We start from the raw sequence: 141251 nt of genomic DNA on the forward strand, positions 1-141251 counted from the left end.
TAAGTCTTGAAATCAAAGGAGAGTTTCCAAGCTAAATACGAGTGGGGAGCAATTGAGTGCTTAATGAAGTGGGCGCTGGTCAGGACATAGCAAAAGGAAAACATAAATCGTGTCTAAGGATGCGTGTAGGCAAGGAGGGAGGGAAGGAGGAGGGGAATGAACCCATCATCCCCAAGGAAAGGGAGCCTGGCAGCACATAGCTCATGAAACACGGGTAGGGGGAGGAGTGCACGACCTGCAGCAAAGAGATACAAGCCTTCATTGCAGCATTGTTTGGCCAGGTCTGCTGGAGAAGAAGAAAACTGAGGCCTCCAGATGTGCAGGCAGCAGCTGGGGATGTGTGTTAACCCAGAAGGGCTCTTTCCCTGTGTCCCCAGAGTCACCTGCTGCCATTGTGGCTTTCCCAGGGGATGTGATGGTGGTGCTCCTTCATCCTCTGCCCACAGTGAAGGCCAAGGGTTGGGTGATGCTTGACGTTGCACTGCCGCTGCTATTTCAGACTGGAGATAAGGGAAAAGCATTCAACTATGAGCAATGTCTGCCATTAGAGGTTTTCAAGACCCAGCTGGCGTAAGCTCTACATAGCCTGGTTTGACCCCCACACTGCCCATGCTGTGAGTTGGATGGTGGTGTTGGGGTCTCCTGCGGTTCCTTCCAACCTGAGTTATCCCAGCATCTTCTGCTCAGTGGATCCCCACAGACTGGGGTCAGAGTGAAGGTGCAAAGCCATGTCAGCAATGGAGCAGCCCAGACCTACAGTCCTCTGTAGGTATGGTAAAGGGAGGACGGTTGGACTAGATGATCTTGTAGGTCCTTTCCAACCTTGTGATTCTATGATTCTACAGATAACCAAGGTCAGGATTTTGGCTGCCACCTGAATTTCCCCCCTCAACCCTTCATGAAACCAACAGTTTGGAGCGATCTCTGATAGGAAGGCATTGTGTCTTGTGTTGGAGATCCACGTGGAGATCCCAGTGCGTCCTACCCATCTGGTCCTGATGTTTAGCACTGCTTCTTCTCTGCAGTCTCTGCCCTGTGCATGACTGGTGCTTTATGCATTTTGAGCTTAGTCATCCAGTGACCAAAAGGCCCTTCGGCACACAACATGGGGCCTCATGCCATGCAAGCCAAGTATTGATCTCCCCTCTAGCAACCAGGGCAGGTCTTCTTGGGAAGGAGAAGCTGAGCTGATCTTTTCTGGGCTGAAAATTAAAGGAGTGGAGGGTGGTCACAAGCAGAAGCTCCTCAGCCTGTTTCAAGTCAAGGGGAAGGCGCTGAGTTTGCAATGGAGATGAATTACGCACAAGGTTCCCCATGGAAAGTGGACGATGGTTTTGCTCCCAATGGGGCTCACATACTAAGCAAGCTCAGGATACTCTGGGCAGTTGGGACCTGAATCCACCACCACCATAGAGCTGGGAGCTCACATGAAAACTATACATCAGAATCTACCTCCTCCTGGTTAGAAAACACCACGAGGAAGCCCTTTCCCTCAGCTAAGTGCCTGCAGGTGTTTCCTGGTGTTTCCAGGCGTGGGGACTGGCCCTTTCAGTGAGTCAGCTGTGGGGTGGCCATGGTAAAGCATAGGGATGTGCTTGGAGCCTCGGCAAGGACCAAGAACCTTTATTTTGGAATAAATAGACCATCTGATAAGAAAAAGCCAGGAATAGATACAATGAAGAGTGGGTATGTGCGAGGGAAATGGAAGGAGATTTATCCACAGATAGGTTGCCACCAGGGAGAGGGATATTCTCCCTCGTCCCTCGAGTTTCCATAGGAGTGAGTCACTCATCTTCCTGCAGCAGGAGGAACCCCTCCCTCTCTTGGGGAGTCCTCTGGGTTGGCTCTTTAGTGACCTTTGAATGAAGCAGCTATTTTGGAACACAGTGCCACGCTTCTTCCCATGTCTGCTGGGCCCAGTAATGTGGCTGGGGATCCTCAGCATCATGGCAGCCCTATGTGTCTCTGTGGGTCTGTGTTCTCTGTCCAACTGTGGCCATGGGGTGATGGGAACCAGTCAGACCAGAGGGAAAAGCTGATGGACACCACTGGGCAGGGCTCAATGTTCATGCTAACAAATCCAGCACAGCCCTGGGGCAGCATCCACTTGTACCCACAGCTCTGGAATGAGGGGTCTGAGGTCATCTGCCATGGGTAGATAGGAGTGGGTCATCTTATAGGGTTGTGGCTTTAGAGCTTACAAGGAGTTGACTGTCCAACTAAGGAGTCTGCCCTGAAATTCAGCTGCCAAAACAACCCTAGATCCAGGTGGGCAGTGTGATAAGGATGGAGGCATAGGAGTGTGGGAAAGCCCATGACTCAGTTTCCCCATGGGTTAAAGGTGAATGTGGCTGAAATGTCACACCTGCTCACCTCCTCAAGAACCTGAACCAAACCCACGCTGGTTAGGGATGTGATTGCATTAACTAATGACATTTCCACAATGTTTCCCCATTGTTTATAATGACCAGGGAACCATTTTCCATAATATTACCTTCTGTTGGCTCTGCTTCAGCTCTGCACGGAGGAAGGGGCAGCTAAGACAGCAAGGCAAGCAAGTCAGTGTCCCACTCTGATGAAGCCCCATGGGATGGACACCACTCCATTGGGGCCAAGTGTACCCAGGGCACTTGAAGCCCTGTTGGCTTTCAGTGCTGCAAACACACTCCATTGACCTGAGGACAGCTTGAAACATCGCTCCTCACTTTCAGAGCCCCTTTCCAGATGGCTGCTCCAACCTGACCAGTTCCACTTGTCCTTGCCGAGCCCATTTTCTCCAGCAGCCTGCCCTCCCCAACCTGGTGCTGTTCCTAAGGCATGATCCATCCCACTGTACAGGTGGTAAAGAGTTACAGGTGTTGTTAAAGGAAGGCTTGAGAGTGGCCTGGTCCTCCAGCCATCCGTGGAGCATGCACAAGGAGGTCTCAGAAGTGCTGTCGTGGTGGGACATTGCGTCTGCAGCCTGATGTGGGGTTAACCCTTTGCCTCCCCTCTCCTTCCTGTTGTCAGATTTCCTTCCCAGATAAAACACTGTGGATCATCAGCAGACAGGAGAGAGTGAAAGTCACTGGGGGTTTACATGAGGGTTGGGATCCGGGTCAGGGTCTGTGTTGGGGTTAAGGTTGGGGCTAGGATCGGGGTTAGGGTCACGGTTATGGTTCTGGTTAGGATTAGGTTTGGGGTTGGGGTTATATGTTAGGGTTAGGGTTAGGGTTAGGGTTAGGGTTAGGGTTAGGGTTAGGGTTAGGGCTGGTGTTGGTCTTGGGGTTAGCATCAGGGTTAGAATTGTGGTCAGATATGGCTTAGTAGCTTGTGGTAGCTAAGGTAATGGGAGGACGGTTGGACTAGATGATCTTGTAGGTCCTTTCCAACCTTGTGATTCTATGATATTATGATTCAGGGTTAGTTTTAGGCTTGGGGTTGGATTTGGGGTTAGGTTCGGGGTCAGGGTTAGATAGTTCTCCCTGCTTTCCAAGCTTTTCACAGAGATCCCACATTGATGTATTGGTTGGGTAGGGGATGCTCACTGTCCCACAGCATGTTAGGGTTGCCCTATCCCTATTTCCCTAGCCTTGACCATCCCTATAGACACACATAGGGGCCTTCTAGCTCAAATCCAACACCTATGGGCATTGTGTCAAGACACTGTGGCATCTGTATGGGTAGATTTAGTTCTCCTCATTGAGGACAACATCCAGGCCATCTTCCTGTGCCACAAGAGTTCAATAACATTTTACAGGTTCCCATGCCCAGGTTGTACTTGGGTGTCCACATAGGGACAGTGATGGGTATATAGACTCATAGAGATGAGTGGGACAGGGGGGGTATCTGCAAGCCAGATACTGCAGCTGTGGTAGGTAGTACTGGTGGTAGATGAACTGATGGACTCGATGATCTTAGAGGTCTTTTCCAATCTGGATGATTCCATAATCCTATTAGATCGCATTACAGCCCCAATGTCTTCACTCAATGCATGCTCTGCTCCATGAGAATAAAAATATCCAAAGCCATCGTGGTTATTTTATTTCACACAGCCCTAATGTGGCTTTTCTATATGAATTTTCATCTCCTGGCATGTTCCAGAGCCTGGCCCTAAGATCAGCACGTTGCTCCCACCTCCTCTTGTTGTTTGCAGAGGAAGCTTCTGTTCTGCTCTCACATACCAAGGCTCAGCACTAAAAACGCCCCCCCAGCACCCACCCTTTTGAAGGAGGGTGCTGGGCCCCTGTGAGCAATAGGGTAATATGCTGAGTTTGACTCATGCCATCCTGTCAGTTCACATTCACAGTCCACATTCAGTTTCACTTCCTTCCTGGTCTTTGTAGAAGGTGGGCACCCCCAAGTCCTCCACTAATATGTGAGTAGGGACCTTCAAGATCTTCATTTACACAGAGACGGGAACATCCAGGCTTTTCAACATACATAGATGGGCATCCCCAGAATCTCCACTGTTCGTGGATGGATTCATCCGAGGTATCCAACATGCACCCCCCAAGGTCTCCTTCTGTACAGGGATAGGCACATCCAAGGTCTTCACCCATACATAGATGGGTACTCCCAAAATCATCACCACACAGAGATGGGCACCCATCCATCTCTTCATGTCTCCTCCTGCCCCCTTGAAGTGGCCCTTTTTGAAGCAGAAACCCATCAATAACATGGAGTTTTATTAGGAGATTCACCTCTGTTTTCTTGCATGTACTGGATTTTAACTTGGGTTTTCACTTGGAAGAACCAACTGTGATGGGATTCCTCCCTGTAGGGAAGCTTTTGGCTTGTAAATCTTCTTATCTAAGAAAGCAAAACCTCGGTGTTTCTCCACTCGTATGACTCTCAGTGTAGTATTTAGTGACGAGGTCTCATCCCATTCATGGGGAAGACTGAAACGGAGGAGAAGGAAGCAGATAGTGACGTCTCCAAGATGTGAGAGAGAAAAGGATGTGAAAGTCGTTGACTTGCACCGTGGAGGTTCTGTGGCTGAAAGTGGTGGAAAAATGTATAAGGAAGAAACTCTCCTGATCCAACCTTCAGTTCAGTGGTTGAGATGATAGCAGTGTGCAAAGCACGAGGAAAATGAAAAGGGAATATTGGGCTTGTGGCCACGGTGTTGGCAGAAAACTTGCCATATTTGGTTTGGAGAAGTTGCTGTTCTCCATGGAAACAGGTCCTTGAAGAATCTGAGGCTCCATCCAGATCCATGGTTGAACCACAGCCTGGGCTTCCAAGTTGGATGATTTGGGGTTGAAAAGGTCTTACATCCCAACGGGACACCCATCCCTCCTCTCTTCAGCTGCCTGTGGCTGTAGGAAAGGAGACAGGGAGGTGAATGAAGAACACAGGTCCATGTGGATGGAGGTGTGTGTGTGGGAAAGCACCAGGGAGAACATCAGTGTCAGTGTGGTGGGAATGGCTGGTGCTGATAACCAGAGCTGTGATGTTGTCCATCCCAGGTTGGTAGCCCTGGGGATCCGGGAGACCCTTCTCCAGGCAGCCCAGCCCTCCCCAGCCCTTCCCTTTCACACAGATAAAAATACCAATGCTCCAAGCAAGCAGGGATGCACCCAGCAGGGAACAGATAATGCTGTGATGGCAGAAATGCGCCCGAGGGAGCTTCAGGTTACACATTAACAGGGGAGAGCAGTGGTGACGCACGAGTGGGCAGGAGAAGTGCTGGCAGGAGATCTCAGCCCATACAAAGGGGGTTCTTTACAGAGAGAGAGTGGTGAGGAGCTGGAACAGCTGCCCAGAGAGGCTGTGGATGCCCCGTCCATCCCTGGAGGTGTTGAAGGCCAGCTTGGATGGGGCCCTGGGCAGCCTGGGCTCGTATTCAATGGCGTGGCTACAAAGAGTGGGTATCTGTGAGCTGGAGGCATCCTTTCAGTCTCTTCCCATGGTCACAACAGGCAACGGGGAGCAATCCACACCTCCACGACCTGCTGATCCGGTGTTCCTCCCATATCTATATAACTCATCTCATACCTTATTATCCTTTCTATTCTTCCCAGCTTCAAGCTTCTTCTAGCGGTCTCCTGTTGTCTCGTTATCCTTTCCTTTAATCCCTTTTCTTGATGTCCCATCCTTCCTCACAGTCATCATTTTCTAATGGTCACATCAACCCCTTTGAGGTCTCAGGGATCCCAATGCAGTGCCATACTCGAAGCCAAAGGAACCATGCTGCCTCGCAGCCAGAAAACCTCCTGTGTGCCAATGGGGTGAGCAAGGCCAGGCTTATCCCTCATCTCCTGCAGGTCCCCACTTTGCTTCTCCCACCCACTCTCAGCGCATAGGATGGGATGTGACACTCGTGCCAAAGGGACCCACCTGATTTCCACCCGTGGAGATGTCACCTCCACTAAAAGCACCAAGAAGTCACAGAATCACCAAGGTTGGAATAGACCTCCGAGATCATCCAGTCCAACTGCAGACCACCCAGTCCAACCAATCATCCAAGTCCCTTCTAGATATAGACTTGGAAACAGTTATCCTCCTGCACCAGGCCAGCATTCCTGCTCTGGAAGGGCAGGTTCCTCCCTGTAGAACCCGTTGTTCACGTCTGATCACCAGCAGCCAGAGGCAGTGTGGGAAGGTGGCCAATTCTTGATGGAAAAGAACCCCCACCAACCTGCCAACCCTCTCCACTTACACATATTTACTCTTTGGATGCGTTCTCATGAAAATCAATCCCAGACCTACCCCCCAGGTATGGTAAACATGACAAACAAGGAATGGGGAGAGGCCAAGATAGCAGGGAACGAAGCCGCCTGGGTGCAGCGACGCTGCCTTTGCTGCAGTGTGGTGGGACAAGCCCAAGCAGGATGCTGCAGGGCCACACGGGCTCCTTTCCAGCCCTCTTCACTGCTCAGCCGGACCCCCATTCCCTCCAGCAGTCTGGGCTCCAGGACGCCTGGTTCCACCCCAGCTTAACCTGGAGGAGGCTGAGTCACAGCATGGGCTCCTGCAGAGCCACTTGCACAAGGTTATGGTTGTGACAAGCTCTGAGGAGTGATTTTCTCCAGCTGAGGAATGCCCAAGCACGTGAAAAGCATTCTCTGTAAATCTTTGTTTTCCTGATCTCTATGATAGCTTTTATTATTGTTATTATTTCTTATGGCAAAGCTTGCTTGAGCCATCTCAGTTGCTATCTTTTACCTGCCCTGACTGACGCTTGTCAGCTAAGGAGGTGAAATACAGCGTGTAAACAAGCTGAGCACCCAGCACAGAGCCTGATCTGATGGTCCTGTGGACAGCTGACACCTCTCTGGTTCAGGGAATTACCAACCACTTCCCAGCCAAAGAGAATTTACCTCTCATACTGATGCTGTGCTGCATAGAACATCCCTACTTTTGTGTTGCATTATGAATGAAGGATCATCCGCGGAAAGGATGCTAAGAAAAAGCTCTTCAGGGACTGCCAAGAGCTCAGCCCCATTCATATCCTCATGGCACCCCCACGTGGGGAGAGCCCAGAGGCTCCAGCACCAGCCCCGTGCTCTGCTTTGCTGGGAAGAACCTCCTGGGAGAAGGAATAATGAAGTCGACACAGAGATCAAACAAGAAATTGAGGTTGGGACAAACACTGGGGGAGCATGAGGGAACCCCAGTCCACGGGGCTGGTGGAGTTGGGTAGTTTCAGATAGGGCACAGTCCCCATCAACATGCCTACATCTCATCGGAGCATTGCAGAGGAAAGGGGGAGCTGGAAGCATCTGGCAGCACATCTGGTCTGCTGCAGCTGGATAGTCCCAGGCTCTGTTTCTGGGTTTACTTGCTCCATGGTGAGGCTGGATCCTTTGATAGACCGAATACTGATGGGGAAGGGAATGGCTGGGACACTCCAGGGTATAAATGTTAATTATCAAGGACAGTTTCATTCTTGTAGTAATCCATTCATTTATTTTTTTCCCCATTTCCTTTCATTTCTTCACTCTTTTTTTCTCTATCCACTTACACGTTTGTATCTATCTACATATCTATCTATTCATTTATCTATCCACCTATCTATATACCTACCCATGTATATATCCATCTATCTGTAGAATCACAGAATCATGAATATTGGAAAAGACCTCTAAGATCATCTAATCCAGTTGTCCACCTACCACCAATGTTGCCAACTAAACCATGTTCCCTTGTACTGCATATAAATGTTTCTTGAGCACTTCCAGGGATGGAGACTCCACCACCTCCCTGGGCAGCTCGTTCCAGTGCCTGACCACTCCTTCACAGAAGAAATTCCTCCTAATATTCAACCTGACCCTCCTGTAGTGCAACATAAGGCCATCACCTCTTACCCTATTGCTGTTACATGGGAGCAGAGGCCAACCCCAGTCTCACTACAACTTCATTTCAGAGTGTTGTAGAGGGCAGTAATGTCTCCCCTGAGCCTCTTCTTCTCCAAATGGAAACGCCCCAATTCCTTCACATGTTCTTCATAATGTGCTCCAGTCCCCTCACAGTTCCGTTATCTTTTTTTTATCTATCTATGGAACCATCCATCCATACATCTGTCCACCTATCCATCCATTCAACTATCCCTCTATGTATCCATCCATCCATCCATCCATCCATCCATCCATCCATCCATCCATCCATCCATCCATCCATCCATCTGACCATGTATTCAACCATCCAACTATCCATCTATGTAACCATCCATCCATCCATCCATCCATCCATCCATCCATCCATCCACCCACCCATCCACCACCCACACATCCATCCGTCCATCCATCCATCCATCCATCCATCCATCCATTCACCCACCCACCCATCCATCCATCCATCCATCTGACCATGTATTCGTCCATTCAACTATCCCTCTCTGTAACCATCCATCCACCCATGCATCCATCCATCCATCTGCCCATGTATTCACCCATCCAACTATCCATCTTTGTAACCATCAATCCATCCATCCACCCTTCCATCCACTCACCCATCCATCTGTAACACCTATTAAGCAGTACTTCCTATATATTCCTATTTAAAACCAAAAGATGACATCCTGGAGGGAGGTGTTTCCCCACTGAGTGGGGGATTCCCATGCAGGACCCCCATTCTCAATGCAGCTCGAGTTGGCGAGTTACTCGTTGTGCCAGGAGAGCTTCTGCCGGTTCAGCAGCCAAAATCTGCTCTGTCAGCAAACTCCTTTATTATTCGCTGGGGGAAGCATCTGTCCGCAGGGCTTTCAGAGCCAGAGCTGCCTCCTGCATGAATCACCCTGCCCATGGTGTGGGCTAAATGGCACGACGCGCTGGTGCACCGAAGCAGACGTGTAGCCTTGCAGCAATGAGGGAACGAAAGCCATTTTCCCGGCTCAATGAGAGCTTGTTGTTCTCAAAGAGGTTTAAACCCCCCTCAGGGAATGAGTCCAGAAGGGAAGAATGAAGAGATAGATAATGCACAAGCCCGACTTATGTCTATATTCTCATTATGATACTGACTCCACATTGAGCTCCTGCTTTCCTAATGCAACCCAGCATTGCTCACATAGAACCCCAGAGCCCCTCCTCGCTCCGGTGTTACCCCAAGGACACAGGCTCCCCATTCCCTCCAGCATCTGTGAGGGAACAGAGCCCAGAGACCCCATGAAGGGTTGTGGGACGGGATGGCTGTTTGCACACCGCCGCATTTACACAAAAGCATTCCAGAAGATTAAAATTAATGGGCTGGAGAATTATTTGCTGAACCGCTCGGGGCATCGCAGCCGTTGGGTTTTCTTTCTTTCCCTCTTTGTAAGGGAACAGGACAGCCTCTGTGGTGCCAGGGTTTTTTTCCACCTTTTCTCTTTGTCAAGGTGATGCAGAACGAGCCCGGGTTTGGGGTGACAATCCTGAGAGCACCCACAATCCCTGGTCTCTTTGGGTTTCCCACAGCTGCAATGCATCCCCACACCCCCATTGTGTTTGGTAGAGGCATAGCCAAGACCAATCCAAGGGCCAAATTCTCATCCTCAACACTTCGGAACATGTTGCCCAAGGAAGCTGTGGATGCCCCATCCCTGCAGGCATTCAAGGCCAGGCTGGATGTGGCTCTGGGCAGCCTGGGCTGCTGGTTGGTGACCCTGCACATAGCAGGGGGTTGGAGCTGGATGAGCACTGTGGGCCTTTGCAACCCAGGCCGTTCTATCATTCTCTGCTTCTATGAAATCCCTTTTCCCTTTGCCTGCTCTCAGTCCAGGGGCTGAGCACTTCTTGCTTTCGTTTCTGAAGTTATCAGCAAAATAGTTATTTGGCCAGGCCTTGATAACAGCAGGCTGTGGGCCAGTGCCAAAAAGCACTGAACTCCTGTTGACTCCTTTCCTGTTGACTGCAGTGAGTTTTGCAGCAAGGATGGAACCCTGAGCTGGGAATTATAGGTGACCCCCACACTCCCCAAAGCTCTTCCCAATGCCCATCACTGTGTGTTGGGAGAGTCATCAGACCATTAAGGTTGATCTCCAAGATCCCCAGCTCCAACCCAACCCACCCCACCATGCCCACCGACCATGTCCCTCAGTGCCACATCCCCATGGTTCTGGAACAGCTCCATGGATGGTGAGCCCACCACCTCCCTGTGCAGCTGTGCCAATGCATTGCCAATATTTAAAGAAGAAAATTGAGTCTCTACTGTGCCGCACACCACAGTTTCCACACGCATAACCCTATATGAGATCAATCCACACCTATATGAGGTCTATCAGTTCCAATATGAGACCTCTATATTTCTATATGAAATCAATCCATCCCTGTATGTGATGTATATATCCCTTTATGAGATCTATATATCCCTTTATGAGATCTATATATCTCTGTGTATGAGTTCAATTAATCCCCATATGGGATCTATTCATCCCTGTGAGATCTATTCATCCCCATAGGAGATCTATATACCCCTATACAAGATCTATCTATCCCCATATGAGACCTTTGTATACCTATATGAGATCTATCCATCCCTATATGAGATTCACATATCCCCATATGAGATCTATCCATCCCTATGAGACCTATCCACCCCCATATGAGACCCACATATCCCTATACAAGATCTATTCATCCCAATATGAGACCATTATCATCCTATATGAGATAAATCCATCACTATATGAGATCCATATATATCCCTGTATGAGACCTATCCATTCCCATATGAAACCTATCCATCCCCATATGAGGTCTATATATCCCTATATGAGATCTATATATCCCTATATGAGATCTATCCATCCCTATATGAGATCTACCCATCCCCATATGAGATCTATCCATCCCCACATGAGATCTTTATATCCCTATATGAGATCTATCCATCCCCATATGAGATCTATCCATCCTCATATGAAACCTATCCATCCCCATATGAGGTCTATATATCCCTATATGGGATCTATATATCCCCATATGAGATCTATCCATCCCAATATGAGACCTATCCATGCCCATATGAAACCTATTCATCCCCATATGAGGTCTATATATCCCCATATGAGATCTATCCATCCCCATATGAGATCTATCCATCCCCATATGAGATCTTTATATCCCTATATGAGATCTATCCATCCTCATATGAAACCTATCCATCCCCATATGAGGTCTATATATCCCTATATGGGATCTATATATCCCCATATGAGAACTATCCATCCCCATATGAGATCTATCCATCCCCATATGAGACCTATTAATCCCTATATGAAACCTATCCATCCCCATATGAGATCTATATATCCCTATATGAGACCTATATATCCCCATATGAGATCTATCCATCCCCATATGAGATCTTTATATCCCTGTATGAGATCTATCCATCCCCATATGAAACCTATCCATCCCCGTATGAGGTCTATGTAACCCCATATGAGACCTATCCATCCCAATATGAGACCTATCCATCCCCATATGAGATCTATCCATCCCCATATGAGACCTGTCCATCCCCATACGAAACCTATCCATCCTGATATAAGGTCTATATATCTCTATATGAGATCTATATATCCCCATATGAGGTCTATGTAACCCCATATGAGACCTATCCATCCCAATATGAGACCTATCCATCCCCATATGAGACCTATCCATCCCCATATGAGATCTTTATATCCCTATATGAGATCCATATATCCCCATACGAAACCTATCCATTCCCATAAAAAGGTCTATATATCCCTATATGAGATCTATCCATCCCCATATGAGGTCTATATATCCCCATATGAGATCTATCCATCCCCATCTGAGGTCTATATATCCCCATATGAGGTCTATATATCCCCATGTGAGATCTATCCATCCCAATATGAGACCTGTCCATCCCCATATGAAACCTATTCATCCCCATATAAGGTCTATATATCCCTATATGAGATCTACCCATCCCCATATGAGATCTATATGTCCCCATATGAGATCTATCCATCCCCATATGAGATCTTTATATCCCTGTATGAGATCTATCCATCCCAATAAGAAACATACCCATCCCGGTATGAGGTCTATCCATCCCCATATGAGATCTATCCATCCCCATATGAGACCTATCCATCCCCATATGAGATCTATCCATCCCCATATGAGGTCTATATATCCCCATATGAGGTCTATCCATCCCCATATGAGATCTATCCATCCCCATATGAGATCTATCCATCCTCATATGAAACCTATCCATCCCCATATGAGGTCTATATATCCCTATATGGGATCTATATATCCCCATATGAGATCTATCCATCCCCATATGAGATCTTTATATCCCTGTATGAAATCTATCCATCCCCATATGAGATCTATCCATCCCCATACGAAACCTATCCATCCCCATATAAGGTCTATATATCCCTATATGAGATCTATCCATCCCCATATGAGATCTATCCATCCCAATATGAAACCTATCCATCCCCATATGAGGTCTATATATCCCCATATGAGATCTATCCTTCCCCATATGAGACCTATTAGTCCCTATATGAGATCTTTCCATCCCCATATGAGGTCCATCCATAACCCTATGAGGTCTATAGGGCAGGGCTTGCTCTCCTGTCCCGCACATTCCCAGACACCTGCAGCACTCAGCAGCTGGAGCACGGAGCTGCGGTGTGTGTCAGCAGAGGACACTGCTGCACTGCATCACTTCAAGAAGCTTGCCAGGGGGAAGCGAGTCCGACTCATTAGCAGCACTAAAGAAACAAACAGCTGCAGGAGGACAGAGAGGATCCGAGTTGCATTTAGCTTGTGGGAAGTGCTAAAGGCTCTTAAAGGCAGGGGAGGGTGAGGGTCACTGGTTGAAGCAGAGCATCAGTGATGAAGGAGGCAGCAACGAAGCACTTGGGGAAATGCAATTAGGAGAATTGCTCTGCAAACCACCCCGGTCATTTTCTTCAAGGAAACGTTCAAATGCAGTTTAATATTTCAAAGGTTTCATTGCAGCAGATCTAATAAGCTAAGGCATATATAAGGGTCAGGCCATGCAACCATCACATTGCAGTGCCTGGTGGGGAGCAGCACTGCTGCTCCCTGTTCACTCTTTGCATGCTCCCTGAACACCCTGTTGTGCACATCCCTTGTACCCAAACCTTTGCATGGGCCTGTACCCCTGCACCCCCAATGCACCTTCTGTGCACTCTCCATGCACCCACCGTGCACCCCATGTGCTCCCCTCATGCACCCTCCCATGCATCCTGTACATGCCCCATGCACACCCCTAAGCACCCCTCCACTCCTTCTATGCCCCCCTACACACCCCCTAACCAACCCCCATGCTCCCCTCCATACACACCGGCACACTTGCTAAGCAACCCCCGTGCATTCCCTATTCATCCCCCCATACACCTCCATGCAACCCCTTAAGCACCCCCCTTTGCAATTCACCATTGCACCCCCTATGTATTCACCTGCCATGCCATCTCCATATATCCCTATAGACCCCCTATACACCCCCATACACCCCTATACACCCCCTATAGACCCCCTATAGACCCTTATACAACCCCTATAGACACCCTATACACGCCCTATACACCCCTATACACTCCCTATACACCCCCATACACCCCGTATACACCTCCATACACCCCCTATACACCTCCTATGGACCCTTATACACCCCCTATACACCCCCCATACACCCCATATACACGCCCTATACACCCCCATACACCCCCTGTGCACCCCCTATACACCCTCTATACATGCCCTATACACCCCCATACACCCCCTGTACACCCCCTATACACTCCCATATACCCCCTATACACCTCCTATGGACCCTTATACAACCCCTATAGACCCCCTGTACACCCCCCATACACCCTATATACACACTCTATACACTCCCATACACCCCCCTATACACTCCATATACACCCCATACACCCCTATACACTCTCATACACCCCTATACACTCCATTACACCCCTATACACCCCCTATACACCCCCATACACCCCATATACACCCCCTATGCACTCCCATACACCCCTATACACCCCCTATAGACCCCTATACACCCCCTATAGACCCTTATATAACCCCTATACACCCCCTATACACCCCCATACACCCCCGTACACCCCTATACATCCCCAATACACACCCATACACCCCACATTTCCTTTCATACGCCTCCTATGAACCCACTCAGCACCCCATGCACCCTCTACGCCCTCCTACACACACCCCATGCACCACCTTTGCACCAGCACACCCCCCTATGTATCCCCTATATACCCCCTATACACCCCCTATTCACTTTCTATACACCCCCTATACACCCCGTATACACCCCTATACACCCCTATACACTCCCATACACTCCTATACACCCCGTATACACCCCGTATACACCCCGTATACACCCCCATACACCCCCATACACCCCCTATACACGCCCTATACACCTCTATACACCCCCATACAACCCCTATACACCCCCTATACACCCCATACACCCCCTATACATCCCATATACACCCCCTATACGCCCCCATAGAACCCCTATACACCCCGTATACACCCCGATACACCCCGATATACTCCTATATACCCCCTATACACCCCATACACCCCCTATAAGCCCCCTATACACTCCCATACACCCCCATACACCCCCTATACACTCCCTATACACCCCCTATACACCCCCCATACACCCCGTATACACCCCTATACACCCCGTATACACCCCTATACACCCCCATACACCCCCATACACCCCGTATCCACACCCTATACACCTCTATACACCCTCATACACCCCTATACACCCCTATACACTCCCTATGCACTCCCTATACACCCCATATACACCCCTATACACTCCCATACACACCCTATACACTCCCTATACAACCCCTATACACCCCGTATACACCCCGATACACCCCCTATACACACTCCCATACGCCCCCTATACACCCCCATACACTCCCATACATCCCTATACACTCCCTATACACCCCCATACACCCCATATACATGCCCTATACACCCCTATACACCCCCTATACACTCCCTATACACCCCCTATACACCCCCTATACATTCCCATACACCCCTATACACCCCCTATAGACCCCCTATAGACCCTTATACAACCCCTATAGACCCCCTATACATGCCCTATACACCCCTATACACTCCCATACACCCCTATACACTCCCTATACACCCCCATACACCCCATATGCACCCCCTATACACCCCAATACACCCCCATACACCCCCTATACACCCCCATACACCCCGTATGCACCCCCTATACACGCCCTATACACCTCTATACACCCCCATACACCCCCATACAACCCCATACACTCCCTATACACCCCCATACACCCCATATACACTCCTATACACTCCCATACACTCCCTATACAACCCCTATACACCCCCATACGCCCCCATACACCCCGTATACACCCCTATAAACCCCTTATACACCCCGATACACTCCTATATACCCCCTATACACCCCATACACCCCCTATACACTCCCATACACCCCCATACACCCCTATACACTCCCTATACACCCCCATACACTCCCATACACCCCTATACACTTCCTATACACCTTCATACACCCCGATACATCCCCTATACACCACTATACACCCTCTATACACTCCCATACACCCCATACACCCCCTATACACCTCTATACACCCCCATACACCCCTACACACCCCCTATACACCCCTATACACATCTATACACCCCCTATACACCCTATATACCTCTATACACCCCCTATATACCCCTATACACCCCTATACACCCCCTATACGCCCCATGCACCACTTTTGCACCAATACACCCCCCTATGCATCCCCTATATACCCCCTATACACCCCCTATACATTCCCATACACCCCCACTCACCCCGTCCCGGCCGCATGGCGGCGCACTCCTCGGAGGCCGCGCACACGCTGCCCCTCTGTCCCTCCATCTCTATGGTGGCCGCTCTAGGCAGGTCGGCCTCTTCCTCTCGCCTGCTCTCTCTGTGGCGTTCCGCGCTCCCGCCTCTTGTCTCCCCTCAGCGCGGCGCTCCCGAGCCGCGCTCCGCCGCCTCCCGCCCCGCCGGGCCCCGCCTCCTTCCCCTCCCCGCTCCTCAGGGCCGCGGCTCGGGACCGTTCGGAGCCGTGAAGGGAAACCGGCCGCCTTCAATTTTCCTTTCGCTTCTTTCTCCCAGCCCCGAAGCGGGAGACAGACGGCGGCCTCCAGCTCCTCGCCGCCTCCTCCTGCAGCGGGGGCCGCGTCCTGCTGCCGGAGGGGGGGGGGAATTGATGTGGAGACCCCGCGTAGCACCATGCAGCCCCCGCCGAGGAAGGTGAGGGCCTGCCCGCCTTGAGGGGGGGGCTGTGGGGCTGGGAGGAACGCGGGGCTGTGTTTGTGAGGGGGGCGGTGGGGCTGAGTGGGAAAGGGAAAGGGGGGGGGTGGTCGTGGTGGGGGTTGAGGCGGTGTTTGGGTGGGGGGTGGTGGGGTTGAGTGGGGTTGGAGGCTCTGTTGGGAGGTTGGGGGGGTATATGGGGTGTGAGGGATGTGGGGGTCGTGAGGCTGATGTTGGGGGTTGAAGGTTGTGGAGCTGATCGGGATTTGGGGTGGGATGGGGGGGGGTCCTGATTGGGATTTGAGGCAGTATTGGGTGGGGAGGAGTGGGAGTGATGGGAATTCGGGGCTGTGTTTGGAGTTGAAGGGCATTCAGGGCAGGTTGGGGTGGGGGGGGGACGTTGGGGTGTGATTTGGGGCTGTGTTTGGGTGTGGGGCGGTCACAGGGTTGGGGGTATTTGTGTTGAGTGGGATTTAGATAGAACAGTTTGGGTTGAACAGGCCCACAGTGCTCATCCAGCTCCAACCCCCTGCTATGTGCAGGGTCACCAACCAGCAGTCCAGGCTGCCCAGAGCCACATCCAGCCTGGCCTTGAATGCCTGCAGGGATGCATTTAGACCCCTTGTACACCCCCCATACACCCTATATACACGCTCTATACACTCCCATACACCCCACTATACACCCCACTATACACCCCCCTATACACCCCCTATACACCCCCTATACACCCCCTATACACCCCCTATGCACTCCCATACACCCCTATACACCCCCTTTAGACCCTTATATACCCCCTATACACCCCCTATACACCCCCATACACCCCCGTACACCCCTATGCATCCCCAATACACACCCATACACCCCACATTTCCTTTCATACGCCTCCTATGAACCCACTCAGCACCCCATGCGCCCTCTATGCCTTCCTACACACCCCCCATGCACCACCTTTGCACTAGCACACCCCCCTATGTATCCCCTATATACCCCCTATACACCCCCTATACACCCCCTATACACCCCCTATACACCCCCTATACACCCCCTATACACCCCCTATACACCCCCTATACACCCCCTATACACCCCCTATACACCCCCTATACACCCCCTATACACCCCCTATACACCCCCATACACCCTGTATGCACCCCCTATACACGCCCTATACACCTCTATACCAACCAGCAGCCCAGGCTGCCCAGAGCCACATCCAGCCTGGCCTTGAATGCCTGCAGGGATGCATTTAGGGCTGGGCACATCTGTGGGCAGTGAAGTTGACTGTGATATGGGGCTGTGTGTGAATTGCAGGTGTGGGGGGGTCCTGAGAGGGTTTGGGGAGCAGTGGGACTAGTTAGGATCCTGGTTGTGTGTTGGGATGGGGCGTATTGAGAGTGGCTGGTATTGAGGGTGACGTTTGGTTGGCTTACAGGCATTGTGGGGATGTGGTTTGTGACTGGAATTGACTGGGGTTTTTTTGTCTGCATTGGAATTGAGGTTCATAGGGGCAGGTGCTGACTGGGTCTTGGAGCACATTGACAAGGGGTGGTGGGAAGAGAGGTGTGCATAGGGGCCTGGGGAAATAGGGCTGCAGTGGGGGGTTGTTTGGGGTTGGGTTGGGAGATGCAGAGAAGGGAAGGGCTGGGGGGGAGGTGGGCTCAGAGGTGAGGTCTGCAGGCATCAAGGTACTGGGAAGGGCTGGATGCAGAGCTCTGCATTGGGTGCTGGAGAGGGTGGGGACCGGTGATGCTGGGCTGGCTGCTGGCACAGGCAGGTTGCTGTATGGCAGATGTGAGATGTAACCAAGTCTTTGAGCCCTGTGCTGCTATGTGGGGATGGGTTTCTTTGCTATTTGGAAGGCTGCACCCTGGGGCTTCGCTATATGGAAAGGGGACCCCCAGCTGGCTGTGGGGCACGGAGCTGCAGGTACCTGGGGGGTGATGGAGGGCAGTCTGAGATCAGTGTGTGCCCTTTGCAATCGCTGTCTGCTGACATGCAGTCGGGCTGCTGCTGCTCACCGTGCCTCTCAAAGGTCTCCTACGTGATGCAGAGATGGATGGGTGCAGAGGTGGGATTGCAGGGCTGTGCTGCCTGCAGGCTGCGAGGGCATGCGGGCTGAAGCCTCCTGTTGTATCCCCTTCTCCTTCCTGCCTCCTCACCTCCCATTTCACCGAAGCAAAGCACATTTTACTGCTGGTTTAGTTTGTGTTTGGCTTCCGATCGATAACAACGTGCGTGTCGTTTATGGTGGCACTTGAGATTATTTCCATTACGTGGGTCATCTCGTGTAGGTTTATTTATTTTGAGCTGCTTGCTTTCATATACAGATGAGAAATGTTGAAGCTCACATTAAAAATAGACCCCTTTTTTTTTCCTGCTTAAAGCCAGGGACGTGCATGGGATGCCCTTCATTTTTTTGTTGTGTCTTGTGGGCACTCATGTGCAAAACTTGTCAGTGTAATGTGATTAAAGGGTGCTTGTTGCTGGGGGATTGTTTCAGTGTTAGGACTGAGAAGGCTTTTGCTAGTTGATGAGGTGGAGGTTTCTTTTTTTTTCTCCCCCCTCCTGGCTGCTGAAGGGATTTGGGTTTGTCTCTCTGCACCCATTGGGTTGGGCATTGTATCCTCACGAGTGCATGATGTCTTCATTGATCTGGTGATCACTTTTCAGCCTGACAGATTCCCTGTGGTCACACGAAGGTCAGAGGGCCCTATAAAAAGAGAGCAAACCCCTCCACCCCCCCCTCCCACAGTGACCCTCCAGGGCTGTGCATCCCTGCTCCCTGTGCCACTGCTGGTTACTGGGGAGGCTCCCAAAGGACTGAAATGGAGCCGAATGATCACAGGGATCAGAGGAAAATCACACCAACACTGAACCCAACCTCCCACAGCCTTTTGGTGCTCAGCTGAGGAACAACTTGATGTTCAAGGCCAGGCTGGATGTGGCTCCGAGCAGCCTGGGCTGCTGGTTGGTGACCCTGCACATAGCAGGGGGTTGGAACTGGATGAGCACTGTGGGCCTTTGCAACCCAGGCCGTTCTGTCATTCTGTTTGAGCTGTCTTAAGGTGAAAGCAATTGTAGGACAGCTGAAGTGCTATAAATGTGGACGTGCTGCCAATTTTTTTACCCTTTTGGCCCATTTCTTTCCAAGCTTTCTTTGCAGGTGGAAGTCCTTTGTTGTTCACAAACCATCCTTCCGCCTTTTGAAATAAAATGGCACTTTCCTTAATGTTTGGGAGCCTCACTGTGTGTGGTGTCAGCCTGCACAGGCACTGAATCCAGCTTTTATTAACGCTGCTCAGGGTAGAGCTGCATTCTTAGTGCCGTATCCCAACTTTCCACTGAAATGTGCCATTTCCAAACAGACGAGGGAAAGGAATTAATGTTTTTCTTGTCGAGATTTGACTTAAGCTTGACCAAAACTATACGTGCTCTTGGTTTGTTCGTAGGTGAAAGTTACACAGGAGCTGAAAAACATCCAGGTGGAGCAGATGACAAAGCTGCAGGCCAAGCATCAGGCAGAATGTGAGCTACTTGAGGATATCAGGTAAGCTTATAGAGAGCATGACCAGAATTCCTTCAGGATCCAGTTTTGTTGGAAGAACGTTTGAGTTACAAAACTTCAGGAACTGACGATGGAATTTCCTCTTTGGATTTCCTGCTTTCAGGCTGTTAAAGTTCTGACACAGCTGGAAATTATAACTGCAGCTAACACAATGCAAATGCTTTTTTTTCTTCTCTTCTATGGGGGAAGTGTTTAAAAAGAAACAACTCCCAAACAACATACCGAAAGCATTGGGCTTTTCAGCAGTATTTCTCTATATAATAGATGGAGGCTTTGATTTACTGCTTGTGAGAGGCTGTTAAAATTGTTACAGATCTCTTAAAACCACCGATGATTTACATCAGTGCTTTGAGCAGCACTTTCAACTGGATTGGTGTGTGTGTGGGGGGGGTTTGTTTGTTGTTTGTTTTCTTTTTCTTAGCAGAAACAAGAAAATATTAGCATTTATAATTTAAAGATCAGTAGGGAAAACCTACGTGCCATCAATTCTGTGTTGCTTTTGCGTAAGAAGAGCATGGAGCTGTTGGAGCAGGTCCAGAGGAGGCCACTAAGATGCTCAGAGGGCTGGAGCTGCTCTGCTGTGAGGAAAGGTTGGGGGAACTGGGCTGGTTTAGTGTTGAGAAGAGAAGGCTGCAGGGAGACCTCATTGTAAGCATCCAGTACTTGAAAGCAGTAAATAAACAGGAGGGGGAATGGCTGTTTGTGAGGGTGGGCAGTGATAGGACAAGGGGGAATGGCTTTAAAGTGAGACAGGGGAGGTTTAGGTTGGATCTGAGGAGGAAGATTTTCATGCAGAGGGTGGTGATGCACTGGAACAGGTTGCGCAAGGAGGCTGTGGATGCCCCATCCCTGCAGGCATTCAAGGCCAGGCTGGATGTGGCTCTGGGCAGCCTGGGCTGCTGGTTGGTGACCCTGCACACAGCAGGGGGTTGGAGCTGGATGAGCACTGTGGGCCTTTGCAACCCAGGCAATTCTATGGTCCTTTAACATAAAAGTTCTCTATTAACAAAAGAGGTGGCAGTGGGTGCCTGGCTTTCTGTAGGGGATTGGTCTCTCTTCTTGGAGCAGACCAGTTAGAGTGGTTCTTCTTCCAACATTCAACAGTGAAGCTACTGCCTTCCTCTTTTTTCCCCCTGTTTCTCAGGTGTTTGTAATTCCTTCAGTCTGCCTTCCTGCTGATGGGTATCGTGAGCATTGCGGGTCCTAGAACAGCAAAACACCTGGAAGCATTGGCTCCGAATGCTTTATTATGATCATAACTGAATTTTTAATGTTAATTTAATTTGTGAATGTTGATGCTTTGGATTAAGAGGTGGGATTATTGAATTCATTAAGGTGGTCAGTAAACAGGCACGGTCTGTTCAGCATCGTTGTTTGCAGAATCACGGTGTGGATTTGCATGTTAAACGTGGAGCCGTGTGATGGGATATGGCAGCTCCGTCACCTCCTTGACTTGTTCAAGTAGCTCAGAATGAGGACGGAGGGACCAACAGAGTTCTGGCTTAGAAATGCTAGCTGAAAAATGCTGGTTTGTGTACGTTGGTGTGTATGTGCCAGCAGTCAAGTCCTATGTCCAGTGTTTATAAACCAAAGCACTTCTCTGGGCTTTTAATGCTCCTAAATGACATTCTTTAATATCGTTTCAGTCTGGTTTTGTATAAAACTTGAAATGGCTGTAATGCAGAAGGGATGTGAGGAAAAGATCACCAAGTTCTCTTAGGAGTTGCACTGAAACGCACCCATTGTCTGCTGTAGTAGAGGCAGATGACTTTTGGCAGCAAACCAGATCATAAACATACTTTTCATTCCAGAAGCTTTGATAGTTTTTTTTTACCAAAACTGAGCGCTGTTTTCAATGTTTATAGTTGGATGGTTTAAAACTGTGTCATTTGGAGAGGATGAAGGCTGGTGCTGTTTATTCCCTATGGGATTCTTGCTGAGGCAAACAGGTGTAACTGGCTTCTCTCCACCCCTCTGCAGATAGCTCGTCTCCTTAGGGCTGTACATACACCAAACCACCGTGCTTAATTACATCTAAAATATGTCTTTTTTTCCCCCCCACTGATAATACGGTGTTTAGCATGCCAAGGATGTAGCTTCAGGTCATAGAGGCCGAGAAGAAAGGCAGTGTTTTGCTTACAGAGAGCATGCTTAGAACTCGACAAAGTGAAGTAGTTTTGCTGAGAGCTTTGCTGGGGTTTGGGACAACTTGTGACACAACGTAAAACTGGGATGTGCACAAAGATTGTAAGATCTGTTGCAGCCTTACAAACTGCTCTGCGTTCTCCCTTCTCTGTGACAGCTTAGTAGCAGCAAAGCTGGAGTATCTTTTTATGACCTGACAAGGCTGTAATGAAAAATGTGTGTTTGAAGTCTATTAGCAAGCAGGTTTAAAAATATCTTTCTGTGTTTATCCGTTTGGCTCATTGTGTTAACATTTCTTCATGCTTGGCGACTGGGGAATTGGTAGAGCAAGTGATTCAGCTGGCGCTGTTCTAGGCATGGCATCTTCTGTAGCTCATTGAAGCCATCGTGTCCTTTTATGTGGTAGATTGAGGTTGTCTATCTCCTCTGTTACAGTAGCAGAGTTTGCCTTCCAGAGGGAAAAGGCTCTGAGATTTGTTGCTGTGATGTAGGCGTCCTTCAGAGCTTCTCCCTGGCTGCAAGTGCTTTGCTCTGTGCACACCTGGTTGTATCTTGGCAGCAAGTTCATCTCATTCCCAATGGCCAACTGGGTTAGGAATGGCTGGAATTGTATCAGAGGTGCTGGTGGTTCTCAAATGTCTTATTCTGCTTTTAAACATTGCGTTGTTTGATTGGTGATAGTCAAGAGGTCATGTGCAGTGGTGTGAAATTGCCCTTAGTTTGCTGAGATGCAGGCATAGCTTTTGTGTGTCTGCAAAGCTGTAAAGAGCTCCACCTGATCCGCACTGGGATTCCAGTCCATATTTCTGTAATCTATGCTGTGGTCCATTCAGCTGAAAGCAGCTTTACGTCGCATGTCGTCTCAGGGCCTCATTTTTCCAAGGAACTTTGTGTGCCTTTACAGGTTTTGCAATTGTAGTCATAAAATACTTTTCTTTCTTTCAAATCGTTTCTTTGCTTTCATGCTTTGCCAGTGGTTATGTTGCAGTTTTAATCCATGCTGAAGTCTGCGTTGCCTCTGCAGGGCCAGCCCTGCTTGCCAGCTCCTCGTGCTGTCGCTCTGTGGATTCCTGTGCTGGTGCAGCCAGGTGGGTGAGGGCACTCAGCCCCTTTCCAGCTCTTCTCCCCAGTGGTGGCTGGAGGTAAGTCTGCACCCTGAGGCTCTAGCAGAAGGCAGGGCTGCAGTCTTAGGAATCACAGAGCTGGAAGGGCTGCCTACTTTGAGTCTTAGCAAACTTTCTGCAGTCTGGATGTGCTGATCCTTTGTTGCTTCATCACTTGGAGTCAATTGACTGTAGGGTTATGTTGAATTAGATGTAAAGACTGCACGGCTTCTGGCTGAGACGGAGCAGCAGTGTGGTCAGTCATAGAATGATAGATTGACCTGGATTGAAAAGGACCTTGAAGTTTCAACCCCTGCTATGTGCAGGGTCGCCAACCAACAGCCCAGGCTGCCCAGAGCCACATCCAGCCTGGCCTTGAATGCCTGCAGGGATGGGGCATCCACGGCCCTTGTGCTCCTAACTTGCCATTTTATGTACTGGAGTTTGCTCAGCTTAATAAAGTGCACGTAACCTTTTGCTGTGGATATACTTTGCACTCTTCAGTGGAACGTGGCTGCATTTCTGTGATTGCACCAGTGCTGTTGGTAGGTTTGTGATAAGGTTTATGGCAATGCTGGCTGGGAGTCAGTTTACTGAAGTAGGAGCCAATAATGGTTCTGGTTTTAAATACAACTAATCTACTATGGCAGCTACAACCCAGCTCACTTAGTGCCCTGTGCTGGGGAGCAGCCTTGTCAAAGCAGGGCTGGTGCTGCTCAATGTTAAGTAGCTAGAGATGAAGAATATCTATTTATGTATGTGTGCAGACATTCCTATATCTTAGGATCCCATAAGGGATTCTGGAAGGTTATGAGAGTGCTTTGCTTTTCCTGTCCTGATGCAGAGTGAGGGTTTCCTTTTCTTTCTGTCCTTCCAGGTCCCAGCTGCAGGGAATGCTGCTCACCTGGATGTTCTTAAGGCCTGTCTTGGGCTTCAGATTGGTTCCCCTCTGGTTAGGGGGAATCTCATCATGGTTTTTCTTTTCTAATTCCTGATCAGCTCTGAAGCAGCTGGGAGGGCCCTCCATAAAACGTCACCTTTTTGTTTCCTTTGCACTGCTCAGAAATCTGTCCTTCATCATCACCTTTCCTTTCTCTTCCAAAGTCCATCACTCCATTCAGCAGCTGATATTCCTGGCTCTATTTAACCAGGAGCGGCGTTTCCTTCTGCAGGTTCTGAATCCTGCAGCCTCTCAAAGGGGGAGGACTCAGGAAAGCTGTCTGGGTTTGTCTCACTTGGAAAGGCTTTCCTTGCATGAGACTGCTTAACCTGCAAGCTTGTTTTTTCCCCTTTAAATCTTGCAGTTTTCCTCAGAGTTGGTGGCATTTCTTACCTCTGGGGCTGCTCTTTCTCACCACCAGCGACTGCCGGAGCACTGCGAGCTTTAATTCCAGGCTCTTAATTACTTGAAGACAGGCAGCATAATTCTCTGCTGCTGCTCTGTAACACGCTGCAGAGATCTCAGAACTTCTCTCACAAGTTGGTAGTGTTACTTCTGAATGCTATTCTGTGTAACGATGCCACAGGGCCTGTGGTCTGGGCACGTTACCTATAATTAGGCAGTCCTTTAATGAGATGCTCGCATTCTTGACGGCATTAAAATCTGGTGATGTTTTGACTGGAACTGTTTGAGGGAAGCTTGGAATGCACTTAAAAAATGTTGCCTACTGGGTGTGGAAGTCCCAAGTTTTCAGTTTGAAAAAAAAATAAGTAGGTTTCAGTATAAACATAGGCTTGAATCATTACACTGTGGCTATCTTGGCACAGCGAAATTGAGAAATGGACCACACTCCTATTTTTGTTTCGTTTTAATCCCGGGCGTATAAAATATAGTAGATCTCCTGTCTCCCCTATTTCTGAGTGGCTTTTGCAGCGCTTGGTTGGCTGATGGAGGTTTATTTTTGGTGATTGTTTTTTTGGAACAAAAGCAGCAGTCTCAAAAAGCAGCAGTTCGTTTCTTATGTCCATCAGAAAGGAAATGAAGACATTTTTTTTCCCCCCTTTCTGGCTTCTAGGTTTGGCTTTCAGGAGAGCTCTAGCTTGCCTTGGTGGTGAGCTCTGTGCCTTGGGGTGTGTGTGAATAGGAAGACCATAAGAAGAGGCTTTCTGGTGCCTGGTACAGTGTGTGCTTCAACTTAGACTAAGTGCTCCCTTCTTAAGAATGAACTCTTCAGCTTGCAGGAGGTTTGATTGTGGTCCTTCCTAAAGCTGGTCATTGTTATCCCCATGGTGTTACTTAGCCCAGCTCCAGCAGAGTAGCAGTTGTAACACTGAGTAACTTTGCACAACTGCCTTACCGTCTCTGTGATGCAGTGTGTAACCAGCACTCAACCACCCCAAGCATGTCTCTTGGACTCTTTAGCATCATAGAGCAAGGAGAAATGGTTTCCAACCATAAAAGAATGGAGGTTTGGATTGGATATAAGGAAGGAGTTGTTTGCAGTAAGGGCACAGATTGCCTAGAGAGGTGGTGGTGTCCCATCCCTGCAGACACCTGAGGTCAGGGATGGGCTGTGAGCACTGATGGAGCTGTGGGTGTTCATTGCAGTGAGTGGGACCAGGCGGCCTTTAAGGTTCCCTTCCAACTCAGACCGTTCTGTGATTCTATGAATATACAGCACAGGCAGGTTTTGAAGGAAAAACAGCTCTGTTGGACCAAATCCTGGGGTTGATCCTGTAAGGAGAGCTTTCTTTTGAGGATCTAAGTACGTTTAATCCAGGCTCTTACTTCTGAAGCCCCGTGCAGAGGGAATTGGAGGTGTCCAGGACGTCCTGCCAGCGTCACGATAAAGCTCCGCTGGGAAGAGGAAAAGCATTCTTATCATTCCAGACACAATCAGTGTAGCCTGGCTTAGTTTCCTATGGTGTTTTGTTGTATTTGTTTCATCTTGTTTGGTGGGAAAAGGTTTATTTTGCAGGTTTTGCAGCCTCTGCCAATAGTGCTTTCAGCATTTTTTGCAGACAGTGCTTTCAGCCTCTCCAGCATAACCTACACAAAGGCTCTGTAAACAGTGCCTGCTGTGGCTCGGGCCATCGGGGTTGTTGATAGAGGACTCTCCATCCTTTTCATCTAGCTCATGTGGCTGTAAACATTTTCTTTCTTCCCCTTCCCTCTGTGCCAGCATTGTCTTTTCTTTTGGAGTTACTTTAGACATCCCCAGGTGGAGGTGGAGATGTGCAGCTGCCAGAGAGGCTGCTGCTGTGTTAATCAGAGAATGATAGAATAGCCTGGGTTGCAAAGGCTCACAGTGCTCATCCAGCTCCAACCCCCTGCTATGTGCAGGGTCACCAACCAGCAGCCCAGGCTGCCCAGAGCCACATCCAGCCTGGCCTTGAATGCCTGCAGGGATGGGGCATCCACAGCCTCCTTGGGCAACCTGTTCCAGTGCGTCACCACCCTCTGGGGGAAAAACTTCCTCCTAAGGTCCAACCTTAACCTCCCCTGTCTCACTTTCAAACCACTCCCCCTTGTCCTATCACTGCCCACCCTCACAAACAGCCGTTCCCCCTCCTGTTTATTCACTCCCTTCAAGTACTGGATGCTCACAATGAGGTCTCTCTGCAGCCTTCTCTTCTCCAAGCTAAACCAGCCCAGTTCCCTCAACCTTTCCTCATAGCAGAGCAGCTCCAGCCCTCTGACCATCTTAGTGGCCTCCTCTGGACCTGCTCCAAGAGCTCCATGTCTTTCTTACGCTGATGGCCCCAAATCTGGCTCATGATCTATCATGCTGCCTGATTTCCGGGCCCAGGTTCTCTTCCCTTGCCTGTGCTGGCAAGCTGTGGAGAAGAGCAGAAGATGGGCTGGCACCATCAGAGCTGGCTCTTCTGGGATCGTTTCGGCCTTACTGTGCTGACTCAGAGCAAGGTCAGTTTTTGTCACCCTGATTTGGACCTATAAGGATCATTGAGTCCAACTCCTGGCTCCATGCAGGACCTCCCATCAATCAGACCATATATCTGGGAGCATTTTCCAGATGCTTCTTGACCTCTTTGGCAAGCTCAGTACTGTGACCGCTGCTCTGAAACCCCCCTGGTGCATTTGGAGCATGGCAGCACTTTGAGTTAAAAGTAGAGCTTTGACCACAGACCCTGTTGCAGGCTGTGTTACAGGCAGAAAGATGCCTCTGTTCTTAGAAGCACGCGGGACTCAAAGAATACGATGGTTGCTGCTCCATCTGAAGTGGTTTTTATGTTTTTACCTAAAGGTATAATTGGGACCTGCGTGTATTTTGTGTCTCATGAATTGTGTCGAATTTCCTTTTAACATTTGAATTCCTGGATTTGCTTCAAATTCACCTTCAGGATCAGAAGGGAGCGGTGCTCTTGTCTCCCATCAGGCCTTCAAAACCTTGGGCCCATTCTGTCCTTGTGAGTGGTTCTGACAGAGGAGGGAAGGAGATGGCACTTCATGGAACTCTTCTTGTAGGGCAGGTGGAGGTGAAAAGAGGATGTGTCAGATTTAAGGCCAGTGTAGAGTGGTTACATGGTACTGGGGACTTGGTGTTCTTGGCTGGCCATTGAGTTCTGCTTCAGCCCTTATGCTGTGCTACTTTCTATAGACAGAAATGAGGGCTTTCAAAATTGGCCCAGACATTTCTTGTGTTTTCATCAGCAATGCAGAATCGAATCATGGGGCCATGAAGGTTGGCAGCGCCTTCCATGATCCCCACCATGCTCTCATGGCCCTCATTGCCACATCCCCATGGCTTTTGAGCATTCATCTCCCCCTGAAGTAATGATGGCTTCCTACCTTGAAGCATTACTATGTGCCAGGCTGCTGACTTTCTATGTTTGATCTAAAGGTCCATCTGTCGGCTTTTCCCCTTAAAAATAGGCAGAGACAGGAGAGAGAACGGTGTGTGAAGGCAGCAGCACTGTCATGCAGCAGCATCAGAGCTGTAGCTTCCAGTTGCTGCTTCTCATGCTGTTGCTGCCTGCCCAGCCTGCTTTTAGCCTACCTCAGCTCTGGGTGCTTGCTTCCAGCTGTGTTGCCTCTGGTGTAAAAGGGCATAGATGGCAGTGGCCTTACGTGTGACTGGAATGTGTTTGCTGTTTATGGAGTTTGCTTTCATGTTGCTTTTGTGTGGTTGTTTCTCATTGGCTCTGTGTGATCTTGGTTGGCTAAATAAGCAGCCAGGTAAATAGAGCTGCCTGCCAACACCTAAGTAGAAACAGGCCCTACTTCTCATTTTCCTCTTTATCTTCTCACTCTTCTACTGTTCCTAATGCTGTCAGTCCACACAGTTGTGTGACGGGGGGCAGGTAAGGTGTTCTGTGCAGGACCTGCTGCAGTATCTCTGTGTTTGCAGACCTGGGGCAGCCAAGCCAGAAGCACTGTTGTTTCTTTCACTGAAATTACTTTCAGTATTCAGTTCCACCTGAGAGTGAAGTTCAAACTGGAGAGGCCCATTTGCTTAAAAACCAATCACAGCAAAGCCCAGACTTCTGATTTTAATTCTGTTATTTTTTCCTTTTTGTGCAAGGTGATAAACTTCAATTAGTTTGCCATAGGAACATAGAACTGCTGAGATTGGAAATAGACCTTCAAGATCACAGAATGACCCGGGTTGGAAGGGACCTCAAGGATCATGTAGTTCCAACCCCCCTGCCTAGCAGGGCCACCAAACATACGCCTTTACTAGATCAGGTTGCCCAGAGCCCCATCCAACCAGGTCTTGAACACCTCCAAGGATGGGGCATCCACAACCTCCCTGGGCAGCCTGTTCCAGGACCTAACCAAGATCATCGAGTCCAACAGCAACTCAACCATCCTACCCTAACAGCCCTCTGCTGAATCATGGCCCTGAGCACCACATCCAAATGGTTTTTAAACACATCAGGGATGGTGACTCAACCACCTCCCTGGGCAGCCCATCGCATTGCTTAACAATCCTTTCTGTAATGAAGTTTCTCCTGATGTCCAACCTAAACCACCCCTGGTGCAACTTGAGGCCATTTCCCCTCATCCTGTCACCTGTCACAGTGAGAAGAGACCAGCCCCGCTCTGCTGCAGTCACCTTTCAGGTACTGGAAGAGAGCAATCATGTCTCCCCTCAGCCTCCTCTTCCCCATACTAAGCAGCCCCATTTCCTTCAGTCTCTCCTCATAGGCCGTATTCTCCAAGCCCTTCTCTGGACCAGCTCCAGCACCTCCATGTCCTTTCTGTACTGAGGTGCCCCAAACTGCACACAGCACTCGAGATGAGGCCTCACCAGTGCGGAGTACAGGGATACATACCGGCAGTACCTGCATACATGGATGCTCTTTAACAACAGAAGTTCCTCCAAAGCATCTCCCTTGATGTGCATAACCAGCAGGAATTCTGCTCTCTGCCACACTGCTGTTCTGTGCTGCTGCTCCATTGACAGAGCTCTTCCCAGAGCTCTCTTGTGGGAATGAACTGGCATAGAGCAGGTGTGTCCCTTTGGAGATGGAGCTGTTCTCTGCTTGTGTGTGGCACTGCTTTAAAGATTCGGGCACGTACTCTGTATGTTGATAAAAAGCAGGATGGTGGTGGTGCAGAAGTTGTATGACCGTGGTGCAGAGCAAGGAAGCAGGGAGGCGGAAGCCCCTCGCTGAGCTCAGTGATCAGGAAGCCAGCATCACTCGTGTATTTGCAGACAGGCTTTTGTGGAGATGACAACAGAGTGGAAATGATTCAAGGCTCATGTTGTAATTTCCTTTCTGGTTATTTGGGCTGTCTCATCTTTCCTTTGCTCTTGAAGGAGTGCTCAGATCTCCATTCAGCGACAATGTTGATTTCTCTTGGGTACTAAAGTGTTTTTGTGTAAGGGATTCCTTTGGGTCTATAAAGCAGGAGTTGTAGTGGATCCCTACATACATCATTTTCTTCCCTGTAGTAGACAAGAGATGAAGGAGAAGTGGTTCCTGCAGTCAAACTAAGACTGATTTTGTATGTGCTTCTTCACTTGCATTTGGAAAGCACAAAACTAGCAGAGAACTCAGAAGGGCAGTGATCTGGGAGGTGCTGAGACCTCCAGCTCACCAGCTCTGCCTGCAGTGACAGATGTGGGAAGTGCCCTAGGGGCAGCTCAGTGTTTTCCCTGTGCTTGCTATGGGAAAGGCATGGAAGATTGCTACGAGCTGGTGCCCCATGTGCAAGCTTCCCGAGTAAAACATGTCATCTATCAAAGTCCAAACACAGGCAGTGTAGCCTGACCTCGCTGTAGGGGCTGTTGCTGGTTGGGCTCTGGAGCCCCATCTGCAGTACTGCATCCAGGCCTGGAGTCCCCGGTACAAGAACGATGCAGAGCTCTTGGAGTGGGTCCAGAGGAGGCCACTAAGATGCTCAGAGGGCTGGAGCAGCTCTGCTATGAGGAAAGGTTGAGAGAACTGGGTTTGTTTAGCTTGGAGAAGAGAAGGCTGTGGGGAGACCTCAATGTGGGCATCCAGTACTTGAAGGGAGTGAATAAACAGGAGGGGGAACAGCTGTTTGTGAGAGTGATCACTGTGGGCAGTGATAGGACAAGGGGGAATGGTTTTAAAGTGAGACAGGGGAGGTTTAGGTTGGATCTTAGGAGGGAGGTTTTCATGCAGAGGGTGGTGACGCACTGAACAGGTTGCCCAAGGAGGCTGTGGATGCCCCATCCCTGCAGGCATTCAAGGCCAGGCTGGATGTGGCTCTGGGCAGCCTGGGCTGCTGGTTGGTGACCCTGCACATAGCAGGGGGTTGGAGCTGGTTGTTCTGTGAGAGGAGGTGAGCTGAGCTTACATGTCAAAGTGCTGGAAGACAAGCAGTGCCCTGCCATTCCTGGTGCCATTGGGAGGAAAACCCCGGGACTTTTCCTTTCTCTCTGCCCAGCAGGTGCTCTGTCTACAGAAACCTAACTACCTTTGCTCCCGTTTCTCTTTATTGGAGCACTGACACCAAGTTCAGAAAGCATCGCTCTGTTTCGGTGGCTCTCCTGTTGCTTCTCCTGTGTCCCGCCAGCCCAATGATGAAGAACATCCCCGAGCTGCAGAGAGCTTTGAGACCTTTCTATTGCTTGCTGAGAGCAGCCGTGCTTCGTGACAAGGACAGATTGATTTCTGTGATGTCCTGTACCAAAATAAAGCAAAAACTAACCCGGAATATGAGCTGTTGTACTGGCAGGACAGTGCAGCATTGCTTTACAAGGAGAAGGGTGGTACGGTGACCACTGGTAGTTGTTTGCAGTGAAATGCAGCATTTGGCTTAGATCAGTGATAGAGAAAAATGGGACCTTGTAAAGTGCATCGTTTACAGATGGAAGTGCCTGTGTTAAAAAGCAAGGCAGAAAGGAACTATTTGTAATAAAGCTGGGTGGCACCGCCGGGATTCCTACGGTATGACAGATGAGTCAGGTAACAGCAGCAATGTTGTCATTGCCTTCCCTAAACATTTTGCAGCTCCAGGATGAAGGAGGCTGCCTGAGCAATGAGAACTGTCTTGGCTTCTTCGCAGAGCTGTGAAGCCAATGGGGATCAAAGAACGTTGGTGTTATCCCTGGTAGCCTCTCTGGGTTACACTGGGCCAGTGTTTTCCTAAATAGATCAAAGAATACCAAATAACTTCAGTACGGTGAGTCTGTTCTGGATAAATCATAAGGAAGATGCCTTTTCCCTTGTCTCACTTGTCTCTCTTCTGTTTGCTTAGTTGCCCATTAAAAGCAAAAGAAATCATCAGCAATCATTTTAAATACGCTCAAGCCACAAATCCAATACTCACATTGATTGTAAGTTATGGGTATAAAGACTTGTCATGGTTTTTCTCGGTATGCCATGCCTTTATTCTGTAGGGGCTGAACACAATGTTAGCTCTCATCAGCATCTTTCTGGTTCTTTGTTCCTCCTTAGATCCACGTGTGAGAGGGAAGTGCTGCTGTTGTAGCTCTGTGGCTGCTGATACGTTCCTGAGACAACGTGCCGACAGCGCTGCCGTGTTTGAGGCTACCACAGTTCTCTATATATAGTGACAGAATTGATTGTTGGGTGTGTTTCTTTTTGCTTCTGTTGCTAATGGCAACTCATCCTAATCCCAGAGTGTACAGTAATGTGATTGATGGCGGGCACGTTGCTGGTTAACATAGTCTGGCATTGTTGCTGGAGGACTATTGTTCAGGCACAGGTTGAAGATATTTCACGGTGTGAGAGTCAGCTGTCGTAGGTGGTGTGGATCAGAGCCTTTGAATGCTCTAAAAGCATGCTGGAAACTGAAACCAGCAATAACTAATTATGAATATTAATAATTACTAGTAACTAATTACTAATAATTACTAAGATGCTCAGAGGGCTGGAGCAGCTCTGCTATGAGGAAAGGTTGAGGGAACTGGGCTGGTTTAGCTTGGAGGAGAGAAGGCTGCAGGGAGACCTCATTGTGGGCATCCAGTACTTGAAGGGAGTGTATAAACAGGAGGGGAACGGCTGTTAGTGAGGGTGGGCAGTGATAGGACAAGGGGGAATGGTGTTAAAGTGAGACAGGGGAGGTTTAGGTTGGATCTGAGGAGGGAGTTTTTCACGCAGAGGGTGGTGACGCACTGGAACAGGTTGCCCAAGGAGGCTGTGGATGCCCCATCCCTGCAGGCATTCAAGGCCAGGCTGGATGTGGCTCTGTGCAGCCTGGGCTGCTGGTTGGTGACCCTGCACACAGCAGGGGGTTGGAGCTGGATGAGCACTGTGGGCCTTTGCAGCCCAGGCCATTCCATCATTCTATCATTCTATAACATTTTTGATCGCTTTTAATCGGAGGAGCTCCTCGTTAATCAGAAGCTCAAGTGCTGGCAAGATCACCAATATTCCCCCTTGATCCCTGGTGTGTGTTTGTGGGTTTGTAGTATTGCACTGAGGTTTGGATATTACTGTTTTACTGTTTGTTATAACTTTCCTTCGGGATGGATGCGTGGCAGCATTATCACCTCTTCTGTTCCAGCAGCATCTCAGCAGGTGGGCACAGAGAGGACTTAAACACTGCAAACTGTGAGGAGAAACGTGGCCAAGGAAAAGCTGGGGACTCCTTTAAAGACATGGCACAGCTTTGATTCGTTGGTGTAGGCAGATCTTGGCTCTGCATTTCACTACGCGATGCTGTGTGTTATAAGCTGTAAATTGGTCCAAATGCTTTCTCCTTTAATACCAATGTTTACATTCAAGTTAAGTTTCCTATAGTGCCGTTTATCTTGCATCTAAGTGGGTATTTCACGAGTAAACATTCCAAAGGGCAAACTGTAGCAAAGCTGCCCAAGATGATTAGTTTTAGTGGCAGGAAAAGAATACTTGTAATTGCAGCAGTGAGATGCTGAACTGGAGGCAGTTGGAGAGCTGCTGTGAATCCTCAGCAGCAGCAGAAGAGGAGCAGAGATGTAGAGCTGTGTTCCTCAGGATGGCAGATTAGTGGCTGCATCAACAAGGAGTTCTTGTGTGCATGGCTGTGGAATTGATGGGGCAGCTATTGTGGTGTTTATGTATGTGGGGGAAGCTCTTAAGTAGAGAAGATGAGGGGTGGCTCACCAACACAAGGACGTGGCAGTGAGAACAGCTCTGTTTCTTGACTCAGCAAGCAGCCATTCTTGATGTTGTATTTGATACTTAGGAGTCGTTTGATGGCCTGGACACATCCCTTGAGAGCAGGCGGACCCGCGGGCAGGAAATGTTGCTGGCTTTTTGCAGTGAGTCCCAGAGCTTTGCTATGGGCAGGAGTTTGGGCTGTGGGTGACCATGTGGGGTCCTTCTTCTGGCCCTGTGCTTTTACAGCTATGGGAACATGGCCCAGCCAGCTGCTAATGTGCTCTTGCTGATGTTTGACCTGGAGGCCTCATGGATGCTCCATCAAGGTGCCTGTGGTGTTAGAACCGCAGAGTGTCCGTGCTTGCCATGGGAGGAAACCTGGTGTTCCTGACTTGCTCCTGGAACCATAAGCTGACTGGGGGATGTGGAGATGGGCTGTTGGAGAAGGGTGGTCCCAGCTCTCACTGTGATGCTGTGCAGAATCTCCTTGGAGGCAGCCATGGGAAAGAACATGCATAGATGATTTTATTTTCAGGGTGGTGGTGTTTTTTTAAGGCTGATAGAGAGTCAAGGAACAAGCTCCCATTATATGGGAAAGGCAGGAACAGCAGCAGGAATCCCACTCAGCCTAAGCAGGGAGCTAAGGGAGAGCGTACAGGGAGGGAAAGCAACAGGAAGCAAAGGAGAAGAATGAAAACTTTGCTTGGCTGCTGAATCAGCTGAATTTACAGCTGCTCAAGGACACGAGGAGTTGGGAAAGGGAGCAACTGGGGTGGTGGTGGCAATGCATTTTCAGAAGCAACATGCCAATGGCAGCACCTCCATGCTGGTGAGGTCTGCACCTGGACTTCTGTGCTTCACGTGTCATTGGGAAGGAAGTGTTCTGATGTATTACTGAGCATTGCTCTCCATTGAGGAGAGTTGTATCTCCGTGCAGAAGTGTGGTGCTCTCACACTGAGCCATCAGTCAGCAAGGCTAGCTGAAGATTAGAGAGGTGAACCAAACAGGATCTAAACAGCAATCCCGTGTTGTCATGGCAATACTAAATACTCAAAACAGTACGGTAGCTTATTTTAGAGCTTATTAAATAGGTGGCACTGAGTCTGACGTGGGAAAGAAAGCAGTAGTTGGGTTGGTATGACTCCAACCTGGAAGTGTGCTTGGAGGGTTCCAGGCTTCCTCTCCTTTATAAAAAATGCTGCTGAATTGCCCATATTTGGGAGGTGTGATTGCACGTATATAAAACAGTTATCTTCTAGGAAGGGGTCTGTCTGGTTTGGGTCACAGAATGATAGAATGGCCTGGGTTGCAAAGGCCCACAGTGCTCATCCAGCTCCAACCCCCTGCTGTGTGCAGGGTCACCAACCAGCAGCCCAGGCTGCCCAGAGCCACATCCAGCCTGGCCTTGAATGCCTGCAGGGATGGGGCATCCACAGCCTCCTTGGGCAACCTGTTCCAGTGCAATCAATACAGTCACAGAGAACAAAACAGTGCAGTGCTGTACCTCTGCTACTTCCCGTGTTGAATCAGGGAGGAAACGTCCCTTTAGCCTGCTCGGTTAAGACAAGATTCTGCTGACTGGTGTGGAATATCAGAAACAAACCTGTCGGTGCATCCCCAGGAGGGCAGAGCTGGCTGGTGGCTGCAGGTGCAGAGCTCGTTTCTTCTGCCATCAGAGCTGGCATTTGTGGTACAGAGCATCTCATGGTTAGAAAGAATGAAAGCAGGGTGTGTGCGTGGTCACTAATGCTGCCTTCTCACTCTTTTGCACGTAGGGGTGTCAAAAGCATTTCCTTTCTTCCTTGACTGCTGGTATATCAGTCTGTGATTTTCATAGGTGCCATGAATAAATTGATTCCTATTCTGGTCCTTTCGCTCCCTGGTCACGCCATGTCTGAGCTCTGATAGAACAGAAGCTCAAAGAGCTTTCCAGCTGTCTGTCAGATGTTTGTGTTGAACCGCAAACTGGCTGGTTTTAGATGCTGTAGGCAGCAAAAAAGGTTCTGTTACTGCATTCCAGGCAAGGCTCCTGTCGTATAGAATGACAGAATGGTTTGGGTTGGGAGGGACCTTGCAGCTCAGCCAGTCCCAAGCCCTGCTGTAGGCAGGGACACCTCCCATAGCCCAGGCTGCTCACAGCCCCATCCAGCCTGGCCTTGAGTGCTCCCAGCCAGGGGACATCCACAGCCTCTCTGGGCTGCCTGTGCCAGCATCTCATTGCCCTCACATTAAGAATTTCTTTCCAATCTCCACTCTACATCTAAGTCAGTTTAAAACCTTTTCCCCTTGTCCTGTCACTACATGCCCTTATAAAAAGTCCCTCCCCAGCTTTCCCTGTCGAGACAGGTTTTCCTTGGAAGAGGGGTAGCTGGAATTTGGTGTACCTGTGTGAGATCCCCCCCTACCCCCCAAAAAGAAGTCTCTGAGTTTGAGGCCATGAGCGTGTTGTGATGAAAATTGTTTGTGATTGTCCTGTCTCTGAGTTGAATCATGGAATAGGGAAATGGTTTGGAGTTGAAGGAGGGCAGATGGAGGTTGGATGTCAGGGGGAAGTTGTTTACAGAGAGTGGGGAGGTGCTGGAACAGCTGCCCAGAGAGGCTGTGGATGCCCCGTCCATCCCTGGAGGTGTTGAAGGCCAGCTTGGATGGGGCCCTGGGCAGCCTGGGCTGGTATTCAATGTGGAGATTGGTGGCCCTGCCTGCAGTGTGGGGTTGGAGCTTCATGATCCTTGATGTCCCTTCCAATCCAGGCCATTCTGTGTCTCTGTGAGCACTAAACAAACATCTATGTAATTCTGGCTTCACATACCAGCTTTTGCTTTTCCTGGGGTCGCCTCCCTCTTTCTCTCTCTCTGTTTTCTAAGTGAGAATCATCTGTTGTACCATTATTAGGAAATCTTTATAACATTTGCTTTCATCTTCCAGAAGTAAAATCAATGCGGTGACAGTTTGGGAAGTCCTGCAGGCTGCAGGGGAGAGGCAGAGCAGTGCTGGCTTTGTCATTCCCTTCTGATAGGGGACACAGCAGCCTGCATTGCAGAACTGAAAGACGGTTTTGAAGTGTGCGTGTGTAATTCCCCTCAGACCCACCTCCTTCCTTTGTCTCTCAGATTAATGGCATTGAATGTGTCAGTCCCTTTGCTGTGCGCTGTGCTGATGTGGGCCCTGCGGAGCTGCTTTCTCCTCCTTGCTTTGGGTAGGGTAGCGGCTGGGGACTGCGGTCAAGGTCGGTCAGAACAGGTGCCTTTCTCATCCCTGCAGTTTTCAGCTCATTTGCACATTTCCAGGGCTTTGCTTTGCTGTGTGAATGTGGAGGGCTTTTTTTTCTATTATTTTTCTCAATAAAACGGCTATCAACAAAAGAAATGCATGAACAGCAACTGCCAGCACCGGGTGAGCAGAGCTCGGCATGTGCAGGTTCGTCAACCAGCAGCCCAGGCTGCCCAGAGCCACATCCAGCCTGGCCTTGAATGCCTGCAGGGATGGGGCATCCACAGCCTCCTTGGGCAACCTGTTCCAGTGCATCACCACCCTCTGCATGAAAAACTTCCTCCTCAGATCCAACCTAAACCTGCCCTGTCTCACTTTAAAGCCATTCCCCCTTGTCCTATCACTGCCCACCCTCACAAACAGCCGTTCCCCTCCTGTTTATTCGCTCCCTTCAAGTACTGGATGCCCACAATGAGGTCTCCCTGCAGCCTTCTCTTCTCCAAGCTAAACCAGCCCAGTTCCCTCAACCTTTCCTCATAGCAGAGCAGCTCCAGCCCTCTGAGCATCTTCATGGTCTGTATCTTTCTGGTTGCCACCAAAGGATTCCTGTAGTACCCCGAGGTTCTTCTTTGTGTTTGGCTGACAGAGGGAAATGCAGCCACAAAGCAGCAGAGAGCAACCGCTCCCAGGATGCAGATGGTGCTTACCGTGCTGTCATGCACCGTAACACATTAAACACCAATTTAAGTGTGGTATAAATTGCATCACGTGCTGCCTTGTTGGAAATACGGAACAAAATCTCCCCCTGTTGTAAGCAGAGCTGCCTGTCCTCATGCTGGAGCTGTGGCCGTGCCACTTTCTGTTGGTTTTGTGGCTAAATTTGATTTGCATGGTATTTAGTAATTCTATACCGAGCTTGTTGAATGCTTTTGTTTTTCTTCTCCCTCTAAACCCTTTGATATAGGAGGCTTTAGGGGATATCTGAGGCGTCCAGCTTGTCGCTCTCATTGTCATGCAATTAGCTGAAGGGGAATTCTTGTACAGAGACAAACCTGGTGGTGGAACACACGGCTCCGAGCCCACGTTTGGTGTAAACCCAGCGTCCTCAGCATTGAGCTCTGATTATATGTTTCCAAATAAGATTAGCTGAGAATTAGAAAATAACAGCCTTTGGTGTACCGTCTTCCCAGGGCTGCGTTTCAGGGTCAGCACGGGGAGTGCCTTTCAGCCATTCATGGTGGCTATGGCTGAAGCTCGGTGCTGGGGAAGGCGAGGAAGTTTGTTTTATGGGGCATTGTGCTTTCGGCTGTGCTCGTGGGGCTGCAGGGATGTTGGATTTGGGAACAGGAAAACCCGTTTTGTGTTAACCTTATTGTGGGATGTTCCTGTGCGTTGTTTTTCATACTGTGCCACTATTGTTATGGCGTGACCGATTCCAATAGGAGATTTGCTCGTGCTGATGGCACAGCTTTAAGCTTGGCACAGCTGGCTGTCATCCCCCCTGCTGGAGATGTGGCCCTTCAGCAATAAGGGGGTAGCTTAGAACCACATCCCCCTGCCCTGGAGGTGTTCAAGGCCAGGTTGGATGGGGCTCTGGGCAGCCTGGTCTGCTATTAAATGTGGACGTTGGCGGCCCTGTGTGTGGTGGGGGGGATCTTGGAGCTTCATTATCCCTGAGGTCCCTTCCAACGCAGGCCATCCTGTGATTGTGTGAACCATTAAGAAGAGGGACCCTTCAGGACCATGTGCAGTGGGTAAACAAGGACGTTGCTGTGGGACGTGTAGCCACGCATGTGGGTCCATCACATTCAGCTGCTGATGGAGAAACACCGCTGGTTGTTTTTTAAAGGAAGGCCTGGATGCACAAAGCCAGGTTCTGTCCTCTGCTCCCATATTCCTCCTTAGGCTGCAACAGCAGCTGATGAGTCTTTAATGAAGTAAATGCTGTTTACACCAGTCATCCTGGGAACTGCATTTATCCAATAAAGCCGGGAGATGGGAGCGCTGCATGTGTGTGCACACACGTGCACCAGTTGCTAAGCTACCGATGCTCAGTTGTCAAACAATTTTGCTTTTCGGTTGCTCCTTTTTCTATAAAGCCCATCTAGCAGAAAACCCTTTGGGGGTCAGTGCTTGAGTTTTATAGCACGTTGCTGTTGGTATTAATATTCTCTTTCCTTCTTTTTCAGAGCGTTCAGTCAGAAGAGAGCTGCAATCGAGAAGGAATATGCACAGGTAGGAAAGTTCACGTTCACGTTGTTCTCTAGAGGTGATTTATTCCTCAGCAGCCTTTCTGTGTAGAATGCTGATGCTGTCTTGTGCTTCTCCATGCATCCTTTCCTTGAGCTGTGTGCTATGGCAGTACCTGCTGGCTTTTGGAAGCAAGCAGCTGCCTCGGTTCGGTCCATTCATTCTTGTTTAGCCTGGTCCGTGGCTTTTGATTTTAATGGATGTTTTGGCTTGAGGAAATTCTTGGGCTCTGAAGAAATTTTTAATGTATTTTTTTTCTTCATACTGTTACAATGTCGGGCAAATCCTTCAGGTTTTCCCAGAAGTTTGTGCAAAACTCGAGCGAAAAAGTAAAACCAGGTCAGTGAGAGGGGAGGAAATATGTGCCGGCCTACCCATCCAAAATAAATGTACATTGACGTTCTTGAGTCAGAGCAGCTTCCCATTCATCTGCAGGAAAAACAACCAGGTCTGACCTCATGCTTGGGATGGGTTGTGGAATGAATCCTCGTTTGTTTCTGAGGAAGGATTGATGGTTCACCCTCATTCTGAAATTAGAAAGCAGCTGAGGAGGGGCGGCTCCCTGCTTAACGGACAGTGAAGGCTTAACTCCAAGTGCTGCTGATTAGAAATGCTTGTGTTTATTTTGAAGTAGATTACAAGTAGAATAAATTGGGATGAGAAAACCTGTATTTGCTGCGTGCTGGGCGGTGTGACTGGAGTTGTGCCCGGTGGTGGTGATGCTGGGGCAGCGATGGAGGTGAGGTGCCACAAGGATGCTCCCAAGCCTTCCTGAATCACATCCCTTCAGTGCCCAGCACTGCACCACCATGTGTGCACAGAGCACAGCCGTGTTCTGTGGGCCAGGCTGCTCTGCCAGGTGTCACAGGGGGTTTCTATATGCTTTGAAAGGACCCTGTGAGCGTCCTGCTGCTCCTGCACATGGTCTGACAGCACTCAGTCTGCATTCCGTTCTGTTTATTGACCCTCATCTAAACGCTCCTGGGAGGACCTGCAGTTACTCCACTCCTTTCATTGCCTGCATCTTTACCTTAGCATACATTGATCCTATTGGCAGCTGTGCTTCATTCGATTAAATATGGCAGTTTTTCAATGACGGAATCAATGTGTGCTTAATGAAACCGCGATTAAAAGCACTCGTTCTCTGCTGGTTCTTGTTATAACACCGTGGAGAGTGTAGCATCAATTCCTAAGGCATTTGTCCATTCCACAGCAGAAACGTGTTCTATATGCAGAGCGTTTTTTCTGTTTGCTAAATGGAAGTCTAGATAAGTTGGAAAAATAATTAGGTTCTCAGATTCGGAAGGCTGGGTCGAAACAACCGAGGCTTTCAGATGCTTGCATTTAAAAACCAAAGAGCGCAGTCCAGGCAGCACTTCCAGCAATACAGCTGCATCACTTGAGATTCATGGAATGGCTGCTGGTATGAATGGGGTCTTGTGGGATCGCTTCCTTGGGTTGCTGATAGGCGTACAGCACAAGAATAACGTTGGATGTTTCTGCCCGGGGCTGTCAAAGGAGTTCTGTTGTTGAGACGGTGATGGAATTTCACGTAGAGCCTTCTGGTGGGAGAGATGGTCCTCGGCAGAAATGGCAAGTCCTGTGTGTGCCCACCTGAACAGGAACAGGGAATTCTTCGCTCCTGCAGAGTGATTTCAGAACCGTGGTAAGGGTCAGCTTGCAGGGCAGAGAATTCTTCCATAATGATCCAAAACAGAATTGCTCGCTGTTGGTGCTGCGTCCCTGTCACATGGTGAGCAGCCTGAACATATCTGCTGAGTGACAGCATCTGGATGGAAATCACAGAACCATACAATGCCCTGGGTTGCAAAGACCTGCAATGCTCATCCAGCTCCAACCCCCTGCTATGTGCAGGGTCACCAACCAGCAGCCCAGGCTGCCCAGAGCCACATCCAGCCTGGCCTTGAATGCCTGCAGGGATGGGGCACTTGACAGGGATGGGATGAGCACTGTGGTCCTTTGCAACCCAGGCCGTTCTAGGATTCTATGATTCCATTTGAAGATTCTCTGGGCTCCATGGGAGGAGCAGCTGCCAGGTCAGCCCTGCTGCACAGCTCCGTGTCTTTCTGCATGTTGTAAATATGCACTCAGCTTTTCACTGTCGTGTTATTTAACATCTGCTTAAAGGCTTATCATAACATTCAGAATTGAGAGCTATGGAAGGGCTCTTATTTCCCATTAATAGTATTCCTCGTAATGGCATTTAAATTGCAGCAGTGCATTATTATTAGCTGTTCTCCGTGATTAACGAGCTAGCTGAAGTCAGAGGTGAAGAATACTCCTGTGTTAGGTGGGAACAGAACTCAGTGAATGTGTGCCTCTGTTGCTACCTGATTAAAAAGCAGCTTTCCTTTGACCTGTTAAAATGGGTAAAACGGAGTTGTTGTGTCGGCTGTTTTGTTGGGGGGGATCTCATTGCGTCTCTACTGTGCTTTCAATTATGATTTATTCAGCACTTTAAAGTCTGTTGGAGCCTCTGTCGCAGCCTGAGAGCACACAGGGTTCCTTCCTTGTCGTACTTTGTCCTGGTGTAGCTGTGCTTGATGTTCAGGTCCAGAGGAAGCCACTAAGATGCTCAGAGGGTTGGAGCAGCTCTGCTATGAGGAAAGGTTGAGGGAACTGGGCTGGTTTAGCTTGGAGAAGAGAAGGCTGCAGGGAGACCTCATTGTGGGCATCCAGTCCTTGAAGGGAGTGAATAAACAGGAGGGGGAACGGCTGTTCCTTTTATTGCCTGTGGCTGAAGTGGGAGTGCATCCTCTGTGAATAGCAATGGCAATGACCAGGAGGGGAGACCTGAAGTCATGTCAGGTGAGTGCCAAAGGGTGAGCAGCCCGTTGCCATCCTTGGAGCAAGGGGAGCAAAGCCGTATAGGCTGCATCTCAAAGTAGCTGCTTGATCCTTCCCTTTCCTACTTCCCTTTTCCATTGCAGAAGGCAGTTCGTGACAGGGATGCTCCACTGCAGTCATTATGATGCCCCCCCCGCCACTTTGTTCTTACTAATTTGCACTGTGACTGATTACTTTTTGTCTTATCATGTAGCCCAAAGCTGTGCAGCATTAACTGCTTTACCTTTGTAACATGAGGACTGGAAAGGCAACCGTCTCTTTAATAAAAGAGAAAGTCAATCCCTGCTCTATAGAACTTCCTTTAAATGGAAGCTTTTTGCTGGTTATTGCAACTGTTGCTTTAGGCATAGGATTCCAATAATTAGTCTCCATTGACATGCAAGGGGCTTGGAGCTTTTTAGTGGATGAGATGAGCGTTTATGGCTAAGGTACCAGTGCTGGTGTATCAGAAAGGGGTGAGATGTACAGTGCCTTTTCTTTCTTGAATGGGAATCATAGAAGGATGGAATGACCTGGGTTGCAAAGGCACACAGTGCTCATCCAGCTCCAACCCCCTGCTATGTGCAGGGTCACCAACCAGCAGCCCAGAGCCACATCCAGCCTGACCTTGAATGCCTGCAGGGATGGGGCATCCACAGCCTCCTTGGGCAACCAGGAGTAAGAGCAGGAGGATACAGACACCGTGAGGGACGGGGCGCCTGGGGAGGTGCTGGGGGTTTATGAATGCAGCTGTTGTAACAGGGAACACAAGTTACTGGAAAGGATCAGAAGTCTTCGCGGCAGAACGAGCACAGCTTGGTGAGCAAACCTTGTGACATCTGGAACAGAAGGATCCTTAGGGTGGAAGCAGACCTCCCTTCTGACTCAGCAGCCATTCAGCCACTGGGATGTTGGCAAAATAAACCCAAGGTGCCCACGTGGGAACCTTCCAAGCATCTTTAAATGAGCTCATTCCCTGCAGCATTGGACAACGGTCTGTTTTTTTTCTGCTGGGAGGATACAGAAGGTTACTGTGGCCATAGGGAGAGCAGGAAGAGGTTGTGGGCTTTGAGGGTGGGTCAGTGTCTGGAGACGGGCACACAGCAATGTGGATTCATAGAATCATATCACAGGGTGATAGAAAGGCCTGGGTTGAAAAGGAGCACAATGCGCATCCAGTTCCAACCCCCTGCTATGTGTAGGGTCACCAACCAGCAGCCCAGGCTGCCCAGAGCCACATCCAGCCTGGCCTTGGATTGTCTGGTGTGTGGCTTGAGTTGGTGACTGGTGAACTTAAGAATGTCCTCAAGGATGAGAATATCCTTTGGGGATGCTGTTAGATTTACTACTGCTGGGCATCTCTTACTATAACGCCTGTGATAATTAAGACACTTGGCTTGTTTGTATGAAATTGATGACTTGGGTGGTTAAGGAATGATGTCATCATCATCAGAGAATCACAAGGTTGGAAAGGGCCTACAAGATCATCTCATCCAACAATCCTCCCATTGCTGCTGCTACCACAACAAAAACACAGTGTGAAAGACAGCTGGTGGAGTTGGCCATTGGAGATGATTGTGATGGGAAAGGCTCTGCTGAGACTTGGTTGTACTTGGTTGGCTGATCTCATAGGGATCAGCTGATACCTGGCATGCATATGGAAACCAGCATTGCTCAGCCTTATCTTTGGAAGGCATTTGGCTGCCGTTCTGCAGGTCTCTGCACAGCAACTTCAGCCTGTAGTAAACGAGCAGACCATACAGAGTTTGCTGGGCAGTGAGCTGGGCTGCAGCTGCGTCTTGCTGCAGGTGTTCTGTCATCCCTGTTCATTTAAAGACAGGAATTTTTAAAGCAGTGTTTTAAAGATCTTTTTTCTCAGGTTTCCTCCCTGTAATCCTCCATTTGAGATGTGCAACGTGGTTACTGCTGTAGCTCTCTCCTGGAGGCTGCAGATGGTCCCTGTGTGTTAGCAGCAGTACAGGAAGGGACCTCAAGGATCATGAAGCTCCAACCCCCCACCACACACAGGGCCACCAACCTCCACATTGAATACCAGCCCAGGCTGCCCAGGGCCCCATCCAAGCTGGCCTTGAACACCTCCATGGATGGACGGGGCATCCACAGCCTCTCTGGGCAACCTGTTGTAGAGTCAGAGAATAATTAAGGTTGGAAAAGACCTCGAGGATCATCAAGTCCAACCCCAGCCCACTCCACCGTGCCCACTGACCACATCTCTCAGCGTTACATCCTCACAACTCTGGAACCACCAGAGTCAGGCAGTCTGGTTTATAAATGCGCGTTGGAAGGTAAGGGATCCTGAGGGAGCTGGTCAGTGCTTAACCATCACTTCTTCCAAGCTTAAGGTCAGTGTAAGCTTAAGATCAGGAGACCCTCATGGATAAGCCAAAAGCTCATGGATAAATTTGAAGGCAAGATCCACACAGTGTGAAAGGAGGGCTGTCCATATGGGAAGGACACAGGAGCATTGTCAATGCCTGCATGGATGCCACAAGAAGAAAGGCTGAAGCACACCTGGAATGAAACCTGATGAGGGAAGTCATGGTCAGCAAGAAAGGCTTCTTTAAGTGTGTCAATAGCTAAAGGAGGGCTGGGAGAAATGTGGGTCTGCTGCTGGATGAGGTGAGTGCCCTGCTAATAGGACACTGAGAGTGAGTTTACTGAACACCTTTGCTTCCATCTGTACTGCTGTGACTGTAGGGAATCCCAGAGCCTGGAAGTAAGAGAGTCACAGATCAGTGACGCTGAGTGCTGTGCTCCTTTCTGGAGACATCTATCTGCTCCATGGCTACGTGTACATACACACATTAAAACAGCTGATCTGTTTTCTGGGGAAAAAAAGGTTGAAGAAGAGGCACACGGAAGGGATTTCATAGTACTCAGTACTTCCATGCTTAGCCACTGACTCACGATGCTCTGTTTGTCCTCATGGTTATTTATTGCCTTGCTGATTTTTGCTTTCGAGTTGGTGGAAGCCCAGGATGATGGAGGGGCCTTGTGCAGTGCTTGGGCAGCTGTGCTGAGTGCAGCTCAGACCAATGGTTTCTATATGACAGTCGTCAGCTTGTGGTTATGAAGTGCCCAGCATTGCTTTTTAATTAAGATTGCATTGGTTTCTAAGACAAATGCTTCATAAAAATGCGTTCTCTCCCTCGTTAATGCTTAATGGATTGGCAGTCTTCACTGCTGAGCCAAGACCGTAATGCAGCACGTGAATCAAGTGGGAAAAATGATGGGAAACACTCAGGAGTGGATTTAATAAAAGTATTTATTCCCGCAAGCAGCAGAATCCAGTTGGTCCAAATGTTTTAGGTATTTTTATTTCTTAGATGAGTGTCTCATTATCCATTTATCTTGTCTTCTGGTTAATTGATTTTTCAGTATATACAGGAAGGCAGGCTGAGGGAGAGGGAGAAGAGAAGGCTGCGGGGTGAGCTCATTGCAGCCTGCCAGGACCTAAAGGGAGCCTACAGACAGTAGAGGAGTCAACTCTTTGAAAGGGCAGATAAGAGCAGGACAAGGGAAATGGTTTGGAGTTGAAGGAGGGCAGATGGAGGTTGGATGTCAGGGGAAGTTGTTTACAGAGAGTGGGGAGGTGCTGGAACAGCTGCCCAGAGAGGCTGTGGATGCCCCGTCCATCCCTGGAGGTGTTGAAGGCCAGCTTGGATGGGGCCCTGGGCAGCCTGGGCTGGTATTCAGTGTGGAGGTTGGTGGCCCTGCCTGTGGTGGGGGGTTGGAGCTTCATGATCCTGGAGTTCCCTTCCAACCCAACCATGCTGTAATTCTTTGAGCTGTGTGGGTTTGTTGGAAATGGGAGTTCAGCAGAACCTGCTTTTCCAGAAGGGGATGCTGAGCAGCTCATGGCGCTGCCTGCAGTGAAGCCCCTCATGCATATGGATGGTGCTGGAGCTGCACAAAGCACAGCAGAACCTGCTGCCTCCAGAACACATGCTCAGTACCACCTTTGTATTATATTCCCTTGCAGCCGAGCACCATTCAGAACAACAGAATATCAACAAGAGGTTCATGAAGACGAACTGTAAGACCCGGTTGCTATTCATGCCATTCTTTCCAACAAAGCATGGAGAATCAGTGGCCCTGAATGCTACAAAGAAGTGATCTGCTCCATTTCAGAAATGGTTTAAGGCCACCATTGTGAATTTCAGAGTAACTTGTCGAGACAAGTTTGGCAAATCAGGTGTTATAATGGGATTATTGATACCATTCTGCACTTGTCACAGCCCGACCTCTCCGTGTGCGTTTCCCATTTTACAGCCAAACAAGGAGCTCTATAGAACCCTCGATATTAAATGTGCGTATAATATAATATCCTTGGCACGGAACAAAGGCTGTGGGCCTACATGGGACGGCCCAGGCAATCTTATGGGCTGACCTTCTCTTTGTATTTCGATTTCTTGCCCGTTCATTTGCAAAGTTTTTCTTCTCCCAGAAGCACATGTGGGCGCTTAAAGGAGAGGGGGAAGAGTCAGGTATCCAAGCTGGGTTTTGTCTCCGTGGCCGTTCTGTCAGATGGACGTTTAAATTGCCTTACCCAGAAATATCCATCCGCTTCAATATGGTTTGACAAGGCAGCCCTTGAAAACGCTGAGCTGCCTTCCATTGGTTTTTATGGAATTCTTCCACTTAAACTAATATTTCCCCAAGAACAGAGGTGGACTGTCAGCTTCTATTTTCACTCAAAACATCTCGCTCCTTAGAAAGGGATTTGCTAAGCTTTGAGTTTTAGGCCTTTCCTACAAAGAAAGCCCTTCATGAAGCAGCTCCATGTTTTTGCTGCGCCCATGCGAGCACATTTCTCCCAGCCTGCTTTTAGCTGTTGTTTTTCTTTCCAATTACTGCACTCACAACCTCCTGCTGCCTGGAATTCTGCTGCGTGGAAGTGCTTTACTTCCAGCTGAAGACCTGCATTCTTCACGCTGGGCAGTTTTGCTGTGCCTTTGCTGTGCAGTAGCTGGGCCGTGTGCTGTTGGGTCTGTGCAGCCATCTGTTGGCTGCCTCTGCATCCCTGTTCTTTGCACCAGGGGTTGCTTGTTTCCAACAACAACATTTCAGCTTTTTTTTCAAAGTACAGGGATTTTTTTATGTTTATTTCTTAACACATCCGGCCCAAGCAGTTCTCCTTCCCCATGTCTGCAGTGATGTAACAGGGAGGGCTGCTCCCAGCTCAGAGCTATAAGAAGCAGCACAGAGGATGCTTTGGCCTCACAAACAGTGGCAGTACCATCCCTGCAGCACGGCTCAGCCTGCACTGCCTGGGCCTGCCCTCTAGGAAAGAGCCCTCATCCCTCTTTGTATTTCTTATCAGACTTGGGAATGGCTTGGGAGAAGGGTATGGGTTATAGAAGGAATCATAGAATGGCCTGGGTTGCAAAGGCCCACAGTGCTCATCCAGCTCCAACCCCCTGCTGTGTGCAGGGTCACCAACCAGCAGCCCAGGCTGCCCAGAGCCACATCCAGCCTGGCCTTGAATGCCTGCAGGGATGGGGCATCCACAGCCTCCTTGGGCAACCTGTTCCAGTGCGTCACCAGCCTCTGGGTGAAAAACTTCCTCCTAAGATCCAACCTAAACCTCCCCTGTCTCCCTTTAAAGCCATTCCCCCTTGTCCTATCACTGCCCACCCTCTCAAACAGCCGTTCCCCCTCCCGTTTATTCACTCCCTTCAAGTACTGGATGCCCACAATGAGGTCTCCCTGCAGCCTTCTCTTCTCGAAGCCAAACCAGCCCATTTCCCTCAACCTTTCCTCACACGACATGTGCTCCAGCCCTTTGACTGTCATATACTTCTGCAGTAGTTTGGGACATGAAAAATGGCCTTTTATGCCAGGCACAGAGCCCAGACTCCAGTCATACTTTGTATTCCTAGGGCAGGTAAATAGAAGAAGAGCTGAATATTTGCTGTTTGAACACCACCCATCACCCAGCACATCTATGGATGCCCCGTCCCTGGAGGTGCCCAAGGCTGTCTTGGTCCATTGCTCAGCCTGCTGCTTGGCAGCCCTGGATGAGCTGTGAGGGCTCTTCCAGCTCAGGCCTTTCCAGGATTCTGCCCTTAATCCAGCTTTCAGCACACCACAAACAAAGCAAAAGCCATTTGTCTTTAATTCTTTCCTAGTTTCATTTCTGTGTTTTCTCTCTTAGTTCTGCCTTTGTTCTGAAACCACCGATTTAAATACAAGCTTAACGTTGCTTCTTTACCTAATGACCATATTCCCCAGCTAAGCTGAAAGGCAGCAATCCTTGGACCAACTGCGTGTGCATGCTGCTCCAGAGAGCATCTTTAGAATGAAAACGTCGCTTTAAAAACAGAATCTCTGCAGAAATAAAGGGCTTGCGCTCTGTTTTATCCGTAGGTTCACTCAGTTTATTCAGTGGATTTGTTTTCCAGTAGCTCAGCAGGGTTTGTGGCTCGTTAGACCAAGGGACCTCATAGGAGCTGTCGCTCCTTTCTTCAGTGGGACTTCATGTCACATTCCACTTTCTGCACTGTAACAGGAGGGCGTTGGGGCTGTATTGAACATTTATGACTCCTTGCATTTCAGGCAGCAAAGGTCCTGAGCCTTTTTGTAGCTCTCAGCTCATGTTGGCTTCGCTTTCCTAAGGATGTCGTCTCTGTTGGTGAACAAACCAAAAGCAAATCAAAAGCAAATCAAAAGCAAATCAAAAACCCACTTGGTTAAGGCAACGTGCAGCAGTTAAAGTGCTGTAACTTGTGTGCTGTCACAATGCTTGAATGCATTTCTGCAGGAGTGGCCTTGCATCCTTCCTGCTCCAGAGCTGCCCCTGACCCAACCATCCCCTGACCCAACCATCCCTGACCCAACCATCCCTGACCCAACCATCCCTGACCCAACCATCCCTGACCCGACCATCCCTGACCCGACCATCCCTGACCCGACCATCCCTGACCCAACCATCCCTGACCCAACCATCCCTAACTCAACCATCCCTAACCCAACCATCCCTGACCCAACCATCCCTAACCCAACCATCCCTGACCCAACCATCCCTAACTCAACCATCCCTAACCCAACCATCCCTGACCCAACCATCCCTGACCCAACCATCCCTGACCCAACCATCCCCACTTTCTCCCTTATGCTCAGTGGTTTTATAGGACGGATGCGGGGCAAACCAGGCAGGTTTTCTTGGCTGCTGCAGCTGTTTGTCTTAGACCGAGGGTTGCTTTAAAAGGCACAGTAAAGGTGTTCTTCACTATTTTTAATGACTGTGCTCCCTTCTTCCCTTCTTGCAGCCCTGGAAGTTGTGCTTTCAGACCTGGACAAACCAGAATGTGTTGATAGCTTAAAAAAAAACAAAACAAAAAAAAAAGCAAAACGCACACACACAAAAATACAGAGTGAGAATGTTTAAGTCAAATCTACCGTAAATGATTATTCAGTATGAGCCTCTGCATATACAGTGGTTGGCTTGTTCGGTTTTGCAGAGATAAAAGGCCTTTTATCAGCCAGCCCTGCCTGCCCTCCCAAGAAAGAGGAGGGAGAAAGGAAATGGGAGGCTGCTCGGGCCACTGCGGGCCAGGAGTCCAAATGGCAGCTGCAGAGCAATAAAGGATGTGCTGCTGAGCTGGCAAACGTGTGCTGCAGGCAGAGGGGTCTGTGCGTGAGCAGTGAGCTGCATGGGTAGGAATGAATGGCTTGGGTCTTACAGAGATGCATAGGCTTTGTAAGGGATGCAACTCCTCCATGGGTGTGGGAATCACAGAATGGCCCAGGTTGGAAGGGACATCAAGGATCATGAAGCTCCAACCCCCCACCACACACAGGGCCACCAACCTCCACATTGAATACCAGCCCAGGCTGCCCAGGGCCCCATCCGAGCTGGCCTTGAACACCTCCAGGGATGGACGGGGCATCCACAGCCTCTCTGGGCAGCTGTTCCAGCACCTCACCACTCTCTGAATAAAGGTAGGAAACACCATTGGAAAGCACAGAGCGTGAGCCATTCTAGATTTCCACCATATCTTATTTGGAATGCCATGTGTTGCATTGGTGGCTGGGCTGGCAGCGTAAATGCTGTGAAGCAAAACAGCCCAAGTGTTGCTGGCAGTGCTCACGGGAATGTCAGTGTCTGGGTTGTTGCCTACGTGGGATTTGCAACCAAATTGTTGAGCTTTGGGCTGGCAGACAAAGTGTTGCTTAGGTTAGTTATGTATATATGCACACAGAGAGGGATGGGAAGTGATGGAGGGATGGGTAGAGAGGGGTGGACAGGGAAGGAAGGGAGGGATGGGTAGAGATGGCTGGATGGATGGGTACGGATGGATAGGTAGGGGTGAATGGATGGGTAGGGATGGGTGGGTAGGAATGGATGGGGATGGATGGATGGGTGGATGGATGGATGGATGGATGGATGGATGGATGGATGGATGGGGTGGATGAATAGGGATGAGTGAATGGATGGGTAGGGCTGGATAGATGGGTAGGGTTGGATGTGTAGGGATGGATGGAAGGAAGGATGGATGGATGGATGGATAGATGGATGGATGGATGGATGGATAGATGGATGGATGGATGGATGGATGGATGGATGGATGGATGGATGGATGGATGGATGGATGGATGGATGGATGGGGTGGATGAATAGGGATGAGTGAATGGATGGGTAGGGTTGGATGTGTAGGGATGGATGGAAGGAAGGAAGGAAGGAAGGAAGGATGGATGGATGGATGGATGGATGGATGGATGGATGGATGGATGGATGGATGGATGGATGGGGTGGATGAATAGGGATGAGTGAATGGATGGGTAGGGATGGATGGATGGGTAGGGTTGGATGTATAGGGATGGATGGCTGGATGGATGAATGGATGGATGGATGGAGGATGGATGGATGGATGGATGGATGGATGGATGGATGGATGGATGGATGGATGGATGGATGGATTGATGGATGGATGGATGGATGTGTAGGGATGGATGGACGGCTGGATAGTGATTGAGGGCTGGGTAGGGATTGAGGCCTGGATTTGTAGGGATGTGCTTTCAGTACAGCCAAAATGGGAAAGAAGTAGGAGTTATGACATCCATACTATGTAAAGCTCATGTATGCAAGTGGGTTTCCTAGCTGCACGTATGAAATAGTGAAAGCACACGCTGTGGTTTAGTCTCTTGCGACTTCATTGAGAATGAGCTCGGTTGCGAGATCTGAAAGTGTTGCAACTTCACTTTGTGCTTTGGTATCCCTGGGTTTGCACCCTGTTGGTTGAACAGTGTTGGTTTGCATGCTCCACTTTGTCTGTGCTGTAAGGTTTGTATCAGGAGATGGAAAAAAAGTCTCAGCAGGGCTTTTCTTAGCTCTGATTGCGCACAAATGTGACTCAAGGCTTTTTTTTCATGTTTGACCTTCACAAACCACGAAGAGACAACTTTAAAAGAAAAAATAGGGCAGGTCACGTGTTTTTGAGACATGAAATTGGTGAGCTACGAGTCTTCCTGGGTCTGCTTTGGGTCAGGATGCCACTCACGTCTGTTTGCTTTTCGGTTGTCCATCCATTTGGACTAACAGGAAGCTTGCATTTTCCCTGTTGTAGGGTCATCAGATGGTTTGGGTTGGAAGGGACCTTGATGCTCATCTGGGGCCTCCAACACAGGAAGGGCATGGAGCTGTTGGAGAGGGTGCAGAGGAGGCACAAGGATGCTCAGAGGGCTGCAGCACCTCCTCTACAAAGACAGGCTGAGGGAGCTGGGCTTGTTCAGCATGGAGAAGAGAAGGCTGCAGGGTGACCTTAGTGCAGCCTGCCAGGACCTGAAGGGAGCCTACAGACAGGAGGGGAGTCAGCTCTGTGAAAGGGGAGATAACAGCAGGACAAGGGAAATGGTTTGGAGTTGAAGGAGGGCAGATGGAGGTTGGATGTCAGGGGAAGTTGATTACAGAGTGGTGAGGTGCTGGAACAGCTGCCCAGAGAGGCTGTGGATGCCCCGTCCATCCCTGGAGGTGTTGAAGGCCAGCTTGGATGGGGCCCTGGGCAGCCTGGGCTGGTATTCAATGTGGAGGTTGGTGGCCCTGCCTGTGGTGGGGGGTTGGAGCTTCATGATCCTGGAGTTCCCTTCCAACCCAACCATTCTATTATTCTTTGTTCCGATTGGTTTTTTGTTTTTCCCCATACTGTTCACTTGAACTAGAGCATCAGCATGAGTGCCCTCCTGTAGACGTGGCTGGTGATGGAAGAACATTAAGTATGAAAAGAACATTGGCTGATGCTGTTGCTCGTGTTGCCTTTCTTTTGAGCCTGACTTCCATTCTTTCTTATTCAGTGTACTGCAAAAAGAGAATGGCCAATCTCTACCTAAGGATCACCGAGCCCAACCTGGCCCCACACAGCACTCCCAGACCCAGGCCCTATGTCAGAGCAGTATCCCAGCACTCCCTGAGCTCCAGCAGCTCGGGACTGTGCCCACTGCCCCCCCCCCCACCCCCACCCCCACCCCCCCCCATTGTCTTGTGTTATTTGATCTTTAATGTGGGGGTGTTTTTAACTTCTGATACATATTGATGTCTTTCATAATTCTTTTTGCTCTGACCCCAAGATCCTGACCCTGCACAGAGTGGATCCATTTAGCATTTATGTAGGAGATGAGGGCAGTCTTTTTTTCCTTTGATTCCCTCTGTTCACATTTATCTATATTGAATTCCGTCTCCATTTTGTTAGCCCGTGATTGTGACTCATGAAAATCCATTCCACTTGACGTAGAGCTGTTGGAGGGGGCCCAGGGGAAGCCATGATGGTGCCCAACCTCCCCCCAAAATCCCACCCCACACACCTGTATCCTGTTGCCAGTTTGAATGGGTTAGGGCTGGGGTTATGGTTGAGGTTAGGAGTTGGGGTTGGGGTTAGGGTTGAGGTTGGAGTTGGAGTTGGGGTTGGGACTGGGGTTGGGGTTAGGGTTAGGTTTGGGGTTAGGATTGGGGTTGGGGTTAGGGTAGGGGTTTGGGTTAGGGTTGGGGTTAGGGTTGGGGTTGACGCTAGGGTTGGAGTTGGGTCTGGGTTTGGGGTTGGGGTTGGGTTAGGGTTGGTGTTAGAGATGGAGTTGGGGTCAAAGCTGGGGTTGGGGTTAGAGTTGAGGTTGGGATTGGATTTAGGGTTGGGACTGGGACTGGGGTTGGGGTTGAGATTGGGGTTGGGGTTAGTCTTGGGGTTAGAGATGGAGTTGGGGTCAGGTTTAGGGTTGAGGTTGGGGTTAGGGTTGAGGTTGGGATTGGAGTTGGGGTTGGGGTTAGAAGTGAGGTTGGGGTTGGGGTTGGGGTTGGGGTTAGGGTTAGGTTTGGGGTTGGGTTAAGGTTAGGGTAGGGGTTTGGGTTAGGGTTGGGTTTGAGGTTAGGGTTGGAGTTGGGTCTGGGTTTGGGGTTAGGGTTAGGTTTGGGTTTGGGGTTGGTGTTGGGTTAGGGTTGGTGTTAGAGGTGGAGTTGGGGTCAAGGTTAGGGTTGGGGTTAGAGTTGAGGTTGGGATTGGAGTTGGGGTTAGGGTTAGGGTTGGGTTTGGGGTTGGGGTTAGAGTTGGGGTTAGAGGTGGAGTTGGGGTCAGGTTTAGGGTTGAGGTTGGGGTTAGGGTTGTGGTTGGGATTAGAATTGGGGTTGGGGTTAGGGTTGGGGTTGGGTTAAGGTTAGAGTTTGGGTAGGGTTGGGGTTTGGGTTAGGGTTGGGGTTGAGGTTAGTGTTGGAGTTGGGTCTGGGTTTGGGGTTAGGGTTAGGGTTGGGGTTGGGGTTGGGTTAGGGTTGGTGTTAGTGTTAGGGCTGGGGTTGGGGTTAGGGTTGAGGTTGGGGTATTTCCTGTGAGTATCAGGCAGTAAGAAGCAGGTAGGCGAGAAGCTTGAAAGGTGGAAGTGTTGTCAGCAGCCTACTGACTTTTTTTTCAGTTCCTGATACTCTTGCTGTTTTTGGAAAGCCCCAGAGTTTTAGTGAGGCTTAACTTCAAAACTAAGGTATTAAACGGGGCTAAATTTTGAGTCACAGGCTGAGAATAAACCAAACACTCCCCACTTTACAGAAGTTCCACTGAATGGCGATCGTACTTTCTTCCAGTGTCCCTTCCAGCTCGGGATGTTTCAATTGCTTGTTTTTCTCTGAGGCTTCTGCTGCTGGAGCTGCCTTGGCCTGAGCAGCTCAGGGAAGAGCCGTCAGCCCTCCATGCTACCTCCTGCTGTGCTGGAAGGAGGGACTCTGCAGGCTGTTAGCTAGCATGGAGGTTATCAGAAGGGTCAGCAAGCACTTCCCAGTGCTTAACATTGGATTTAAAGCCATGGCTGGAGACTGCTGATCAGATCCTGCTGCCAAGGGAAGGCCATTGGTTTGCCTAATGGTTAACTGAAATAAATGGAATTTGTGCAGTGTTATACGCATGGTATTCCATTGGTTGGGAGCATTTTGTGTCTCAGCCTTTTCTGAGGAACAGGTTGCCCAAGGAGGCTGTGGATGCCCCATCCCTGCAGGCATTCAAGGCCAGGCTGGATGTGGCTCTGGGCAGCCTGGGCTGCTGGTTGATGACCCTGCACACAGCAGGGGGTTGGAGCTGGATGAGCTCCTTCTGACTCCCAGAAACACCCTTTGGTCTCTTTCTCAAAGCAATTAGATTCTAATTTGGAAAGTCATGAAGTTCTCTTTCAGTGACCGCTCTGTTGTATTTCATGTACGTTTGGATTCATTATTTCTTCACTTAATTCTCTCTTTGTTGGCGTTTGCAAAGCACTGCAGAGGTGTGCAGCAGGATCTGAATGCTTTCACAGCCCTGGAGAAGTTAAATGAAGTCACAGCAGAGCTGAGTTTCCCTCATTGTGTTGAGAAGAACAATGTTTATGTCGAGACCGAGGAGTCAACGTGAAAAACATGATAAAGAAAGGTTGGAGTGAAGGGATGAGACCAGACTGCAAATGTGCAGCTCGCCGTGGGCTAAATAAAGGTGGTTCTGAAATCTATTTCCTCTCAGTGCTGAACCCAATATGGGTGCAGTTCACTTTGGTTCTGGTTCTATTCCAGGTCTTTTAGAACCAGGTTGTGTTGGCATTCCCTATGAGGATGTTTTCTTGCTGTGTTTGGTTAAAGCGTGATATGAGGAAGCCAGTCTGTGCTCCCCAGCTCTGTGCATAGCAATCCCTTCCTTTCAGCTCCAGGCATTCGTGTGAAGAGCATTTTCCTTTGCAGGAGCTTTGAATTTTAGGCACACGTTGGCCACGGTGTAAAATACAGCACTGAGTGAGGATGGTTCTATTTCTCGTAGTGATCTATTTCATTTCCCTGCTTTCTCTCAGTTTTAAGGCTGTGTTCAGATCTTTGTGTCTGGGATTAATTTGACTTGGCACACTGCTCTGTCTGTCTCCCAGGAGCAGCTGATTATTGACAATGCATTTCTTTTTCCTCTTCTCCCTATGGCTCGTAGCAAAGAATTCGCTCTACCTGACTGCAGATAATACCCAAAGAGCAGAAGTATTTTAAGAATGAGTGGCAGAGGGACCTGTAATGACAGGAAACAACCTTACTGTGAGTCCCCAGCCGTTGTTTAGCAGGGCATTGCTGGCTCACAGCTGAAATGGAATGGTTTTAAAGTGAGACGGGGAGGTTTAGGATGGATCTTAGGAGGAGGTTTTCATGCAGAGGGTGGTGACGCACTGGAACAGGTTGCCCAAGGAGGCTGTGGATGCCCCATCCCTGCAGGCATTCAAGGCCAGGCTGGATGTGGCTCTGGGCAGCCTGGGCTGCTGGTTGGTGACCCTGCACACAGCAGGGGGTTGGAGCTGGATGAGCACTGTGGGCCTTTGCAACCCAGGCCATTCCATCACACCATGATTCTGCAGTGAAATGACATTGGATGCTGAGTGGTGGCACTGCCTCTACAGCTGTACAGCATTGGTGTGGCTGTATGGAAGGGAATTTGGGCTGGAGAGCTAATGGGAAGAAGACTACATTGGATGTCTGTTAGAGCAGGTGTGCTTTGTTCCCCCTTTAATAAATGGCATTTTAAATCCATTCTGATATTATAAATGCATTTTGTTCCTCTGTGTACGTATTTATTTGTGTACATCCAGAAACAAACAAACAGTAATAATGCATACATTTTACTGAATGAAAGAGCATTGGGCAGCCTGGGCTGCTGGTTGGCGACCCTGCACATAGCAGGGGGTTGGAGCTGGATGAGCACTGTGGGCCTTTGCAATTCAGGCCATTCTGTGTCTATATGATTCTGTTAAAGGACTCAGGGAACTGCACAGGGCAGCATCAGAGGGTGGTCCTGAGCAACTCCCACCCGGAGCTGCAGGCAGTGCTGGCAGCGATGAAGCTGAGAGCAACCAACAAAGTGTCAGGAGCGAAGATGTACGGTAAGCACAGATGGAAGGAGCCAGAGCCAGAAAGGAGACAAAAGGGGGTGCAGGCTGCAATTTTGTCTGCGGTGAAAGAAGAAGTGAATGGCGAATGGCGGAACAGCATAAAAAATGAGATGATGGGAACGGCTGAGCCGGGTCTGTGTCGGCAGGTCAAGGTGAGGAGCGGGAGGTGGGTGAGGAGGGGGAGCTGCTGAGCTGTGAAGGGTCAGAAGTTGGAGGAGGAGAGGGAGAAAGGGAGGAAAAAAAGTGATATCTGAGGTGCACGTTCAGGTGATTGAGTGGATCGTTCTTGTTGGGAATGCAGGTGTAGAAAGGCTGGGGTAGGGGTGGAGTGGAGAGAGGAGGTGGGCTGAGGTGAGATGCATCCCAGGTAAGAGTTCCTAGGTGGGCCATGGGAATGGAAGACAGCAATGCTGAAGGACACGGGATAACTGAGAGCGAGCAAGCATGCAAAGACAAAGAGCTGCAAGGTGTTTGGGAGGTCTGTGGGGTGTAGAGAAACCAGCGGGCGGGTTGATCCTGCAGGAGCTTCCACCAAAAGAAGGGAGAAAAGCAGCGGAGCTGATGGAAGTGCGAAGTGCCTGAGAGCTGGGGAGGAAGGAGGAGGGTGGGACTGTAAGCAAAGGGCAAATAATCACAGCGTAATTACAGCCAGGAGAGCCGTAATGAAGGCAGCGTACGTACGATGAGCACATGTTCAGCCTTCGCTCAGCACTTCTGTCTCTGAACTCTGCTGAATGAGGAACGGCGCCATGTAATATCAGTTATGTAAGGAGGATTTGATTAATCACTTTAAAGCAGGCAGGAACTGCCAAGAAACTGCTTTGAATTAAAGATCAGCATGAAGTCTTTCAGTTGCCGTCATCCTGATGGAGAGGAGGTCGTAGAATCATGGAATCACAGCATGGCCTGGGTTGCAAAGGCCCACAGTGCTCATCCAGCTCCAACCCCCTGCTATGTGCAGGGTCACCAACCAGCAGCCCAGGCTGCCCAGAGCCACATCCAGCCTGGCCTTGAATGCCTGCAGGGATGGGGCATCCACAGCCTCCTTGGGCAACCTGTTCCAGTGAATAGGTTTAGATAAGAACAGCTGGCTTGAACCATGTGGATGCACATAGCAGGAGGTTGGAGCTGGATGAGCACTGTGGGCCTTTGCAGCCCAGGCCATTCTATTCTGCAGTTCCATTCTGTGATTCTCCCAACCCCTGCCATGCTGTGATACCTTTACACCAGTTTAAACTGTGCCTTGAGGTGCTGTGTTTCAGTCAAACACACCCCAGCCCAAACTCATTGAAGCTGAAGCGCGGAGTTCACGGGTTTCGTGTTTGTTTTTCAACTACTCAATGATTGAGAGGCGGAACTGGGGAAAGAAAACAACCCCGTAACAGCACAAGCCCTTCATTAGCATAACTTCCTGATGGAATTTGGGCTCCCAGATGGTTTGCTGGGCTCCTTGCCCACGTTTCCCAGCTCGGTGGGGCCGTTCCCAGTTCGGTGCCGTGTTACAAGCGGAGCGGAGTCCTCATCTTCCATCAGCTTTGTCCCATGGTAGCACACGAAGGAAAGCACAGAATAGCTGTTGGTAAAGAATACATTTCCTGGGCTCTGAACTCTAGGCCTGACCCTGACCAGCCTCACTCCGCTCTGGAAATCCCATTGGAGAGCAGCACGAGCATCAGTGGGGACGCGGTGCTGCGCTGCCATCTCCGTCCTCATTCCCTCCCTTCTTTCTTTCTCTGGGTTTGTTTTCCACATGAGTGGGAAACAATCGCTCCTTCCACTCGGAGCCCTTCTCCCATTCCTGGGAAAATGGCAGGGAATGGCAACATTTGCATAATCGTCTTTGGTGCTATTGTGGGTCGGGCTCCGGGCGGCCGCTGGGCTGCAGAGCGGCCACCTGTCCCGAACAAATGGACTTTGCCTTTGTGTCGCCTTATCTGCTTTTCCACCGTGTTATTTTTGCCTAATGAATAACTCGATTAAAATATGATAAAAGCCATCGTTGGAGCCGTGTTTGCCTTAGGTTTAAATCAGCCTTCAGAGACGGGGGGAGGGAATTTCCTCCCTGGGCATCAGTGTAGCTCTATTTCCAGGCTGCTCGTTTTATCACCGCCTTTGTGAAATCATCCTCATGAATATTAATTGAGGCTGTGGGAATCAGAACCCCAAAACCTCACCACGAATTGCATTCATCCTCTTAGAACTGATCAATTAAGTGTTACCTAATGGTCCGCCTCACCTCCATGGTTGAGTCCGGGGGCAGGAGAGGAAGTGAGGATTGCCCACGCTCCCCTATTCCTGCTTCTGACTTTGTGTGTATGGCTGTGGTGTCTTCATCCTTTGTACCCTGGGACTAAAGGCAGGGGATCAGTTCTCACTTCCCCGAAGCACATTCCTTCGGGTACCTGCTTTGCACAGCTGCGGGGTGGGGTGGCACACAGCAATGCCTCCAGTTATGGCACATCAACCTTTGCACGGAGAGCATCGTGTGGACGAGGCCGAGTTTCGATTGGTGCCGTATTGCAGAGCAAAGCAAACCCTTCAGTCCTTTTATTTTGGCCATAAAGCGCCTGTAAACTAAGCCCTAAGAAGGAGATTACCGTGTTGCTTTTTACTGCTGCCGTACTTTCTCCTCTTCCTGTGGGCTTCTTCAAAAAGCAATGGGCCGAAGTCTGGCCAAGTGTTGGTGAGTGAGCTGTGAGTGGGGAGGGGCTTCACTTGTTGTCCCCTGCCTTTCTTTCTTAGCCTAGCAATGATGCTTTGAGCCCTTACAACACGCTTTTCTTGCTTTAATGATCATTCTTTTACCTCTTCTGAAGCCCCTGTCCATTGCCCTTCCTGCAGTGCTGCTGCTCAGATGCGCATTTACCTGCACACAGGCAGGTGCAGAGCTGGCTGCTCCCACCAACCTCCAGTTCTGCAGCCATTTTGGGACTGTCGCACTTCTCCCTTCTCAGATGAGCTGTTGGCTATAGCAGCAGGCAGCTGAACTGTATGGAGCTGTGCTCTGAGGGCTGCACACACAGCCTGGCTGCTCCAGCCCTCCATCATAGAATCATAGAGTCAGAATGGCCTGGGTTGGAAAGGACCTCAATGCTCATCCAGCTCCAACCCCCTGCTATGGGCAGGGTCACCAAGCAGCAGCCCAGGCTGCCCAGAGCCACATCCAGCCTGGCCTTGAATGCCTGCAGGGATGGGGCATCCACAGCCTCCTTGGGCAACCTGTTCCAGTGCGTCACCACCCTCTGCTTGAAAAGCTTCCTCCTAAGATCCAACCTAAACCTCCCCTGTCTCCCTTTCAAACCATTCCCCCTTGTCCTATCACTGCCCACCCTCACAAACAGCCATATAGCCACTATTTCCATCCATTCTAAGGGAGAACACTGACAGCGCTCAGCTGCACTTTGCTCTACCGAAATACAATGAAATGGAAGTGAAAGGTGCTAAGCAGGAAACAGCAAACGTTGAACATTTGCAAACGAAGAAGAGTCTGTTTCAAAAGCCAAGCTCTGTCACTTCAGCAGTGCCTGTTTGATGTTGCATGGGTGATGACGCCAAGCTGAACTCTGATTCACTTGGCAGATCTTTGGCTTGCTTCGTCCTTGCATAAGAGATTGTACTTTCTAACAAGCTGCTATTCCCCTTAGCGAGTGCTTTAGCAGCGCTGCTACCTGGGCTGGGAGCGTTTGTGGTTGGTTGCTTTTTTGGTAGCTCTTTGTTTTGCTGTTATGCTTCGGTTGAGTCCTTCTGGGTCCCTTCCCTCTCAGGGTGTGCTCTGAGTAAGACAGAGTAAGACCCTGAGCTGTATATTGGTGCTTCTGCAGGCAAGGTTAGGAAATGAAGGCGTCTCCTCAAACAATTCATTTATGACCTGCGGGATATTGGAAGGCAGCTGTCCTAGATAAGAGCTGCTGGAACTCCTTAGGTCGTTTCATCGTTAAATGCTATTGTAAGTGACTCACAGGTTGCAGGTTCCTGGCAGTGCCATTTCACCTCTGATCTCAGCTGAAGGAAACATCTGAAAAACAAACAGTGCAGAAATTTGAGCCAAGTAATTGGCAGCATTGCTCTGACTGATGCATAACAAGGTGTCAAATGTGGAGACCTGGAAAGGAACCATAGAATCACAGCATGGCCTGGGTTGCAAAGGCCCACAGTGCTCATCCAGCTCCAACCCCCTGCTATGTGCAGGGTCACCAAGCAGCAGCCCAGGCTGCCCAGAGCCACATCCAGCCTGGCCTTGAATGCCTGCAGGCCCCTGTCTCACTTTAAAACCATTCCCCCTTATCCTGATGCTATTCAGTTTTGTTGGGATTGTCCTCCAGCATCTCTTCTCTGTGCAGACATTTGCAGAAAGATGAGAGTTTTTTCCTTGGAAATGGGCTGTGAATCCATCATGTTGGCTCGTCCTGTCTATGATCTGAGCTCACCAGCAGCCAGAGGCTGGAAACATTCATTGGTCCTCAGCCACATTTCTCCTGAAGTTCTATTTCTCAAGCTTTTCACTTTCTTCTGCATTTCTCTGCATGACTCACGGTGATACTTCAGCCCAAAACACTTCAGTGGAAGTCCCCTTCCCTGGGATGCATTTGCTCTTCCCTTGGTCCCTCACAGGGGTCGGTTGTCACAGTCCCAACAAGAGGCAGAAGATGGAGAAAAGGAACTTCAGGGTCCGCTCATGTCCAACGCTGAACATAGAATGATGGAATGACAGGATGCTTTGAGTTGGAAGGGACCTTGCAGCTCAGCCAGTCCCAAGCCCTGCTGTAGGCAGGAACACCTCCCATAGCCCAGGCTGTTCACAGCCCCATCCAGCCTGGCATTGAGTGCTTCCAGGCAGGGGGCATCCACAGCCTCACTGGGCAACCTGTGCCAGCATCTCACCACCTTCACATTAAGAATTTCCTCCTAATCTCTACTCTAAATCGACCCTCTTCCAGTTTGAAGCCATTTCCCCTTGTCCTGTCACTTCATACCCTTATAAAAAGCCCCTCTCCAGCTTTCCTGTAGACCCTTTCATATACTGGAAGGCCTCTCCCTATAAAGTCCCACACGAGCCTTCTCTTTCCCAGGCTGAAGACCCCCAGCTCTCAGCCTGTCCCCATAGGGGAGGTGCTGCAGCCCTCTGATCATCCTCATGGCCCCCCTCAGGGCCAACAGCTCCACGTCCTTCTTGTGTCAAGGGCTCTAGAACTGGACTCAGTGCTCCAGGTTGGGTCTTACGAGGGCAGAGTAGAGGTACAACATTGGGCTGGGTGCACGAAGCTCCTGCTTGGGTGCCTAGGAGGGAGCAGGCAGCGTTTTGAAGCCCATGTGTTCGGATGGCAGGGGGTGTTTGTCAGGTGTTCAAGCAGGAGGTTGTGCAGAGCAAAGCAATCCAGCTAACTTCAAAGCTAAATCCAGCTGCCTTCAAAGTCGTGTTCAGTAACACCTCTTTGTGCTTTCACTTTCTGTCTGTAAAAACAAAAGTGAGGAGAGACGTGTACCATCCCGTCACCCCCCCACAGCCCATATAAGGTTTGTGCATAGAGGGATTGGGATGGAGGAAGGATGTAGCACCTTTCTAAATCCTATTTTGTGCCCTCTTCCTTCACAGCTATTGCGGAGCCCCGAGCTGATGTTGAGTGATAATGTGCCATGGGTGGCTGTGAGCACTGGTGCTGGGGGCACTTCCCTGCTGTCATAACATGCTTCTCTCAAACACTGCTGGGGAAGGCAGCTGGGGGAAGAAGCAGCTCTTTCTCTGTTGATGGTTACTGTAGTTTTGGACTGGTTGTTCAGTCTCTATTGCAAGGTAAACCCCGACAGGGCAGGATGTAAAGGCTTCATATTGCACCAGGGGAGGGTCAGGTTGGGTAACAGGGTAGATTTCTTCTCCAAAGAGTGGTGATATGGTGACACAGCTGCCAAGGGAGTGAGGGGGTCACCATCCATGGGGGTGTTCAGAACCATGGGGATGTGACACTGAGGGACGTGGGCAGTGGGCATGGGGATCTTGGAGGGCTATTGAAGAGTATTGAAGAGACGGGTTAGGATGTAGCAGGAAGGGATGGGGTTTGGTGGTGGTCAGGGTGATGGTTGGGCTGGGTGGTCATGAAGGTCTTTTCTAACTGGAGCTGCTCTCCTATGAGGAAAGGTTGAGGGAACTGGGCTGGTTTAGCTTGGAGAAGAGAAGGCTGAAAGGAGACCTCATTGTGGGCATCCAGTACTTGAAGGGAGTGAATAAACAGGAGGGGGAACGGCTGTTTTTGAGGGTGGGCAGTGATAGGACAAGGGGGAATGGCTTTAAAGGGAGACAGGGGAGGTTTAGGTTGGATCTGAGGAGGAAGTTTTTCATGCAGAGGGTGGTGACGCACTGAACAGGTTGCCCAAGGAGGCTGTGGATGCCCCATCCCTGCAGGCATTCAAGGCCAGGCTGGATGTGGCTCTGGGCAGCCTGGGCTGCTGGTTGGTGACCCTGCACACAGCAGGGGGTTGGAGCTGGATGAGCACTGTGGGCCTTTGCAACCCAGGCCATTCTATCATTCTGTGATTCTCTGTGGTGCATTAAAAATAACCTGGAATGGCTTTGGATGGATGGCAGCATATTTCTAGTGTGGCAATATGGAGCGTATCATTATGCAAGCAGAAATAACTCAGGCAGATGAGTGCTTCAGCTAAACTCGCTCTTTTTGACTGGTTTTGTTCTAATTTGCAGCTTGCTCCGAGTTGCCAGCATCTGTTGTGTGGTTGTGGGCACGGCGCCTCGTGGTGAAGGTGACAGTTGTTGTGATTTACTGAAATCCTGGATTTGAAGAGACTCCTTTGTTAGGCACCATAAACTCACGGTCAGGAAAACCGAGTCAAAACTTCTCCCAGCTCCTTTTACCTACAACTGGCAACGAAACCTTCATGTTTCCTGCTCCTTTGCAGGCAGCTTTTGTCTGGTATTGAAAGTGGAGCTTGGAAAGGGAGTACGAGTGAAAGGCTGAGATGCCTTGGTGACACATTGTGTCTTCTCTTGGCCAGGAGGTGCGTAAAGGTAGTACTCAAACAGGTGGGAGAAGCCAGATGAGTGGAGATGCAGCTTGGCATCAGCTCGGCAGCCTTCCAGCAGCTTCCCAGGGAGGTTTCCACCTGGTGCTGCAGCACCATGAAACCCATTTTATCCATCACTGAGCCCGATTAAAGGTGTTACGGATGAGCAGTCGCAGCACAGCTGGACCCTCTGGGATGGACCACAGGGAACCACAGAACGATAGAGTCACAGAATGGCCTGGGTTGCAAAGGCCCACAGTGCTCACCCAGCTCCAACCCCCTGCTGTGTGCAGGTCACCAACCAGCAGCCCAGGCTGCCCAGAGCCACATCCAGCCTGGCCTTGAATGCCTGCAGGGATGGGGCATCCACAGCCTCCTTGGGCAACCTGTTCCAGTGCGTCACCACCCTCTGTGTGAAGAACTCCCTCCTAAGATCCAACCTAAACCTCCCCTGTCTCACTTTAAAGCCATTCCCCCTTGTCCTATCACTGCCCACCCTCACAAACAGCCGTTCCCCCTCCTGTATATTCACTCCCTTCAAGTACTGGATGCCCACAATGAGGTCTCCTTTCAGCCTTCTCTTCTCCAAGCTAAACCAGCCCAGTTCCCTCAACCTTTCCTCATAACAGAGCAGCTCCAGCTCTCTGAGCATCTTAGTGGCCTCCTCTGGACCTGCTCCATGAGCTCTGCATCTTTCTTGTACTGGGGATCCCAGGCCTGGACACAGTACTCAAGAGGTCCATGTGCTGCCTATCTGTGGTTCATGTTCATAAACAATTCTTTAGTTGCAGCCCTGGGTAAGCTCAGGGCAATGTAGGTGTCCATCAGTGCTTTGTCCTCGCTCCCTAATGCAGATGGGAGCAAGTCAAGTCCTGTGCGCAATCCCTGCACTGAGCCTGTTCTGAACAGAGCTTGCTCTCATGAAATCACTCAAGGTTTTCTTGAATCTAGCTCTGGTAAATAAAGTGCAGCTTGAAACAACTGCAGGGAGCAGCCAGTGTCTCACTTGGGATTCAGCACTGAGACTGAATCACACGCGGGTGCGCAGGAGCTGAGCCCTGCACACGCTGCACGCCTTCCTCCATCCCACACGTTGCCTCAGCCCTGTCCAAATGTTTGGAAGGGATTGTCAGCCCTGCAAAATACGCTTCGAGTCACTGTGCAGGCGTGGGGAAACACGGCTGGCTGATGGATGATGCCGTCTGAGGCCGCTGGCAATGAGCTCTTGCTGTTTGGGTGAGTCAGCACTGCTGAGCTTCATCAGCTCATTGCAGCCTTCCTAATGTGGGAAAAGTATTCGGGAGCATCAAGGAAGGTGCCGTAACGTGAACATCTGCGGTGCCTTCTTTTGGCACAGCTGGTTGTTTGCATTCTTCTAGCACAAGTGTTCTTCGGAACGTGGGATTCTCGTTTAGCTTCGTAGTTTCTCTTTGCAGAGGACTCGCTGTATGCGGTGCTTAATCGTTGTGCTCAGCCCCTTATTTGCCTGCAGCTCAAGATGTCATTAAACCACTGTTAGACAAACTGCAGGTTTTCCAGTGTGAGAGAAAGCCTGACTGTGACCCTGGGCTTCATTTGGGAAGAGCCAGCAGAACTGAAGAGAGATAGAATGGCCTGGGCTGCAAAGGCCCACAGTGCTCACCCAGCTCCAACCCCCTGCTGTGTGCAGGGTCACCAACCACCAGAGCAGGCTGCCCAGAGCCACATCCAGCCTTAGGTTAGGGGTGAGGAAGTGCTGCTTCACCGTGAGGCCCTGCCGTTGCAGCCCCAGCTCCGTCCCTGCTGTCTGACAGCTCACAGGGCAGCCCCGAACTTCGCTCCCATAAGCAGCAGAACTGCAGCCTCCGGGGTCTTTGGGGGTGTGTGTGCACATGGAGACCCCATCGTGCTCATTAGTGCAGCGCAGTCATGGAATCGTGGTCACTTCACCTGAGCCAGGCCAAGCACAACGTGAGGAAAGCACTGAGCTTTTAAAGAGGAGACAACGATTTTGCTTCATGGTTGAGCATCTGAGATCATTTCTGCACGCATTGTGGCCCCAGGGGTGCACTGGCCACCACTTGCTGGCACTCGGCTCCTCCTCTTTCCCTTCTACATACATTTTACCTTCCATGTACCCCCTATCCTAGCAGAAGTACTGGGCATGTTCTGCTCTCCTGGCTGATGTTCCCGGTGCTGAACCTGGCAGAAGACAGTTGGCAGAGACCATCCTGTTGGCTTTAAATGGGCTTGCAGACCCCTTGTTGGCAGAGCATTTCTAATACCTGTCTTTGGATCACTTTGGTTTTCACATTGCAAATAGTGGGATTCACAATGGGTAGACCAGGGAAATCATAGAATGATAGAATGGCCTGGGTTGCAAAGGCCCACAGTGCTCATCCAGCTCCAACCCCCTGCTGTGTGCAGCGTCACCAACCAGCAGCCCAGGCTGCCCAGAGCCACATCCAGCCTGGCCTTGAATGCCTGCAGGGATGGGGCATCCACAGCCTCCTTGGGCAACCTGTTCAGTGCGTCACCACCCTCTGGGTGTAAAACTCCCTCCTAAGATGCAGTATATACCTAACAGCAGGTTATCTCTTAGCAACAAGTCCGTCCAGTGACCAACAGATACTCAACACTTCTAAGCAATGTGGTCCCCTACTGTTGGAAAAGCTGCATTAAATTTGTCCTGCACGGTGCTGTGTGTTACATCAGATAGTCTGCCCCGCTCTTTGCAATTCTAAAGGAGCTCTTAGGGGCCCGGTTGTCATCAGCACCTCTTAATTTTTGCTAATAAACATAATGGGACTGCACTGAAAGTCATTGTTAATGCGTCTTTTTAAAAGCCTCTTACTTCTCTCAATTATCTTTTAATTTGGGATGTCTTTCTCTTTGCTGTCACCGCTCACTGTCTATCATCTGGTGGTATTAAAGCTGATATTCCCTGAGTTCTTCCTTTCCTTTTCCTCCCCCAACCCCCACCACCTCCAGCTTCATGAGTAGACACCAACAAATGCCCCTCGATGCCCATGGTGGGGCACAGCCATAGGAGCTGCCACAGTGCCAAGATGAGAGTTCCAATGGCAGTTCCTTGAAGCAGGACGTCACATCAGCTGCTGGTGCTGTGGGTGGTGGGTCCACAAAGTCCTCCTTCCCTTCTGTTCAACTGTTGGATGTGCAGAGAGTTGGTCTGTAATGGGGACATATTATGGTCAGCGATTGTGATGGGAAGGGAGGGAAGGAAGCTGCTCAGAGAAAGGATGTTCTTAGGTGGGTTAGAGTTGGGCTTGTGGGATAACCACTCTATTTCCACCCTTACACATTTGCTCTTCCTGAACCCTCCAAAGTGGATGAGTCAGGAGTCACCACTGTGTTTGTGAACAGAGTCCCATCCAGCTGGTTATGAGTGGTGGGGGTGGGTACTGCGGCCTGTGCTCTTTGGTGTGTTTATTGATGATCTTATGAGGGCACCGAGTGCACCCTCAATATGTTTGCCAATGACACCAGGTTGGGGGGCAGCGTTGATCTGCCTGAGATGAGGGAGGACCTATAGAGGGATCTGGACAGGCTGATTGCCGAGCTGAGGTCAGTGGGATGGAGTTCAGCAAGACCCAGTTCTGGATCCTACACTTTGGCTACAACAACCCCAGGCTGTGCTATAGCCGTGGGGCAGTGGCTGGAAAGGATGTGGGGCTGACCACGAGCCCCCAGTATGTCCAGGTGGCCACAAGTCCAATGGCATCCTGGCTGTGTGTGCCCTTGGGGTGGAACTGGGCAGCTCTTCAGCCAGGCCAGAGGCCACACAGCATCCCAGCAACAGCCCCACAGTGGCACTTTGTGTCTGCGGCAGGGAGACAAGAAGCTCCATTGAGGGAGGAACAAGGAGGATCTTATCCTCAAAAAGTCACAGTCAGCATCAAGTTTAAGAAAGCAAATGGACTCAGTCTCATTAAAAGCCACACGTCTGCCTACAGCAGCTCTGTGCGAAATGTAAACATTTGGTTTAGCAGCTCTCATGAAGGATTCCCAAGTGATGCAGCATCTCTCAGGCATGGCTGCAGCCCTCTGCTCTGTTCCATTGACGGCTGGGAGGCGCTCCTTGGGGTTGGAAAGCCTGTAGTCAAGCTTGCATAATCATAGCAGTTCTGTGCTGACAGCGTCGGTAGTTTGGGTTCCTGTGGCCAAAAAGAGTTTTATAGATCCACATGGTGAATTTGGGGCCATTAATTGTAACACAGCTTGTCCTCAGCTGCCAGCAGATGTTCCCATAGAATCGTAGAGTCGCCAAGATGGGAAGAGACCAACTGCCAGCAGCTTTCCACGTGGAGGAATGAATGAATGAATGAACGAATGCCCGTACTGTTTTGAAGTGCTTCAGAGGGTTTTCTCTAAGGAGAACTGAAGGGCTGTCAGAGCGGATGGAGATTGGCTGAGCTTTGCTGTGGGCAGCACTGGAGGAACCGGGCAGGGCAGTGGGAAAGCCGTGGCCACAAACTCACATGGAGCAACAATGTTCCTTCACTGTACACAATGCCCCTGTACTCAGCATTGGTGAGGCCTCACCTCGAGTACTGTGTCCAGTTTTGGGCACCTCAGCACAGGAAGGACATGGAGGTACTGGAGCAGGTCCAGAGAAGGGCAACGAGGCTCGTGAAGGGCTTGGAGAATCAGCCCTACGAGGAGAGACTAAGGAAGCTGGGGCTGTTTAGTCTGAGGAAGAGGAGGCTGAGGGGAGACCTTATTGCCGTCTGCCAGTACCTGAAAGGTTCTTACAGTGAGAGTGGGGCAGGTCTCTTCTCACTAGTGACAAGTGACAGGACGAGGGGAAATGGCCTCAAGTTGCGCCAGGGCAAGTTCAGGTTGGATATTAGGAAGAACTTCTTTACAGAAAGGGTGGTTAGGTACTGGAATGGGATACACATGGTTAGGGACTGGAATGGGATACACATGGTTAGGGACTGGAATGGGATACACATGGTTAGGGACTGGAATGGGATACACATGGTTAGGGACTGGAATGGGATACACATGGTTAGGGACTGGAATGGGATACACATGGTTAGGGACTGGAATGGGATACACATGGTTAGGGACTGGAATGGGATACACATGGTTAGGGACTGGAATGGGATACACATGGTTAGGGACTGGAATGGGATACACAGGGAGGGGGTTGAATCGCCATCCCTGGATGTGTTTAAGAGCCGTTTGGATGTGGTGCTCAGGGATATGATTTAGCAGAGGGTTGTTGTTGTGGTGTTGTTTCGTGGTTGTTTTTTAAGAGATCGGCTACTGGTTGGGCTGCGGTTGGACTTGATGATCTTCAAGGTCTTTTCCAACCTGAGTAATTCTATGATTCTATGATTCACACTTGTGCTGACTCAAGATACTGCGAATGAGCCATTCAGCATCAGATTCCTGTGCTAAGTCTTGTTTTTGTGTCTGCCCAAAAGGAGGGACCTGAAATGGGGATTTTATTGGAGCATCTTCATCTGGTTGTTGTTGGAGGTGCCCATGGCCTCTGGTCCCAATGCTCTGTGCAAGCAGCTTCTGCCCTGTGCAGCAGCCATCCCTGCCTGTGTTACGGCTCAATTTTCTGCTCTCCAAAGGTATTGATTTTTTGAGGTTTGCAAAGTGCAGTGCAGAGACTGAGCAGTAAAATGAGCATTAATAATTAAAACTGAACCGCTTTTCCCAATCTCTCCTTTGCTGCGCTCTTCCAAGCCAGGTCTCCATCCTGCGAGCAGCAGCTTCATGAATTCCCTGCGGAACGACCTGAAGCTTCCCATCTCCGTGTAGGGACAAACAGGCAGCCTCATCTCATTGCTCCTGAGAGCTAAAGGAGTGCGTGGATTGTGGTGTCTCTGGCACATTGGGGCATTTTCCTTGCTGTGCTCCCGGCTCTGAGTTGGCCATTGCTGCTCGGAAGTGCTGTCCATGGTATTGGCTGTGCAGGGGATGTTCACACACAGAGCATTTCCAGGGCTGAAGCGTGCAGTGAGGTCATAGCAAAGGGACCTTCATTAATGCATCTCAGCAGGAGCTTAAACATATGAAAAAGAAGAGAGCTGATCCCACGTGATATTAGTTTGTTAAAACTAAACACGAATTGCTTCTTTACAGTTCAGGTTTTACCCATTGGTTATCGCTGATAAAAGAGCAAAAAATGGTTTCTTAGGCACTTCTTAGCTGAGTATGTTTCTCCTTCTTTCTACAGAGCATTCAGAAGCTGGCTAGCCAGTACTTGAAGAAGGACTGGCTCGGAATGAAAGCTGATGAACGACCTGATTATAGGTAATTTAACAGTTGGATTTCTCCAAACAGCCGTCTTTATCTTCTCAATTTGGGTCATTATTTTTCCCCGACAATGAAACGCCTCTCTTCTGTCCTTTAAATGATTTAGTTGCGTTGCTGTTGAAAAGAAAGCTTTGTTTTCTTCTGAAGTTTTGAAACAGCCTTGAATAACTGTTTGTCATGTGGATAATTTGGGGAGATTGGAAAAACAAATGGCACAACCAGATAACAGCCGTAATTGTGCGTATTAAGTTTGGGGAAGCTGGTGAAGGAACAGATGTGTATTTTATGAAATAGCTTTAAGGTTCAATAGTAAACATAGGGGTTCCTCCTTAGGAAGAGGCAAAGGCACCAATGTATGCGCGGGAGTGAGTTGTATAGCAAGGAGGCCAGAAGTGTCCTCACCTAACTCAGGTTCACTGCGAGGAGGCAAAGCTCTTCCTTCTTGTGACGTTTAGTGAAGCATCCCTGCAAAAAGTGCAGGTGTTTGCTAGGTCAGCACAAAGAACTGTGCTTTAGCTTCTTTTTAAAAGCACTCCTTTGTCAAATGCGTGCCACTGTTACGCAGAGCAGCGCACTGTCAGCATGACGCCTGACCTCCCTGTCCTCTTCCAACCACTGCTTCTGTTTCCTTCCTGCAGGAGCATGTACTCCGTTTGGAAATCACTCCTGGAAGGCACGATGCAGGTGGCTCAATCCCGACTCAATATCTGCGAGAACTATAAGAACTTGATTTCAGAACCAGCCAGGACTGTAAGGTGCTTCAAGGAACAGCAGCTGAAAAAGGTAGGTGTCCTTTCTTGGGGCTGTTTATTTAGGAAATCAGAAGGAATGAGTTGTGCTCACCTCGAGATGCACAGCGCACGTCGATCCACCTCATCCTGCAAGAGCATTGCAAGTCACTATTCCAGAAGTTGCTCTGATGGATCTCTTAATTCATCAAAATGAATTGTCCTAATTGAAGGACAAAAGTAAACTTGACTTGCATTAAAGAAATACTATCTGCTTCTTAGAGAGATCTTTTATCTCTATCACGCTCCTTAACACAGAAAGTATTTGAGATAGGGTTGTCCCTCAGTACAACATCTAAATGTTTCTTGAACACCTTCAGGGATGGTGACCCCACCACCTCCCCGGGCAACCCATTGCAGTCCCTGACCACTCTCTGGGAGAAGAAATGTTTCCTAATGTCCAACTTGAATCTTCCACACAGTCTTCCAGCCACTCTGCCCCATGCCTGTAGCACTGCCTGGGCTTGTCGTGGCCAAAGCACAGAACCCACCATTGGTTCTTGTTGAACTCCATCCCATTGGCCTCAGCAGTCATCAGCCTGTCCATACTCCTCTGTAGGGCCTTCCCACCCCCATGCAGATCAGCACTTCCCCCCATCACGGCGCCATCTGCAAACATACTGATGGTGCACTCAGTGCCCTCCTCAGATCATCAGTTGGATCATACCACAAGTATATTGTCCTGTACTCCTGGAAGTCTATGTAATGTTTGCTTTCTGGAGGAAAAATCACTTTTATTAATGTTACTTTATTGGGTTGGGGAATGTTATGGTTCTCTGAAGCTTTCCAGGCAGCACCATCTACAATCTGTACTATCTTGATCTAGTAAATCATTTTCACTTTCCTTCTGCAAACGCTGGTTGTTCAGAGAGTTTATGGGTCGGTAGTAGAAATGGAGGCTTTAAATTCCCCTTTAAATGTATAGAAGTGAAACAGCTTCCCTTTTTCTTGCATTTTTTGAACTATTGGACGGATTGTTGCCATTATCAGGGCAGGACTTTTGATGCAAAGGTTGTGATAGCACCGTGCCTTTCCTGCAGTGTGGAATAGCCATCCACCTGCTGCTGTTCATTTTCCTTCACAACCAATGCGTTGTTTCATACGCAGCAATCCGTCACGCATTCCTGTGGGTTTCCAGAAAGATACGTTATGTATTATGCTAAATCCTGATAAAACCTAATAGAAGTTTAAATGTGGAGTCAGTGCGATCACTATGGAATGGCCAACAGCAGCATGGGTGCTGCTCAAAGAGGAGCCTCCTTCCGCTGTTGCAGTGGGTTGAGCTACTTGATGTGTTGTCAACTTAGGGCTACTACTGGAGCAGCTCTCCTATGGAGAAAGGATGAGGGAACTGGGCTGGTTGAGCTTGGAGAAGAGAAGGCTCCAGGGATATCCAGCACTTAAAGGGAGCGAATAAACAGGAGGGAGAACGGCTGTTTGTGAGGGTGGGCAGTGATAGGACAAGGGGGAATGGTTTTAAAGTGAGACAGGGGAGGTTAAGTTGGATCTTAGGAGGAAGTTTTTCATGCAGAGGGTGGTGACGCACTGGAACAGGTTGCCCAAGGAGGCTGTGGATGCCCCATCCCTGCAGGCATTCAAGGCCAGGCTGGATGTGGCTCTGGGCAGCCTGGGCTGCTGGTTGGTGACCCTGCACATAACAGGGGGTAGCCAGTGAGAATATGAGCAGAGTTGTGCAGGGAGAAGGTCGACAATTTCTGTCAGAAGAATGAGTTTATTACAGGTGACTGGGGGGAGAATTGGGGCAGTAGGTGAATGAGAACACCCAGCATCAGGGTGGGCACATCCTGGGCCCTGGGTGTCCCTGCCCATGGAGGGGTCAGGGCTGGGGGCTGTGTTGTAGAGGTGGGAGCTTGGGGCTGTGCTTGGAAGGGCGGCTGTGTCCTCACACTTGAGGCCATGTCCCTAAAATGGCAGCCCGTGTTGTCAACAAGAATGCTGTGTGTACTCGAGCTGCGTTGGGTTAGAGATGATCTTTGCTCATCTATTTCAACACTGACAATTCCCTTCTGGTGGGAGGTCATACCTCCTTTCCCACCCGTGTCTGAGATAGATAAAGGGTTTGGAGAACTGCTAATAAATTCAGTCTTTTTCTGCTATTTGACTTCTCTTTTCTGGTACTGTCTGGTTGTGTTGTGTTCATGGAAAGGGGTGGGATTATTTTTTACCTCTTCAGTGGCCCAAAGGTTTTCTTTTAGTATGACACTGATTTCTGATAGAACCCAATCAAAGCTCGAGAATGTCATCAAATCCTTCTTGGTTCTATTGTGCTGTTGTCTTCTCCACATTGAGTTTTGTGTTTCATTATAGATAATAGAGAAGGAAAGAGGGAGCGTTTCTCGTCTCACCTCTGGCGAATTGCCTCTGGATTTTTCCCCATTGTATTCCAGTCATCTCAACCAATTATCTCATCAAAAGCTTTCAGAACTTTTATGTTTAATGTGTGAGTTCTCGTTGAATTTGAGCAGTTAAACAGCAGTTGAAGCAAAGGAAGATGATTTTATGTTCAGATTGGCTTGAAAAGAAAGGCACGGATAATGGACCAGGATTGACTTGGAGACCGCCTAGTGCAGTATGCGGTGTAATGAGGAGCAGTAAAATGGTGACAGTGGTATTTGCATGCAAGCAATGCTCATGTTTTGTTTCCTGAACGTTTCTTTCAGTACGTGGACCAGCTGACACGGATCCAAGCGGAGTTACAAGAGACAGTAAAAGATTTAGCCAAAGGCAAGAAGAAATATTTTGAGACTGAACAGATGGCTCAAGCAGTGCGGGAGAAAGCTGATATCGAGGCCAAGTATGTTTTTATAATAGCATATGTATAAATAATTGCATGCGTGTAAACCAGATTTATCTCTGTGTTCGTTTTTACACCCGATATTCGTTTAGAAGAAAGATAATTGCTTTCAATAGGCTTCTTCCCGTTCATTTTCTTACCTCTTTTTGGAGGTGGAGTGAGGATGGGCTCCGTCTTCCGCCGTTGAAGACAAAAGTTGAGGCTTTGTAATTGTGCTCCTTCATGCACAACTACACAGGAGGTCGATTCCTCTTGTTTCATGTAAGCAGGTCGAGCAGGGGAGGCAGGTGACAATCATGGCTGTGCAAGGACCTGCAGCTTAAACAGAGGACAAAGAGGGAAACGGTTGGCCTGTGGTTTTGTAGGAGAGGTGTAGGACTCTAATTTCTTGCCTTTTTCTCTTGTTTTCAGGTCCAAACTTAGTCTTTTTCAGTCGAGGATAAGCTTGCAAAAGGCAAGTGTAAAGGTGAGTTCTTACTTACTGTCAAAGTGATCTGAAGCTGCTTTGCCAGGCATTTGGCTCTTCTAGTGCTCACTGCAGGATTTCATACGGCCAAATGTACAAGGAAGTTTTCTTCCAGTGGGAGTCATAACTGTGCTTTAAGAACCATGTGTGGGATGTTGGCTTAAGAACCATGTTTGAATGGGCTCCATCAGCAGAGGGTTGGCCAGCAGGGACAGGCAGGGGATTGTCCCTCTCTCCTCTGCCCTTGTGAGGCCCCATCTGCAGTGCTGCATCCAGGTCTGGGAGCCCCAATCCAAGGAAGACAGGGAGCTGTTGGAGAGGGTCCAGAGGAGGCCACAAAGATGCTCAGAGGGCTGCAGCACCTCCCATACAAAGACAGGCTGAGGGAGCTGGGCTTGTTCAGCATGGAGAAGAGAAGGCTGCGGGGTGAGCTCATTGCAGCCTGCCAGGACCTGAAGGGAGCCTACAGACAGGAGGGGAGTCAACTCTGTGAAAGGGGAGATAACAGCAGGACAAGGGAAATGGTTTGGAGATGAAGGAGGGCAGATGGAGGTTGGATGTCAGGGGGAAGTTGTTTACAGAGAGCGGTGAGGTGCTGGAACAGCTGCCCAGAGAGGCTGTGGATGCCCCGTCCATCCCTGGAGGTGTTGAAGGCCAGCTTGGATGGGGCCCTGGGCAGCCTGGGCTGGTATTCAATGTGGAGGTTGGTGGCCCTGCCTGCGATGGGGTTTGGAGCTTCATGATCCTTCAGGTCCCTTCCAGCCTAAACCATTTATGATTCAATAATTCTATGAAATGTCAAACTGGATGAGAGAAACAAAAATGAAATCCCCTTCCCATTACCAATATTAAGCTGTTAATCCTTTTACGTTTTTGCTGTATTAGTATACTTATGCACACATCTTTATTTACTGTTAATACTTATTCAGTCACTCATTTCTCATTAGTACCTGTCCTTTACCTTCTGTTTCTTGTTGCAGTTAAAAGCACGACGGTCGGAGTGCAATTCGAAGGCTATCCATGCAAGGAATGATTATCTTCTCACTCTAGCAGCTGCTAATGCACACCAAGACCGCTACTACCAAACAGACTTGGTGAACATTATGAAGGTAAGGGAGCTCGGTTGTGTGTGTGAGATGGGACGTGCAAAAACCTGGACAACAAAATTAAGGATGTACAAAACCCAGCGTTGCTTTGCAACAGCACTGCTGGTTTGCCCACATACCTCACCAGCTGTGAGCAGTGCCATGGGTCATGCGGTGGTGTGCAGTAGTCTTGGAAACAGTAATCAGGTACCAAAGCTAAGCAGCTGCCTAAGCTCAAATAAAAGAACCAGGGTTTGAAAACTCAGACTTGGATTTCCTCATTTCACTTCTTCAGTGGTGTATCCCATGACTGGGTTGTGTGTCTGTCTGAGCACAGCTCTTCTTTCTGGTGTAGCTGATGGACACGTGGCTATGGAATCTGTTGGTTTGAAAGCATTAAGCTCAGAGAGGGTCACATCACTGTGGTTGTTCCCACCCGTGGCAGCTTGATGTGCCCAGCTGAGCAGGTGCTTGGACTCCTGGGAGGCTAAGGATGTTCAAATACAATTGCTCACAGGGTTTTCACACCATCTTAAATTTACTGAAACATACTCTGTTTTTGTAACTGAGACTAATTGTAGTATCGGTGGGACCAGCTACGTAAAGCTAAGTGAGACTTGATGTCGTTGCATTCCATGCATTGGCATTTTCAAAGCTTGTATGGATTTGTTATCTATGAACTGTTTCAAGGTGATACAGTCAGGCACAGCAATTTACTCCTTTGTGAGCTGCATTTAAAATGGCTTTATTGAAGAATTTAACACCTCCCTGAGCTGCGGTTATTGGGTGGACTTTCTCAGCTGGGGCAAGGGCTGCAGGTTGTGACAAATCACTGCGTTAACAACGTGCTTTTGTATACTGGAAGGAGAAATATATGGATCTGAAATCCAGGTAACTGAATTAGCATCGTGGCATCACAGAATGGTTAAGGTTGGAAAAGACCTCTATATTCAATGGGTCCAACCCCAGCCTGTCCCCGCCGTACCCACTGTGTCCCTAAATCAGTAAAGGTAGAAAACCAGGGACTGAAAAATACAGTAATGGAAAACTGAGTCCTAGCACTGCCATCCCTCTGCATGTGTGCTGTTGTTGTTGATTCTTTTTCTGCATCTTCTTTCAAATGTCTGTAGTTGTAGTAGTCAGATCTCTTAGTTGGGTCTGGAGCCGGGTTATTAATGAAGCTCTTTGCGTTTGGTTTTGGCACTTTTGTTTGTGAGCAGAACTGTGTGGGAACACACAGACCAACGTGCAGCAGGGCATGCTTTGGGGTGAAGGAGAGAGGGAGTCTGAGGCGAGGGATGGTGCTGGGATGTCTGCTACTGCAGTAGCAGTTGCATTCCAGCCATGAAATAGGAGTGAGTTGTCATGACCTGGGTTGGAACCTGTTCCAGTGCATCACCACCCTCTGCATGAAAAACCTCCTCCTAAGATCCAACCTAAACCTCCCCTGTCTCACTTTAAAACCATTCTCCCTTGTCCTATCACTGCCCACCCTCACAAACAGCCGTTCCCCCTCCTGTTTATTCGCTCCCTTCAAGTACTGGATGCCCACAATGAGGTCTCCCCGCAGTCTTCTCTTCTCCAAGCTAAACCAGCCCAGTTCCCTCAACCTTTCCTCATAGCAGAGCAGCTCCAGCCCTCTGCCCCCAGTCTGTACACACACCTGGGACTGCCCCGACCCAATACAGCACCCTGCACTTGGCCTGATTGAACCTCATTCGATTCTCATGGGCCCACTTCTGCAGCCTGTCCAAGTCCCTCTGGTTGGCTTCCCTTCCCTCCAATGTATTGTCTGCACCTCTCAGCTTGTCATTGTCTGCAAACTTGCACTCAATGCCAGCATCTCTGTCACTGATGAAGATGTTGAAGAGCAGCAGTCTCAAGGCCATCGTTCCATCAAGATCTGGTTGGTTGATCGCAACCAAAGGGTTGTGATCAATGTTTCTGTGTCTGGATGGATGCTGGTCACATCTGGTGCACCACTTGTGCCCTACACCAAGAAATATGAGTTCCCTACCTGATGGATGGACGGACATCACTCATGTTGGGGTATGGCCGAGTGGGAATGACCCAATATGGTTTCTGAAGAGGGAAGGCGTCCCTCAGAAAGCCATGGAAGCGGTTGCTGAGCTGGGGGTGAGGATGATCCGACTGCTTTCATGCCTTGGCTTTGCCCAGAGCTCTCAGTAGATTTTCCCACTCGTTTTCTGCTGACATGAAAGAAATGCCTTCCTGCATCGGGTGATCTCACAGATCAGTAACTGATAAAGAGATACAGAAGATGTGGGACTGAGGTAAACATTTGGGCTTTAGAGTGGAGGAGATGTGCTGGCAAGGTCCTGGTTTCTTCGTCTGGAGTCTGGGGTCTCCAGTGCAGCTGGATTGGAGACCAACACATCCAATGCAATCCAATGCATTTCCCTCATTCTCACCTGAAGCATCAGTTTTGCAGCTTACAGCAGTGATGTTACAGATGGAGCCGTGGGTGTCTCTGTGTATTGTGGGGAGTGGGACCCAATGGCCTTTAGGGATCCCTTCCAATACCAGCCATTCTGTGGCTCAGTGATGCTGCTGCATCCTTGGCTTTCTGGCAGCCTGAACATCAGCTCCTTGTGGTGCTTTACAAGCAGCAACACCCAGTGAAAGTTCGCACCTCTTTTAACAGGTGAGAGCTGCTAAAACAGGGTGAAAAAGGGTCTGGGGTGCAGTGCTGGGGGATGGGATGGGTCAGTGTGGAACAGAGCGTTGGGCTGGAGATGCTCCCTGTTGCTCAGTGTGTGATAGATGCTGTTCCTGTTCATTGGCTCTGACTCAGAGTTGCTGCTGTTGTACCGTCCTGTGACAAATGAATCACAAGTCCCTTTGTTTTGTGTAACGGGCACCAAATGGATGTTTTCCTTGGCAGAATTCCCGGTGATATCCAACTTCTGATCATCTGCAGTATTTAGAGTGTGTTATTTTGGTGTGCAGTGTGTATATGTGGAGACAAAATTATGCTCTCTGCACTGGTAAGGATGAAAAGCTGCCCAGAGCCACATCCAGCCTGGCCTTGAATGCCTGCAGGGATGGGGCATCCACAGCCTCCTTGGGCAACCTGTTCCAGTGCGTCACCACCCTTGGGGTGAAAAACTTCCTCCTAAGATCCAACCTAAACCTCCCGTCTCCCTTTCAAACCATTCCTCCTTGTCCTATCACTGCCCACCCTCACAAACAGCCGTTCCCCCTCCTGTTTATTCACTCCCTTCAAGTACTGGATGCCCACATTGAGGTCTCCTTTCAGCCTTCTCTTCTCCAAGCTAAACCAGCCCAGTTCCCTCAACCTTTCCTCATAGCAGAGCTGCTCCAGCCCTCTGACCATCTTATTGTCCTCCTCTGGTCCCACTCCAAGAGCTCCACGTTCCTCCTATGCTGGAGACCCCAAGCCTGGACCCAGTACTGCAGATGGGGTAATGTTCAAAGACAGCGTGCCTTGAGGTTTCAGAAGTGCTTTGTGGGGACAGGGCTGTGTGTGCCACACATACGGTCACCACTGGATCTGAACAACCCCGGATTCTCCTCGGTGGGTCCTTAATCCTCAGCACTGCAGTGGTGTGATGGTCACATCACGGGGCTGTTCACAGACAGCAATGCATTTTCACAAGCAGCTTTGCTAAAGCATTCAATCCAGCAAGGAGCACACAGTGACAGCAAGCAGGGCTAACTCGTGCTTCCTTACGCTGCTCGTGCTCCATGGTGTGCTCCATGCAGCCATCTTGGTGCTGGAGCACTGAGTTAAAGCAGCGCTGTGATGATGTGCCGCTCTGGTTTTCTCTTTGTGGTTTCAGTAAGCTTTTCTGTATTGTTATGAGTGTCAGTTGTGCCATCTGGCTTTTCTGTACTTTCCCATTTGCTTGACATGAGGAAGTGCAGTTGTTTAATTTGGCTCCGGCTCTTGATCTGAATTCTCGCAGTTTAAATAGAAACTAATTCTACATCATTTCACTGACCAGGTCCTTACCTTTGTGACAGCACTGAGCCACGTGACCGCATTGCTTTGTTACCACGATGGATCTGTTGTTAGACATACAGGCCCTGTTTGCCTTTCTCACGTCTTTGCCTGTTGTCAGGTATTGTCTTAAAGGGTTATGAGAGGGAGAGAACCAGGCTGGCTCCCAAGGCTTGTACTGCTGGTCACATGGATTGACGTCAGTAATGGTGAGCAGGGGGATGTCCAGCGAGCGCCGTGCATGCAGCTGGTCGTTCTGTCGTTCTATTCTATTTACAACTTGACTGTGCAGACCTGAGCAACCTGATCTCTTTGGCCTTGCTTTGAGCAGGGTTGGACTGCTATCCCTTCCAATCTGTACTGTTCCATGAGTCCATTAAGTGAGCTTAAGATCCATTGCTCAGGTGCCTGGATCTTCCAGCTGTGAGCACAGCCCTACAGCGATCGTGTTTCAATGAACCTCTTCTTGATCAGCATTGCTGAGACCTTTAGTGACGCGGAGCCGGCAGCTGTGCTTCCAGCAGTCATTCTCTGCTTAGGGGGCACATGCAGTTATGGGGCTGTTTATAACAAATGGAAACACAGACTCCAGATGTGATGTGGACAAATGGGAATCATCTGCAGCCAACGATGTTCATAGAAGTGACCCAACGCTGAGGACTTCGAATGACAGAATGGCCTGGATTGCAAAGGCCCACAGTGCTCATCCAATGTGGATGCCCACATTGAGGTCTCCCCGCAGCCTTTCTCTTCTCCAAGCTAAACCAGCTCAGTTCCCTCAGCCTTCGAAAATAATTCTGATGTCAGAAGGGCTTTGGGTTTCCTCCTCTAAATGCATTCTGCACGCCCAGCATTAGCTGCTCTGAGCTGCTGGCCTCCCTTTCCGACTCATAGGGAATTGCTGTGTGTGAGAGAATCTATTGTTTCACTTCCTGCTCCTGCCAACTGCCAGCCACAAATATTTGGTAATGACAATTAAGCCGGCCGTAGATTGCCTTATCTCTGCTATCAGATGGGCACAGCAGCTTTCCTGCAGGGCCGGGCAGTGAGCGTGCGTTGCTTTCTCCTCTTTGTTCCTATGAATGAAGGACGAGAATGGGCAGCATTGATGCAGATGCATCATGCAGCAGATGATGATGGGATTCCAGGTGATACCAACTGGGGTTTCCCAGTGTCTGCTGCTACGCTGCTTCCCTTCCCAGGGCATCAATCTGTGGGCACCTGTGCACAGAGATCATTCAACTGTGGGGAAATTAATTGCATGAATGAGGCCGTGCTTGCAAGGTGATTATGCATCTGCATCACTTGGTGAATAACTGATGGACAATGGTGCCCTCTTGTTTAGGCTTTCCTTTAAATGCTCACATATCACCCTTATGGACTGTTACCCACTGTTACTCTCCAAAGCAGCACCTCTCAGTAGCTGTTGTCTTAAACTAACAAACCTAACTGCAGGTTGGAGCTGAGCAAACATGTACAGGGAAGGCTTCCGACTGCAAACCACCTGCCCTGCTCTCACCCTGCTGCTCAGGGGTTGGGATGTAGGCAGGGACATTGCTCACCAGTCACTGCCACGGGGAAAACAGGCTCAGCAGAGGGAGATGAATGTAATGTATTGCCTATTGCTAACAGATGAGAGCAGCGAGAGCTAAAACTGGGAGCACTCGTGGCTCAGCTCTGGCAGCAGTGGGTTGGAGCCATGGGGCAATGCTGAGTTCTTCCCCCTGGGGCCACCCTGCAGCCCCCCCATTACAAAGCCTTGCTACGTAAACATGATACACCACTTCTGGTGGTGATTTATGGCTGTCTTATATGTATGTATTATGAACCATGGCATCTTACACAGTGGTGTATCAGAGCTCATGGTGGCAATCAGCTGATCCTAAGCCTGTGCCAAGGCCTGTGGGAATGGGAGAAAGGATATGGATTTTGGAAGTACATTCTTGCTGTGGGTTTTATTGCCTTCATGGAGCATGGAGAGCAGCTGAGGAGGGGGCAAAGAGAGATGTAATGGGACCATCTTTTGAAGGCACAGCAAAGACTAGGCTGGAAAAATCCCCTAAGATCTTCAAGTCCATCCATCAACCCCCTGTGCCCAACAACGGTCCCTAAACTGTGAGCAACTTCAAACAGGTCAGCTCAAGGGTTTTAGTGTCCCCAATGTTACGAGTCCCATATGAGTTTAAGAGTCCCATAACTCAGAGTTATGGAAGCCCAGAAAGAAAACCTGACGCTGATGTGATCCAAAGGTATTGTAAAGAAAACGTGTTGGCTTGAAAGAGCCTTGACAACATCCCGATGTGTGGTTATCATCACTGGAGTTTGTTTGGAGAAGTTGCTGTGCAAAACAGCTTTCTGGTTTAATCTAATGAGCAGCAGAAGTGCTTCCATTCATCACTCCTCTTGATGAAACGGCTCAGTGCTCTGTATTAGATCTTGGCTATAACGGTCTAATTTAATCTCATCTAATGTAATAGATGACTATTCGATCGAGTAAGGATTGGAAAATCTTCTGGAGTCCCAGCAAAAGGTGGATGGAAAGAAGTACAGCTGATTCTGGTGTGTTCTTCATGGTGTGCATTTGTGAACTGAGGAATCCTAAAGTGCTTTGGGTTGGAAGGGACCCCAAGGATCACAAAGCAACTTTGAAGGCACCCGGTGCTGCTGTTAGCTGGATTGCTTTGCTCTGCACAACCTCCAGCCTGAACAGCTGACAAACACCCCCTGCCATCCAACCACATGGGCTTCAAAACGCTGCCTGCTCCCTCCTAGGCACCCAAGCAGGAGCTTCGTGCTGCCACAGGGAAGGAAGGCAGATCAGCTGGAGCGCAGTGCGAAGGAGCAAAGCACCGATGAGGAACAAAAAAGGCAACAACATCTCAGACTGCCCACATTCATCTCCCCAAGTTCCGTTCTGTTGAATGGGGTCATGTGCTGCCACTTCCCAGTTTTGTGACGTTGGGAGGATTTGGTGCATTTTTCAATTCCACTTTCATGGGGGGTTGATGAGTCACAGCGTCACAGAATGGTTTGGGTTGGAAGGGACCTCCAGGATCATGAAGCTCCAACCCCCGACCACACACAGGGCCACCAACCTCCACATTGAATACCAGCCCAGGCTGCCCAGGGCCCCATCCAAGCTGGCCTTCAACACCTCCAGGGATGGACGGGGCATCCACAGCCTCTCTGGGCAGCTGTTCCAGCACCTCACCACTCTCTGTAAACAACTTCCCCCTGACATCCAACCTCCATCTGCCCTCCTTCAACTCCAAACCATTTCCCTTGTCCTGCTGTTATCCCCCCTTTTCACAGAGCTGACTCCCCTCCTGTCTGTAGACTCCCTTTAGTTCCTGGCAGGCTGCAATGAGCTCACCCCGCAGCCTTCTCTTCTCCATGCTGAACAAGCCCAGCTCCCTCAGCCTGTCTTTGTATGGGAGGTGCTGCAGCCCTCTGAGCATCTTTGTGTCCTCCTCTGCACCCTCTCCAACAGCTCCCATTGAATGAGGTGCAGTTCTCCCACCCTCACATGCTGACAATGTTGTTCCTATGCTGTGGTGAGGGCTCCTTCTCTAGCACAGGGGAAAGGAGGGAGAGATGGAGATACTTCCTGTCATTTCTGTGTGTCGGTTCAGTAGACAGCTGTTAGTGTGTATGTTTTACTTCTGGTCTTTCTTTTCATGACTTTATTGCTGATGTTGTACCCAGGAATGCCCCTGCAGGGTGAGGAGCACACACTGCCCTTGGAGGTGGCTGCAGACAGACTGAGGAGAGGAAGAGATCTGGCTCTTGGTGCATGGACTTTTTTCCTGGAGAAGGGAAGGCTGCAGGGTGACCTCATTGCAGCCTGCCAGGACCTGAAGGGAGCCTGTAAACAGGAGGGGAGTCAACTCTGTGAAAGGGGGAATAACAGCAGGACAAGGGAAATGGTTTGGAGTTGAAGGAGGGCAGATGGAGGTTGGATGTCAGGGGGAAGTTGTTTACAGAGAGTGGTGAGGTGCTGGGACAGCTGCCCAGAGAGGCTGTGGATGCCCCGTCCATCCCTGGAGGTGTTGAAGGGCAGCTTGGATGGGGCCCTGGGCAGGTTGGCCATAAGGGGCAGGATGAGCACTGGGCTTCCAGTCACGTTTAAAGCAGAGTTCAGGCTTCAGAATCACGGTGCCTTCATGCTGCAGGACTGCTCTGCTGCTCAGCAGGAGGGAGCTGGCTGCAGTACATCAGCAGATCCGTGGTTGCTGCAGGCATTGCTGCTCGCAACGCTTACATGGCTTTGATCGTGGGTTTTGTTGGTAATTTCTGTACCAGAGTTGTGTTCTGTTGACAAACACCCGCGGACGTTGATTCACTTTTATGTTGGGATGTCGTGACGACGAAGAAGCGAGCGATGCTGCAGCGACTGAAGGGATGAGAAAGCTAACAGATCTCAGCAAGCAAGCTTCTCTTCTGCGCCAGGAGCAGGAGGTGCCTGCAGGAAATCAGCAGCAGGAAGGCACTCGGTATTTGTAAGGGAAAATGGCTGTGGAATGGGTTTTCCTGCCCTTCCTCCCTTTTACTCACAGTGGCTGCTGCCATCCAAGAAGCTGTTGCCGTGCTTGGGTTGCACCTCCCCAAGACCCAACGGATGCTTCAACTGAGCTTCCGCTGTGAAGTGGGAAGAGGTTTAGAGTGGAGTTTAGGGAGACAGAGGAAGAAAAGCAGTCCTTGTTCTGAATGGCTTACAGGTTATTCCCAAAGCAAAAACACCGGGATCAGAGAGAGCAGAGCTTCCAATGGGAATGGGAATAGGGCGGTGGCGTAATTGAATTGTAGCTGTTCAATTGGCTGCTCAAAATAGATGGAAGAAGGCACCGGTGATACAGATCTCCCTTATTATTTGGGGGTTTTGTTTCGATTGCTGAGCAGGAAAATGGGCCCCGTTGCTGTGATGCCATACCATTGGGATGACAGATAACATCAAAACGTGTTGGTCCGCAAATACAATGATTTTTTGGTCAGTTCCTCTACAACTTCTGCTTATCTTTCCATGCTCAGTCTGCAGGCAGGGAGGAGCAGGTCTGGACTCAACTTTGGCCTCTTCCCTCCACCCATGCGAGGAAATGCTTTGCCTTCAGCATCATTGTGCAAGGGACATGGCAACCCCAAAGCCAGAGGGACACAGAGATGTCAGAGAGCATCCAGAGAACTGCAGAGATGGGGAAAGGTCTGGAGGGCAAAGTGGGTGAGGAGCAGCTGGGGTCCCTTGAGCTGTTTGGCCCCAAGCACAGGGGGCAGAGGGGATGTTCATGGTAGCCCTATAGCCCCTCATGGCCCTACAGCCCCTCATGGCCCTACAGCCCCTCATGGCCCTACAGCCCCTCATGGCCCTGCAACCATGGCCAATTTCAATGCAGTTTAGGCAACCCTCACAACCAATACAAGCTGGGGGATGTAAGGATTGAGTGCAGCCCTGCTGAGAGACCTTGGTGGATGGAAGCTGTACATGAGCCAGCACTGTGCCCTTATAGCCCAGACAGCCAACTGCATCCTGGGCTGCACCAAAGCAGCACGGCCAGCAGGTCAGGGTGTGCATCGTATGGCACTAACTGTAATAACTTCAGTCCTGGCAGCTCTCATTTGTTATTTAAGGATTTCATCACAGCCAAAGCACTGTTAATTAACGGCAGGAGGGAGGCTGTGCTGCAGTCCTGCTGCACTGACAGATCTGTACACTGATATCCAACCTAAAATCAGCATCCATCCCCGTGCTTTCCATGAGCACAGTGTGCACCTCCACCAATTCTGGGGCACTGCGGGTCAGTGTATAGGAACAACTGAGCTTCCCCAGCCCTATATTTGTCATCATCTGCCTCGGAGCGCTGCAATGCCAGCTGTGCAAGGCCTGCAGGGATCCACTCCAATACAGTTTAATCATCAGCTAAATGGCAGGAGTCCCTCCTGCTGGGCCTGACGTGAAAGCAGAATGACATGAAGGTGGGGAGAGCTCTGATGGTTGCTTCTGGGGGTTGGGAAGCGCTGTTGACAGCAAACTGGAATAAAACTGGCATCTGCTTTGCAAACCGACAAGTTACAACTACATTGCCAAGTTGAAACTGTTTATTTCCATTTATTAGCAGAGATAACGCTCCAATGCAGTGTTTGGTCTGAAAAGCTTCAGGGACAGAATTACTCGAACCCAAAAGCCTGCAGGTCTCGTTTGGGGCAATAAAGTGTATAAATGCACTGTTTGTGTCCTCTGAAAGTGCACAACGGAGCTGCTGTTGGAGCAGCGTGTGTTTGATGTGAAGATAAAGGCACTTGCAATGGGAGCTTTAACTTTGCTGTTTGCATAATTGCGATCATTGCAGTGAGGATCTGATGTTATAAAAGCTCATGGAGTGTCAAAGGTAAAACCCCCCAGGATGGGATTATAGAATGACAGAACGGTTTGGGTTGGGAGGGACCTTGCAACTCAGCCAGTCCCAAGCCCTGCTGTAGGCAGGGACACCTCCCATAGCCCAGGCTCCAGGTCCTGGTAGGTCGCTATAACATCTCCTTGGATCCTTCTCTTCTCCATCCTGCACAGCCCCGGCTCTCTCAGCCTGTCCCCATAGGGGAGGTGCTGCAGCATCATTTCAGGGCCCTCCAATGGACCCTCTCCAACAGCTCCATGTCCTTCTCGTGTTGGGGGCCCCAGAACTGGACGCAGTGCTGCAGGTGGGCTCTCACAAGAGCAGAGCAGAGGGCAGAATCACCTCCCTGTCCCTGCTGCTCACCCTTCTCTTGATGCACCATTGGCCTTCTGGGCTGCCAGCGCACACTGCTGGCTCATAGTGTGTCTCCCATCCATTGACAGCCCCAAATCCCTCTCCTCAGGGCTGCTCTCCAGCCATTCTCTGCCCAAGCTCCATCTGTTGGGGATTGCCCCAATGCAGGTGCAGGACTTTGCACTTGGCCTTGTTGAAGTGCATGAGGTTGGCGTGGGCCCACCTCTCCATCCTGCCCAGGTCCCTCTGGATGGCATCCCTTCCATCTGGCAGCAGGTCATGCCTTATGCATTAGCAGGGTATTGCAAGGCAAACCATCATTAGAGCTGTGCTTGGTGGCTGGGCGCTGAGGAAAGCAGTGCCTTTTGAAGCACATTTGGAATACACCATTTTGGATCGAGTTCCAACCCCCCTAACCACAGGCAGGACCACAAACCTCCAGGTCTGGTACATAGAATCCTAGAATGGCTTGTATTGGAAGAGACCCCAAGGAAACCTGCCTTTAATATGTGACATTAAATGGAACTGTCAGCTATTTGAGAGCTGGTGTTTGTTCAGCACACAGCTTGCACTAGACCTCCACATAACCTTGGTTGTGCACTGTGGTTTTAGGGCTCCTGTTACAACAGGGCTTCTCCATTTGAACTCCAGTGTTGTCCTCAGGGAGTTTTGAAGCTTACACCATAGTTCTGCTCAGCATTTGGCATTGCATGGCGTGCCATGAGCCAGCAGGTCACACCAAGCACTGGGTGAGGAGCATCCTGCGGTGCCATGGCTGGTGCACCTCTGGGCTGGTGGCTTCACGTGGCCCTGTGGTTCCTGGGTCACTTGTGTCCCATCACAGCATCTCCCCAAACCTGAGCTGAGCTCTCAGCTGTGGCTGCCTCACACAGTTGGGTGGTGATGGTGTAACCCAGCGTGGGGCTGTTGTGGTGCTCTGTGGTGCCATCTAATGGAGATAAGCACCGCTGGTCCTCCCTGTCAAAATGAAATACGTCTGCGTGTCACCATCCGAGGTTGCTCCAGGAAGATGATCGTGTCTTGAAAGCATTCAGATGGGCATTGTACAAAGTGAGACTGTTAATAAATTGGCACAGGCTGTTTGGGAGTAGTGGGTTCCCCCCACAGGTGTTCTGAAGCAGCAAGTTGTGATGCTGATCCATAGTGGGATGGGATGGGGTGGGCCTGGGGATCTTGGAGGTCATCTCCGACCTTTGTGTTTCCATGGTGTTATTACTCTGTACATCACGCTCTGAAGTGCATCGTGCTTTTCTTTAATGCGTTGCCTTTTCCTCCAGGCTCTGGATGGGAACGTCTACGATCACCTGAAGGATTATTTAATGGCACTCAGCAGGACTGAACTCGAGACGTGCCAAGCCGTACAGAACACCTTCCAGTTTTTACTGGAGACTTCCAGCAGGGTAAGCCTCGTGCTGAATGATTCTTTGTAACCAAATACTTTGGGTATATAGAAGTTCCCAGACCTGCTTCCAAAATAATGACAAAAACTGAAGGCTTATTATTTTTGCTTGCACCAGAGTGGTATTAAGTTAAAAGTAAACGAGACGCTTTTCCTGGGGAGACTTTTTCCTCTTGCCACCCAGACTGCGTTCTCACGAGTGCATTTACACTGCAAAGGGTTTCTGGAGAGCAGCAACCAAGAGAAAGTGCCACTGAGGGTCCTGAGCTGCGTAGTGTGGAGCAGCATTACTCACCCATGACATTCAAACCGTACCCAACCGCTCGGCTCATCGCTTAATAATTGATTGTCAGCTTAGAAACAAAACATTGCGGCGTTCTGTCTTTGGAATTAAGAACAGCAAACACTGGGAGCAGCTGAATGTTGTCGCGCTCGTGGTTTGTTTGCTTTGTCGAGCAGCCAGAATCAGAAATACGTGATCGCTTCCAGGATCATTTGGGTACTTCAATAATTCATGTGCTGGGCTCAAAACAAATAAATAAATACTAATTGCCGTTGAACGCAAACGAGCTGCTTCGGTGTGGTCGTAATATTCCTTTCTATGGATCCCTGAACCACCTGCACAGAAACAGAGCAGCTTGTGTTGGAACAACGCTTGTAACACGTTGTGTGTTCAGCACTGAGTGTGCTGCCTTGCACAGTGTTGGGTATACAGTGAGGGGGTCGAAACAGGCTGCTCTCAAGGCTGTCTTTGAGTCATAGTTGGGAAGTGAAGGAGAAACGCTGTTTTATCTTCTGTTGGTAAAAGCCTTCCAGTCATGTGCATTGCTGTGCATCGCTCAGGTCAGCTCTCATCATGGGATGGCAGTTGTTTGAGTTGGATAGGATCTTTAAGACACTGCTCTTAAGACAGGGAGCTGTTGGAGAGAGTCAAGAGGAGGACCACAAAGATGGTGAGAGGACCTCAAGCATCATGAAGCTCCAACCCCCCACCGCAGGCAGGGCCACCAACCTCCTCACTGAATACCAGCCCAGGCTGCCCAGGGCCCCATCCAAGCTGGCCTTCAACACCTCCAGGGATGGACGCGGCATCCACAGCCTCTCTGGGCAGCTGTTCCAGCACCTCACCACTCTCTCTATGAACACCTTCCCCCTGACATCCAACCTCCATCTGCCCTCCTTCAACTCCAAACCATTTCCCTTGTCCTGCTGTTATCCCCCCTTTCACAGAGTTGACTCCCCTCCTGTCTGTAGGCTCCCTTCAGGTCCTGGCAGGCTGCAATGAGGTCACTCCGCAGCCTTCTCTTCTCCATGCTGAACAACCCCAGCTCCCTCAGCCTGTGTTTGTATGGGAGGTGCTGCAGCCCTCTGAGCATCTTTGTGGCCTCCTCTGGACCCTCTCCAACAGCTCCCTGTCTTTCTTGTATTGAGAGCCCCACACCTGGATGCAACACTGCAGATGGTGCCTCACAAGGGCAGAGCAGAGAGGGACAATCCCTTCCCTGTCCCTGCTGGCCACCCCTCTGCTGATGGAGCCCAGGATCCCATTTGCTTTCCGAGCTGCAGGAGCACACTGCTGGCTCATGGTCAGTTTTTCATCCACCAGGAAACTCCACTCTGCATAACACTGTGTTAAGAGAAAAGCAAGACCCTGTTTGTTGCAGGGAGGTGGGCTGGATGAGTGCTAAAGGCCCCTTCCAACTCAAATCAGTTCTCATTCCGGGATTCCTTTCCAGCTGACAGCCCTACTTTGGACTCGTACTTCCTGCATTTCCTGGTGGAAGATTTGGTTTGCTAAAAAACACGTTTCTGAAATTCCATTTGCTGCTTCGAGTCACTGCATTTCTGTGATCTTTCCATCTACAAACTTCTTTCAGCTGGGGCCAATCGCTGCCTTTTCGCTCGTGTCTGACTGTGCGTGTGCCATAGCTCTGAATCATAGAGTCATAGAATGGCCTGGGTTGCAAAGGCCCACAGTGCTCATCCAGCTCCAATCCCCTGCTGTGTGCAGGGTCACCAACCAGCAGCCCAGGCTGCCCAGAGCCACATCCAGCCTGGCCTTGAATGCCTGCAGGGATGGGGCATCCACAGCCTCCTTGGGCAACCTGTTCCAGTGACTTCAAGTCTAGAAGTCTATATTAAAACATCGACATTGACTTCATGAAGAAGCTGCAGGAGAACATGGGCTTGAGTTCTGAACAACAGGAAATCCATTTGAGAAGGCTGCTCGGGCGTCCTTTGATTCTGCTTTGAACAGTTGTGAACTGCACTGTGCGCTGTGCTCCCAGCATTCACCCTTTCACGCAGCTCTCCTGCAGCCGTGATACGCAGCCACGCTGCATTCCTCAGAGGGAGCATTTCTGCAGTGTGCTGTTGAGAAGGTGCCTTTTCCTACCTGGATAAAGGAGCTGCTTTCCACTCTATCTAAGCTGAAGGCGTTAAAAGGAAGCATGTTCTGTTTTGCCCTCAGTATCCACGGCGTGGAGTTATCTGATCTACACCCTCACTGTAGGAGGGCTGATGCATCTTTCACTGCTACCACTGGAGCTCTCATTATGCACTTTACCGTTTTAAATCCCTGCAATGTCAGCCCTGCAGCACTATTTACATTTCTCTCTGGAGCTTAAGGTGGATATTTTGCAGCCATCACCATTGCAGTGCACACTGAGCACAGGCGGTGTTTCCCTGCTCACACACAACAGAGCTCAGCAATGCGGACCGCAGTGCTGCTGCTCCCTGGGGATGGAACAGAAAGGAATGAGTTTTGTAACTGATTTTATCCCAGATGGTCCTTTCAGCTCCTGCAAGCACTGATTTGTGTAAAGAGGAGACACTTCAGTATAAGAAACTGTACAAAGAACAGTGTACAAGAGGAGAGGGCAGTGTTTATGGAGGGGGAGGGCCGGGCTGTCTGCAGGGCTTGTTTCCCATTTTGCCTTTGGGCTGTTTCTCTTTGCTCAGCAGCAGATATCAGTTCGGTTGCTCTCTTCCAGTGTTTGTCCCCTGGGTCACTTCTATGGCTCAGAACCAACCTGTGCATTTCCTTTGGTTGCATTCGAGGTTCTGCTATGAAATGTGGTCTATGCTGGAAAGAGCCGTTTTACTCTTATCAGTGTTTGTAACACACGCTTTGGTTTGGGAAGCAACCTCCCTAAATGGCATTTCTTATGTTCCAGGTGGTGCGAGATTACAATCTACAGCAGTTCTTACAGGAGAACTCCGTGTTTCACAAACCACAGCCCTTCCAGTTCCAACCGAGCGACAGCGACACTGTAAGGACACCCTGAATTCCTTTGCTTTATTTGCCCTTGCTTTATCTTTAAGGATGCCACAGGCAGGGCACAGAGCGATGCTCACTGGTGTGTCAGTCCGTTCGAAGCTCACAGCACTCACTGGATCAGGCTGAAGCTCACACTGTATTATTGGGATGGGTGGCCCAATGGCAGCAGCTTTGCTTGTGGGTGGTAATGGAGCACCACACGGGCTCTACATTGGCCATAGGAAAGCCGGGTATGGCTTGCATGATGGTTCTCATACTGAGCACTAACGCTGAAGGAGATGCATGGAGGGTGATCTCTAGATCCACTCCAATGCTTAATGCCTGCCTGGTCCAAGAGCACACACATTCAGACTAAGCACGTGACACACTGTGACTGGCATCAACACTTGGGATGTTTAAGTGTTACTGGAATGGAGAAATGACAACTGTGAGTGTTGTAAACAAGGGGAGCATTACCTGTTGAAAGCATAGAATCAGAGAATCACAGAATGGCCTGGGTTGCAAAGGCCCACAGTGCTCATCCAGTTCCAACCCTCTGCTGTGTGCAGGGTCACCAACCAGCAGCCCAGGCTGCCCAGAGCCACATCCAGCCTGGCCTTGAATGCCTGCAGGGATGGGGCATCCACAGCCTCCTTGGGCAACCTGTTCCAGTGCGTCACCACCCTCTGGGTTAAAAACTCCCTCCTCAGATCCAACCCAAACCTCCCCTGTCTCACTTTAAAGCCATTCCCCCTTGTTCTATCACTGCCCACCCTCATATACAGCTGTTCCCCTCCTGTTTATATGTTCCCTTCAGAATTGGAAGTCCACATATAGGAAATCCTTGATTTTAGTGTGCCATTAAAACATTGCCTTCCGAAAATCCTTGGAAAATACCATGCTGGGCTATGTGTTGTTTGCAAAGCAATCATTAACGGTGTTAAAATTAAGAGTAGGTAAATACATTTCCTATCGACCCTTTAAAAATAGTGACGTGTTGATCTATCACCCACACCAGGAATGTTTTCATAAGAAACAGCAACGTAAAGTAAATCTGGCCCAAAGAAAATGAGCCGTACGCAGCTTTTTATGTCTTAAATCCTTTACTAAACTGGCTCGGATGAAAACATCTTCACCTCCGGTTTGAGTCATCAGATGGAAGAGTTCTCCTCATGGATGTGCACAAGTGTTATTAATCCGAAACTACTAACCCCTGTAACACTGCTTCCCTTATCTTTCTGTTTCTAAAGTTGTTCCGATTGCTCTCCCAGCTCCATTGTAGAGGGTTGCACACCACGTCAGGTTGTTTGCAGTGCGGTGAGCAGAACCTCCCTAACCATTGCTGTGCCTCTCTAACCTTTGCTGCTGTGTTTCCATCCCTGTGCAATCTCTGCCTCCAGAGTTTTAACACGGTTCAGCTGGTGGACATCGAGCCCTCACCTGTCAGTGCCATGCGAATGACTATAGCAGAGGTATATGGTAGTGTTTGTCATCTGCCCTCGGTGTCTGTGTCGCTCCTGCCCTGCATGTGCCGTGGGGATGCTGAATTCACAGCCATGTAGAGGTGGCAACAGAATGCATCACACAGCTGTAAAAGAAACGGGCTCTTCTCACAGTGAGACTGAAGGTAGAGTAAAAGAATGCTGCTGGTTGTGGAGGTGAGCTTCACGCTTCTCTTCTGCACTTGCACAGCGTTAGGAATTGGCATTGCAGTCCTTTGGGGCTACGAGTTACAGTCTCACAGCTTGGGATGGTGATGTGTGGGACTGGTTACATCTCTGGTGTGAGCAGGGAAGCTTGCAGCACGACTGCAGGCTGTCAGTGCATGCTGAGGCAATGCAGCCCATCACTATTGCATGTTGTTCTTTTCCGGAGAGCGATCCCCATGTTAAAGAGAGCAAAAATTCACTCATGTCCAAGTCTTCAGCAAGGAAAATCTGATGGTTCTCTGATGAGCTCTTGTATGGCCTCACATCATACACACAGCACTGCTTAACCTGCAGCTCTGCAGAGGCAGTGAAGGGGATTCTCAGTCTGTAGCTGCCTCTGTTGTTTGGGTGCAGCTCCTGCTGGCTCAGCAAACCCAACTGGGCTGTTACATTGCTGCATCTCTTCCTGGTGCTGCAGTCTCAGACCATCTGGCTGCTCACACTGTAACCAGTTTTCATCCCCCCCCCGTCCCCTAAAACAAAATATCCTACAAACTCCATCATGACCCAAATCATTAAGCTCAACTAATGGGATCCTGCTTGAAAAATGGCAAGCTATGTTTTAACCAGTTCTCATGTAGTAGCTGTGAGCGAGGGAGGGATTGAGCTCACAATTCGGCTTCGGAATTTGCAGTAAGTCCTCTGAAGGATGGAATAACAGCAGAGCGGTTCTCAAGCATTCTGTTGCCACATCCTCTCTATATCCGTGGTCTGCAGAGGTTTTGGTGTTGTGTTCCTGTGGGATGTGCATGATGGTTCTCATACTGAGCACTAACGCTGAAGGAGATGCACGGAGGGTGATCTCTAGATCCACTCCAATGCTTAATGCCTGCCTGGTCCAAGAGCACACAGATTCAGACTAAGCACATGACACACTGTGACTGGCATCAACACTTGGGATGTTTAAGTGTTACTGGAATGGAGAAATGACAACTGTGAGTGTTGTAAACAAGGAGAGCATTACCTGTTGAAAGCATAGAATCAGAGAATCACAGAATGGCCTGGGTTGCAAAGGCCCACAGTGCTCATCCAGCTCCAACCCCCTGCTGTGTGCAGGGTCACCAACCAGCAGCCCAGGCTGCCCAGAGCCACATCCAGCCTGGCCTTGAATGCCTGCAGGGATGGGGCATCCACAGCCTCCTTGGGCAACCTGTTCCAGTGCATCACCACCCTCTGGGTGAAAAACTTCCTCCTAAGATCCAACCTAAACATCCCCCGTCTCACTTTAAATCCCCTTGTCCTATCAATATCCAAACGTGCTGTCCTCACACTTCCAAGATAAGCATAACCGTAAGAACAGGGCAAAATGGAAAGGAAATGAGCCAGCTTTTCTCTATTTCCTGCTTAGGAAAAAGGTTCTTTTCCTTGAACTGCGTGTTATCGGGTGAGAAAAGGGGCCAAACAGCAAAAAGCTGTTTGTGATTTGCTGGAGGACAGCAGCACCAGCAGCCAGCACCAGCTGTCCAGGTGGGGCTCCTTCCTGCCTCTTTCTGCTGCCCCTACCCATCGTTTCCCCTGTACATCACTGATGCTGTCGTTCCCCTATAACTATCACCAAACACTATTTGCAGGGCTCCTTCTCAACGTGAGAAATGTGTTTTCCTCTCGCAGAGAAACCACCTCTCCATCAGTTCAGCAGGAAGTTTTGCAGCTTCACCTCTCTTCCCTCTGGGGAAATAGGGTTGAACTTCACCCCTTCCCCCATCCATAGGCAAAACTGCATGGATGTCTGAGCAGGCTGTTCTCCTGTGCTTGTAGAAGAAGGTATCAGGAATCACAGTGGAAATGGGCAGCAGGACTCAGCAAAGGGCTCTGCTTTGCTAGACGTGAAGTTTGTTGGTCTCTGTGCATCCTTGTAGAGCTGAGGCCCATTTGTTTCTTCTTTCTGTATTTACACCTTCCGCTTTTAATATAAAGCAGGTTTAAATATTTTAAGACTTGTTTAAGGCTCGCTTAATAATGAATGCATTTCAATATTTTAAAGCAGCTGCCTTTTATAAATACCTTTTTATTTTCTATCATTCGATATAAATATTTGATGTTTGGGAGGTGTATTTTAACGCACAAAAGCTTCTGAAATACAAACTGTTGGCTAATAATAATAATACTAATAATAATAATGGTAATGGCTACCTTCATGTATATAAACCCATATGGAGAGGTCCAAACAATACAGCACCTTTTCTGCATTGGAAGTACTCTGTGCTTTCCTATAGGAGCAAAGCCAGGCGATGTGATGATGTTAGATGTGAATGCAGCTGCTGTGGTTGCTGAGACAAATGAGGAGCGTGGAAATACATGGGCACCAAAGTTGGCTCATGATTTTCTTAAAGCTGCTCTGAGCTGTGTGAAAAACATCATGCAATATCCCTTCCTCCTCCCTGCAAGGGTTGGTCATAAGTAAGTAAGAATCTCACTGATGGGAAGTGAGACTGGCTTGGAAAAGAACCATTGCTCAGTTATCCTCGTGCAGTCCAGGCACAGTAAGTGTGTGCAGAACAGCCCCAAATACAGAAGGAACATCAGGAAACTGACTTGAATGGAAGAATTGAGTCTGGTGGGCATCTGAAGACTGAGATGTATGTGTAAATGCAGGTAGGGTTGTAGTGTATATGGAAACTATGGGAAGATTAGGTGTGATTTCAGTAACCAAATGCTGGAAGGTCCATCTTCAGATTCCCAGCTGGGTTCTGAACAGTCTGTTGAGAACAGAGACCTGCATCATCGTGCTTCCAATGGCAATTCTTGAGAGGAAGAGATGTATTTCTTTGGCTACTGACCAGCAATGAGAGCAGACTCCATATGAAACGCTGCCAGAAATGGTGCTTTCAAATTCAAGTTGCTGTTGTGCAGACATTTGTTGTCTGGACAGTGAAAGTGGCTTTGCTATTCTCGGGTACTTGGTGGCATTATGACTTGATGACAGATGATGCAAACCGAGCCTAAATGGCTGGTTGTATCCCACTTCACCTCTCAGCTTTGCTTCCTATGGTGCGTATTTACTCTAGAAATGAGTTGGCTTCCCAGACTGGCTCATTCTTCATCTCTCTGATAATGGTGTGTTACCAAAAGTGTATTTCACTTGTATCCCTCAGAACCGTCTTTGCAGTAGGACTGTGGTGCTCAGTGTCTCAGTGAGACTGATTTTCCCAGGACAGTGAGGTGTGGATTCTTTAGAGCTTTGCTTTTGCAGTTGACTTTTCTCAATGTGCCGCCATGACAAAGTTTGTAAGGAGGAGAGTTGGTTTTGTATGAAACAATATCCCGGGCTGTATCCTATAGGGCCCTCATAACGCAAGATGAAGTTATCACCTCAGTAAATAGTGTCATATATACAGAGGCAGCCCCAGGCCTTTCTCATGACTCATCCTCTCTTTGTCTTCTGTTCCAGAGTCGACAACTGGAATCGGAAACTGGAACGACTGAAGAGCACAGCCTCAACAAGGAGGCTCGGAAATGGGCAACCCGCGTGGCCCGCGAGCACAAAAACATCATCCACAGCCAGCGGGTACGTTGGGGAACACTGCACATTTCACTTCTTGCAGCTGTATGAAAGAAGAGCTGCTGCTTCCAGCACCAAGGAGTTATTTGTATGGGATGTCACTCCAGGCAATCTGCCTTTTTCATCTTATCTTGTCTCGGTACTACCAGCTTTACAGCTGCTCAGCTTTTATAGCTTGTCAGTGTGTTTTGTTACTCCCGTATAAATCTGAAGTTACTGCTTCTCTTTTGCTGCAAAGAACCGAGGGATGCATTTCATCTGCCTTGTGTGGAGCCAAGGCGGTTTTGGGATGCAGCTGAGACTGCCTGGGAGTGAGAATAAAGTTTGGAGAAGTGCAGCCTTTTGTGGGTCAGAATGGTTCTGAAATGTCTGTGGCTCTCATGCTCCTGTCTGGGAATCTTAGAATGACAGAACGACCTGGGTTGCAAAGGCCCACAGTGCTCATCCAGCTCCAACCCCCTGCTGTGTGCAGGGTCGCCAACCAGCAGCCCAGGCTGCCCAGAGCCACATCCAGTCTGGCCTTCCCTATGTCTGTGTCCATAAAGGCAGGAAGCTCCAGCCTGCATTCAGTGATTCTCCTGCACACACACAGCTCCTGCAAACACAGCAAACCTTTTTTGGCTCCCGTTGCCTCAGGGCTGTCACGGTGCTGGTGACTTTTCACTTCCCATTTCAGCTGCTCTTTTAAACCTGACATAAGCAAGGACCAACGTGTCTGACTTAGATATGCAAATACCAGCATGCAGACGAGTGGGTTCATAGCACAGCATCTTCTTTTCTTTGAGGTGTTGAAGTGTTCTCCTAAGTAAACTTCCATTTGAAATGCTGTGCTTTTCAGTGGTGCTGTGTCTTGCTCATCATTGTGTAGCCTGCGATGGACTGCTGTCCATTGGCCTTGTCAGGCCAACCACTGCTGTGAATGGCTGTGGATCTAACATAATATTCCTTCCCCCCCCTTCTGGTGCACGTTCCTGTTTCTGGCAGACACTTGAAGAGCTGGAGTGCCACGGGCCTGTGATGTCTGAACAAACCCGAGTGGAACTGGAGCAGAAAATAGATGAAGCCAGAGAGAGCATTCGCAAGGCTGAGGTAAGACAACCATCATTGGACACCTCCGTTGCTGAACGTGGAATGGTTTGTGCTGCTGCTGTTTAATTCTAGGTGTGGAAATGTGAGCATCCAAAATGGGGGTGGACCCTATATGCAGGGTCACCAACCAGCAACCCAGGCTGCCCAGAGCCACATCCAGCCTGGCCTTGAATGCCTGCAGGGATGGGGCATCCACAGCCTCCTTGGGCAGCCTATGGTTTTGGATACACATATCTGTAGTGTCAGTGGGAAAGTACTTCAAGGGCTCTTTGTAACTCCTTGTACCTCCTCTCTGAGGCACTCATGAAAAGGCTGCAGTGGATTGTGAGGCCTTTTGGGGGCTGTGTCAGGCTCTTGGCTTTGTGTTTGACTAAGTTTGGCTGTTGAAGCTGCCTGTCTGCGTGGCCGCAGGAGCTACTGCAAGCAAGAGGAAACGATCTATTCATTTACAGCCGAGCACGTTGCATAATTAAAACTGTACAGCAAACGCAGTTATTTCAGTTAAGTGCTTCTCGTAGATAATCAGAGTAGCTGGTGTAATTAGGACTGTGATTTCCAGCTCAAGAGGTTTGAAAATGCAGAGTGAAAATATTCCACCTGCTGATAGGCTGAATGTTCACCTCTTTGCTAAAGCAAACTCACTTCTCTGAGCGGAAAGTGTTCTGAAATGCAGTTGTCCTTCATTCTGAGTAATGCATTTCCAACAGACTTTGCTCCAGAGTGATTCAGTGTGCGTGTGGTTAATGATTAAGTACGCGAGGACAGAGAGAGCATGGGAATGAAAGATAAAAACAGCAGCAGAAACTGAATTGGGATAAGAAGTTGCAGAGGAAGTTCTTGCCCAGGAACAGCTAGAAGTGCTTGCAAATCCCGAGTAGGCATCATTACAGGGAATCTCTGGGCAGCTGTTCCAGCACCTCACCACTCTCTGTAAACAACTTCCCCCTGACATCCAACCTCCATCTGCCCTCCTTCAACTCCAAACCATTTCCCTTGTCCTGCTGTTATCTTCCCTTTCACAGAGCTGACTCCCCTCCTGTCTGTAGGCTCCCTTCAGGTCCTGGCAGGCTGCACTGAGCTCACCCCGCAGCCTTCTCTTCTCCATGCTGAACAAGCCCAGCTCCCTCAGCCTGTCTTTGTATGGGAGGTGCTGCAGCCCTCTGAGCATCTTTGTGGCCTCCTCTGCACCCTTCTCACTATAGCTGAGAATAGACAGAAAGTGCCGAGAAGCCGAAGGTTTGTATAAGAGAAATGAGGAGTGAGATCAGCAGTAACGCCAGCAGCATTCAGTAGGAAGGAGTGGTCTTAACCAAAAGTGGAAGGAGGGACAGAGCGCGGCTGGGAGGCACAGTGGGCAGGAAGCACCCTGCCGGGAAGGTGAGTCAGTAAGGCAGCAAAGAAGGGAGAAAATAGCTCACAGTCCTCACATCTAACAAGAGCAAATGCAGAGTGATGGATGCACTCCTTGTTAGCAGCGTTAGGAAGAGGTAGAGATGGTGATTGTTCTTCTGTGAGATATGTTTCACAGTGTTTGGTGTGGGGCATCCACAGCCTCCTTGGGCAACCTGTTCCAGTGCGTCACCACCCTCTGGGGGAAAAACTTCCTCCTCAGATCCAACCTAAGCCTCCCCTGTCTCACTTTAAAGCCATTCCCCCATCACTGTCCACCCTCTTCGTGTTGTGTGTTACTATGTACTGCAGTTCCTCACTCCAGAGGCATTCTCCCACCTCTGGTTTTTTTTCCCTCATGAAATGTATTTTCCTTCCGAAGCAGCGTTTCTATAGGATCATAGAACCACAGAATGGTTGGAGTTGGAAGGGACTCTTAAAGACCTTTGGGTCCCACTGCCCACAGTGCACAGAGACACCCACAGCTTTGTCTCACAAGCACTGGGGATGCTGGAGTGGACACATTTTGAAGCAAAGAGATACAGTAAAAGTGTGCATCCGATGGAGACATCTTGAAGAAACCTGGTTCCTGTTGGCTTTTTGGAGGTCGGCACATTCACAGCTCGGCAGGTTGTTTTTGATCTTGCTCTCCATGTGATGGAAGGCGTTTTTCTTTGTGATCTCTCATGGAACACCCTCCTTGATTAAAAACTGGGGAAAATATGACTTTTTCTTGCATGCTCTTATCCAACTGATAGATGGTAGACGATAGGTGATACGTCTTGGAGACACCCAAGGTCAGTGTTGTGAGCACCTGGTGGAGCTGTGGTGCCCATTGCTGGCAGTGGGACCCAGTGGTTTTGAGAGGTCCCTTCCAACTCCAACCATTGTGTGGTTCTCTGATACTCAATGGCTGTAACTGATAACCGTAGCACATACTTTCTTTATTGCTCTTAAGGTGACAAGGGTTTGGTTTGGTTTGTTCTGCTCGGTTCTTATACAGTAAATGTGTGAATATGTCCGATAACACCTCTGGCCTTGGCAAAAGGGTAGAATTTGGTGCAATTAATGCTGTAGCATGGAGTCTAGATTTGGAGGAGCTCCATCTTTGTCAGAACAGCTTTTAACTTCTGATTCGTATGGGTGGATTCCAAGAAAGACAAGCACTGGGAGCAGAGCTGTGCATCTCCACTGGATGTGGCACAGTTTGAGCATCATCTGGAGAGCAGGTGGGCACCTTAAAGACTCACTGATTTAGGAAGATAAATTGTGTGGCTTCTTTGCTCTCAATCAACCAACTGAATTAACTGAACTGAACTCCTGGACTTCTGTTTGCTGTGCCTGTTGGTTCAGGCAGTTTGATAGCTCTCATTTGCTTCCCAATTTGCCACTATTTGAGACATTAGAGATATAACTGTATTCAATACACTGTACATACACATACCGTCTACACTGACCTGTCCTGCAGGAATAAGGAAGAGTTGAAGCTGACCCTTTGGCTTCCATAACTGTTTCTTCAACCCACATCCCAGGCGCTGAGGTGAAGTTACTACAATCCTGTTCCTCTCAGATCTCTCTCACACTGATGGCCTCGGCACTTTGCTTGCCTGGTGTGAGTAAGTGCAGTTGGTCTTAGGGCTGAAATATTTGTTGTCAGTGACGATGGGAGATATCCCATCTGTGCTGAGGTCTTCTCTCTAGGAAGGTCCCGGGGACTCCGCAGCAATTAATCCAGTTTCCACTTAATTACACGGGGATGCATCTTGTCTCGTAATTAGGATATCTACGACCCTCAAGAGAGTGTTTGTAGCAGATAGCATTTGATTAAGGCTCATTACGGCGCCGTTGACTTCGTTTGATTAGTTCAGAAGCTTAGGTTCGTTTCTAATTGTGGACAGAGGGCTGCTGTCGTCTCCCCTCATAGATGGCAATGAATATTTCTGCCTGTGCTCTGATAACAGTGGTTTTGCTGGCTGTGCTCCTGTTCTATCTGAGGATCTCATCTGTTCACCGTGTGCTGTGTATCTTCTCCTACGTCTCTCTTTGACCTTTCTCTGCTCATAGGAAATGGGAGAAATTCTCACTCCGTATGCTTCACCGGAAAGATGGAAGGGAGCAAGGTTAGCAACAGGAAAAGAAGCTCCATTTGTGAAATGTCACTTACTGCCACCTCCGGCTCTGCCCAGGAAACATATGTTTGGGAAGGCTGTGCTGGGTAAGCAGATTGCTCTCCCGGCGTGAGATGAGCACTGCATGATGCTGAGCTGGGCAGATCTGAACCACGGCTGCTCCCGACATCCCTGGGTTGGGAATGCTGGCCTTGCAAATGTATGGCACAATATGGTTGTAAAGATCCCTGGATGCCCCAGGTCTGTTTCCTCTACACAGCCTTCAGCCACTCTGCCCCACGCCTGTAGTGCTGCCTGGGCTTGTTGTGGCCAAAGCACAGGATCCAGCACTGGGCCTTGTTGAACTTCATCCCATTGGCTTCAGCCCAGCTGTCCAGACTGTCCAGGTCCTTCTGTGGGGCCTTCCTACCCCCAGACAGATCCACACTTCCCCCCAGCTTGGCGTCACCCACCTGCAGATGTAGTAAGGGTGCACTCAATGTCCTCATCCAGGTCATCATTAAAGACACTGAACAGGACAAGCCTCAGTACCAACCCCTGGGGAGCACCACTGTGACTGACCACTAGCTGGATTTAACTCCATTCACCACCACTCTCTGGACCTAGCCCTCATCCAGCTCCTTACTCAGCACAGTGTCCCAGCCACGGGCTGAGCTTCTGCAGGAGAATACTGTTGGAGACAGTGCCAAAGGCTTTGCTGAAGGCAAGGTAGTCCAACAGCCTTTGCCTCATCCACCAGGCAAGCCACTGGATCCTAGAAGGAGATCAGGTTGGCCAAGATGAGGAATAACTGCCATAGGACTCCAACTCAGAGAGACCTGCTTGGTACCAGGATCAGAGATCAGTCCAGGCTCTGAGGACATCCATATCCACATTGCTTGTTTCCTGTGTGCTCGAGCACGAGGTGTGCATTGGAAGCTCCCTCTGTTCCTCTGCTTAAGGGAAGTCTCTGAATCTTCTAACTAGGAAAAATATTCTGGTAGACATAGCAGGAATGCAGAGAAAGATGATAAAGGTTGATGAGCACACAGTTTATATGCACACTATGACTTACTTTGGGTGGTTTCCATTCAGCCCAGCTACCTGGAAACGACTTTGTGACCCCAACAAAATCCAGGCAGGATAGCGAGGGGTCTTGCTCATTGGTCACGGTGTTATTCTGCCTCTTGAAAAGTGATGGAAAACAAAGCAACTTCACTTCTAGGAGGCTCCATTCAAAGCTGAGCCAACAGTCACAAAGCAGAGTGTTTCAAGGACTGCGTTCCATCGGCTTGGCTGGATTTCTGTGTTTGCTTGTTACCCTGACGGTTTCATAACCCATTCAAAGGACTTGTAACCAAGGTGTCTGTGGGATGTAAAGAGCACTCGGTTCCTTATGGCCCCTTTTCTTTCTGGGTGTAGAAAAGAGCAATGTGGGAATATATTCTTGCTGGGTTTGGTTGCCATGAGTTCCAGTTGTTTATCTTCATCTCGTGCGAGCTGTAGGTTTAAAGACCTTTTCTTAATTAAGACTGGAGCAGTAAATAAACAAAGCTCCGCTTCCATGTAGAGCAAACATAGGTATGCGAGAAACAGATAACAATATTGGGATTTCTTGAAGCTTTTTGTTCCTTTCATCTCCCTATAACGTGCCATCGGCTGAGGAGAGCAGAGAGAAGTGGGAACCACCTAAACCCTGTTTGTAAGCTTTGCGGGTGGCTGACAGTTCTAAATGAACATCATGAAATTCCAGACCTCAGCTATTAAATAATAATTGGTAAACAGCAACAGTAAATAACCTCACTATTAAGTAGGAAAATATCTCTCCTGCAGTGAGGCTTAATGACAATGCAATCTGGGCAGCGTCCAGCTCTTGCAGTGAGTGCTGGGTTTCAGCATTCCAGTGCTTTTGGAGCACAGCTGCCTTCCTGGAGACACTTTGTGTTGTGGGGAATGTCGACGCTCGCTTGGTTAAACATATTTTCAAGTCTGCAAGTTCCTGTTGGCGGAGGTCAGTCAGTCCTTGGTGATTTTCTGTAGGCACCCCCTGTCTTTCAGTGCTGGTCTGTGGCTTTATGGCTCCATTCCCATGCCAAAACCAAAAGGGAAGATGGAGCAAGCTGTGCCCTTTGTATGAGGTGGATCCTTGCATGGTGGGGTTAGCTCCAGCTTCTGGCATCATCATCATCATTGTAGTTTGCCCCAGCCAGTTTGAGCACAGTGATGTGTGAATGAAGTGCTCGTGTCTTTAAATATGCAGCTGTTCCTGCACAAGGAGCAGAATAAGGTTATATCACCGTCTGGCTTTATTTTAACTATATACACATAGGTAGGAAGCTTGTTAGCCCTGGTCTACCAGTACAATCATTTAGGGAGGTAAAAAATGCATGCATTTGCTTGTAAATAGTGTTATACATCTTTCAAGTGCAGACCTGACCTCACACTTAAAGCACTTTTATGGTTTGTCTGCGATGGAATGGAACTCAAAACATTTGTGGTTTGGAACGAGCTTTTGTTGAATATTAAGTGTACTGTGTGTAAATAGAGGGAGGGAGCTCAACTGCATTTACTGCATACCTTGACTTCAAACTCTTAGCAAGTACAGCCAAGGAGCTTGGAGCAGCTTGTTTATTTTAGCTAACAAGTTGGTACAAACAACGTGGTTTACAGCAGGCTGAGAGCTAATAGGAGATACAAATGTTTACAGCATGCCTAGACTAATGTTTGTTGCGTAACTTGAGCTAATTGGAAATTGCATAACAAGGTAAAACAGCGTAACAGGCAGGATGAGCGGTTCTGCGCAACGTGTGCTGAGGGCACACAAAAAGTCCTCACGCCATTGCACAGAACCAGAACATAAAGACAAACTGGGAGTGGCTACTTTGCTTCAGGATGATATCCAGCCATCATTCGCCCGTTTTCCATCTGTACATTCATTCATCTGTACATCCATCCATCCATTGTCCATCCATCCATCCGTCCACCCATCCATCCATTTATCCATCCATTTATCCATCCATTTATCCATCCATCCATCCATCCATCCATCCATCCATCCATCCATCCACCCATCCATTTATCCATCCATTTATCCATCCATCCATCCATCCATCCATCCATCCATCCATCCATCCATCCATCCGTCCATCCATCCATTCATCCATTTATCCATCCATCCATCCATTTATCCATCCATCCATCCATCCATCCATCCATCCATCCATCCATCCATCCATCCATCCGTCCATCCATCCATCCATCCATTTATCCATCCATCCATCCATCCATCCATCCATCCATCCATCCATCCGTCCATCCATCCATCCATCCATTTATCCATCCATCCATCCATCCATCCATCCATCCATTTATCCACTCGTCCATCCATCTATTTACCCAACCATCCATCTATCCATCCATCCATCCATCCATCCATCCATCCATCCATCCATCCATCCATCCATCCATCTATCCATTTATCCATCCATCCATCCATCCATCCATCCATCCATCCATCCATCCATCCATCCATCCATCCATCCATTTATCCATCCGTCCATCCATCTATTTACCCAACCATCCATCTATCCATCCATCCATTTATCCATCCATCCATCCATTTATCCATCCGTCCATCCATCCATCTGTCCATCCATTTATTCATCCATCCATCCATTTATCCATCCATTTACCCATCCATCCATCCATCCATCCATCCATCCATCCATCCACCCACCCACCCACCCATCCATCCATCCATCCATCCATCCATCCATCCATCCATCCATCCACCCACCCACCCACCCATCCATCCATTTATCCATCCATTCACCCACCCATCCATCCTTCCAACCATAGAATCATAGAATCACAAGGTTGGAAAGTACCTAAAAGAAAGGTCCAACCATCCTCCCTTTACCCTACCTACAGCAGACCCTTAACCCATATCTCCTAGCTCCCTATCCAGACGCTTCTTGAACACTGCCTTGGATGGCGACACCACCACCTCCCTGGGCAGCCATTGCAGTGCCTGACCACTCTCTGAGAGGAAAAGTTCCTTCTTACATCCAGTCTAAACCTTATCTGATACAACTTGTGGCCATTTCCTCGAGTCCTGTTTGTTGCCTGGCAGAGAATGGCTGGAGAGCAGCCCTGAGGAGAGGGATTCGGGGCTGTCGATGGATGGGAGACTCACTGTGAGCCAGCAGTGTGCGCTGGCAGCCCAGAAGGCCAGCGGTGTCCTGGGCTGCATCAAGAGAAGGGTGAGCAGCAGGGACAGGGAGGTGATTCTGCCCTCTGCTCTGCTCTTGTGAGAGCCCACCTGCAGCACTGCGTCCAGTTCTGGGGCCCCCAACACGAGAAGGACGTGGAGCTGTTGGAGAGGGTCCATTGGAGGGCCCTGAAATGATCAGAGGGCTGCAGCACCTCCACTATGGGGACAGGCTGAGAGAGCCGGGGCTGTGCAGGATGGAGAAGAGAAGGATCCAAGGAGAAGTTATAGTGACCTGGAGCCTGGGCTATGGGAGGTGTCCCTGCCTACAGCAAGGCTTGGGACTGGCTGAGCTGCAAGGTCCCTCCCAACCCAAACCGTTCTGTCACCCCACGGTTCTATGATACACAGAGGAGATGATGGCAATAAGGAAACCTCCCCAGCATTCCCAGTGCGGGTGTCACGAGGTGGAAGAAGCAGCGCGGGGTCAATGAATGAGAAGGTTTATTGGAAGCTGGTTCCATCAACCTTTCATTCTGCGGCAGCTGCTCGGTGCCCATCTGGGGGTGGAGGCAGGAAGGCTGAAGGTCTCGCTGGCTCCCAACCTTCCGTGCCCGGTCTCAGGTCTCGGTTCCGGCGCTTCCTTCCCTGCTGGATGCGCTGTCTCCGGTACGGCTGAACCAGGCCCAGCCATCCCTTGGAGCTTCTTGTTCCGCCCTCATCTTCAGAGCTCTGTTGGACGCAGCCCACGTGGCTCCTGGAGACGCTGCAGCCTTGAAGGCCCTGACTCCATCCCAAGGTGGGTGGCGCAGAGCTGCCTTTGTCTTCCAGACCGACCGTGTGCTGCTCTGGTTCCGTCTGAGTCCTGATGCCTGATTGCAAGACAGGGAGGAGATGAACAAGCAGCCGCCTTCAGCGGTGCTGATTCCCATCTGCAAGGCAGAGGGGAAGGAAGAAAGGAGCAGCATCCTGCCCTGCTTTGCTGTGCTGCCCTCCCCTGCACAGCACTGCTCACCAGGTTGCTGGTCTGCCAGCCATTCCCAGGGCTGAATGGGGCTGCCTGTGTCTGCAAGCATGTGCGAAAAGGGCCTCTGCAACCAGCACGTCTAGTGCCATCACCTGCAGTGGAGCCAGGGCTCAGCAAAGCACTATAAAATGTTGGGGTGAGGGCAGGGGGGTCCTGGGGGGCTGCCAGTGTCCCTAGAAAGGGAACTATCTGAAGCTGACTTATCTGTCCTGTGTGGCATGGAGACCAGATGGAGAGCTGAGGGCAGGCTCGGTCCAGCTCTGGTTCCATCTTGTGCTGATTCCCATCTGCAAGGCAGAAGGGATGGAAGAAAGGGGCAGCCTCCTGCCCTGCTTAATTGTGCTGCCCTCCCCTGCACAGCCCAGCTCACCCGGTTGCTGGTCTGCCAGCCATTCCCAGGGCTGTGTTGGGCTGCCTGTGTCCCCAAGCCGGTGTCTAAAGGGCTGCTGCACTCAGTTGTTGTGGTGGCAGCACCTGCAGTGTGGCCAGGGCTCAGCAAAGCAGCACCAAAGGTTGTTGTAGGGCAAGGGGTCCCTGGGGAGCTTCCGGGGTCCCGCAGGAGCGAGGTGGGATCTGGCTTGGGAGTGACTTATCTGTCCTGTGGGTGAGCACAGCGGCGTCTGGCCGTCCTGCCGTGTCCCTGTCCCCGTGTATGGCTGTGAGGCAGAGGAGGAGCAGCTCCCATCCATCCCCATGGCTGCTCCTGCCCGCCACAGCCCTCGCTCCCTCGGGTACTCGGCGGCGATCTCTGGCTGGCGCTGCCCTTCTGGTCAGCATTCCGGGCTGCTGTGACACCCAGCTGGCTCTGGAACGCAGCCCCCACCCGTGCTGTGCTCTTGTGACGTGGCTGTGCCAGCTGCAGGGTGGATCCTGGAGCTGCTGGCTGCCCCTGGGAACGTGGCTGTGACATAGCAGGGCTGGTGCTGCCCAGGATGGGGCTGCTGCCTTCTGCCGTGCGTGTCATAAAGAAAGACAGCAGTTGTTCTGCAGTTTTGTTGCCCTTCTCTGGACACGTTCCAGAGCCTCAATGTGTTTCTTGTAGTGAGGAACCCAAAACTGAGCACAGTGCTCAAGATGCAGCCTCACCAGAGCTGAGTACAGAGGGATGATCACCCCTCTGCTCCTGGTGGCCACACTATTTCTTATACAGACCAGGACTGGGCATACTATCGGCTCATGTTCAGCCCAGCATCAACCAACACCCCCAGGTCCCTTTCCTCTTCACAGTCATCCAGCCACTCTGCCCCAATCCTATAGTGCTGCATGGGGTTATTGTGGCCAAAGTGCAGGACCTGGGAATCCATCCATCCATCCATCCATCCATCCATCCATCCATCCATCCATCCATCCATCATCCATCCTTCCATCCATCCATCCATCCATCCATCCATCCATCCATCCATCCATCCATCCACCCATCTATCCATCCATCCATCCATCCATCCATCCATCCATCCATCCATCCATCCATCCATCCTCCATCCTTCCATCCATCCATCCTCCATCCATCCATCCTCCATCCATCCATCCATCCTTCCATCCATCCATCCATCCATCCTTCCATCCATCCATCCATCCATCCTTCCATCCATCCATCTCTAATGCTGGCTGGTATTCCTCTGGGGTGAGGGCTGCATTTAGTTGGGAGCATCTATATGGGGCAGGATCTGTGCTCATTTTCATGTGATGCCATTGAGTTCCCCATCACCTTCTCTCAAAGCACAAGTGGTTCCAAAGGGGTTTTGTTCCAGTTAACAGACAAGAGATGTTTACATGCAGAGATTGGCATCCCCAGCTTCAGCTTTTTGGTGTGACTCTTCTGTGCTAATGCTTTTGGTTTACAAGTCAATCTCTGTGCAGCAGGGAAAACATTGAGTGTTGCCCTTCTAGGACAGTGCATTGACCTAAAGGCTGCTCATATGCAGAAATGGGAACCTCTTCTGGCTGCACAGTGCTGGCCTTTCCCTAGGGAAGTGTATGCAGTGAAACCTTATACAGATACATTTCACATTATGAATGTCACTCTGTTGGCTTCTCTCCATACAGAGTGTGTGATTTGGGGCTAGGGGCGAAATGTCATCCTCAGAGACTTCTGATTCTCACCCTTCTGTTTCTGCAGATCATTAAGCTGAAAGCAGAAGCCCGTCTCGATCTCCTGAAGCAGATCGGCGTCTCCGTGGATACGTGGCTAAAAAGTGCAATGAACCAGGTGATGGAGGAGCTGGAAAATGAGCGCTGGGCCAGCCTGCCCTCAGTGACCAACAACGGCTCTGCACACCTGGTATGGCCCCATCCCCTCCCAGTACTTAAAGGGAACTTCCAAGCAGAGGGGGAGTGACTTCATACACAGTGATAAGAGAAGGGAGAGGCTTTAAAATAAAAGAGGGGAGACTGAGGTTGGATGTGAGGAGGAAGTTCTGTCTGCTACAGGAATTACATTGGGTTCAATTATTGGAGAAATACGGCGGCCACAGACAAGCAGCACTTCCACTTCAGCCTTGAAGAGCAAGCAAGCAGCAGTTAGTGTTCCAAAGGCAGCTCTTGCTGTCGTCGTGTCACAGTTTGCAGAAAAAGAACTACGGGATTCTCGTGTTGCTCTGCTCATTTCATTGTTGCTTCATTTGTTTTTGTTTGACACCTGCTTTGACTTCACGTTTTAATTTGACGAATCTCCTTGCTTTTAATAGATTAACACTGATGCAGAGAAGGAAGAAGGTGAAGAGTTTGAGGACAGCATGGATGTTTTTGATGACAGCAGTTCTAGTCCTTCTGGTACTCTTAGAAATTACCCTCTCACCTGCAAAGTCGTCTATTCCTATAAGGTTTGTGATGTATTTTTCTCTAAGATTTCTGTCTGCTTGGAGAAACGGGACGCACGTAAGAGCTGTAACCGATACACACACAAAGTGGTTGTGAGAAACGTGGATCTGTAGTGCAGAGCCCACAGTCTGTGCGGAGTTGAAGCAGAACAGCCCTGCCCGGCTCCTTGTAACACTGAGTTACAGCTTCGCTGAAATGCCACGTTGATGCTCTTTACCTCTGTTAGTGCTGCTGGGGCTGTTGTGAATCACAGCGCTTCGTTACCAAACCCAGCTACAAGCAGAGGACGGAGTAATGAGGTTAACCAAGGTAAATGGGATTCAATAGGCTGGGTTGTATCCTGGCTGATTCCATCAACCCTCTTGAGTGAAGAAAGCAGGCAGAAGAACCCTCACGTTCAAGTATGTTACATCATAAGAAAATGCCTTTATTTTCTCTTTTTCCTGTTGTGTTTTTCAGGCTTCTCAGCCAGATGAATTGACCATAGAGGAACACGAGGTATTGGAGGTGATTGAAGATGGAGATATGGAAGACTGGGTAAAGGTATCGCTTTTTCTGAGGCTGTTTTCACTCTTACTTGTTAGAACTTGGGCTGTGGGACAGAAGCTCGGAGTGCTGTAGGGTACAGCTGAGCTCCTTTGGTGTCCTTGATCTGCAGGCACGGAATAAAGCCGGCCAGGTGGGCTACGTCCCAGAGAAGTACCTGCAGTTCCCAACATCCAGCAGCCTGCTGAGCATGCTGCAGTCTCTTGCTGCACTGGACAGTCGGTCCCACACCTCCAACAATTCCACAGAGGCTGACCTGGTGTCGGGCAGCCTGAATGGAGATTCCAGTGGTGAGTGTTTGTGGAGTAGCAAATAGTGAGTTAAGCTTGTTCTTCAGTGCCTTCTGCATGTCAGATTTGGATGTGAGAATTTTCTCACGTTTAACCTTTGTCCAAGTACAACTATTCTTAATAACCATCCCTCTAATTGCAAGAATCGGTGTAATAATTAACTTGTCCCAGCCAGTTGTGATGAACGTTAACTAAGATCAGAGAAAACGAAACGAATTGGACTCAGCAGTTTGGTGTGTCGCACTCGTTGATGCTGATTAACCTTCCTGGTTTTTTCTTCCCATTCCTCAGTGTGTTTTGTGAAAGCACTTTACGACTACGAGGGGCAGACAGATGACGAGCTGTCCTTCCCGGAAGGAGCCATCATCCGCATCTTGAACAAGGAGAATCAGGATGACGATGGCTTTTGGGAAGGAGAATTCAATGGGCGGGTCGGGGTGTTCCCATCAGTGTTAGTCGAAGAACTGACAGCCTCAGAAAATGGAGAGACTCAGTGGATTGGAGATACTCAGGTATGTGAGGATGCGGGGTGTTTGTTGGGGCATTTTCATGTGAGAAATCCATCCCTTTCCACTCCTTGATGAACATTGGCAACCTGGACCTTTTCTTTAGGCTGTTCATGTACGATATGTTATGAAAATGTGATACAGGTATCAACCAGTGTGGGAGATTTTGCAAGGCTGGGAAGATCTATGATCTTCTTCTATGATCTGCTGCTTCTTCAGCAGATAAGAAGCAACCAATTAAAGAGAAGATGAAAAACAAAGAGTGCTTACCTTTCAGCTTCTTACCCAGCCTAATAATTAGCAACCGATGTGTTTGGGCAAATGAAACACGTTTGTGAATAAAAGGAAAGTATTCGAGTAGAAAGGAAATGAGCCAAGGAGAAAATTCAGTCTGATCCTTGTAATGAATTCACAGCACAGACTGAGACATCAAACAGAGCACGGCAAAAAGAGAACTGTGGAGCTCCCACAGCCCTAACGCAGTTACGGTTTGCCATTTGATTTAGGGTTAAGGATTAAAGGTCACCCTTTTGGGTTAGGGTTATGGGTTACCCCTTTGGGGTAGTTACTCATTTGGGTTAGAGTTAAGGGTTACCCATTTGGGTTAGGGTTAAAGGGTTACCATTTAAGTTAGTGTTAAGGGTTACCCTTTGGGGTTAGAGTTAAGAGTTGCCATTTTGCGTTTCCTTCCCAAATGGACCCTGGCACTTCTAACTGATAGTTTTTCTCTAGACAAAAGTTCCAGGCATACTATTGCCTCAGAGGGCTTCCATGCCTTGGTATGTGTTAGGAGCTGGGCTTTCAGCAGCTTCTCTCTCCATTACCAGGTGTCCCCCACCCCGAAGCCGAATCACAACCTTCCACCGCTGCCGCTGTATGACCAGCCTCCCACCAGCCCCTTCCACAGCCCGGATAAAAGAGGCTCCCAGTACTTCCCCAGGTCACCATCGACTAACGGTGAGTGTTGTGATAGTGAAAGAAGCTGGGCTGCAGTAGGAAGGGCAGCCAGCAGACTGGAGGTGATCCTTCCCCTCTGCTCAGGACCTCCTCTGCCCAGTGCTCACTTCCCAGTTGGACACACTGACATGGTGGCCAAGCCCAGCACAGGGATCTGTCATACAGAGGAAGGCTGAGAGCTGGCACTGTTCAGCCTCAGGAGGAGTCTGTGGGAGGAAGCTGATCACAGAATCATAGAGTGATAGAATGGCCTGGGTTGCAAAGGCCCACAGTGCTCATCCAGCTCCAACCCCCTGCTGTGTGCAGGGTCACCAACCAGCAGCCCAGGCTGCCCAGAGCCACATCCAGCCTGGCCTTGGATGCCTGCAGGGATGGGGCATCCACAGCCTCCTGATCTATCAGTTCATTGCAAGGGGTTGGACTGGATGACCTTTAAAGGTCCCTTCCAACTCAGACCATTTTGGGATTCTATGAAATAGATGAAAGAGTTGGAGTTGAACTCCTGAGGAGTGAAGGGACAGAAAGTAACAGGAAAAACTAAAATACTGAAAATTTCACACAAAGGTTTTGCTTTGTAGTTTTATTGCAAAGGTGGTCAAACATCAGAGCAGGTTATCCAGAAGTCTTCATCCTCAGAGATGCTCAGAACACAACAGGATGTGGTCCCAGACCGCGTGCTGTGGTGGAGCCTGCTTTGGGCTCAGCAGTTGGACAAGTCACCTTCCAGCCTCAGCCATTCTGTGGTTCAAAGCCACACTCAGAGACAAAAATGGGTCTTCTGAAGGGCACCAGTGCTGTGTAAACACTGCTTGTATTGTGATATTTACTGCTAGCGAAGAAAACTTTAAAACACTCTGCACGTTACCCCTTCAAAGTCGGCTCATGGCATCATGAGTCTGAGCAAGAGAAGAAAACATAGTGAGGAATTATCTGATCCCATTCTGGTACGAAGCCACCACCCAGCACTGATTTGCTGTTGCTTAACCCTTTCAGAAAACAGCTTCAGCTCAGAGTCCCCTGGCTTCTCGCAGCCCCCACGGCTTCCTCCCGAAACTTCCTACGGCAAACTGCGACCTGTAAGTTTCAGAACTGGGTTTTTGTTGATGCTGTGGGGTGATGCAGCCAGTTTGTGTCACCTGGGGAGGTTGGGGGGAGCACTCAGAGAGCTGCCAGTCCTGTGGCCTGGGGTACAGCACCCGCTCCTTTGGCTCTCGGTGTTCTGATGATCCCATTGTAGTAATACAGTGCCACGGAAGAACGGTGTGAGGAAAGGTCTGTCCACACCCCTTTGATAATGCTGTACACGTGTGAGAAAGCTATGGAACGCGAGAGCTGTTTGAGATAAGCAGGCACTGGAACAAAACAAAGCTGCTCTTGTTCAAACTGTAAGCCCTGGCTGGGTTTACAGGTGACCTTGAATCTTATCTCTTCCCTTTTTATCTAACCTGCCCTTCTGTATCTGCCTTTATGGTTGTAATACCTTCATGCCTCTTTTCATGGATGGTGAAATCTAACCTGGGAGGAGGATTTTACATCTCTGCTGTAGGCGTTAGTCAATAAACTTACAGCAGGCTTTGGGAGATTACTTCTGTTGTTGCCACATGTATTACTGCTGTGCAGAATGACAGAAGAGCTGGGGAACAAGAGTCAGAACAGTTTAATCGTATGATTTGTACCATTGCTTCTTTTCCAGAGGCTGAGTTCCCAGCCACACCGCGTGCTGGCTGCAGCCAGACATCATTATTTGCAGTTATATTTTGGGGTTACATTTATTTCCAGACCGCTTGATTTAAGGATTTTGAATTAAAACTACGTAAGAGTGACGTCCCCTATATTTTGTGCTGCCTTTGCTGCCCACATGGGGATGTCTTGCCAGAAAAGGAAAGGCAGCATTTCATCACTTCGGTCTTGCAAAGTCCTTCTGCTAGAATTAACTCTGGGTTAAGGATGGGCGCTTTCAAAGTCCTACACCAGACTGCATTGAGATGTAATGTTTGTATTCTCCCAGCATCTCTAATGAATGAAATTGCAGGAGAAGTTTTGTTCTGAATGAATGAATGAATGAATATTCAGGACTATATTCTGAATGTTCCAGCAGTCCGTGAGTTAGCTTTATTCACCGAGATACACGAGGCAGATACATCGCTGCATCATTAAATATTGAAGGGCAGAACAGAGCAGCTGGAAGTTATCTCGCTCCCTGGTGAAATGACTGATTCAGCTCTTTCATTTAGTAGATCTGTATTTACTCTGTGAGTGTCTTTTCAAGATGCTGCGGCAGTCGCATGTCTTAATTTTCAGTGATTTTCAGATTTCTCAGTGCTGCATTTTAAATACGTATGTTTTGAAAACATTGTGAAGCTTTCTGTGGTGTTGTGGTGTTCCTACTCACAACTCATGCTTTTCATAGCAACTCACTGCGGTGCATTCTGAAAACTTGATAGAAGTCCTCCACGAGGCACTGCTAAAGCCTGTGTTAGTGCTCCATCAGAGGCAGTGAGAAGGGTATTGATGTGGCAGAGTGTAAAAATAGCACCGGATTTCAGGTAGATACCATTGAGGTCAGCAATTGATTAAATACGAGTAAGCTGCTTGTGTTCCTCAAGGCATTCCTGCCACTGCCAGCCCATGTAGGTACAGGTGTGGTGTCCGAAGCCCACCCTGTGGCTGAGCACCACGTGGTCCATTGGTGTGGGTGGAGGGGTTGGGCTTTCCCCCCTCCTGTGTCTACCTTCTGTCCACATCGGCATCAAGTGGAGGGATGAGCGCAGGGCTGCCCCTCCGCGTGAGCTCAGAAGTGCTGGGTTTTGTGCTGCTCATGGGCTGCTTCTGGCTGTTGCAGGTGCGAGCAGCTCCGCCACCCCCAACGCAGCAGCACCACCGCCGGCCAGCAGAGAAGATTGAGGACGTGGAGATCACGCTGGTGTAGCGGTCGGACTCGTTCCATACAAGTGCTACAATCAAGACCAAACCCGGGATTTGGTCGGTCTCGTTTTTAGGCACCTTTGCATGATGAAGACTTCGAATAGAGCAAGAGATAGGGGGGATTTTCTGGGACGGTGACATGGCGGACCCCTTCCCACGGTCATGACTATTTTGTGCCTTTGTTTCGTTTTTGCTTTCTATACATCATTCTTCCTCTCTTAGCACAAACACAGGCGGGCCGAGCAGCGAGCGGAGGATCGCCACCGAGCAGGTTTCTCTCTTGGCTGAAGATGGTCATTTTTATACGGAGGCTGAGAAAGAGCCTCCTTCCGCAGCGTAGTCACAGCGCCCTTCCATCACCTGCGTTAGTACAGTATATTACTGTTGCCATAGGAATGTGTTAAAGATTGTCAATTCTTCAAGTAGCGTTACTTGTCTGATTAGGTATTAATCAGATCTAACGGAGTGAAAAAGGGAACTGAGAAATGAGCGTAAGGAGAGGCTGGCTCCTCTTTAATGCCCTCGCGGAAGGAAGAAACAGGAAAATAGTCTTATAGGTAAGGAAAAGTGATGCGGATCATACAGCGTTAATTACATTAATGCACACCTCTCCAATAATTAACAGTTAAGCGGAACTAAATGTTCTTTGTATTAATATTTATGCAGTACATTTAGTAATAGAGTATCTAATACGGAGGTGCTGAATTAGTAGCAACATCTTCTTCCATAGCATAAACCGACCGGTAGAGAAGTGAGATTTTTGTCTAGATCTGGAAACTGAGCTTCATTTTTTTTGTTTTCTTAACGGATTTTGGGGGGTTTTGTTCTTTTAAGTGTTTGGCTCACTCTTATCCCAGTTATCGCCGCGTGCTTTATTACCCAACGTTAGCAGTGTATCTCTGTCACCAAACCATCTGGCTGGAGTTAGATTACACGTCGCCTGCCTACCTGCCATATTTAGGTTCTGCATTGGACGGCCCCGTAGCCTTGTCCCAGCAGAGCCCCATAAGGAGCCTTGCACAGCTGCTGAGCTCCCTGCTGTCTGCAGACCTCCAGGCTGCTGCTGGGGCTGCGGTCCCAAATTCCTCTCTCACAGCAAATAGAGAGAGGACATCAAAATGACTTTTAAACCTCTGGAAAGGAAACTTGGTTTTGTTGTTGTTCAAAAGAAAAGGGGAGAAATGGTCAGAGGAGAGGGGAGGAGCAGACAAAAGCGGGTTGTTCTTCACCTGTGAGCAGTGAACTGTTGCTGGAAGAGCAGCACCCACCAGATGAAAGCTTCGGGCATCACAAGGCAGTCTTCCCTTCTGTGAGTTCTGTGGATGCTCTGTTACGCGTTCGCTTTCCCCTACGCCAGTAGCAGTTCTGCCTTTAGCTGAGTTCCAAGGGCTGTTCTTTGAGGCTGCATTCACAACAACCATCCAACAAGATTTCAGCTGTGGGCCCCATCTCCCAGCCTGCCCATCTCCCTCCCCAGCGGCCGCTGGGAGAAGAGGAGCTCCTCAATGGGTTCTGGAACCGCTGACTGTCCACTGCGGTCTGATTCTTTCGTACCTCTTGTCCTGTTGATCTGTTTGAGGTCTTTTTACGTGTTTATCAAACTTGTTCTTAAGTTTAAAAAAAAGAAAAAAAGAATAAAAATGTTTTTATTAAGATTTAACTGCAGAAACGTCGAAAGCTTCACAGCGCAGAAGAAAAGCAAGTCTTGCCATAGTGCCCATCTCCCACCCCTTCGGCCAGTTTTTGTCTGTGTGTCCTCCATAGGCGGACTCTCAAAATTCAGAAAAGTGTTATTTAAAGCCTCTTTTTAGTTGTATTTTAAAATATTTTCTGCAAGAGCTGCTAATTTTATTTAAAAAAAAGAAAAAAAAAAAAAAGGAGAAAAAAAAAAAAAAAGTTGTACAAATATGCCTCCTTCCAATATGATTTCTTCATACAGGGCATGTATTCGACGTCTCATCGTGTACAGTGTCAGTACACTGAAAGCATCGGTGCAAATGCTTTCTTTCTATCGGCTGTAAAAAAGTTTGTATTTATTATGTATAAAAAGTTGAATAATAAAAAAAAAGAAAAAGAAGTGGAACCAAATCCCCGGTGCTGCCCCGATACGGAGCTCGGCTGGATGTCTCTGTAGAGTCACAGAGCCAACGGGGTCGGGAAGGACCTCCAACGTCATCCAGTCCATCCATCCAGCACCCCCCAGTATTTCCCACTGCACCACGTCCTGCAGTGCTGCACCTCCACGGGTCCTGAACCTCTGCCTGGATGGGGGCGGCCTCTTTTCCTCCCGATGAGTTGTTTTTCTGGGTGTCCTTTCCTGGTTTATTACCCTTCTATGTAGAAATTGAGATCTTTTTATCCACACACTTAAAGCAATCTCGGGCGTCGCTTCGAGGTGGTATTTATACAAGGGACAAAACGATGCCAGAAATGGAGAGCCGGCAACAGAGCTCCAGTTCTCACAATCACTGCTTAATGGCCTTTATGCAATTAGGATAATTGCATTAATTGGGAGAGTGGTTGATAATAACTCTCCCGTGTGGTTGCCCCTTCCTGGTGCTGACTGGCTGTGGTGTGAGGAGCCCTTCCCATGCAGCACACACCTTGCACACCAATCCCGCTGTGCTGTGGCACTCAGTGCTATTCTCCTACTGCAGCCAGGTCTGCTCCCCTGGGTGCCCCACAGGTGGGTGCTTGTTGCATTAGGTGAAGTCTGCACAGGGCAGTTGGATGCTGTTTGAATGGCGCTTGGTGCAGGGATGCAGTGCTGCCGGCCCCAATGCACTGACGTTGGATTAATCTCCAGTCTTCCACCCCCACCTGTTATCCTCTTCCCCTGAGCTGCTGCAGCCTTTCTCTTTGAGGAATCTCTGCTTTACATCCATTCACTGTTCTCCTCCAGAAGTGCTGTCCTGCCTTGCTGCTTATCCCCAGGAAAATCTCTTCCCCCTGAAGTGCTCTATTCATGGAAGCAGTCTTTCGTGGAAGCGTTGGCTGCAGTGCAGCGAGCGATGCTGCAGGTGCTGCTGCAGTTGCCCCCGTTGTACCTCCAGCTGCAGATCCACCACACTATGTACAAACACCAGGAAGGTTTTGGAAGGACGTTTGCTGCCCGCTGCTCCGCTGCACCTGGCTGGGAGGTGAGCTGGGGGAATGCAGAGAAATTGTTCCAAAGCCAGAAGGAGAAAAGAAGGGATAAAAAGAAAGAATGATCGCTGCAGCCAGGGATGCAGCAAATGAGCCAATAAAGCATAAAGAGAGGAAAATGCTGACGTGCTCGTTGTACCAAGCAGTCTCCTGCTCGCAGTGCGACCCAGGGGGATTGGGCAACGCAGATTTGGTGGAAGGATCGCCGTAGCACAGGAACCTCTGCATTGCAGAAGCACAGATTGCATCCAGAAAACACACAGACTGCAGCGACACCAGGGAGTCGGTCAGTGGCACTGAGCTGGAACAGATGAGGTTTCTGTGGTCTGCAGATGAGCACAGCGGTCGCTCAGCAGTTCAACTCAGCAGCATTTGTGTGTGCGGAGACCCCCAGGGTCCGGGCTGTGAGCTGCGGGTGTCCCTGTTCACTGCAGGGAATGGGACCAGATGAGCTGAGGGCCTCAGGCACAATCCAGCTGCTCTGGTTCTCCTGAATGCAGCGCTGTGCCTGGAGCTGTGTGCTGGCATTGCTGCAGGTGCAGGACATGCATTGCTCAGACTCGGACTGTGGTGTTGCTTCCGTAGACACAGTGAAAGCAGTGCAATGGCCACATCTCAACCTGCGGGAATTCACGGCTGTGGAATGCACCGTTGTCATTCTAAATGGATAATGAGGATGCAATTAGTTGGCTGGTTGGAAAGAAGAGGTTGAGTCACCTCCGCACCCAGAGCAGCGCCGGCACTGCCCGAAGGTTAACTTGAGCTCTGTGATGAAGTGCCATTCAATTCTGAAACTGCTCTTTTCTTCCAGTCCCACATTTTTACCTTTTATTTTTTAGCAGATTGTTTGTTTTAGATTTTATTTTTTTTAATGCAAATTCAAGGACAGCTGCTGCGAGGGACGCTTCTGCTCCTGTGTGATTGGCTTTGTCTGTGCTGTGGCTTCTCTCTTTTACCATCATTTCTTAAAGGACCAATGAACTCCCAGGCCCTGGTGCATCAGGAATGCTGACAGCAGCTCCTTCAATCCCATTGCACAGCTATCCATCTTCTCTGGGCTCAGCTGGGTGGTCCCAATGCAGCTTCACCTCTGCATGATGGGCAAATTAGGGCACTAATGAGCTTCTCCAGGAGGAGGGCTTCAGTACCGGGGCAGGACAGAAGGAGGGCAGTCTGTCTGCAGGTGCCCACACATTGGGATGGGCAGCTGTCAGCCATGGATAGGAAACAGCAGCAACCTTAGATTCACCTGAATATACTTGCCCGAGGAGATACGAGAGGCTGATAATTAAAAGTATGGCTACGAAGGTGCTTTTATATATATATATATATGATATACATTTTTAATTTCAAGTCTTCCTTCATAAGAATATCCTGGTTTCTGAAAAGCGAGGTGTGATCCATTGCATTCTGCAAATCCAAGGATGCTGTGGCACTGTGGAATGGAGCAGATCCCTCCGCCAGCTCCACTACATTCAAAGCACTCGGACTGTGCAGACCAGGACAGAGCCAGGAAGCACTCAGTGCCCCTCTGGGCTTCTCCCCCAGCTGTGGGCTCTCCTTCCACACAGCTACAGAATGATTCATGTTGGAAAAGACCTCTCAGATGCACAGCCCGACCCCAGCCCAGCCCACCATGCCCACTGACCGCGTCCCTCAGTGCCACATCCTCATGGTTCTGGACCACCTCCATTGAGCCCCCGCTCCCTGAGCAGTCTGTGCCAATGCCTGACTGCTGTTTTGAGGAGGGGTTTTCCCTACTATCCAACCTGACCCTCCTCAGGCACAATGTGAGGCCATTGCCTCTCATCCTCTCATCTTCTCATCCAGGATGCGCTGCATCTGTCTCTGCTTTTCTGGAACTTTTTAACAGAACTTTCACAGAAAATAATATTGTAAATATCCTCATTTAACCCTAAAGGCAAAACATTATCAATATATTAATTTTAGGCTTCTGAGCAGAGCAGGAGTTCCACATTCTGAGCTTTTCCGCTGGTGGTGAAATGGAGCAGACCCAGAGTGGGAGCCAAGAGCAATGTAGGATGCAGCGCTGGGAGCTGCGAGGCTGAGCGCTGCAGGAGGGAGCATGGAGGATTTCACCACCACTCCTGAGAGATTGCAGCAGCAAAAGGCAGCCAGGGGTGCACCAGTAAATCCAGCGCTGCCATCTCCTCTAACAGCCCACACGCCATCAATGTCTTGCACTCGTTGGCTTTTGACTGCTGTTGGCTTTGCAGGTCTCTCCACGTCATAAATCAGCGCCGCTTCCCTCTGTGGCCATGAGCTGGGCACTGCTGGGAGGGGAACCACGGCCGCTCCTGGCTCTCAGCGTGCTGCAAAGCGCTCCGTTGGGTCAGAGCAAACTGCTGATCTCACAGCGAGGGGATCCTGCGTTCGTTCTGCTGCGGGGGATAAGAGCAGGGAAGTGCTGCCGCTGCTGTTGGAATGATATGAGCTGATCCGAGGATGAGGGGATGGTTTAGTGACTCAAAGTCCTGCCCAGACGTAGATGGGGATAATTCTAGGATGTGAGGGGTGTTATTCCGAATAGCTCTCATGTATTTATTAGCCCCTGCAAAACAGTTGTGTGCTACTGCAGCTGGAAGGTTATGCAGAGATGTGAGTAGCCGGGATACTGAAAGGAAGAGCTTTCTGGGCGGCAGCCATCTGATATTGTTGCTGAATCTGCTCGTTTCTGACAGCAAACAGCCACTGACACCGCACTGAGCCCTTAAAGATAAAGAAAACAAAGACAATCTGCTGAGTTTTCAGCTCTGCTTCAGCGTTCCGGTCAGGTGCCTTTTTGCTCTTCCTTGCAAGGCTGGTTTCTGAGGGCTCCGGTGAACGTCCTTGATAATAACCTTGTGCTCAGGCTGCCTGCTGTGTCATCACATCCGTCCCCATGCAGGCTGCATCCTGCCCACACTGGCGGCTGATGGGGGCTGACCGGTCTGGCAGAGCCAAGTTACCTCCAGCAGATAACGTGTTGTGAAGGGCAGGCTGAACACTGAGGCTCCGCTGGGATTGGGGCTGAGTTCTGCCCCATTAGTGCTCAGCCCGTCCTTCATTAAGGACCATTAGAATCATAGGCTCGTTAAGGCCGGTCACATCACCAGTGCTGGGGGTTGGAATTGGATGATCTTTAAGGTTGGAACTGCATTATCTTTAACCCAAGCTATTCCATGATTCCACCCTTCAAAGGTGTCATCCTCTCGGATGGGCGGCTCCATGAAGTGCAGGGAGTTCAGCATCTCCCAGACAGAGCAAATATTGCTGATTTCTGGTCCTTTCAGTCCTCTCACGCTATTGCTCCCATCTGGAATCTTCCTTCAGCAGCTTTACTTTCATTCACCGCATTGCAGTCAGGGGCTGGGATGCACAGCTCTTCTCATTCCTCAAACAGGGAAAATCCTACAGCCTCCAAATCCCCAGGCTCCCATAAATAGCCTAGACAGTCTCTTCCAACCCAAGCCATTCTATGATTCTCTGCCAATGGGTTTCAGATCTTTAAAGCAGTGCATCCATCTGGAAGGTGGCTGCATGCCTGAGTCGAGGACAGCAGTGGCTGTAGGTGCTGCGTGTTTTTATAGAGGCTGCACTGGCAGTTAAATTGCCTCAGTGCGGCCAACTTGCTGTCACCCAGCCTCAGTGTCTGGTGTTTGATGGCCTCATTATACACAGGCTGTCGATTCGGCTGCAGTTTTATCCGGGGTTTTGTCATTCAGCTGTAATAGAATGAAAGGAAGGGATGTTTTCACGCCTCTGCAGCCAGCGAGGACTTCATGGGTACAAACAAGGGCAGCGCGGTGCTGATCCGCAGCCCTGCGGCTGCTGGCTGCCTTTGGGGGGCTGCACTGAAGGAGAGCGTGGTCTGCTCTCTGGTCACCACTGCTGCTTTGTTCACCACTGAAAAGAAGGGAAACAGGTCAGTTCAACACCCCCAAACCTGGCGTTAGCAGTCAGTGCCCCCAGGTGGAGCCAACAGGATCGTCTCCAAATGACGCGGCATGTCAGTCCTGCTGGAGCTATGGCCAGAGCTGACGTTTTCCATTGGTGGGGAAAAGCATTTTTAAGGCGTATTTATAGAGCTCACCGTGATGCCGTGTTTCCCAAACGTTGGGTGAAGAACAGTGGACAAAGAGCTTTGTGTTAGGGCTGCTCCCTTCCAACCCAACCGTGCCACGATCCTATGATAAAACATCATACAGAGCAGCGTGCAGGGGGAAACCAGCCTCCTCCTGCCCTCGGCTTATTTCTCCTGAAGCTTGAAAGCTGATTAAGAATCACTTACTTACGCTGATGGGTTTCAAATGATACTAGCAGGGCACACTGCTCTCCTCCAGCTGCCCATTAAGGTTTCAATTTACGGGCCTCGCACAGAGGCGGGTGAAGCTGTTGGGCCAGGGTGTGAGCTGCTGGAATGACCTCTGTTAGCAGCCAGGCAGTTCATTAAATAGTAAAGAGCTGAACAATTTCCAGCTAAATAGCACAGCGAGCGTCCCTTATTTCATTTCCTGTGTTGTTTTTTTTTAAAGGAAGTATAAATTATTTACTGATGTGCCTTAAATCCTTTAAGTGAATTCAGGCAGTGAAGCAAGATCTTGTTTAGCGGGGGCAGATGCCCAAAGGGAAGCGCCTGAGTGACGGACCTGTTTGTGAACCATTTATCAGAGCTAATGGGGGAATCTAATGAGGCCAGCTCTCCAATCAGTTAGGATGGTGGCTGGGGCTGCCGTGCTTTGGGAACAATTTGCAGATGAAGCTCAGAGAGGTCGTGGTGCAGAACTTCCAACGCTGCTGATCAGAAATTGCAGGGGTGTTGATCATAGGATGACAGAATGGCCTGGGTTGCAAAGGCCCACAGTGCTCATCCAGCTCCAACCCCCTGCTATGTGCAGGGTCACCAACCAGCAGCCCAGGCTGCCCAGAGCCACATCCAGCCTGGCCTTGAATGCCTGCAGGGATGGGGCATCCACAGCCTCCTTGGGCAACCTGTTCAGTGCGTCACCACCCTCTGCATGAAAAACCTCCTCCTCAGATCCAACCTAAACTTGCCCTGTCTCACTTTAAACCATTCCCCCTTGTCCTATCACTGCCCACCCTCACAAACAGCCATTCCCCCTCCTGTTTATTCCGCTCCCTTCAAGTACTGGATGCCCACAATGAGGTCTCCCCGCAGCCTTCTCTTCTCCAGGCTCCACCTCCCGCTGCTGCTGAACTTCATCCGCTGTGCTCTTGCCAAAAGAAGAAACAGTAAATCCTCCTGCATGTGAAACGATTCCAAAGCGTTTATGAATGTGATCCCAGCTCCCTCCCTCCTGTCCTCACTTCCACTCCATCTTGCCCAGCTCCATGCCTGCCTCGGGCTGCTCCATAACCAGCACTGGGACAGATTGGTCAGCATCATTACCAGAGCTGTAGGAGCTGTGAGGATCCCAGTGATGGAGCAGACATGGCAACTCAGCTCCAGCAGTAGCAGCTGCTCCGACTGCAGCAATAAACTGCAATACTCCTGCAATACAGCTCCCAGCTGATCCAGACATTACGAACCCTTTACAACTGGTGTTGCAATTCATCATATCTCTACTTGAATTACTTTCCAGGACTGGGCTCCGCTCATTTAACACGAGCTATCTCATCTTGTCCATCTCCGTCCTGGGGTTTATTTTCCGCAGCCACTTGCTGAGAAAATTCATTAACTCGGTGGTGTGCCTGATGAAATTGCTGGTTGTGGTGTGACAGCGCTGGTTGGAGGGATGGAGATTGGGATCTGTTTCTCTCCCAGGCTGTTATACAGAGAGGCGGTGGGACATGGGCTTACCTTGGAGCAGTGACCTTGGCCTTGTTGCTTGGTGCCCCAGCAGTGTCCAGGAGCACTGAACGGGCGGGCTGCCCCTTTGAGAAGGTGATGATTCAATGTTGGGACCCCTCGAAGGCTGCGTGGAGACAGCAGTGTCCTGTGAGCACAAGGATGGGTGGGCACGCTGGGCCTCGTGCCACATCATAGAATCATAGAATTACTCAGGTTGGAAAAGACCTTGAAGATCATCAAGTCCAACCGCAGCCCAACCAGTAGCCTATCTCTTAAACAACAACCACGAAACAACAGCACAACAACAACCCTCTGCTAAATCATATCCCTGAGTACCACATCCAAACTGCTCTTAAACACATCAGGGATGGCGATTCAACCACCTCCTTGGGGAGCCCATTCCAGTCCCTAACCATGTGTATCCCATTCCAGTCCCTAACCATGTGTATCCCATTCCAGTCCCTAACCATGTGTATCCCATTCCAGTCCCTAACCGTGTGTATCCCATTCCAGTCCCTAACCATGTGTATCCCATTCCAGTCCCTAACCATGTGTATCCCATTCCAGTCCCTAACCATGTGTATCCCATTCCAGTCCCTAACCACCCTTTCTGTAAAGAAGTTCTTCCTAATATCCAACCTGAACTTGCCCTGGCGCAACTTGAGGCCATTTCCCCTCGTCCTGTCACTTGTCACTAGTGAGAAGAGACCTGCCCCACTCTCACTGTAAGAACCTTTCAGGTACTGGCAGACGGCAATAAGGTCTCCCCTCAGCCTCCTCTTCCTCAGACTAAACAGCCCCAGCTTCCTTAGTCTCTCCTCGTAGGGCTGATTCTCCAAGCCCTTAACAAGCCTCGTTGCCCTTCTCTGGACCTGCTCCAGTACCTCCATGTCCTTCTGGGCACAGCTGATGGAAGCAGGGCTGAGTGGGATGCCTGAAGAGACGTCCAACCAATAGGCACAATGCGTCACTTGGGCTCAAGTTAATCTGCTTTGTTGCACTGAAACCCTCTGCAAGGAATTTGCTGAGCCCCTTCCGTTAGGAAGGTGAAGAGAGCTTCTGTCCTTGGGTTTTTTTGCATACGTGATCCCGTCCTCCTTCCTCTGTCCTTGGCTTTCTGTAGACGTGATCCTGTCCTCCCAGCATTGCGCTGCTGCTTTGCTCTGTGCTTCATCTCCCAGAGCTGATGCTTCCCTCCAGGACAGCACCATTGTCAAGGGTTGATTTGGGGATGTGCCAGCATGGGGTCGAAGCCTTAAAAGGGAGGCTGTCACAATCCCCCCATAGCACGGCCCCAAGCGCCGCACCAGGGCTGGTATCTGCAGAGAAATCAATCAGAAGAAACGGGCTCCTATAATGGGGAGGGGGGAAGTTTTAGAGCTGCAGGAACATCCAGGGAGGTGACGGGGTCTGCCCTGTCCTGGCTGGCAGAGCTTGCTCACATCAGTGCATTGCATGAGGTCCGGCAGCATCTCTATGCGATTCAGAGCATTACTTTGCATTGAAAGCAGCAGCAGCAGCAGCAGCAATGGCAATCGCAGACCTTCCCAAGCACGAGGTTTGCTCCTAGTTTCTGCCTTTTGCCAACGAGCAGAGAAAGCACAAAACCCCAAACTCGGCGTGACTGCAAGCTGGGAAAGTCGCCGGCTGTCTTGGCCCTGTGGCTGCCAATGGCTGCCAGCCCCTCCGGGATGCTCTGAATCAGAGCCAGCTTCCTGGGGAGAAAAACACGGGGACACCGGCTTAATAGAGCCTGCTCAATGGCCTCGGGCTGCCATAAACCACACCGCTGTCTGGGCAATGAAAGGAGCGGAGGGGAGGGAGCACAGCTCCCCATTCCCCTACCTGCTCCGAGCCGGCCTCCCCCGCAGCGCAGCGGGGAAATCTATGCATCCTTCTGCGCATCCCCTTCCTTCCTTGCAAGGAGCTCTTTCTGCTCTCCTGCTCACTTCAGGGGACCTCCAGGTGCTCGGACCAGGGCTGATGCTCTGGGGACGCAGCCGAACATCCCTCCCTTCGGCTCTCCCAGCATCCAAGCCTTGCGGACAAAGAGAGCTCCGCAGCCGGGCAGCCCCTGCCCTCTCGTGGCCGGCTCTGTACAACAGCCGCAAGGGAACGGGCTGCGGCGCCCCCCCGCTCCCTCTGTTCCCCAAAGCCTGAGCGACAGCCACCCCTTTACCTCCCCCCCTGTGGGGTTTGGGGACAGCCCCAGAGACGAGCTGCAGCTGGGAAGCCAAATTGGAGCTCGCTGTGCTGAGAGGGACATGGTGAGGGGGGGGGAGGAATCCATCCTTGTTTAACTGCGAATAACATCTCCACGTCCTCGCTGCTCATCTCCGGGAGCCGAGGGAGGAATCCCACGTTGCTATTTGTGGAAGGGACTGAAATACCGGCTGCAAAGGCTGCGGTCTTGGAGCCCGTTGGCTTAACCCTGCTCGGGGGGAGAGGGGCCATCCCCCCTGCTGCTAAAACCAGGATACAGCCCGACCCCAGCTCTGCTTGTCGATGCTGCCCCCTGAAACGCTGATACAACACATAGTTTCTCCTTAATAGGGCATAGAAAAGGCGATGCACAACAGGGCCAGGCTTTTTGTTAATGCCGTGCCTTTCCCTTGTTTTGATACGATGCAAAAATACATTGGGTCAACCCCTCCTGGGTGAACTCAGCTTAAAAGAAGGATCTCAGCAGGTATTTCCTGCTCTGGAAGTGCGGTGGGACCACAGTGGAAAGCAGTGGGTTGGTTTTCTTTCTAGATTAAGGGGAGTCTTCCCTTCAGCATGGATTGGAGAGGCTGGTTCTATGGTGTGGGGCTCAGATCCCTGCTTACAGATGTCCTCAGGTCCTGGTCACCCCAGTGGTTGGTGGGCTGGTGTCACCCAGGGTGAGGACCCCCAGTATGAATGTCTGCACAGCTTGGCTTGGTGCTACCACGGCTGGGATCACAGGTTCCCCATATGCCACTCCATCCTTGAGCCCCCCCCAGCTTTGTGGTCTATTCAAGTAAGGCATCCCTGTCTGGGCTCACCACCCCCCCATCCCAATTTGCTGCCCTCTCCTCAGTACTCGCAGGCCATCCTGCAGCAGGGAAGTGAGCAGAGCTTGAAATAACCACCCGAAAATACGTGTGTGTTTGTGTTGGATCGTTACTGGAAGCTGGTTCACAGCCGGGCTCCGGGAACAGCAGGATGGATCAGTGAAAGGGGGGAGGGGGCAAGAAGAGGTGAGGGAGGAATGAGCACAAGTCCCACGAAACTCTTTGCTGCCGATGCTGAGTGTGCTTTGGAAGGGAGAAAACAAAGGGATTCCTTCCTCAGAGCTGAGGCTGCTGCTCATCTCGTGTCTCAGTGATGAAGTGGGGAAAGCTCCCCTCCGACACACGCACTCTTGTTTGGGTCTAGAGCTGAAGTGCTGTGATCAAGGCACACCCCTTCATGGATGAAGCGTTGGTGTCTATTTATGACGTGTTAGCAAGAGATCGGCACGATTTTGGCCTTCCAGACATGAGCTGGCCTCATCTCACTGTGTCCAGGGATGCAGATGGGAGAGGAGCACAGGAGCTGACACACTAAATACCCAAGCAGGTAATTTCTGTCTGGGTTCCATCAGCCCAGTCCCAACCTTGGGTAACCAGTTCTCCCACAGCCACAGCCAGCCTCCAACCCTGGGAGAGAGGAGAGGAGAGGAGAGGAGAGGAGAGGAGAGGAGAGGAGAGGAGAGGAGAGGAGAGGAGAGGAGAGGAGAGGAGAGGAGAGGAGAGGAGAGGAGAGGAGAGGAGAGGAGAGGAGAGGAGAGGAGAGGAGAGGAGAGGAGAGGAGAGGAGAGGAGAGGAGAGGAGAGGAGAGGAGAGGAGAGGAGAGGAGAGGAGAGGAGAGGAGAGGAGGACCAAAGAGACCACTGAGGTTGGTGTGTCTTTGCAGTTTGTAAGGGTGAAGTGTGAGAGCAGAGGAGAGTGGGAACAATTAGAGCAGGGAAGGGGGAATAAGGGAGAGGGATACCGTGTCATGCTGTGTTCTTCCTGTCTGGAGTGATCATAGCCCTGTGCATAGAGTGGAGAGAGAGGCTGAATGGCAGAGGGTCCAGGAGAGCTAAGCTGGGGTGGGCTTGGAGAGAGGGGAAGGGGCAGGCTGAGGGATGTGATGGTTGGACACAATGGAGGCCAAGGAAGGTGCGTTTAGTGACAGCAAACACAAAACTCTCAGTGGCATCTGGTGGATCCTGGCACCACTCTGCGGCTCTGGAGAGGTGCCGTCTCGGTGCTGTCTCCAGCATCACTCAAATCCTGGACGAACCAATCCCTGGGCAAGAGGACAGGAGGGAAAGGAGCCGAGGTGGGGAGCATTTCTCCTGCTGGAAGCTGTCTCCGTGTGTCCACGCTGGTCTCTGCACACAGTGCTGGGGTGGGAGCTTGAAATGAGTGTTATACTGGTCATACTGGTATTACCTGCATGGCTCATTAGGCTACGTCTCCCTAAAGCATCAAAGCAGTGCATTATAAACACAAGGTCGAGCTGACCCTAGAATCCCAGAAGCCCAAACTGGTTTGGGTGGGAAGGGATCTCACAATCCCCTTCTGTCCATGGGGAGGGACCCCTCCCACAGCCCAGTGCCCACAGTTCCATTCACGGCCATGGGTACCTTCAGGGATGGGCACCCACAGCTCTGGGCAGCAGCACCAGGGACTCATCGCCCTCATGGTCCTTCCAAATGTCTTATCTAAATCTCCACTCTTTTAGAATCATAGAATCATAGAATTACTCAGGTTGGAAAAGACCTTGAAGATCATCAAGTCCAACCGCAGCCCAACCAGTACCCCATCTCTAACAACCCTCTGCTAAATCATATCCCTGAGCACCACATCCAAACGGCTCTTAAACACATCAGGGATGGCGATTCAACCACCTCCATGTGTATCCCATTCCAGTCCCTAACCATGTGTATCCCATTCCAGTCCCTAACCATGTGTATCCCATTCCAGTCCCTAACCACCCTTTCTGTAAAGAAGTTCTTCCTAATATCCAACCTGAACTTGCCCTGGCGCAACTTGAGGCCATTTCCCCTCGTCCTGTCACTTGTCACTAGTGAGAAGAGACCTGCCCCACTCTCACTGTAAGAACCTTTCAGGTACTGGAAGACTGGAAGGGAAGGCTGTAGGAAGAGCTGGGAGCTGCCTTCGGTATCTAAAGGGGTCTGCTGTGATAGGCCAATGGGAACTGGGTGTCCAAGAAAGAGAATGGAGATTTGGGCTGTATGTAAGATAGGAGTTGTTTACAATGAGGGCTGGAGCTGAGCTTTGTGTGTCGCACATCTGGCTGAATGATCGTCCTGTAAGAGCCTGAGTGCAATTAAATGGGCTCTGTGGGCATTTTAACACCGATTGAGGGCGCTGATATCAGACTGACAGGGAGGCGATACACGCTGGCAGAGGAAGGGTTAATCCTCCCCCAACATGGCCGCTCAGGGAAGACTACATGTCCCGCCGATCCTAGCGTCAGGACTCACGTGATCTCGCCGAGCCAATGGGAATCGGCGGAAGGCTGATATAGCCCTCCCCCCGGAAGTAGGCCCTCTTTCCGCCGGGCGGCGCGGCTCAAGATGGCGGTGCAGATCTCCAAGAAGCGCAAGGTAAGGGCGGCCTTATTCCTCTCTGCGGGCGCGGTGCGCATCCGTATCGGCGGGGACGCGCTGGAGGCGGCTTCGGAGCTCATCAGGGTGGGGTGGCGGAGGGGGGATGGCGGCGGATGAAGAAGGATGGAGGCGGATACAACTTTGAGGCCCGGCGGGGAACATGGCGGCGGCTGGAGCGTGTGGCGGTGCCAGGCCGGGGCCGCAGGGAGCGGATGGAGTGTGGGGCCTACACGGAGCTGAGGGGAGCGGAGAGGGGCTGGAAAGTGGTTTGTCGTTGTTTTATAGCACGGAGTTCGGGTTTAATGGCGCTGTGTTGGTGTGCACAGGGTGCGGGTTGTGGTTGACTTGGCGTGGTGTCATTAGAATGCTTGGAAGGAACCTTATAAAGCTCCCAGCTCAGCCCTAATTGCTGCTATACGTTAGTTGTATCCCCACCAGACCGGGCTGCCCACGGCCCCATCCAGGCTGGTCTCCAAAGCTTCCAGCTGGAAGTCCAGCCCCTGTCAGACCAAGTTGTTTTCTGTCCTGCTTTTAAACTGCACGAGCATCGGAAGGCTCTAGTGAGGTCTATCCACAGCCTTCCCTTCTCCAGGCTGAACACCCCCAGCCTGTCTCCATACAGAGGTGCTCCATCCTCCGAGCATCCCCATGCCCTCCTTCGGTCTGATTCCACAGCCCCACATCCCTACTGTGCTATTGGCCTTTTAGGCTGTGAGCTCTCACTGCTGCCTCCTGTTCTGCTTCTCTCCACCAGAACCCCCAGGCCCTTCTTGTTGAGGGGGCTGCACTCAAGTTGTTCTCCTCACAGTGTGTGTTTTTATCTGGGATTGCCCCCAATCCAACAACCTGCACTTCGCCTTGTTAGGTTCACACCTGCCCACTTTTCTGGCTAGTCCAGGTCCATCTGGCCATCCCTCCCTTCTGCTATGTCAGCCACACCACTCAGCTCGGTGCCATCAGCAAACATGCTTAGGGAACGCTTTAGGAGACTTAGCAGGGTTTGAGGCACCTGTAGGGCTGCTGAGGTTCTGTGCTTAGGGCACGCTTTAGGAGACTTAGCAGGGTTTGAGGCACCCGTAGGGCTGCTGAGGAGATATGAGCTCTGCAGTGAGTTGATGCAAACTCACACATCATCAGAGTGCCTCTGCAAGGCATCACAACAAGATATTTCACTGTTTGGCCTGAACTCTGGCTGGTTTGGGGCACGAATCGAGCTTTGGTGTTGGCTTTTGCTGGAGGTGATTTATCTCTGGGAGCTTCAGGAGATGCTTTTATTTCCTCCCCACTTCTGTTTACTCTATTGGGAGAGAGAAGCTCTCAAACAACAGGACAAGCTGGGGACGTACACTTAAAATGTCAAATTCTTTTGTTTTTTTGGGGAGGGGTGAAGGATTTACACACTCTTGGTCTGTTTGTTCCATAGTTTGTCGCTGATGGCATCTTCAAAGCTGAACTGAATGAGTTTCTGACTCGTGAACTGGCTGAAGATGGATACTCTGGAGTAGAAGTCCGGGTCACTCCAACCAGGACTGAGATTATCATACTTGCCACCAGGTAAACGAGACGCTGCTGTCCACTTAGGAACACTGTGTGAGTCTTTAAGGGGTGTTGCTGAATGATAAACGTTATTAAAGTGAGCTATTTATGAAGGAGAAGCTGAAATGATCTTCAGTAAAACAGCAGTGTTACGGCTCCTACTAATCACCAGCCTGGGCAAGGTTATAACACTCAGTTTGGAAGCTCCTTGGGATAGTTGCAGGCTCTGACATGGCGACACTCAATCATACTGTATTCTTTCTTTTCCAGAACCCAGAATGTCCTGGGTGAAAAGGGACGCCGCATCCGGGAGCTGACAGCTGTTGTGCAGAAGAGGTTTGGATTCCCCGAGGGAAGCGTTGAGGTAAAACTGCCTCTAGTTCAAAACAGTTCTGAGTGGGCTGTGTGTGCTGTCTGGGTGGCTTTAACTGAGAGGCAATTTGACTTGAAGGTAACTTGGGGTTGTCACAGAACAGTGCTGCACTGAAAGAGGAATATCGCTTTGCTGTCAGCTGTTTTGAGTGCGCTCAGTTTGTCTGGTTTTCTTTGCTATCCTTGCAAATAGGAGCACAGAAGTAGGTAAAACATGTTCCATTTCTCTTTTTGTAGGGAGTATTTCTGTGCCAGCGTTGAGAGGTCAATCTGACAGCACAGCTTTGGGGATTGATGCACTGCCATTCCCCTTAATCAATTCTTAATGCTTTTGCCCATAGAAAGAAGCTGTTTGGGTGCAGAACTATCTTTGAGACTTCTGTATGATACCGGAATGAATTGGACGATAGAGACAACAGTATTTCCATGATGCCTTTTTGATTGTTGAAGGCTGGTGGCCTTGCTAGCAGTTCAATAACAATTAATGAGAGGGGAGATGTGTGGTTTGGGTTGCCCTTCACATTTATCATACACTCAGTGTTGCTGGATCACGTTACACAGTTGCTGATCATCTCCAGGAACTGTTTAAATGTCTCCTGAAGCATTTGTATCATTAGCTCTGGTGGTTTTGTGTGTGTAATTTCTGACTATCTCCTTCTCAGGTATCAAGCTTTGGCTATTAGGGATGTTAGATTAAATGCACCTCGTTGTCCCAGCTCTGCTTCTCAGGTTCTGTGTCTTCCTGTTGGGTAACACCATCTTGTTTTGCTCTTGGGAACGCTGTTGCCTTCAGCAGACCTGCATATCCCAGTAGTTCTTGGCACTGCCTGGATGCCTCTCTCCATTGGTACTTAATGTTTTGGGCCTGTTTGAAAGCAGCAGCTCTTGGAGTCTGCACCATCCCAGTTCTGGTGCTTTTGGTGTGTGTCTCAGCCCTGCCAAGAGCAAGAAACAGGTGCTCAGGGAGCTTTGTGCCTGAAGATAAAGCTTCTTATTGTAAGCATGTGTCTGAAGGATGGGACGTGGAGTGGTATGAAGCTCCTGACTTCCATTTAATGAAAATCCTTTGGAAATCAAGGCATTGCTGAGTTTGCTGCTTATTTTTTTCAGCTCTATGCCGAGAAGGTGGCCACCAGAGGTCTGTGTGCCATCGCCCAGGCAGAGTCCCTGAGGTACAAGCTTCTGGGAGGCTTAGCAGTGCGTCGGTGAGTAGAGCACGTTGGATGTGATGCCCCAGTGAGGCTTTATAGGACTGCAGTAGTGCTTTAGGATAGTGCTTACCATCTTGAGATGTCTTGAATTTGGAAATTTAACCGACTAATGCTCTGCTTGCGTTTGTGATAGACAGAAGCTTTTCATTTAGTATACGGTTACTTTTGGTAGTAATTGCTAGACGCTGTATTCTGAAATAAATGTTGAAATCCTAGATCATAGAATCATAGAGTGGCCTGGATTGGAAGGAACCTCAAGGATCATGAAGCTCCAACCCCCCACCACAGGCAGGGCCACCAACCTCCACATTGAATACCAGCCCAGGCTGCCCAGGGACCCATCCAAGCTGGCCTTCAACACCTCCAGGGATGGACGGGGCATCCACAGCCTCTCTGGGCAGCTGTTCCAGCACCTCCCCACTCTCTGTAAACAACTTCCCCTGACATCCAACCTCCATCTGCCCTCCTTCAACTCCAAACCATTTCCCCTTGTCCTGCCATTATCTCCCCTTTCAAAGAGTTGATCATATCAGATTAGAAGTTGTGTGACTGATGTGCATACAGCTCCCATTTATTTGTTTGTGAGCGAATGAGGGATGAGGGAGTGAAACACAGTTTCAAGCCTCGTGGCTGAATCATAGTCGAGGTGACAGTGGCCTTGCTTCTCAGATCCCTTCAGTGATGATAAGATGACGAGTCAGAAGGGATGGCTCCTGCTGAGTGGAGCCCTTGCAGTGTCATGTTCTGTGCTGCTGCCTGTGGTTCTTCCGCAGGAGCATCCCGTCGCTGAGTGATTTAGAGGCATTTGTCTGAGAAGGGATAGGGGCTGCACTTGTGATATGGGTGGGTTGGCCTCCAGAGAACTTGTGCTTGTCACTGTGTCCACAACTTCACATACATAATGCACAGTACTCCTCTAAGGCTCGATTTAATAGCACTTACAGCATGAAGTTTTCTGCTGCTTTGTCTAACATTGACAGAGCTTGGGTTGCGTGACTGTAGCTTTGATAAAGGCAGGTGTTAAAACATGATTGTCTAGGTTTGACATGGCTGCAAAATGCCATTGGATTTGGCAGTGATGTCCCAGTGTGGGACTAATGCAGTGTCTCTTTCTGCTCCCTGCCTGCAGGGCCTGCTATGGTGTCCTCCGCTTCATCATGGAGAGCGGTGCTAAGGGCTGTGAGGTGGTTGTGTCTGGCAAACTCAGGGGTCAACGTGCCAAGTCCATGAAGTTTGTGGATGGTTTGATGATCCACAGTGGAGACCCGGTGAATTACTACGTCGACACAGCTGTGCGTCACGTCCTGCTCCGGCAAGGTGAGTGGCTGGGATGCAGATCCCTTTGCAGCTCTGTTGGCCTCTTGTCAGACCCACAGAAAAACAGGCATCACTGACAGCTTTCCCACCATAGCTGCGCTCTTTCAAGTCTTCCAGTTAAACCAGCTAAGCCAGCTTTCATCCCCTCGTCCTTTTCCAGTAAAACACAAGTGCCTTCTGCATCTCAATAGGCATTTCAGAGCACCAGGTGTAGAAAGATGAGCATAAGCCAAGTTGTTTTGTCCTCCCTTCAGTGATGATACGATGACGAGTCAGAAGGGACGTCCTTGTGCCAGCACAGCCTGGTCAGTGCCATGTTCTGTGGTGCTGTGCTAAGGCTGCCTTGGGCAGGATGTCCTCCTCATTGGTTGATTCAGAGGCATTTGTCTGAGAAGGGATGCCAGAATGTGGTGCAGCTGACTAGCTGAGCTATCCCAGGAGAAACAGGGTTTAAAATCAGGATATAGAATGGTTTCTTTGTAGTCATCCCAGGCTGCAGTTAGCAAAGGCAATGAGTTTAATAGAGAGAAACACACTGATGTAAATTTACATTAAGTAGATTTTTAAGCTTTATCACTTTCAATTAGCTTCCATCAGTTTGGAGTTGTTGGGAGATGGTTTTGGTGCAGGTAGCTTCTATAATCCATCCCATCCTTAACGTTCTGTCCCTTTTTGCAGGTGTACTTGGAATCAAAGTAAAAATTATGTTGCCATGGGACCCAAGTGGAAAGATTGGCCCCAAAAAGCCTCTTCCAGATCATGTCAGCATTGTGGAACCCAAAGAAGAGATCTTGCCCACCACTCCCATTTCAGAGCAGAAAGGTGGCAAACCAGAACAGCCAGCCATGCCGCAACCAGTTCCCACTGCCTGAGAGGTGAGTGCCTGTGAGCAGCAGGAGTGAACTGTTCACACAGCCACAGTTTAACTGCACACTGAATGCCCTTCTGTGAAGATGTGATGACGAGTCTGAAAGGGAATATCCTTGTCCAGGTGCCCTGCTTCTTGCTGTGTTCTACAGCATGGATGTGGGGACCTTGGGTCAGAATTTGAGCGATCTAGAGGCATTTGTCTGAGAAGGGCTCAGTGCCTTGGCTGTTTTAATGCTATTTTTTAGCAGTGGTTGTACTGGTATCCAGTTGAGATTTGACTCTTAGAAACCAGTACATCAAGCTTGATGTTATGCTGGTCTCTGACTTGCAAGGCTTGTTCATGTAGGGGGAGGTCATTGGCTAAATAAAATGCAGGAAGTGAAAGATGTAATTGGGACACTTGGAATTGTCTTGTTCAGCATTTCAGATAGAAAAATAGCTATAGGAAATGATTTGCCACCATCTCACTCGGTATTTTTTGTTGCTTTTTTGTTGTTGTAGGGTTTACAACATCTGCAACGAGAAGCCTGGTTGTCCTGAAAACATCTCTTAATAAAAACACAAAAGACAGTGTTTGTAGAGGTGCTTCTTTTTTTTTGCAAGGTATAATCAGGAGGAGCCCAAATCTTTGGTATGGAAGAAATTTCATTGTATTTCTTGCAGCTTGTGTTACCTTTTGGAGTGAACTTAGCAGATCCTGATCTAAACAGAGTGGGGACAAGATGCTGATAGTCTAGAGAGGTGTCTGGAGTTACATGGCAGTCTTTCCCCAAGGCTTCCAGCTGGTCTAGCAATGCCCAAAGGAGTTGTAGTCTTTTAGGCTACGCTAGGAAATATTACTGTATTTTCTACTAAATGCTTTTGTCATCTCTGCTTCAGTTTCCCTTAACACTGAGAGATGTTTGCTGTGTGGCTTTCAGGGTTATGGAGAAGAGCATCGCATCTCCTGTTAGGGAGAAGTAACCTTCATCCATAGTGATGTGGGATGATGGCACCAAGTCTGCCTGAGTTCAAGATGCCATTTGGACCACAGAAATAGGATTGGAGTTTTGAGTGGTTCTCTCGTCTTCCATTGCTCTATGCAGAGTGTTGGTGCAGCAGGCAGGGAAGGGAATGTCCCCCTCTGTTCTGTCTTCATGAGGTCCCATCTGGAGCACTGTGTTTAGAACTGAGAGACTGACTTTTTGCATGATGTGGTAAGGGTAGGACAAAGGGCTTGAAACCAAGGGGGGAAATTTAAGTTAGATACCAGGTGGAAATTCTTTTCTTAGGGAGTGGGGAGGGGCTGGCACTAACTGGCCAGAGCATCCTGTGGATTCACCATTCCTGAAGGCATTCAGGGCCAGGCTGAATGGGTGCATGAATAGCCTGTTATGGGGGCATCCAGCCTATGGAAGAGGGCTTTAAGGTTCCTTCCAACCCAAGCTATTGGAGGATTCTGTGCAGAAACTAGGCAAGAAACTTAAGGACTGGAATTTCAGATGGAGATGGCATCAGAAACTGGTTTGTCTGGCAGTGTATGGACATGAACCTCAGCCTTCCTGCTCCTGATGATCTCTGATGAGGTTCCTGGAAAGCTGGTCTGGCAAAGAGCTGCCTGGGATGCTGGGTAGGTTTGGTACATACAGCTGTGCCGTTTCAGGGTCCCAGAGAAAAGTGATTTCAGGTTCCTGCATGCGTGCTGAAAAGCTTTACTAGTTCAGTGTTTCAGTTTCTGGTGTCATTTAAGTGCAGTTCTATCAACGATAAAAAGGACACGCTTGTAACGAGGCAGCGTGGGAGTAAAGAAAGGCTCTGGAAGAGCTGAAATAGCTTTTAACTTGCAACAATGCTGTTGTAGATTGATGGTGTAGGACTGCCAAGGTTGGTGCTGGGGGTGGATGCTGCAGTTTTCTGCAGTAAAAAAGGCTGTGATCCCTCAAGCACCTGGTCCTTTTTCAGTCTCTGGGGATTTGCACATGGCTGCAGGCACCTTCCTGTCCAAGATAAGGTTTTAGTGTGGGGATAAGGGGAAGATACCTGCAGTTTTCTTTGCTCATGGCTGAGCGGCAGAGTTGCTTGAATAGCCAGCATGTTAATCCCTTTATAGCAGTGGAAGAGCACCGGCCAGCAGTGCGTGACCTTGCCAGATTTTCTAAGACCTAGTTTTGTGTTGACTGAAGCTGCAGGTTCTTGCTTTCCTTTTTTCCCCCCTTGCTTCCTTTGACTGGATTCCAGCCAGAGAAGCTTTGAGTTGAGCAGTCAGTAAGGTTGTCTAATAGATGTTTGCTGCCCAGTTGAATGTCACAGCAGGGGAGGGCAGTAGGTCCTCCTGTCTGTGCAGTGTTCAAGATGCTGGATGCTTGCGAGTTTGAATACTTAGTATTAGAGCTCCTTTCCCATGACACAGATAGATGTCAGGGCAAGGACTGTCTGTGAGCCCTTTAATTAAACACACTATTTTACCTCCTGCCAAACCCTGCAGGTCGGTGTGGCTGCCCAGAGGTTCACTGAAAAAAGTTTTATTTCAAAATCATACAACGGTCATCATGTGGTACAAGGACAATAAAAGCCATAGGACAACTGCATCCACATGATGTGAGTGACTCACACTATCTGTTGCCTTGCCTTCCCATTCTCCACCCCTCCTTCCCTCCCCCCCCCCCCACCCCATCTTCCATAACGTGGTACAGCATGTGGGTTTCAGTGCGCTGATTCATCAGGTCGTGTAGCATACACGTTGGGTTTCAGGCTTCCTCTGCATTTGGGTACAGCTTTGTGGGTTCCCAGGTCAGGAAAACACCTGGGAGGACAAACTAGGAAGAAACCCAAGGACAAACCCTCCCTGCGTGGCTGGCTTGGATGGGAGTTAGGGCAGACCTGCTTCTCTGCTACCACCTAACTTGCAAATCCAGAGAAGGCACTGTCAGGTTAAACTTCGAGCTGCAAGTTGAATGTTTTGCTGTAGGAGATGCCTGCTAAGATGCAAGAGGTAACAACTTCTTTGTTGTGAATAAATAAGTGGAAACGGTCACATGGATGGTCAGGAAAACAACGCAGTGTTGGGCTTGTATGACAGCAGATGCATTGGCAGGAAAGTACAAAGAAAAGCAATGCTGTCACACTGTCCCTGCTGGCTCCAAGTAACTGCTGCTAACGGTGACACCCAGATTTCTCTTATTAATACTCATGTCTTGCTCTGCAGTATGTTTCAGTGCATAGCAAGGCTTATCTGATGCATGCTTCAATGCTCTTGGGGTTGCATCAGTTCTTTTAAGTAGGATTAACCTGACAATGTCCTTTAATCTGAGAAAGGTGGGAAAAAACTTCCAAGTTTAGACTGGAGCAGGCTATGAAACTTGTTAATTATCAGACATAAATACGTATATAACTATAAATACATTTGGTTTTCGTTGTGCCCTTATCCAGGTCAGCCAACAGGGAGCTAAAGAGGAGAGGAGCTGCAGAAAAGGGATGTTAGGAAGTCAGGTAAAGGAAGCTCTAAAGCTTTGTACTGATGCAAGTAGAAGTGAGCCTTGGTCCATCTCCATGCTAGAGGCCAGCAGAGGAGTCCCTTTAGTCTGGCACAGGAGCTGATGGGTACCAGCCCTGCTTGTAACTAAGGGGAACCTTCACAGTGTCAACTCTTTCACAGTCCTGTGTGCTGATGCGGGAGCATCATCTGTTTGCCTGGTATGTTTAATTGGAGTTGTTGGCCCCAAAGTCCCCTCATAATTCTGAGAGAGTCACTTAATTCCACAGGTGTCTCTTCTTACAAGCTTGTCTCTTTGGCCTCTGCTGACATCCCAAACCCATCTATTTCTGCAGAACATAGACCAAGGCTGCACCTGGCTTTGCAGTATTCTAGCTAAGGAGCTGGTGAAGCATCCCTCAGCCATCCAGAGCAGGGTTAAGCAGGACAGAAAGGCACAACAGCATAGAATTTCAGCTTCTGCCTGTTGTCGGGGTCTTGCTCCCAGTGGTGCACCTGGGGTTGAAGCATAGAATCAGCCCCGGTCATTCTGTTTTGTACCACTTGAGCTAAGTATACTTTTACCTTCTGCCACAAGCATGAAACAACTGCAGAGGAATCAGCAGCTTGAGCACGGTGCTCTACAGCACTAAGGCAAGGAAAAAGCAGGCAGAACTAAACGTGCAGAAGCATTAGAGATGGGAAGGGGGAGGGCTTGTGCCTTTGCTGATGGTGGTAGCAAGGTACTTAAGCAGGCGCAGGGAGGAACGAAGCATCAGCCCAAACATCTCAACTGAAGCGCTGAGACAACACATGCCAGTTCCTGTCCGCTCTTGGTGACTTACTGTGCCAGGCTTCCCTATTCCCTGGAGCTGGGTTTGTGCAATGGAATATTTTGGGGGTGAGGTAAAGTGTATGCTGGTTTCTCATCACAATGCACTCTGGTCTGAATAGCACCCATAGTTCGAGAAGGATACAAAATAGTGTTTCCCCTTTTTTGAAATCCCCCCCTAAAAAAAGACCACGCAAACCAAAACAAGCTCTGGAGGAAAAAAAAAAGAACTACAACTCGTCACGCATCTTGTCTCCTTTGGGCCTGACGAGCCTGCCAATGAAGAGAATGGAGTTGGTTTTGCTGTCCTTGATCATGAAGATGAAGGGGTGGTCAGCATAGAAGAGCTTGGGGTTCCTCATTTCCTCTCGGCCGTAGATGTCGGCATCATAGGGGTTCCCATCCGTGTCCCATTCAAGAGCAGCGGCGTGGAAGACGTTGGATAAGTAAAGATCTTTCTTGCCAGAGATCTTGGACAGGTCAGCCTTGGTTTTGTCAATGGCTTCTGTCAGGCCCAGGTCAGCCAAGTGTTTCTAGGAAGAGAAGAGAGGTCAGCAACCTTCCCCAAACAACACAGTGCAATCTGTTCCATCCACTGTCAGAGCACTAGAAAAAGATCTAGCCTAGGCAGTCCCATTATTCCACTTCTTCTCTCTCCCACCCCAAACACCTGCAAGGCTGAATGTTACTTAAGGACCTCCTTTACCTGCAGGTCATGGCTGACTTCCAGGACGACCTTGGGCAGCGAGATGGCCACAGATCTCTTCTTCATCTTGCCGGCCCAGGTCTTCAGCTGTTCCCTGTTCAGCAGTTTCTCAACCCTCTCCAGAGGCTCCACATGGTTTGGCATGATAAAGATCATGCTGGAGAGCTTGTGAGCCAGTGGCATCTCAACCACCTGGAGCTTCTCTGCCTCATCATCGTAGTAATTGTAGAGACCTTGAAGTCAGAATCAGAGATAGGAAACGGTGAGATGCAGGACATGGGTAAATAGCCACAACCTTTTTGGCAGTTCATCCTGCAGTCCCAACACTGAGGGAAGAAAACCTCTGCCATATTGGGATCTGGCCCAGCTTCATTGGACTAGGCAACAACTATAACTGTGGTTCTCATTCACATCATGAGCTAGAGTTTAATCCTACCAGCAAATCTGCTAACAGACTGAATCAACAGAGCAAGCATGCCATGCTTTGTTCTCTCTCTCACTCATTGCCCATGAAGCAAAGTTATGTTGGAAGCAGTTAGCAACAGCAAGCTCATTCCAGCTGGTCTTGGGGCAGGTTTGCAACTTACCTGTACGATGCATCATTGGAACGCCCACCGTGTAGGAGCGGGTCACCATGAAGCCACGGTTATCCACCATCTTATGATGGAACTTCTCATCCCAGTGAGCTGCAAGAGAGAGATTCAGCATGTGAGAAAAGGGAGAAGCAAAAAAAACCCAGCATACTCTGAAAAACCACATGCTTTCAGTGGACCCAAGGTTGGTTTAGGCTGCTATATGTGGGCTTAACCTGTAGCAAGAACTGAAGGCAGCACTTACGCTTGAAGAACATGGCGTTGACAATAAGGGCTCCATCAGTTTTCTCAACGTCTTTTGTGACTTCTGGGAGTTTCCCATCCGTGGTCTGGGCTGCCCACTCGTTAATGGATTTCAGGGCACTCCTCTTGTCCCGGAAGTTGATCTTGGAGTGCTCGTAGTTGTAGTGTTTCTTGCTGTTCTTCACAAAGTCATCAGCAAAGTTGATGGAGGCAGGGCCATACAAGCGGTTGCCGATCTTCCAGGTAACGTTGCGGGCTGTGCTGTTGCTCACCTCATTGAGGAGCTCCGACAGCCCGCTGTGCACATAGTCATCATTCAGCTTGTCTGCACTGAGCACGGCCTTGGCTTGGGAGGCAGTTGTAGCCTTGCCCCCAAGGGACACAAGGCCCAGGGAAGAAGCCACGACCACAGGAGACAGCAGGATGTTCTCCATGTTCTTGTCTTTGGCCATGGCATGGTAGAGGTTGAAGGCCAACGTCGTGCTGCGGTCGGCCAACGTCGTTGCCTTGTCACTCAGCTTCCTGTCCTCCGAGGGCACAGCTGCTGCGAGGCCGCAGAGAGCGAGCACCAGGAAAACCTGCATGGTCTTGGCAGCACTGAACACGGCTGGGGACCTGCTGGGCAGGAAGGGTTCAACATTAGTGTGTCCCAAGCCTTTCCTGGAGCATTTAGAGACCCCGGGAGCTCATCCAGTGCAATTCACACCTGGGCTCTATGAGCATCGATGCTTCGCTTGTGGTGCAATGATCCCAAGTCCACATTGGGCCTTCCCTCAAGCAAGAGGGCAGGCTGTATCCAAACTGCAGGACCTGAGCGTTTTTGAATGAAAGCTTCCTTCATAACCTGCTTTTACTGTATTATGTTCAATGTAGGATTGTAGAATCCTGAAGGCTGGAGAAGGACCTCCAAGATCATTCATCCTACTACCGACCACATCCCTCAGTGCCACATCCCCACAGCTTTGGAACACCTCCAGTGATGGTGACTCCCCCAGTCCCTGCACTGTGCCAACACTGCACCGCTCTTTCAGAGAACAAGTTTCCTCTAATGTCCACCTTGAACCTCCTCTGGTTGAGCTTGAGACCTTCACTTCTCTTCCTATGTACAGAAAATGACTTAAGGAAGGGTGGGGAGGTGGGATCAACCAGTATTTCTGCCCCCAGAGCAGCAGATCAAACCTCTGCTCTGGTCAGGACAAACTAGAAGTGGGATGTTTCTGCTGCCCAAGGGTCACATAGTGCCAGCCCAGCCCTGGGCTACTGTATGACAAGGGTTGTCCTCCATGAGGACCCCCACAGAACCCAGTGCTCAGCTCTTCAGGCACTAGATGGAGCACGTGAGCTTCCCACAAGATGGACCCTCTGAGAATCAAACAATCCTTAAGGTTGGAAAAGACCGCGAAGATCATCTAGTCCAACCCACCGCCACCGTGCGCACTGAGCACGACCCTCATTGCCACGTCCCCATGGCTCTGGAACACCCATGGGGATGGTGACCCCCCTCTCCCTCCAACCAGCAGATCCGAGGCTGGCTGTGCAGCTCTTGGTTTTATCTGTTCAGTTCTGCCATTGAGCCAGAGTACAGAGGGAACTGCTGCACCTCTCTTTCCTCCTCCTCTTCAGCATGTATGTGCAGTAGATAGATGCATCTCAACATAAGCATGGGCATCCCCATTGAGGTCCAAGCTAAAACACATTCTCAAACAGCCTGACCGATCTTAAATGCTGGGCCTGAAAGCTCACTGGGACACCAGCTCCAAACAAACACACGTCCTCCAGTAGGTTCTTTGGCCTCCCTTTCTCTTC

At 49.8% G+C, this 141251-nt stretch overlaps 3 protein-coding genes and 3 non-coding genes across 8 annotated transcripts in view; 5 read left to right on the forward strand and 1 right to left on the reverse strand.

Annotated features, from left to right (window-relative positions):
* The first annotated feature begins 16568 nt into the window (after positions 1–16568).
* FCHSD2 (FCH and double SH3 domains 2) lies at positions 16569–115782 on the forward strand. Of its 2 annotated transcripts, XM_072327037.1 has the most exons (21): positions 16569–16818; positions 20274–20371; positions 39520–39565; positions 70014–70090; positions 70732–70876; positions 73563–73696; positions 74108–74162; positions 75143–75271; positions 87271–87393; positions 90569–90664; positions 92052–92123; positions 95752–95868; positions 96847–96951; positions 107805–107966; positions 108373–108507; positions 108965–109048; positions 109164–109341; positions 109633–109853; positions 110675–110804; positions 111798–111880; positions 113647–115782. In XM_072327037.1, the coding sequence occupies exons 1-21, from the start codon at positions 16798–16800 to the stop codon at positions 113731–113733; spliced, it is 2298 nt and encodes a 765-aa protein (XP_072183138.1). In that variant the 5' UTR covers positions 16569–16797; the 3' UTR covers positions 113734–115782. The 2 variants fall into 2 exon arrangements, with proteins under 2 accessions (XP_072183138.1, XP_072183137.1); XM_072327036.1 differs by lacking the exon at positions 92052–92123 and having other exon boundaries at positions 16593–16818.
* Positions 115783–128206: 12424 nt separating this feature from the next.
* On the forward strand, positions 128207–134193 carry RPS3 (ribosomal protein S3). Its single transcript, XM_072327035.1, has 7 exons — positions 128207–128311; positions 129738–129868; positions 130121–130214; positions 131333–131427; positions 132563–132750; positions 133429–133625; positions 134122–134193. Exons 1-6 carry the CDS (start codon positions 128282–128284, stop codon positions 133620–133622), a joined length of 732 nt encoding a protein of 243 aa, XP_072183136.1. The 5' UTR covers positions 128207–128281; the 3' UTR covers positions 133623–133625; positions 134122–134193.
* LOC140247522 (small nucleolar RNA SNORD15) lies at positions 132107–132251 on the forward strand. Its single transcript, XR_011902702.1, has one exon. It is a non-coding gene; the product is annotated as a small nucleolar RNA SNORD15 (small nucleolar RNA).
* LOC140247521 (small nucleolar RNA SNORD15) lies at positions 132999–133146 on the forward strand. The gene has a single exon (XR_011902701.1). It is a non-coding gene; the product is annotated as a small nucleolar RNA SNORD15 (small nucleolar RNA).
* On the forward strand, positions 133693–133829 carry LOC140247523 (small nucleolar RNA SNORD15). Its single transcript, XR_011902703.1, has one exon. It is a non-coding gene; the product is annotated as a small nucleolar RNA SNORD15 (small nucleolar RNA).
* Positions 134194–136028: 1835 nt separating the features above from the next.
* The window catches only part of SERPINH1 (serpin family H member 1), a 6922-nt gene continuing 1699 nt past the window's right edge, over positions 136029–141251 (reverse strand). The window contains exons 2-5 of one of the 2 annotated variants that reach the window (XM_072327032.1): positions 139447–140060; positions 139197–139295; positions 138610–138842; positions 136029–138436 (exon numbers count right to left, since the gene is read on the reverse strand). In XM_072327032.1, coding sequence (XP_072183133.1) covers positions 138134–138436; positions 138610–138842; positions 139197–139295; positions 139447–140029 — 1218 coding nt within the window. In that variant the 5' untranslated portion in view covers positions 140030–140060 and the 3' untranslated portion in view covers positions 136029–138133. Of the gene's footprint in view, positions 138437–138609; positions 138843–139196; positions 139296–139446; positions 140064–141251 lie in introns of both variants that reach the window. The other variant, XM_072327033.1, reaches the window with a different exon arrangement.

The sequence above is a fragment of the Excalfactoria chinensis genome, chromosome 1, assembly GCF_039878825.1.
Source record: "Excalfactoria chinensis isolate bCotChi1 chromosome 1, bCotChi1.hap2, whole genome shotgun sequence".
Classification (NCBI taxonomy): Eukaryota; Metazoa; Chordata; class Aves; order Galliformes; family Phasianidae; genus Excalfactoria; species Excalfactoria chinensis.

What these genes read in the sequence shown, in the direction of transcription:
- FCHSD2 (XM_072327037.1), top strand. Translation starts at nt 16,798, where the DNA reads ATGCAGCCCCCGCCGAGGAAG. An exon ending in TGCAAAAGGCAAGTGTAAAG is followed by an intron (nt 74,163 to 75,142) that starts GTGAGTTCTTAC and finishes TTCTTGTTGCAG; the next exon opens with TTAAAAGCACGACGGTCGGA. An exon ending in AAGTCGTCTATTCCTATAAG is followed by an intron (nt 108,508 to 108,964) that starts GTTTGTGATGTA and finishes TGTGTTTTTCAG; the next exon opens with GCTTCTCAGCCAGATGAATT.
- RPS3 (XM_072327035.1), top strand. Translation starts at nt 128,282, where the DNA reads ATGGCGGTGCAGATCTCCAAGAAGCGCAAG. An exon ending in AGATCTCCAAGAAGCGCAAG is followed by an intron (nt 128,312 to 129,737) that starts GTAAGGGCGGCC and finishes TTTGTTCCATAG; the next exon opens with TTTGTCGCTGATGGCATCTT. An exon ending in TCCCCGAGGGAAGCGTTGAG is followed by an intron (nt 130,215 to 131,332) that starts GTAAAACTGCCT and finishes TATTTTTTTCAG; the next exon opens with CTCTATGCCGAGAAGGTGGC.